A 134,604-nucleotide genomic window follows, 5' to 3' on the forward strand; every position below is an offset into this window, starting at 1 on the left:
CACGCACACACACACACACACACACACATTAACATTTACTCTGGGGGGGTCAGTTAACACTCTCTCCCAGTCCAATATTTGACTGCTGCTGCCTCAATAAAAAAAAAACACAGACCTGCAGAGTCCTGTAGGTACGACGTGCTCTCGACACATGATCTGGTCTGTTCTTCACTCCTTCTTGCTCGTCATCACTTCCCTCACATCTCACCTAAACCACACACACACACACACGTCGTCATCTTTGTGTTAACGTGCAAATGAAATGAACATTTTTTATTTTTTTTTTTTATCTCTATGCAGTGTGGCCACTGGAGACGGGAGGGTGGGAGAGTCCAGAGCTAGCTTACAGCCTCAAGTGGATGTATTGTTTGTTACATCCCATAATTCAAGAGTGTCAGATGGGGCGAACAGCATGCTGAGCCTTCCTGTTGGGGGTGTAAAAAGTAGAAGTAGAAGTAGTAATTAAATTACTGCAGAAATACTTCAGCTGTACTCAAACAGTGCTTGAATAACGTGCACAGTGAGCGTCCTTTCTTTTGTGACAAGGCTGGGGGGCTGACTTCTCCTTCTCTCAACAGTATTTGCTTTCCTGGCCCTAAGCTTCCCTTAGTCCCCTTCAGTGTTCAGGCCCTTCTGCTGCAATAACAGATGGAGTGTTGACACTGCGAACTAATGTCTGCAACAACAGAAACATGATATATGCTTATTGTGCTGCACAGACATTCAGTGTTTAGTTATTCTGGACATTGGTTGATAAAAGCCAGACTAGGAGACACACCTCTACACACACACACACACACAGAAACCTGTGTGTTAACCAGCCGCAATAATCCACGGCAAAGCTGGCAAAAGCCTGAGGGGACTTAAATACTTCAGTACATTATCCCTAACGCCTCTCTGCAAGACTTAGAGCCACTGTGGGTAAACTGGGTAGATCAGAGCCAGAATGGAAGGTGCAGTAGCACCTGTGGGGGATGAGAGAGATGAGCGTTGGTGTGAGGCGGCAGAGCGCTTGTTTCACCTCTCCATGCGGCAAAGCTGGAAGTTAATTGAAGCGAACCTCCTGCTGCTGGTGGTGATGATGATGATGATGAGCGGACTCGGCCACAGTGACACCATCAGAGAGATCTGACCGAGGGCTGACCGCTCCGTAGAGTGTTGAAACACATGCTTTGGGGTTTGGGTTTGAAGGCATCCATCATCACCTCAGTATTAGTGCGCTGCAGAAAACACCCAAGCAAATAGCTCCTGTAGAGAAACAGCTGTCAGAGCCGGGAAATGGTTGGATGAAAAGGTCATGCTGTGAGTTTGCAACTGAAACTGAGCTTTGCAGCTTTGGAAAGCTGACTATACAGAACAGTCAGAATCTCTGCTTATCAAGCATATCCTCTTAAAATGATCGGTTTCAATATTTCAAAGTAGTTTCCTGGGAAACCAACAGATTTTGGTGAGAATTTGCAGGAATAGTGAAATCTCACTTTCACTGTTCCAAGTTCCACGGCTCTAAGTGCATCATTCATTCATCCTGAATTTCCCCTAGGGGATGAATAAAGTATCTATATATCTATCTATCTATCTATCTATCTAGAATGTTAGAATCCTTTAGACATATTAGATCTTCTAGATGATATCACAGGCCAAGTCCTAAGAATACGGACTCTGGGAGCCATGAAGCTTGCACAAAATTCAATGCCAGTCCGATTTGTAAAGGCTGAGATGTTTCAGTGGATAAATGAAAACTTTGATCTGCTGGAAGTCAGGGAATAAACAAAGGTTCAATCCATTTCCGATCAAGATCGAGATATTTCACTGAAAGGCTTAACTCGTGGTGGTGCTAGACAGTCAAGGGATCACCAAAGTCATTTTGGATTCATTCTACAGGGAGCATCAATTTCCAGGCAATCCACAAAATAGCTGAGTCAGCATGTCGAAGTGTCCTTGGGGGTCGAAGTGCTTTGGGCCGTCGAAATGACCAGAAAGGCTCTGTATACCTATACTCCTGACTACAAGTCAGTTGGTTTAATCTTTGGACTACTTATTTATGGAGTAAGAGGGTGGAAGTAGGCGATCTTAGACACCCCCACCCAGCATTTCTAAGTGGTTTTATTGCACAGCTGTAGCAAAGACGACCAAATCAGCCAAGCATCTGTCTCGTTTGAGAAAGGAAATGCTGACACTAGAGTTAGCAGCACGGCTAACACTACCAGCTGCTTGGCCACTGTCTTCAATCTCAATGGTATGAAGGGAGAATGAAATATCCAGTTGTATGTGTGTTATTTACTGATCACATAGAAGGAATACCATCTGAATGGCAGTTTGGTAGATGCACCTTCTGCGCGCTGAAAATCGAGCCCTCGTTTTCCAGACAGATGACAGATGGCGATCTAAATGCCGATGGCATCATTAGTCCATTATTACACTTTGCAATCAACATTTACTTCACAATGAGAAGTTCAAGCAAAATTAGTCGTCCACTTCCACTTTAGAAAGTGGTCCAAAGTCTAAGTGTAAATCTAATCTGATTTTGACAAACTTTGGGTGAGTGAGGATGTAAAATCCCCACGAAAATCAGTTTAACTAACTGATCTACTTCTAGCTAATCCAATTTTTGAGGAGAAAACCAGCCAAATTTTGGCAAAGACAGAAAATACACTCCAGAGAGTGGTGTGAAGGAGCCGTTTGGAGCTGCTGTAAACATCAGTGTTGATTACAATGAAGACGAGAAAGCGTGTCGCCTCTGGTAGACTCTGGAGAGAACAGGCTGCTTATTTCTCTCCACGTGCTCTTACATTTTTTTTTTTCGTTTTTTGTCTGAAATTTTTTTTGTTATGTGGAGCAACCCTCAAGCTGTGACACATTCAAGTCGTCGCTGGAGGTGACACCATGAAATGTGCCACCTACAAAAAAAAAAAACAGCAGGCGTGTGCAGCAGCGAGAATGAGAACCAAATAAAAAAAATATCCTGTGCTGTTTTTTAATCATTCACACACCACTGTGTCAATTAAGAACGACAATGGTTTAAGTGGCGACAAAGCCACATTACCGAGTGATCCATGAGAGGCGTGAACACACACACACACACACACACACACACACACACACACAGGGATGTGAAAACTGGGTCAAATGGACCCTGAGAGAGAACGAGTGCAAGTTTGAAAAGCCACACAGAGCCAATCAACACTGGATCTCTCTCCTCTCTCTCATCTATACATGAGATGGAGATGAGGGAAAGAGAAAGAGTGGTGGAAAGAGAGAGAGAGAGAGAGAGCTGGATGGAGAGAGAGAGAGTTGTTAAAGAAGTGTAAAAATCAAAACCCAGGAGAGTGACAAAGGTTTCAGCTCATCTGCATTTCTAATAAAGAGCGAGAGTGAAAGAGAGAAGGGAAGTGAAGAGAGATGGAGGGAGAAAGAGAGGAGAAATGGAGCAAACAGCGCAGACATGGAGTGAAAGAGAGATTAGTGGCAAATACAGAGAGAAAGACTATATCCAGACAGAAAATAAATCCCATAAGACTAACAAGAGGATGGAAGACATAGAGGGAAGGCGAAGAGATATAGCCGCGATCCAGTGTTGAATTATAAAACATTTATTCTGCTAGAAGTTTTTGAAGTTGTTTTTTTTTTTTTTTTCAGATGTTTGGAAGCATAGAAAAACCTGATTGATGGCTTGCCCAGAGACAGAGAAGAAAAACCAAATTGGCCCACATTTGTCACAAGTCTCACAGAAGGAACTCTGATCACGACCAAGTCAGATCCCCCGCAAAAAAAGATTCTGCTGCCACATTTGAACAGAAAGAGGGCAAATGTGGGGCAGCTGGGGCTACTTCCGGAATTAAGTTGCTATTGGTATCGTTCAAACAATATGCACAATAGCTGCAGTGTCCCCTCCCACCTCAATAACACCAGAACACAGAAATTTCATTTACAAAATGAATACATCTTACAAATCTATTTATTTAAAAAAAACATGATTCATCATTGCAATAAAATAACAAAAAAGGACACTGGGGAAGTCTTGCTGTGACATTTTATCGATGCTACGTGTGTGTGTGTGTGTGTGTGTGTGTGTGTGTGTGTGTGGCGTTGGTACGGAGCCCTATTATTCATCTGCGCGCTCGCGTACTGTGAATATGTTTGCGTGTTAATAGTTTGTTTTTTTGAAGACTGGAACGGCACTATCACAGAAAGGCACACACACACACACACACACACACACACACACACACACACCCACACACACACACACATGGAGACTTATTGAAACGTTTCTGAAAGTAACTGTCACCATCAATCAAATCAAAACATGTCAATATTTCTCAAGGCAGATTTTTCTGCTGCACCCCTCAGTGTCCCTAATTGAGGAAAATAGAACAGCGGGGCTGATGTAGGGTCCCTCTGGTATCCAGTGTGGAAAATATATTTCTTAGTTTTTCTTTTGCATGACGTTGCTAACGGCATTTAGACCAAATTTGGTGCAAAAAGTCCAACTTCAATGGAAAATTGTACAGGTTTAGTCTTGTAGCTGATTATTGTGTGTTCGTGTATCTATGACATCAACTTCAGGTTGAATCTGAGGCGCTTCTGAGGCACCCAGCCAGAGGTGAGTGGATGGTAACAACTGTCTTATCATAAACTAATCCTAACCTTGTGTGTGGTTTAGGTCTGACTGAGGGTGAGGAACATATAATGAGTACAGCTTTACTTGAGCTGTGACCCAACTGCAGCCTGAAATTGCTTACTAAGTTCTGATAGTTGCTTAAAATACCTTCAAAAAACAATGTAAGGTTTGCGCGCCTTCCAGGGTTTGTGCCGAGCTGTGTCTCAAAACTGGAACTGAGATGGAACAAAAGATGGATAACAAGAGGAAGCATTAGACCCTTTACACTCGGAGTCATATGATATTTAAAGGAACAGTTACACATTTTGGAAAATGAGAGTTTGAACTCGTCAATCCCGTGCCTTGAAACAGGCGACAAAAACATCAGCACATGGTCATATTAGCTTAGACGTTCTGAATTCAGCTACGCACTGATATCAATCTTCTCGTCTCTCTCATGGAAAGAAAGCCGATAAACTTTTTTTCGAACTATTCCTTTAAAAAAAAAAAAAAAAGCAAACCTGAAAGTGCATGCATGATTGTTGTGTCCGTAACATGGAGGTGACACAGTGCGACTACACCAGAGTCTTGATTAGTGGAGTGACAAGTGGGTTTTAAAAATCGGGATGTAGGAGGCTTGGATGTAACCCTGGAAAAGGCTCGTGTTGCTCATGAATGACACCAGTGTGTCAACTCTAAAAACAGTACATGCAACTCTTTGTCTCACACACTGGAGCACAGCACTCACACGAGACTCAGGCGAAATAACAGCTGGATACATTTCTGAATATTTATAAAAAGAAAGAGTGCCTGCTGTCACCACTTTTTATGTGGTTGTTCAAGTGTTGATCTGGCGATATGAACCGAGCACACCTCTGTTAGTTCAAATATTGGCACCATATACGGTATATCTCACACACAAACACACTAACTGCATATCTCCTTGTAAAGCTTAAAAATGTCTCTGCTTTTAAAATCTCTCAAATTTCATAAAACTAGAGTTGAGAATAAAGGTAAATATTGTCCTTCTCTTAAGGTAGGAATACTCTGGGGTGGTAGTTGTAGTGCAATACCTCTCGTGTGGAAAGCATGCAGAGCACTTTCGTTTTCTAGGACTTTTGCTGCCCCTATGAGCTTGATGTTAACTCTGACAGTAATAAGGCTCAGGCTGCCTAAACCAACTTCAGCCATGTAACTTCACAAGGATATGTCAGGGTTGCAGATACAGCATTCAACCAGACAAGTACGTGAAATGCCACCAAAGTCTCTCCAACCACCAACCACTCCTTGTTTCGTCCAAAAGGGGTACGCTGGTGTGCTGTTACACTTAGACAATCATTTACCATCAGAACGCAGAGTGTTTGTACTTTGCAGGGAGCCTTGGCATCGCAAGAAGAAGAAAAAACAAAAAGGCATGTAGTCCAGCCTGAGCGCTTAGTTTGTTATCCCTAGTGGTTACAGAGACCTGTTTTAGTGGTCCTTTATTCTCAAGTGGCAGTGACGTCTCAGAAGCCTCCTGTTCCTCAAAAGTTTAACTCTGGATTCTTCAGAGTTTATTGTAGTGCTATGGTCTTAATATATCTGTGTAAAAATCACTGGAAGCGCCACAGATGTCAATGGATCTTCATAGAAAGTGAAGTCCCAAAGGCTTGTAAAAGTCCCCTGCTCCACCACTGCAGAGCTGAAAAAACAAAAAAATCCCAAGCACCTCTTAAAACACTGTGATTGATCAGCCAGGCTTCTATTTCCAAAAGCGGTACGTCGATTTACTCCCAACGTCTGTCGCTTGGAAACAACTGGGTGTCCCAGAAATCGTCTATGGGCGTGTGTTTGTTGTGTGCGTGGTGTTTCCGATGAGCACTGCAGTGTGTGGGCGTGGGGGAAACTGTTTGTCAGTCCATCTCCAGGTCCATCAGTTTGTTGCGCGAGCGTGGAGTGTGAGTGGTGTTGCGGCAGCAGCACTGGGCACAGACCAGACCCAGGACCAGAGAGAAGAGGCCTACACCTGGGGACAGACAACGAGGTTAAAAATGGAGGAGGTGCTATGTGATCTCACTCAAACTAACCCTCAGTCGAATTTCTTTGAATTTTTACTACTATAGGCAACACTACAGGCCTCCACTACAGGGAGGACACCTGCAGGACCCATGCCTACGTTTTAACGACATTTAGTTCCTGACCGCAAAAGGTTCCCGAATTCTGCAGGGCTGAATGTTGGTAGTTGGACAAAACCAAAACCTTGTGGCTGCCACAATTTAAAAAAAAAAATAATGGTGACAGGAAATGTGTAATGTGTGTGTGTTGCAGGGTCTGAAGCACGCAGTTCTAGCTGGGAAAAGAAAAACAGCCTCCACCATTACTACTACTGTCTGTATAAATAATATATAAATATTCTTTATTAATAACTAGGGATGCCCTGCTCTTTCACAAGATCAGTGCCAATTGAGGCATATTTTATTGACTATTATTGGCTATATCAAGCCTGATCAAATTCAGGGTCTTGTCTTACTCAAATCCACTGTGTACCAGCAATGCCAGCTGTCAGGCACATGTCCTAAATAAGCATGAGCACAGCACTGTCAGCTAGTCAAGTGCAGAGCAGCATAAAAAAAAGAAGCAACTCTTGTCTGTTGGCCAGAGGTTTCAGTCCACAGCGAGAGCAAAGCGAACACTCACTGTTATCCATTTTTAGTGACATTTTGCTGCTGTTCTTGGGCTGCAAACTGCATTCACGCTTCAATATTTTGTTGGTGCCACCTCAACGTGTCAGTAAGGTCGCTATGACACTGAACAGTGTGAGAAACCTTCACGAGGAAGCTTTTCTCAGCTGTCAAGCATGTATAAATGTTGAATCAGACTTAATATTTAATCAATACTTAAGGACTTGTACGGGATCGGGGAAATGGATATTACTATTGAGGGATGCCCTGATTTAGGTTTTTTTTGTTGATGTCCTATATAGTAATATCTAAATGAAATATAAATGGCTTGAGCGAACACCTAAAATGACAACATCAATGATGGTTACATTACCTAGTGAGGCCGATACACCATATAAGAGCGGTAACTTTAGGGACTCCCACACTGCAGAAGAAGAGAGAGGTTTGGTGTTAATGTGAATACACAAGTATGTTCAAATGTAGATAAAAGTATCGACATTAGTTTCTCTGTACGAAGAATCTGCCATCTGCATTATCTTCTTTTACATTTCATGTTTAAATAAGTGCATATGCATTTTTTCGGCCTTAAAAAGAACATGAAACAAACTAAATGTAGCTATTTCTAAAGTATCTGCTTCAGGGTGGACATGTGTGAGCTGCAGTGAACTCCAGCACTCCGCTCCTCACCAGCAAAGCGGACTGTGAGGAAGACTCGGGATGACGTCAGCTCTCCAGCTTGAGTCCAGGCTCCCGTTGAGGCCGACAGGTACCAGGGAGTGGCAATGCAGTGATACTCACCGCTGTCGCTGGAGACACATGCAAACACACAGTAAGACACTGCAGCGGAGAGGACGTAGTGAAAAGGTACGCAGGGATAAAACAGTTATTACTTTACACGGCCCACCACTTATGGCGCTTTACCATTACACAGTTTTGGCACTACTCGCTTCTACTCGACTCGACTTCGGTCGTTTTCCATTACAATTGAGTACCACCTCAACGTGGGTGGGGTCGTCGCAGCAAGGCAGCCCGAAACTCCAGTGACGTAATTTGTATGCGACACAAACACAACACAACTAAGGACATGGAGTGTTTGGTTTGCGTGTTTTAAAAATGGCAGGTTTGATTCTTGTGAACGAGTCACTCTCATGACTCATCCAGTGACATCACTCCCTGACCAATCAGCGGCCTGCAGTCTGATGGCGTCACATTTTCGGCTTGACTCAGCTCGTTTGGAACTGAGTAGGTACCAAAAAGTACCTGGTACCAGGTACTATCACCTAATGGTAAACCCTTAAGACCGAGTCGAGTCGTGCCGAGGAGGTGCTAGTGGAAAAGCCCCGCTGTACTCACCCGTCCTGAGTGCCATGAATGTTCAACACATAGGTGTGTGTGTCTTTGCGCTCTATCGAAATGTCGCTGGATGAGTTCCGAAGGTCTTTCGTCACAATGCCGAAGCGGTCGACGCTGGCAATCTCGGTCATGGTCTGTCCGCCACGCAGCCTGGTGAAGAACCAGTGCACCTCGTACGCCAGGTCATCTGAGACAGACAGACAGACAGACAGACATATTTCAGTAAAGCTGTGATGTCCTTTTTTTAAGCCACAAAGTCTTTCTTACTGGTGTCAAATGTTGCACTGCATTACAACCACTGTAGCCTGTTTCATTGCTGCCAGCTGTTGCAACCTAATGGACCGATTCCAGAAGTTTTTGCAGATTTTGGTCGTTTCAAACCCAAAATAGGGCCAAGACTTAAAAACTGCTGAAGTTACCCTTTAAATCAAGGACATAATAGCAATTACGATAGATGTTTGATCTTACAGAGCAGGTAGAAAGGCACGACAGCTGTAAAATTTGGGATAACTTCATTGGTTGGATGTCTCAGTTTCTCCCACTTGGGGAGGATTACATCACCACCGAAGAGGCACCATTTTCCAAGAAGTTCAAGAGGAGTCTTTAAGTGCCTGGTTTAGCTAACATTTACTTTAGTTGACAGCCTGCATGCAAAGAGCCATATCAAACAGTGGATTTCCACCTTTAAACATTGTGACAGCTTATACAGAATGATTTATGTTGCATTACTATAAATATACAGTGTAGTTATTACACGATGCAAATTGTGGAAGAGATTGTGTTATTTTTAGATGTTCAGCGCAGCCTCAATTTAACTATGATGACTAAAGAACAAAAAGAAAAGACAAAAACCAGGAGAATCAGTCCAAACCAACATAACAACTACATTATCAGCACATTAAAAACACACACACACACGCACACGCCGCTGTTCCGTCTCCCATAGCGAGACGAAAAGATGAAAAAGACAGAAAGATAGACGTGTGACATAAAAAGGAGGAGAGAAAACAGGAGAGTGAATTCGTGATAATAGATGTAATGTTAGGAAAAGGGGCTGAGCGAGCTAATTATTTCCAAGACAGAGAGAGAGAGAGAGAGACAGAGAGAGGAAAAGAGAGACAGGAAGCGAGAGATAGACAGAGAAGCACAAACTAGTCATTAGTCTGTCAAGAAGAGAGGGACTATTAGCACTGTACCTCCCACACACACACACACACACACACTAAAAACCCCATGGAGTCTTCGTCATCCTCTGTCATTTAGGAGACAAATAGAGGAGAACATTTGCAAATGACAACATGGAAGAAAAAAAAAAAGACAAATGATGATGAAAAACAATTATGATGAAAAAAGAAAGGATGAGAGATGGAGAATTGAGGAGGGAAAAAAAAGAAAAAAAGAAGAGAATGGAGCAAATATAATGAAGAGAAAGACGAGGAGTGAACTCACCCAGAGCAGAGTAATGAATCACAACTCAATTTTTCTCTCCCTCTCTTCCCTAATGGTTTTAATATTCAAGTGCTACATCATTAAAAATCAGTAGTCGTGTGAGCGGCAGTGGCGACAGCAGTAATAACACTGGCCACGGTTTTAGTCGCACGTCCCATGGTCTTAATATTGATCATTATTTGAAAACTTTGCTACTCCCCGTGACTCTAAAGCAAAATATCCTCCTACCTACTGGCAAGATTTTCATTACTGTAGATATTCATGAGGAGGATGCTGTCTGACCCACCCTCTAACAGCCCAAAGATACCAAAAAAGAATCTTTAATTTTGCATGAATGCATCTGCTGTGGAGACAAACAAATCACCCCTTTTGGGTTTTTCCTCTAGTGCCACCATCGGGCCAAAACATTTAATCTTGTGCACATAAAAATACACAACAGAAGTGCCATTAAAGTTAGCGAGAACCCTTTTTGCATGTTAAATACACCACGAGCCACTTATGGAAGCTTCCACCAGGCCGGACTTTAAGTTTGAGTCCCACAACTGATAAAACCAGCTGCAAATCATTACCATAGGTTCAGTTATGAAACATCTCTCTTTCTCTACTGCATGTGGCGTTTCTACCAACATATACACCAACACCAATATCAATACATGTGCGGTAAGCTAATACTAGCAGCTGATTTGTTGCTCAGGCTCTATGACGCCCTGGCAGAACTGTTGGGAGGTGCCAAAGATATAGTAAGCACTGATCCTTGATACTTTTTGAACAGCAACTCACAAACTCACAAATGATGATTCTATTTCATAAATTAGAATTAATCCTTTGAAGCAACATTAGTAAGTAGTGCATCCCTTCTGACCGGCCCAGTCAGTTTTTTACATTACATAATTTGGACCTCATTAGGCCTACAGAGCAGAGATGAACTGATAAATTGCATTTGTTTGTTCTTAAGTAGACGCATATTAAAAGATAATCATATATTATTCATTTACAACTTTAAAGACTGACTACAAAGTTTAGTCAGAGAAGACTGCGGATTTTCAAGGAACGGGAAATATTAATGTCAACTGTCAAAGACAAAAACAAATTGAAAGCACCTCAGCTTCTACACGAGAAGTCATAAAAAAGCCTACGTCCACACTGTTAAATTTGACTAAATTGATGATGGCGAGGATGATGGTGGTGATGAAGATGCATTAGGACAGCGTAGAGAGGGGGCACCATTTTTTTTCAAGTAGCCAAGCGCTCCATCCACCCAGAGAGGGAAACAGGAGGTGACACTAAGTGAGGGGTTTGAACGGGTCGGCTGACCACACGGGTGCACGCTCACACACACACGCTCGCACACACCCACACACACACACTCACACACACCCACACACACCCACACACACTCCTCCAAACTCGCTGACCAGAATCAACTGATGAGTGAAGTTCTGACAAAGGGAGAAGGCTGATTTGTCCATTAACATCCCGAAGAAAGCTCACACGGTCTCTCAAAGCACCAAAAAGACTCCGAAGCGCTACAGGGAACCCAGGTTGTCACGTACTTACAGTCCAGAGCTGCAACAATTAGTTGATTAGTTGAAAATGTTCAAGTTTTCAAGCAAAAATACCCCCAAAAAATTTATGGTTCTAGCTTCAGAAATGTGACAGTCAGCTACTCTTCCTTTTATTGCATTACAGTAAATTGACTTCTGCATTGTTGGTCAGACAAAAAAAAAAAAAAAAAAAGACATTGATTCACTGTTTTCTGATGTTTTACAGATTAAACTAAAACCAAAAAAATTTACCTATTAGTCGCTAAAAACAATAATGATGAAAATAATCATTTGCGCTAACATAATGATATATCTAACCATTCATGTTAATTTAACTTTATAAAAGCACATGGTTTTCTGAAATGGCTTCGTGTTTTAATGCTGATATCCTGAGAGGAAAGGTTTCACTTTTTGGAGAAGAAATAAGCATAATCAGAATTGTAGTAATGAAAAGTTGAAATCCTATATAATAAAACAACCTTTACTGCTGACGGAGGAGCTAACCATTTTCAAAAATAAGTATTTCAAGCTGTTTTCTTGGCAGACCCACTGTCCACATATTGTTTAAAAGTAAGCCTATACTCCACTGAGGCCGTCTGCATGGGCGGGGTGAAAGCTTTCCTGACACTAAAGACCGCTCCACCAAACCTGACCCGGCTATTAGTCGGGGCTCCCATCGCTTTCAGTGAAAGGAAAACAGTCCGAGTTCATATGCAAGATGAAGGATGGGTATGATAAGAGTGACGGTCTCTTGAGGTGTGCACTCAATGTGACTTGATGTCATGAAGTTATCCTTTAAATATTTTCCATCTGTGATGCTTTTATTTGCTGTAAACTACTTCTATTATCGTAACGGTAACACATCTAAGTTATTTGAACGGAGATGTTTTCTGATGACAGGATGTGTGAAAACAAATTTTAATCCTTTTTATAATCACTATGGCTATACTCCTGTATAATGACATCATTTAAAAACTGCCTGGCTGTATGCGTTTCTCTGATAACACCAGGTTAGTGTCTGACATTGCCGTCACTGATCAAAGACACATTTTGCATAATTCTGCAGGACTGACGCATGAACTCCGGTTACTTGTTTCAGCACCCATATATTGGAGGGACAGAGCTATAATTAGAAAGCCTCTGCTTTCTCAGTTAGCCTCCATCCTTTTTACTTTCTTTGTTCTTGACGGCAGAGAGGACGGAGAATGAGGAAAGTGAAGGAGGGAGGAAAGAGGATTTGAAAATACTTTGAGACCGAGGAGATTATTTTGTTTATCGCATAGCCGTAAATCAACAGCAAGAGGCACTCGGCTATGTGAACGCATCTCAAGCTGTGTCTTTGGAGAGCATGTTGTATCACCAACGACACCCCCCCCATCGCCCCCTCCTCATGGGAGGTGCTATAGGAGTATTTGATCCCCCACCGACAGGCTGACGCACAGCTTTCTCGCCCACAGCTGTTCCTCGGCTGAATGCAGACTCTTGCGGTGGCCCCATACAGACCTTTCTACCCCCCTATATGAACTTGTGAACTCACTGACTCCCATTCTGTCACTTGATAAGCTATAAGTTCTGTTTACTGTACACTTCCTTGCTGCACAGCTTTCCTGTATACACACACAGAGTGAAGAGAAAAACAGAAATAAGTGTTGCTACATAGGCAGGTGCATGCAACCATTTGCACAGTGTATCTGACACACTGAAAAAAAAAGTGCACTGATGGGAGTTGGGTTTTTACTTCCGTCACTTTCTGCGTGCACAATTGAACGCAACACCACAAATACTTGAGGAGACGCCGTCCTGACGTGTGCACCGTTAACACCATTAGTATGATTCATTGTGTCGAGACACACACAAAAAAAGTTTCGAGTGTAAAAACTTTTGCTTTAAATGCGTTCAGACGACACCAGAGCTTGTCAGAGGACTTCATGGGTCACCCCGAACCTTAGGATCCGAGACCTAACCCCAGACCCGTATGGGTTAGGGTCTACATTTTACTATGCTCAGCGACAGACTCAGCTACGGCTCAGTAGTGCAAAAGCTAAGAGAGGTTGTCGTTATAGTTGTGCACAGAATGAAAAAAAACGAGAGACCCAGCTGCTGCTTGTGGCGGCATCGGCAGATCGGGGGAGGCACACATGTGTTTTGGCCTGAGATGATGAGAAATCATACAGAGAACCTGAAACTTTTTTGTTTGTGACACACGGACAGCGAACAATAATGGTTTCAACAAACCATAATAGAGTTCTTTTTTGTTTTTTCCCCATGGAATTTATTGGCTATCAGAAAAATGTATGCAGGCCAGAGTTATATATCATGTCTAGAACAATTTGGTCAAACAGCACAGCGACCGTGAAATGGCATTAAGTGACAGTATCAAAGTTTTGATGGATGTAATGAGCTGAGCAGTCAGCTGACAGACTAATTGATGACTTAGCTGACAATATGCACTTCACAACTATGTCATCTCCATTACTAATTACATTGTTTTTGGTGAAGCAGCTTCAATAAGCAGGTGGAGGAGGGCGGGCGGGGGGCAGGGGTTGCACTGATTGGATAGCAAAGGAGGAACTACAGCGCATTTCTAATAGAATATCTTGCTCCTGTCTGAGCTAATAAAACTAAAATGGCTGTCTGTGGAAATGAAGACAGTCTGATTGGATTTCTCTGGATTAATCCCCTGAGAATCCAAGGCGTAAAACTGCCTGAAACACACACACACAAAAGACAGACAATTACCACCAGCGCTTTTAATGAAACTGTGTGTGTTCTTTGCTCCATAAAGCAGGACAGCACGGGTAGAGTGGAATACTAAACACTATAAAAACACTATTTAGCCTCACAGAAACAAAGCCACTGGGAAGCGAAGTTCCCCTCGTTACTCGCTGCATGCTTAATAAGACCTCCAGTAAATGAATGCACATTTTACTTGATATTTGGCATGTTTTTACTTCCAGATGTCTTTTGAGTGCATGACCACTGAGTTACGCTCAATGATGTAGGCGTTGCTAGGCCAAAATATGTTCCTGAGAATGAATCTGACCATCAGCAGAATGTAAAAACTAGTAAAGAGAGTTTCAATAGCAGAGTTTGCAGTAGAGTGTTAACTGAATTATAGTATCAGTTGTTATATGTGGAAATAATGCATCCATCTCTAAATATCTCTTATGCATGTCACAGTTCTCTAACTATAAGCCCTATACATGAACATTTACATTGCCATTTTGGCTTTACTTCCCAGTACACTGCTTGAGGTAGTGAGTAAACTCCTCTTAAAAACTCAAAGCAAAAACATGAGCAATTGACCAGAAATGCTATGATGGAGCATTTATGTTTCCCACACCTTAAATAAAATTTATTTTTCAAGATTTTCAAGACAGTTTTATGCAGAGCATCCACAGATTGGAACCAAGCAAAGTCACATATCTAACCTGCGAAGTTTCAAATAGTCAAAAATGATATTGAAATTTTACATTTGTTGGTTGGAAAAACAGACAGAAAATCAGGTGTCAGGCAGCTTAGGTTGAACAATTCTATCTAGATTTTTTTAAACATTTTGATACCTAAATCAGTCAAAGCCTGTCCCTGCAACTTGTGATGCTCATTTGGTGTTTCACCTATTGGTGTCCCCCTTGACTCCCACTGTAAAGCCAAAACCCCACACAGGTTGTGGCTGTGTTCCACCAGGAGCGTCGCGGCACGTCAATTGAACATTCAATATTATTGTATGATTGGTGGCACCAGGCCAGAGAGTAACTGGTCAGAGCGGTTTTTAATACCACGCTCGACAGGAGGTTCGTCTTGGATGAGGGAAAAAAAACCACTTTCACTTATGCTGCTTTCTGTAGGCCACAGCACAACAAAGCAGTAACTACATACATACTAATCCGCCAGGCAAAACACTTCTGAAACGCTCCTGGTGGGTTTTACAATCGCTGAGGACAGAAAAACTTGACCACAGTTGGAATGTGACGTTCCTCGACATTCCTGGTGGGTTTTCTCGCTAAACCTTTACGTGAACAGAAGAAACCCCCCAGAGTGTTTATCATTGCACACTGAAAACTTTGGTCTTCCCAGTCTAATCGCAACGAAATCTGTCTGAGGATTCCTTTAAAGCTGCATTCCTGTTTAACTAGACGACCTAATGGGGTGAAAACGATGGCACTGCTCTGCTGCTCAGGACTATCTGCTCAACATTTCCAATTTGGGTTTTACTGTCACACTGTTCTCTCCTCTCCTCTCTTTATATTTGCTTAGCTACCATTTGCTCTAGTTTTTTTTTTTTTTTTAAACCACACCATCAAGAGTGAGATGTTTCATGTTTTGAGTAAAGGCTTCTTTCACTGAACACCTGACAAGCAGAGTCATCTACAGGTCACTGAATACTTGACAACAAATGAATAAATGACAACTGAATAACTTGCATGAAACTTTTATCGTTACGTTTTCGCACGTCTTTGTACTTTAGGAGCGCTGAAATGGGGTAAACCAGGATCTTATTTAGTTATTCTTTTATCTATTTATTAATTAAATCACTTCTCTTGCATTTGGCATTCAAGTTAGTGAGAGGAAGGGGCTGAAACAAATGTATAAATTGCACCTAAAAACAAGAAAAACTATATAAGTGAACGATGCTTAGCCCACTCATGGATGTCGTTGATACTCACCAGGACTGGAATAACCTCTGATTCCATATGGATCAACCTCTAATTTGCAGCACGGACTTGATTAAATGTACTGTAACAAAACCTGAATTGTTATTGGTTCACCAGAAACCGTTAATGGAGTGAGAATCATGTAGACATCCTCTCTCCACTTCATAACTGTCCATCCCCTCTTGGTCCCTCTCACTCCTCTCTTTTCAACTGGTCCCATTCTTTCTCTTGCCACTTTGCTGGAATTCACTGCCCTTCTCCTCCTCTACTTTTTCTCTCCTCCTCCTCCTCATCACCTCTCTCTTAGCAAACTTTGCATGCTGTTCCCGAGCCACTCTTCCTCCATTTACTGCCTCCTCTATTCACTCTCTTCCACTCTTGCTCACTTTAACAATCTGTTTTGCTCCCTCCACTCTTCCCCCCCATTCACTCCCACCTTCTCTCCATCTCGTCGCCTATTCTTTCTCTACCTCGTTCTGTCTCCGCGGCCGGCTAACGGAGCGTGAGATTGGCTAATTAACGGCTGCCTGTCGGCCCTGCAAAGACAGCTGGGTAATTTGGTGAGAGTGGAGAAGAGGGAGGAGAGACTGGAAGGAAGTGAGGAGTAGAGGAGCCAAAAGAGGAGAGCAAGATGCATCAGCAAATATATCACAGAGGTACTTCAAAATATGACGTATGTTTTCAGGTGTTAATCACCTGGTCCTGTGCTCCTCTTTAAAGTGCTGAATGTGTTTTGCTTTACTTCCATGGCACCCATTACTGAAAGCTTAAAAAACAGCAAGGATTCTGGGATATGATGATGAAGGCATGGCTGAACATAACCGTAGGCCATTTCATATTGGCTTTACACCAATCATATTCACTTGTTTAAAGCTGCATTACCCTAAATAATAAAGATGCTACGGCAAATGTGTTCGCAAACAATTCCTTTTAAAGTGATGTTATCCTTCCCATGAAGCCATAAACCTGACGAATGAATGGAAGCCAGATATTCACTCTATTTTAGCTCTGTTTTGATCTCCACCAACTTTAGCTGCTAAAGGCTCCATTATGTTCACCAACTGGTTGTTAACTTTGTCCGTCTGCTGTTTAATGCAGGTGCTCGATATATCAGGAGACTGAGCTCAATCTGAATCTGTAAAATACAAGAGTAATACACTCATTTTTATATTACATAATGGGCAAGTCTTGCAAACCGATCAAGTTTTAATAATCAGTTTCCACGTCGCAATCTTGAATTAACTGCATGCCTCTAAAATCGTGACACAACTGTGAGCTAAAAAAGCTCCTGAGATATGATATGATGTGATAATCAAAAACACAACCATGACCGTGAACTTTCAGTTGTCATTCACTGAAAAATGGACAAACCTACGATGTTTGGCAGACAAATGGAGGGCCAACCAGTCCACACGCTGGCATTTAAAACTGGGAATTGAGGTACCAGAATTTACCAAGACTGCTTGCTAAAATCGACTCTCTCTCTCTCTCTCAGACAAATACTTGCAGGTTTTAGCAAATGTATTCTTGTTTGTGTGCACTTACGTGTTGTGATCTATGGTTGAAAATGAACCCGATTTGTACAGTTTTTACACTAAGCCTAGATTAAATCATCCTGGCAACAGTAGGTGCCCAACATTAGCTCTATTTTTCCTATATGGCTAATGCCTTCTTTGGATTGTCTGTGTGTGTGAACCAGTGAAGTACAAAGCCTTATTTTCTCCCAGGAGGAACGGAGTGATGTGCAGTTATTAGAACAAAAGAATTTCAGAGCAGAGAAAAACAGTGATATGTTGAAAAGACCCAAACTGTCACAGTTTCAGTGGCAGCGCTTCAAAAAAAAAAAAGGAGAGAAAAATATCTCTAATGGTGATGTCAGCTCACTACCAGTGGCTTCAAGTATGCAGCGTCTCACAGACACACACTACCATGACTGCAATAACATGCCAGTCATTCCAGTGGTAATGAATGCTGTGTGTTCACATGCAGAAACATGCCGAGATGCCGCATCAAAGTAAAACGAGCTCAAAAAGATTCACACGCATTTCTGGGTTGAACATCTGCTGAAACATCCTTTCTTGTAAACTTTCACTAATTTGATAAATGATTACCAACCTACAAAAACCATCCAGTCACTGTAGCACAGAGGATGGTTGTCGTGTTCGGTTAGGACATCAGCTTTAAATTCAAATGGGGTGATTAAAAGAAAAAAGAATCCAGTAACCACAAACCAAGAGAACAAAGCATTAAATCCTCTGATTTGACAGATTTGTCCACATCCAATCCAGGTGTCAACATGTTGTCACCCAGTACATCTCCAAACATGACATGATGACAGTAATGACTACAATTGATGTTTGAAAGTGACGTAAAAAGCCACTGATCATGTCTGAGTCTCACACACACACATATATATGCACACACACCATGCCCAATTTCTGAGAAACAATTACCTACAAGCTGCTGTCGAGTGGTTTCAGTGTGTGAAACTGCTTAAGTGCAAGTTAAGAATAAACGAGACTAAAAGCCTTGCAAGAAGTCTCTGGAAGCTTCAATGTTAATTACACCCCACAACAAACGATATCAATATGGCTGGGACAAACAATATCCTGATGAGTTAACCGTTCGTGGAGCCTTAACAAAAGGCCTGGAGTGGTCGGAAGAGATAAATGGTTTTAATCCTGCTGCTTGAGGACATTTCAGTTATTCTATGTAGTCTCTCTAATCTATAATCTCTGCAAAGAGTTCCTTAAGCACCATTGCAGTTCATGTAAGGTCTCTCTCTCTCTCTCACACACACACACACACTCTAGTCAATTGCTTCACCAATAAAAGGCTAAATCAGCACCACAGTAAATCGATAACAAACTGACAAAGCAAAGAGGAATAATGAGGTTTTTGCGTGTTTCACCATGCCCATCATAAAAACAAGCTCCAACAGGAGAGCTGTTTTCAGCCATCTCTAAGGAATGCATTACACAAACACACACACACACACAGAGTGTTGGTCAAACTTTACAGTCATTCGCTGACGTTCCTTTAGTATTTTAGTGTCCGAAAATAACAAAAACCGAGGCAGTAAGTGAACCAACCATCTGTATAAGAAGAGTAATATAATGCGTCACACCCAGCATGTGGGCGCGTGTCAGAACGTGTCAGCGAAGTCAACAGAATTACCACACCTTTGTTGATACAGGTCACCCAAAACTGGTTTGCTAATTGATCCATCATGTTTTATCTGTGTGTCATTCACACTCATGGCATTAGTGGGTTACCTTCCCTGCCTGGAGTTACACCCAGCCAACATCCATAAAGGACTTAGTCACTCTGTTGGTGCTTGGTGGCAAAAGTTTCACAAAGTCGTAGTGGAACTTGTAAAAAAACTTTTTTGCTGAGAGCATTGCAGCCTCAATTCAGGGTGTTTGTGGTGGTAGCGATACCCATCTACTTCACAAGTGCAGAATATTTTTAGAATTTAATGTCAACTTGTGTTCCGACTGTATTAGTGTCTAACTAATGTATAACGTGTAACCTTTTGCTCAGACACAGCCAGCTGATTCCACGAAACCTGATCACAGGACGTGTCTCTCACACACACCATGAAACAACATGAGTCATAGTGACTACAGATGAAACAGCAGAATATGGAGGGCAAAACACTGGAGCCACAAATTGTTTGTTTTTTTTAAAGGGTCAGTTCACCTCGTAGTTAGTGGTAACTCCTTAGACAGGTTTTTAGATATCCGCCTCTCAAACATGTTCAGACTGACGAAATTCTGCTCCAGATTTAATACTCAGCGCAGATACTTTACAAAATACTGCAGGATACGACAACAAATGATTGTATAAATTGTATCTGGAGCTGCAGAAAACTTCTGGGGGCAGTATTTTCCAAAGGTTCAGGGACTATCCTGGCAGGGTTGAATGTCGACATTGGTGACACACAAGCTACCACCAGAGCTGCTTCAACTTGTTCACTAAATAAGGAAAAGCTGAGCGACTATGGTGTCAATATCAGGATGAGGGGTGGACATAACTTTTAATCTATTCATGCAATAGTGTTAAAACATGTTGTAGGTTGTGTAGAAATGCAAACCAGAATGCGTGAAATGGAGTTTTAGTTCCTAGTTTGGTTCACACGGTAGTGAGTATGCTTTTGTGTTATTTTGACAGACCGTACCTGACTATTATAAGCTGGGTCATGATTTTGCGCCTGGTAGTTGCTCCCCATTGGGAGCAGTAGCTTGATCTGGGGCGCTGAGATGACACCGGGTAAAGATGGTAAATGGTAAAAGGTCTGTATTTGTACAGCGCCTTTCTAGGCATTTTAGCTCATATCCTGACTCTCTCTCTTCTCCTCCCCACTTGGTCTGACTGGGTGGGTGGTCGGAAGTGCAACTCTGCCATATGCAATACATTGTTTTGGTAATAAAGGAGAGAAATTGGCAACAACCGAGAAGAACAACGAGGTAATGACCAAGCTATGCCCTGCATCTGCTGATGGTGGGATGGGGGAGGCGATATTCGAAGAATCTTTCGAATAGTTTACAGCATTTTTGTAGTAGTAGTACTACTTTTCTTGAAATGCACATCCCGATTATAAGACAACTAGTAGAGCTTCTAAAAACACTGCTCGACACTGACAATAGTGACAACAACAACGACATTAATACGAATAATGATACCACCACCACTACTGCGAATACATTCATGCATACTTCATACAAACATCTTTCCTCCCTCCTTTCCATAGTGAAAATGTCCATGAGTAACCTCCCAGTCAGCTTGAATTTCTTCCCATGGTGAAGCTGTCTGTGTGAGCACGCTCCACAACCACCAACACGTCAATCCCTGCCATGTTCCACTGCTGTGAGTGAATACTTGTGTTTATGTATGAGCATACATACATACATACATGCATGCATAAATTCCTGACACAGATGGGAAGAAACATGTTCACATATGTTCAAACACCAACGGAAATCACATTCTGCTCTGTTAGGGTTTGTAAAATGGCTTCCAAACAAACACTTATGATCCCTGAATGAGAAGGTCTTTAATGTGTTGCAACCGCTCACTATGGGGATGCAATATAGAAAACACATGTTGTAAAGAGAGGTGCGTATAGACGCAGAGATGATGGAGGTGGTACGCGATGGATGATGCTATGCGAGTTTAAAGGGTATGACGTGATGAGCAGGAGGCTGGAAGACGGATGGATGTGTAGAGTGGGTGGGACAGAAGGAGAAATAAATGAATGGAGAGAAGTGGGAATAGTGGTAGGTTACACCACAGATGGTTAGCTTCTACAGAAGGGACGGAGAGTTGCATTACAAATAATTCATAACAGCAGCCAACATTTTTATTCTCTGGTTGAATTCTTAGTGGTGGAATGTGCAAATTTATTGTACTGTACAATCTTGAAGTATTAATTTGATGGCATCTGTCCTTTTACTTACTGTACAACCGTACTGGCAACCGTCATCTCATACGATAAAGCTCATTTTAGATGTTAAGATGAAAATGTTACCATGATGATCTGCAGCCAGCATTTCAAGCGACAAACACGCACCAAGAAAAGACAGCGAATGAATTTAAAGTATATGTGCATCCGTGTGTTAGCTAGAGTGAGTCTTTTTCATCTACACAACCATTTGAAATGCAGAAATCACATCATTTTTATTAGCAGTGCCGCTGACGGGTTGACAGGTGAGGAAGAAGTACAAAGAGTGTGTGTGTGTGTGTGTTACTGCTGTGTGTGTAAAAAAAACGTTCAGAGAAACTGGGAAGCAGTAACTGATAGTGAGATGAGTGTGTGTGAGAAACATCCACATGCATGTGTGGTCTACCTGTAAGTGTGTGTGTGTTACCAGTCTTTGGCGAGGATCCAGACGCGCTGAGCGAACACTCCATCTTGGCCGTTTCCCATGGATAAACACTGCTGGCGTCTGATTGGATGGCAACAGAGAAGGACGGGCCTGCAACACCATCACATCAACTGAAATAAGCTTTAAAACATTTGACACAGGCAGCAAACTTGAGAGACCCAACCGATATCAAAAAGATTTAGTTAAACACTGACTGCTTGTAAACAGACATTTACTATAAATTCTGCATTCATTTCTCAAAGGAACAGAGATTTCAGTTGGTAAACATTGCTTTAAAGTTCCAGTCTGTGGTATAGATAAAAAGAGGCAGAAACAGATTAAAGAATAACTAAAACACAAAAAGAAGCAAAAGTAGATTAAAGAATAACTAAACACAAGAACTAGTAAAGATCTAGCAACGTTTGGGGGGTTGAAATTGGAGTAAGGCGCCCTCTACAATCTTAACCCGCCCCCCCAGCCCACCCACCTTGATGTCATACTGAAGATTTAGTGTCTTCAATGAGAAGCTTAGACCCCTAACTAGCTGAAGGTGATTTTTGGATTGGTTTTTTTTGGGGTTGTCCAGGTTGCTTTGTTGCATAAAGCTCCAGGTTTTGGCTATTTTCCAAATATAATACATAAAGAAATGTTTCCCATTGCAAACCCAGTGAAGAGCAAAAGAGATGAAATAAAGCAAAAACATGGTTTCGGGTCAAATTTGGTCGGTCAAGTAACATTGAGTCAAAACTCTGCTCTCCGTGAGCAATGCTACTGGGGTTCAACTGCTCCAAGAACAAAAAACAGTCACCACATTTCTGACAAGGAGAGAATTGAATGCGGCTTTGAGGAAAGGTCGAGGGAAGGTTACCAAACTCAGGCACCACCATGATCCTTCCAAATGCCACTGTGGGGTTGTTATATTTAGCTCTGGTCTTGAGCATTGGGGACAAATGGGCAAACAAAACCAACTGCTATTCTTGGACCAAGATACTGGATAAGATGAAGGCGAATTATGTTATTTGGTCACTGCTCTTTCAGGACATGAATGATGGCTGAACATTTGTATTAGAAAGCACGGCGTTTAGCAGTCTGTAAAGCATTTACTCTCTACGGACAGCTACGGTCATGTTTTACTGTCAGTTTTCCAAAAATGCTGGATTACTCATGTTGTCACATGTAGACAAAGTATTCCTATGTGGTATGCATGCATTGCAGCATAATCACTAGGTTCATAGACATACTGGTGGCCTGCAAGTACTCAGATAGTTGAGATAGAAACGCACCTGCAAAACTAACTTTTGGTGCTGTGGGGTCATAAAGGCTGTTTAAACAGTTCCTTTACTGCAAAACAGTGACTTGAATGTTGATGAATTGTCTTCAACATTCAAACCAATTTCTGTACTAAGGTAAAAAAATATATATATCAGAGAGTTTTAAACTTTGCAGTTTAAAGATCGTATGTAAACCACTTAATTGGAAGTCAAAAAGAAAAAACTACCCCAACTCACAGTCGGTCAGACCAGAGGGCAGTGATCACGGTCACTTGAAATTGCAAATGAAGGCTTTAGATTATGATTAAAACTGCCACTATGTTTCCAGGTGTCAGTGGTGAAGTTGGAGAATGAAGAGTAACCCAGAGAAATGATACAGTTCAGATCCAGGCTGTAAAAATATAGAATTTCCCCTAAAAACTATTTGGACTCTTGCATTTAAAGCTATAATAAACAACTAAAGAGTGAGGACATTGAGGAATCTTTTGTACTGGTCTTACTCTAGTCAAAAAGATGACGTGTTTTTCCTCTGGACACTCCATATTTATGCTACTGCCATCTACAAAAATCACTTAAACACTGAATTATTTAACGGTAAATGTGCTGGTGAGACTTGGCATTTCTATATATGCAAGATCCCTGCACAGGCAGAAACACCACAACACGGCTGAAACATTCAAGATACAGCTGGAACCTTTGGAGACTTGCCAGTTTGTGGATGTGCTTGTAACACACACACACAGACACACACACACACGACTGAACTTCCGTCCCCTAAGGCAAGTATAAGGGGTTCTTGAAAACTGCTCTCAGCTTGAAGCTTGAGTGTGTTTGTGGGCGTGTGTGCGTGGTGGTGGTGGTGGGGGGGGTCGCTCTGTGTGGGGTCAACTCAAAATGTTCGACTTGGATACACACACTTGAACACTTGAAAGATTACGCACACACACACACACACATGCACGCGCACACACACAGAGACGAAAGCAGGGAAAGAGAAGGAAAGCAGCGGTGCAGATCTCTGCAGCTGGCTGATTGGCCAAAGGGCTTCACTTTGAAGATGTCCCTGAGAGAGAGGGAAAGAGGGGCAAGAGAGGTAGAGGGAGACAGTGGGCGTGAGAGTGAAAGGATGGGGGAGAGAAGGGGGAGGAAAAATGGAAAGAGATAGAGAGACAAAGAGACGTAATGCTCAAGGGCTTACACCCTCCCCAGAGGACAGTAGTAGTCTACAGTCCATATATCTCTCTTTCCTTCCTATAGTTTTAAAGCCTCCTACAAACCTTGTTCCAAATGCTGATAACGATATTTTTTTTAATACAGGTCCCTTAAATTTTGGTTATTAATGAGTTGTGAGGACGATATTAAGAGAGACTGTGATGTGCCAGAGCCGAGCCAGGGAGCAAAAGGTCCCGATTTACCACTTAATCTACGTTCCAATGATGTAATGACCGAAAGAACGAGATTGCGGATGCAAGTGACTGAAATGAGTTTCCTCCGCAGGGTGTCTGGGCTCAGCCTTGGAGATAGGGGAAGAGCTTGGACATCCGAAGGGAGATGGGAGTAGAGCCACTGCTCCTTAGTGTTGAAATGAGTCAGTTGTGGTGGTTCAGGCACCTGGTCGGGAAGCCAAGTCCAACTGGAAGGAGACCCAGAACTCACTTGAGGTACTATATACGCCACCATTCAAAACTTTGGACACACCCTCTCGCTCATTACTTTTATCGTTTTCCACGTGACTGATTTAATCTCATACAGATTGAAGGCATCAAAGCACGTTTTAGATTTTAGATTCTTCAAAGCGGCCATGCTTTGCCGTGATGACAGCCCTGCACACTCTTGGCATTCTCTCACTCAGCTTCATGAGGTCGTCACCTGAAACACTCTTGAAGGAGTTCCATGAGGTGCTGAGGACTTGTTGGCTGCTCTTCCCCCCACTCTGTGGTCCAACTGAACCCAAACAATCTCATCTGGGTTTAGGTTGGGTGATTGTTGAGGCTACGTCATCTGATGCAGCCCTTACTAGCCTGGAGGTGTGTTTGAGGCCTCATGAGGGCCAGTTTCATCACAGTGTTTGATGGGTTTCATGACTGCACTTGAGGATACAATCAAAGTTCTTGTCCATCATGTCTTCAAGTAATGATGGACAGTAGTCAGCTGTGTTCACTGTATAGAAGTGAACTCAAAGCAAAAGGTGGTGACTTTGAAGAATCTAAATTATAAAACATAATTTGGTTTTTGTTTAAATACACGTGTTCCTTCTACAATGTGGAAAATAATAGAAATAAAGAAAAACCATTGAATGAGAAGGAGCGTCCAAAGTTTAGTCTGATACTGGATATCATCTGGCCTGGGCACCCTCTATTGCCACGGCAACTTCACCCCAGACAAGTGGGAGAAAATGGGTGGATGGATAGATGAACAGTTGGATGGATGGATGGATTTAACAGCTTTCTCAAAACGTATAAATGGTGAAATTCAAACCTCGCTACTCATGACTGCGATGTGACGGCAAAGTATAAAGAGAGTAAACAAGTAATGCTATTTCCAAAATGCTCCTAATAAAAAGAACTTGCCATCTTTGCATATTTTATGTAATCATGTCGAACATGATTGTGTTAATTCTTTGTCATTCTTGTGTTACTATCCTACTTGATCAATATTTTGTGCAAAAGGCTTTTATTGTGTAGTACTTTATAACTTGTTTTAGAAAGTGCTATGTTATGCTCCTCTTCCTCACCCTTTCTCCTAATCTACCCCTTTCTACCTCTTCTTTACATCGTTTCCTCTAATTATCCTCCCTCTTCCGCAATATTCCTTCACCCTTTCTTACCTTTTTCTCCCACTCACTATTCTAACTATCATCAATTATTCCTTCCCTGTCCTCCACCCTTCCTTATTTGTCTTCTTCCCTCTCCTCTTTTTCCTCTCTCTTTTCTGTCTCCCTTTATATTGTGGCTATTTCTCCCCATCTCTGCCTCACTCTCTGACTCGTTCCCTTTCCAATTTCCTCCTCCACAGTCCACTTCATCATCTCCGTCTCTTTGTCTTCCTCCTCGTCGCCTTCCTCTTTTTCTTTCCCTCCTCTTCCTCCCTCTCCTCCGACGCTCCTGTTCCTCCTGTCTCCTACTTCCCAGTCAGATCAAAGAAAGTTAAGTAGGCCAGTGGCTGTGGTGGGCGTCAAAGGGCTTAAGGTGTGTGTGTGTTCCTCTTTATTTTGCACATTGTTAGTGAACTGATGTTGGTTATCATTAATACTGTGTGGGTGGAGGATGTGTGTGTACAATGTATCTAGAAATCTACAGAACTGCTTACCCGTGTCTATTGATAGACTTCAGGATTTCCAAGATAATTAAAATAGATTTATTCTCTTGTTCATTTTCATAACAAGCCGAACAAATATAAGTGATTGACTGAGTCTTTAAATAATGACTCTTACAACAGCGCCAGAAATAATTTCCCCGACATTTACTCTTCTGTTGTGCCCTTTGTACACAGCTGCTTGTAGGAAATGTCATTAAATGAGCACCATGTCTTAAAAGAAAAGAGAAATCTAAAGGAAATCTTTGTCACCAAGCTGTTCACATTCAGACCTACCATTTTCTTGAAAGTCAATCCTGACTTTGTTGGACTCTGCGCTGGTGGCTTTGGTCCAGGTTTGTCCTGGCTGCTGTTTTGTCCATGCAGTAATGTGACACCAGTAGAAACCTCTGTCAGACAACTGGACGCCCCCCAGGCGAAACCGAAACTCTGCCGGACCAGACTTTGTCAGAACCAGATTGTCTCTGAGTGGAAAAGGAGATGGATACAAATAAAGTGCATGGCTCAGGTAATGTGTTAATGTTTGCATGGAGGCAGGTTTGTACCTCCTGTTGGGGTCTGTGGCTCCTCCGTGCTGCAGGACGTTGTCAGGGCTGAGAGTCACGATGGTTCTTACGGGGGTAGCCAGGCTGTCCTGTGACTGGATGAGCACCGAGTAGCCGGCCTCCCCAAGGTTCTCAGTGGACACGGCGCAGCTCATCTCAAAGGTAGCCCCCCCCACGGAGGCCTCACGAATGTGCTTGGCCACGACGTTTAGAGACGGACCTGAAAATGAATTGATCAATTAATCGAGCAATTCAATGGCTGAGGGGGGGAAAACCCCAACAGCGGCCAACAGGAAGTGACAAGCGATTACACCATGAAGTTGTTCTGATTCAAAACAGTCTCTCTCTCACACACACACACACACACACCAGTGTGGTTACATCATGGCTCAATTAGCTAAATTGAGGGCACCAACTTCAGCATGTGGGACTGAAATAGAGAGGAAGTGTGTGCTGAGACAAGAGGTCTGTTGTGATGTCGAAGGACTTTACTATGAAGTCTGGGAATGATATATAGACTGCAGAGCTTATTCCTAAGGGTTACTATGACTGGCTGACAGCATCTTAGAGTTTTCTTAATCATGAACGTGAGTTAATGACTGAATTTCACCCAAAAGTACTTCATTAAATCAGAGATTACAACCCAGAGCATTAGGATGATTGTTACTTATTTTATTTCATGTTTTAAATCTGTCCCTTGCCATGACTGACACTGACAGGCAGACAAAGGTGTGGAGATATATATAAACAGAGCATTTGTCTTTTTGGTTTCATCAAACAACATCAGACGACTCAATCATTCAATGATGCAAGCCACCAAACGGAGGAGCTCACAACAGATGATGATATGAGGGCAGATAAATAAAGCTTCCTTACGTTTGGTGTCCCATTGTACAGTGTGTGGCGAGCTCTGGTACTCGGCGGTCTGCACCATGTCACCCTGGCTGTTCATGCTCCAGGCAGACACAGTGCAAGCATACTGGCCCATGTCAACCTCCTACAAATGAAGTGAAAATGAGTTAGTGATCAAAATTACTGCAGAGGAACCTGCCAATTGTAAGTTTTTAACACTTAAGTTCATCATCTTGTGACATTTTTTGGCCTCTATATCTGTTGCAGCTCAAGCTTTACCCTTTTCCTTGGCCTACTTCACATGATATATAGACAAATTGGATTTTCAAAGTCACATCAAGAAAGACTATATCTATATTTACAAATGCACACATATGTACAATGTTTTTGGCTACTTAGAGGCAACAGAACAAGCTTGAAACACAACACTGACCTATTAGAACGTTGTTACTGCTAATGTGCAAGCAATTGCCTATTTACACACCCAGCAGACGTAGAGCAACATTAGCATTCATTTGTAGTCATGTTTCTGTTCTGTCACCATCTCTTGAGAAAACTGAGAAAGTGCACTCTCTGCAAGGCGATCTGGGCGATCTGCCTAACCATAACCTAAACTAAACCTATAACCACTGTGAGTTCAGTGGATTTAGACAGATATAGCCTCCAGCTGTATACACTGGTGTAGTAGTCACTAAAGTTGTGGGGTGAAAAAATACAGTCAAGATGGCAGTGAAGATAGCAGAAGCAGGGATTTAGTCATGCTGTATCATGCATAACTTAAACGGATCACAACATATCCGTCAAGGAATTAACATGCTGATGCTCTGGTTCAAAATGAGACCAAACTTTTCTTGTCAGCTTTTGAGCGACGACAAAAGCCAGCAACAGACAAGGTAAGGCTTGTTTTTAACCTAGCCAGATGCCTTTCGCTCCGCACACACACATAGACACGACCCCCTTCAGGCTGACGCCTGGTGGAAATAAATAACTGGCTAATTTGCTGCTAAATGTTCACCGGATAGTCGCCAACTTTGTCTGTAGTAGTCTGTTTGCAGGATGAAAAATCAAATGCAAATCTTCATAGAACTGAAGGGAAATACAGACACTGATATTGGATTTGTTTCTACATGCGAATGCTTTCATGTTACACACAATAACTGTGACTGTTTCCATCAATCATTATGTTCTCAGCTCTCTGTTTTGCTACCTGCGTGCGGAGGAATCGTAGCTTGAATGTGTCAGGCTGGACTTTGGTCAGAGACAACACACCGCTCTTCAGCCTGTCAGTATACACTGATGCAGGCAACAGGTTGCCATTGCTGTCCAGGGAGGCAATGGGATGTGAGGTCTGAGGATCGTCACCTATACCTGCAGGTGAACAGACAGTGAATGGACAGATTGAACACTGAGTAAATCTGTAGGATTTTTAGTATCTCAATAATTCTGTGGAAACATTCAAGATTTTCACAAAGGCTGAGGTTAGAGTACCAGGGAGTGTGGCGTACACCCAAGTGACACCCAGTCGGGCTCCCAGGGGTAAATGAGTAATATTGGTCACATGACATGCCAGCTCTGTGGGTTCGGCAGTCATCTGGGGTATCACGAGGGGTTCAAGGGTCACCGAGAAGCTCGGCTCTAGGAAGAAAGGGGAGAAAGCATAAAATTAAATTCAACTTTATTATATACTGTAATGTTTACAACATTTAGAGGCTTTTAATGATGTTATTTTTTGTCCAGTTTGTGCAAGTACATGATCACCTACAATTGGTGGTTGTCCGGGTAAGTGGGGCCTTTTTGACATACTAAAGGGAACGAGACCCTGCAAGCCACTACAGTCATAGCTGCATTTTGAAACTTGATATTAGATTGAACACTTTCCACAATCTTTGTCAGGTACTGAAGCAGCACAATCAAACACGCCCCTAAAGGATTGTAACAAAAGCCCAACCTAAAACCTTTGTGAGAACCAACCACTGCTGCTGAAAAGGAGAGTATTGTACTGCACTACAAGAGAAACAGCTTTATGGCCCTCTGGACAATACCATGCAGACGATACATCTACGTCTAAGGTATGGTCTCACAAGCCTTGGTTCCTCTAACTACTAATACCCTGTCAGCTGTCCATAAAAAGGTGCTGCCATGTATGAATAACGCCATAATGATTAATTTCTGTAAAAGAGCCCAAACACATTACTTGAATAGAAAACTGAAGCCGGCAATGTTACAGATCCCATGTCTAAAAAGAGGTTTAAATGAGACCTCTGGAAGGGTGCAGGCCACCTTCTTCTACAGGAAGAACGATGGCCTCACAATCACAGTCGAGTGCAAACTACTCCAGTTAGAACAGTGATGCTGGTCCTGTGAAGCTAAAAAGGAGGCATCACCTGCAAATGTGAAGATCCACCACAACATTAAGTTGACACCAAGATTTGATCTACACTTACTTAACTATACCTAGAAGTATATTAAACATACAAATAAATCTGATTGACAACAGCTGTCACACAAGGCAAATAATTAAGATTTTATCGGTCCTCTTGTATACCTTTGGTTTTAGTTTGGGCTGGACTCCAAGAGTTCCAACAGGAAAATCCTAATGTTACAACATGCAATGATAAGTTTAGACAAACTTTGAGGCCACAATTTGAGTTGAGCTAGAATATTCCCAGATGACTGAAATGATGCTTGATGCTTAATATTAACATATTGTATGAGTGTAATGTTAAGCTATCAACGTACTTGCAATAGATCATGTAGGGTACATATACATACACACATACTCCAATGTCATTACTTTGAAAAAAGGGCAGTATTGATGAGAATAGGCAGTGACATTTTCTTTTTCATCTTACAACATAATAACGGAGATATACAGTCGTGTATTGGCCTATCAGACAAATCCCGGTGGGCCACCGTCAAACAAATCCATAAAGTTATGATGCTTTTACTGGCTGTGTGGGCCTGTCTGTGTCTGTACCTGCCTTCTCTATGTGCCTATGTGTCATTTGGGTTGAGCACGACAGCTTGCATGTTCTGGGACCTCACCTCCACACAAGTGACAAGTGAATCCTGCTTGTTTTTTTTTTTCTTCTAGTGGTTAGGTCCTTAAATAGAGCCCAGAAAGAGAGCCAGACAACACAAAAAGTCCAAAAATAACACTGTTAACTGAGTGGGATGAGGTGTGTATCACAGCGTTAATAGTGTGTGTGTGTGTGTGTGTGTGGGTGTGTATAGGTGGTGAGACAGGTACTCTTAGCCAGACATCCAGATTGCACCTTTACACATCAGTGAACAGGAAACACACACACCTCTCCTAACAGTGAGTTATACCACACACATGCTGTGTGTGTGTGTGTGTGTATACAAGTAGTCACCAACACAAAACAGACACACACACACACACACAAATCACTATGTACAGGTACATACCTAAGAGTGCCCGAATGCGTGTTTGGCAAAGGAGGGGGGGGTTTGTGTGATGTCATTTGGACGTCATACACACACACACACACACACTGAGTCATGCACTGTCACCATCTGCTGTGAACCACTCACACACACACACACACACACACACTTTGATCGATGAGAATGTGTGAAGCTTTCCTGCCAATTATCCACACGCCCCTCTCTCTCTCTCTCATTTCCTTATTTAGCAGAGCAACATGACCACTCGTCACCAGTCCAGGAACTCTGATATAGTATAGTGGATCTGACAATAATTAGCAATAATGACACCAGCATTTTTACACACATTTTGCACCAGAACAAAAGTCTCACAATTTAGCTTTTTCCCAGGATAACAATAAAAAGGAGCCTAATAAATCAAATTAGGCTTCAACCTTTACAAAGACCTTTAAAAGACTATTTTTATCAGAAAATTTGAACATTTCTGCAATGTTTAAGAGTTGTGAACCAAAAGTTACCCAAATCTGCAGATTTAACAGTTCTTTAATCAATTCAAGAGTTTGCACGTTTCTTTTAAGGGCTTAAAAATCAACGAAACATCCCACTGATTTCAGGGTTACTTTAAAGGTTAATCCGCCAGTGCTGGTGGTCCTTTTCTGTGTCTTATAATTCAATACATTTAAAGCCTTTACAATTGTGGACAGTCAGAAAGAAAGAAAAAAAAAAAAACTTTGGACGATGTGCAACTTCCTAGATTAAGACAAGTAGATAAAATAATTGCTAGATTTATCAATAATTGAAATAACTATTAGAGTTTGATGACTCATACTGGACTTGCTATTCCTGTAGATGAATTTAAACCTAAGACGGTCTTAATAAGATAGCTTAGATAGATAAGATTGGCAGGGTGAAAAACAAACTTTTTCCCATCATGCTCTCATTGTGATTCATTTTTTTTGTTGTTGTAAGGCGACTGCGTTAATGACACAGTGATTTGACTGTGGGTATGAAAACACTAACTGCGCATTCAATTAGTTTCTAACAGGAGGTTCTTCTATCATGACATATACTGAAGTACAACCCATATATGAAAGATGAGTGCACTATAAGACGTCATCTTCTCAAGCCCAGTAGAACCAAACAACCCTTCTGCACCCTGCGGTTTCTGTGAATATGAAAAAAATCCTGCGTTACAGAGTCAGTGATGCCCCTGACCTCATGCTGTGCTCTCATGACTGAGTCTAACTCAGAGTGTAAGCTTCTCTTTCTGCACTCTGAAGTTTAGCAAAGCAGAAATTGTGTAAAAAACAAGCTTTAAAAAGAAGGAAAGACTCTATTAGTGTGTGGCTCGGGGAGGCGGAGTGAGGAAAAAAAAAAAAATAGGTCAATGTCGATAACAAAACAAACCGCTTTCATCTGCATTGCACTGCATGTGTTCATTTTAAGAAGCTAGTTGTAGTTAACACTCTTTCTGGCAAATCACTGTCACCACTACATTCACCGCAAAACTGACTACTGTGTTTCAAACGTTATCGCATCTCATTCATTATTTTTCTGCTACGCACAGTGCAAATCATGAGCAAGCGTTCGGTACAGTGAAAGCACCATTTACTGGAGGGCTGCAGCTCACAGTTGCTTTCATCGTCGATTCATTTACAGTCGCACATTTTCTCCATTTAATGCTTGATCGATGAAATATCAGCAAATTGTGAAACATGTCCTAAAACTATACAGACTAAATGGGTTTATTTAGCAATATTCAATACAAACATATAAATTAATATACTAGACAAGACAAGTAATCTTTACCTCTTTAGAAGTCAATATTCTTAATAGCCCCTTTTCCTTTTTCGAACTTTGAGGTGCGGTGGAAACGCAAACCACACAGATTACCAGGAATTCTTTTACCAGGTAAATAAATCCCTGGTAATAAAAGTTCCTGGAAATGTTGGTGGAAAATGGGCTATTGTAAGAACTCATGGAGAATTATCACCTGACTGCAGCTACAGCCATACTTCCCCTTATTGTTGTGTGTTTTTTGACTCGCAGCAGGCAGTGGAGAAAGAGTGGAGACGAAAAACTGGGCTAAGAGGAGAGCGAGTACTGGACTAGCATTAATCAGTTGGAGAAAAACATGATCATATCAGCTTAAAATGTGCTAACATTGCCAAGTGGCCAAGAATATTGTTTTACAGGCTTAAGGCATATCTTAATATTTAATATAATGTTGTATGATACACCAACTGACACAAGAAACCTAATACCTCCTATGGGAAACGTAGGAAGAAGGTGTCAGTAGGGGCCCACAACCCATTTTTGCAATGCAGATCTGCTAATGACTTGGGCGGAACCACGCATGCTCATGTTAAAAAAGTTCCAAATTCGACTTTTTAGACATATATCCAAGAATCCGTCATTGTGAGCCACAGTCAAATACACACACTCCCCGCGTAACAGCAAAACGAGGAAGTGCTGCTATCAGATGTTGCGTTTCAGCAGCAGCTCCGATAGGCGTCATGCCGGGCTTTCACTGGAACACGTCTGATTGGTGTGTTTTTCTGCTTCGGCTCGATTACAGGTGGGCCGTACGCCACGGGAGGGTAAGATGTTTCTAATGAGCAAACGAGATGAATGCGAATCGCTAACCTTGGCAGTGACCTGGGCAGACAGTTGAACTCCAAACAATGGTAGAGTCAGCTGTTTTGAGGAACAGAAGAATGCCGTAGTCTGCCAAAATAACCAAGGGCTTGTGAGACACTCTGGTCTCACTGGAGTGTTCAGGCGTGTGTGTGTGTGTGTGTGTGTGCGTGATAGGAAAACCAGATATGAATAAGCCACTCGAGCTGTTCGCTCTTTCTGTCAACACTCCCTGCGTCTCCCAGGATGGAGGGGAAGTACAGACACTGAACATGTGTACTTTTTGCATCACAATTTACAGCTAAAACAACATGTATTCAGATTAGTCATCTGTTTCAACCAATGTCAGGCTTCCCAATGTCTTTATGATATAGCAAGAGGTCCACTTCTACAAAATCTGATTAAATATACATTTACAATACACATTTATTTAAAATATCTCATTTAATCCCATTGGGAGGTGTGGTGCATTACTAAACACTTCAAAATTGAAATATTAATCACTGTTGTTTTGCAAGCAAACTGTCCTACATGCTATGCAGATGTTCAAAAACGAGGAATGAGCCGAGCTTGCCATGGCATACTGTAAGATGCATAAAGGCTAAATAATAAATATTCCTCAAATAATGGATGAGTAAGTGTGAAAATCATGCCAACATTCGCTCCACGCAGACAAACCGCACTGATTGCTGGAAGTGAACGGAGGTGGAAGCTCTCCAACGGGAAGGTAGAGACACTGAACGGTGTAGAACATCAGAAAAGCACAGACTGGTGCTTCATGCAGCCTGTGACCAAGCACAACCTCCTTAATCTAGCTGTTTCACATTCCAGTGAGGGATAGATTTTCACTGAGTTTAAGAAACTACTGGAGAGCTGCAGAACGTTGGATCGTTTCCTCGGGGACGAAAAAAAAGCGGTTTTCACCAGTCAATTCTGTGTGAAATGAAGTTAAAAGTCTTTAATACTGGCTACGCAAAGACACAACACACACTAAAGATCATCAAACCACGACTTATCTTTATATCATGCTCATGTGACGGATGCTTTTGTCAAAAACAACTTAAGGCATACATCGGAGGCAATTTGGGATTCAGAGTCTTGCTCAAGGACATCATTAAGTGGGCATGGGGAAGGTGGGGATCGAACCGCAAACATTAAAATTAACAGCCAACCTGTTCTTCCTGCAGCTACACCCCCCAAAGCAAAAACAGTACCGGAGGAAAAACTAAATGCATTCCTTGTAGTTATCTTGCAGTCATCAAAACAGAGCTCTCAATCTCGTGGAACTATGGGTTGGGTAATCTGACGCACTGTTCATATGGAAATATTAATGAGAGCAGCTTTAATATGAAGTGTGAGGACCAAGACGTGTTCCTTTAGTCCGGTCAGCTGGGAGACACAATCTCACCAAGGTGTCTCTGCCGAGGTCCTATCAGTCATGCTGGAGCACTTCCAAAGGAGAGGAGGGGGGGGGGGTGACCTGACTCAGTGCTCTCAGTGTGGAAATAACCAGTAAAATCAGTAAAACAGCAGATGTTAAATGCTCAGGGGAGCGGTGGGGCACATTGATCCGCTCCCCTAACTGGGCACGGAATCAAATGCCTTCAACTCATTTACCTAGTGGCTTGTGATTAGTAGCTAATTGACTTTTCTAGAAACTGGTGGCCACCTGTCCCCTTTTATACACCCCCCCCGAAAAACACGTTTTCTACAGCTTTATCAATATTTGGTCACCACTTCTGATCAATTCGTCAATCCAATATTGGAATCACTAGAAGGATGCAAGAGAATGATCACAACCCAACAGCTAGAGATAATGTGGTGAAGTCCAGCCTCTAATTCAAAGGATCATTCTACTTACAACTAGTTTTGTCCATATCTAGCAAGGGAGCAATTACTTTGGGGAGTATGTTTCCATAACCAAGTGAAATGAAAGCAAAACTACGAGATGTTGTGTTCTAAATCTTTTGAACCCGCCCGTACATCGCTGTAACCTGCTATATTACTTATATTACTCGAAATATACAGTATTGTTTTCTTCTAGTTTCACATGAACATGGCAGATCCACAGTTCTAAAAGAGCAAGAATCTGCCATCGATACTATGCAAATACAACTTCCAAATAAGCAGACATTCCCATATAGATTGGATATATATTCATAAATATTCTGATAAGCTATGAAAAATAAGAAATACGAGTCTCTGTGAAATATAAGCAGACCTTTCTTGAGTGAAGTGGCTCCATTGACAACAATTCCAGCTGACACAACAACACACACACGGGGGAAGTGTAGCCAAGGGTGAGAGGAATTACACCCTCTTTGTGTGTGTGTGTGTGTGTGTTCCTGCCATGGAGAGATCCCTAAACAAGTTCTCCAACTCTTTTTGTGCTTCCTGGTAGGCTGTGCAGCTTGCAAAGCATTGTGGGAAGAGGGGGCAATCACATCAGTAGAATAGGAAATGACTGGTCGACAACACACGCACACAAAAAAATCTCCAAATGAATGAGGATGAAATGTGTGACCTATTGTCAATTAGAAATGTTGCTCCCATGGAGTGAGCAGTGAGTGTGTGTGTGTGAGTGTGAGTGTGTGTGTGCAGACGCAGTGTGAAGGAATGTGTACCCCCAGGCCAAAATGAGAGCGCTCCATCAGTGAGAAAAGCCTCATACCCACACACACACACACACACACACACACACACACACACACACACACACACACACACACACACACACACACACACACACACACACACACACACACACACACTTGGAGCATGCATGTGTGTGTCTAGTATTTAATCCTTCCACAAACCTAGTTTTAAGCTCACACATTTGTAAAATGCCCAGCAGAAACACACATAAATAAGTAAGCAAATAACATATTGGTCATACTCTCACACTGTGTCCATAAAGCCTGGTTGATATTTCTAAATGTTAAACAGATCCTCAAGGCTCCAGGAAACTTCTGTGTATCTACATGATATGTTTGTTCATTTAACTTAAGGCTCCGACTGACATACAGGAGGGAAGTATCTTTATAAGCGCCGCAACCAGGAAACAGTTCGGCTTCATGTTCCTCAAGAGAAAAACAGAACATTGCAAGAGTCAGCTGTCCTCCAATCAGTCGTCCTACATGTATAGCTATATAGCTGAGCAGAAGAACCTTTGGTCCTAAAGGACAGGGTTTTCTCATTTCATTGCCATCCACATACAATTTCAACGTCGCAGCATCATGTTTGAGTTTTTCCATAAAATGCAGAAAGGGTTAGAAAGAAAGAACAAAAACCTAAAAGGTGTATGAAAAAAATATACCTAGTCTCTGTGGGTTCAACTCTCAGCACTTTTGTAGCTTGTAGTAATTTTTTGGAGTTTGGTTTCACTCCTGCGTTCCTGTTTGTACTTTAAAACCAGCCATATTACTGTTTACCATGTTTGGAGTTGCTCCCTTACAGCTGTATTACAGGCAAGTCAGTTTGCATTAGCATCCCATAATTATTCAAGTCGGATTATTCAAATTTCGGTCAAAGTATGCATATTTTAGCGTCGTGACTGAGCCGAGCCAGTGTGTCATCCATCTTCTAAATTAGCCATTTAGCCATTGTGCTATTGCCTTGTGCGACTGTGTCTGGCTGATCGATCAACTCTCTGACCTCCGTGAGTGCTTTCTGCTAACAGTTGAGTGGGCGTTTTCCCATTTCCACTGAAAGAAGCGTGGGTGTGGTCCCCCTTTAAAAGGCTTCCCACTGTAGCCGTTCATCACTTTCATACAAAACGGCCAGATTATGATCCATTAGATGTTTTGGAATATCTAGGAATATTTTGAGGAGAGGAAGCTGCTAGCCACAGTGCAGGGAAGTCACCATAAAAACGAAGGAGGCAAGAGAAGAAGTCACATGAACACAGTAAAGAGTCAGTGTCAGTATAAAAGACATCAGTGAAGTAGTTCTCCTCTGATTTCATTCTGCAATGACATTTTAATCAATTCAATTTCATTTAATTTCCCAAATGTTATTTTATTTCATTAAATGGAATTTGAATCATTTCCAGTATTTGTTAAGTGACTTGGGGCTCCCTTACCACTGAATAGGTGTGGCGTCTATGCTTTAATTTAGTTAGTCTGGAGTTTTAGTGTCCCATCCTAGAGCGAGAAAATCCACAACCTACAAAAATCAGACCAAAATGTTATGATATGTTACAGAGATGGTTGTTAGGGTATCTGTGGTTGAAATGCAGAAGAGGAGAATGAAATTTTGCCAAGTGACTGACAGGACTGCATCGGACTCCCTGTTTGACCAGTTCAGGTGTGATTATTTGGCTCATAGAGCGCACCGTGCCTAACAAAGCAGATTGAAGCGGTGTTAATCAAAGATAACGTGAAAATGGAGGCTTGAATGAGCCTTAAACGCATTTAGGAGCAAATAAAGAGTTCCATATCTAATAGCATATCTAATACATTAACTTGCAAGCCAACAACGCTGCCTTCACCGCAGAAGATATAACACGATGTGAAATTCTAAAATGCGGTGGAAACAGAGAAAAGACAGACAGACAGAGACCTCCCACCATCCCAGTAATTGATTGCTGTGTCGACTGTGTTTGACACCGCTGGTCTTTAGAGGCAGGATCAGAGCATCTCACACACACACACACACACACACACACACACACACACACAGCATACCCAGAGGTAGCAGAGTGCAGGACAGGCATGACTAATCAATCCTCCTCGCAGCAGGAGTCACCAGGCTGACTAGAGGATTAAAGAGTTTCCCCTTGAGACTCCAGATTCATCTGCGACACCGCAGCACAGTTACGCTTCCACGTAATCATGAGATCATACAGTAACACTGTGCACATGCTCCTTTAAATGGACTTTTTTTCCCTCATTTCCGCCATGTTGGACATCAGAACTGTCTCCAACACACCAAATGTCCTCCAATCCGTCGAACTATTGTTGCAATAGCTTTTCTAAAGATATATTTGTGAGAATTTATCATAAGTCATCACTGCACACAACATGATGTCTGCAAATCCAAGGTGACCACTTTCAAAAGACCTCGTTCAGAGCACCATTAAACAATGTGGTTATAAGCAAATGAGCACATATTAGGAAGCAACAGTTAGCTGACAAACAATTCCAGTTTCATATCAGGATGATATTTTAGAAAACGTTTGTTCCTCTTTTGTGCACTTTAGTGTAACGTTTGTTCCTGTTTGTTAGAAAACGTTTTCCTGATATGAAACTGGAATTGTGCTGCTAGCAAACCATATCCTGTGGCACACATTGTGCCGTACGATGCGGGAAGTTTTGACTGGAGACGATAACATGGAACATAACATTCTCATTGGCAAAAGCTTGAGAAGCTTGAAATGAGAGAACACTCGTGAGCATCTTGTATGTCTTGCTTTATAATTGAGTTTGAAGTCTTTATACAGACAAAAACACCAATTATTTGCTGGTTCCAGCTTCTCAAATGTGATGATTTTCCATTTTTTATGATGGTTGTAACTTGTAAACTGACGTTATGTCATCAGGTTTCTAATTTTGTTTAACAGTTCAAGACTCAAATATAATTAAAGGGTATATATATCACTGTATTCTGACATTTTAATCTTAACATCAAATTATTAGTGAATGAATGTATTGATATTACTCACTAATCACGATAATTAGATTCTCATGAAGTAAATTTTAAAATTCATTGAAACAATATTTAAAGTGAGAACTTTGACTTAGAACGATTTATGAGGTCATAATATGTGATACTCATGAGTGTTTTAATCATATCTAAGTTTTTGGGTTCATGTCTCATGAATCTGAACATTCAAAAACATTTAAATGAATGAAAAGTCAGTAAATATGCTGCGTTCCACTCACTGATCTGTGACACCTTCACTGTCACTGGGCTGGACGTTTTCTCAGCTGCCATGTGCCACCTCCCTCCGCCTCCTGCGCTCTTTCCTCCTTTCTCAATGAAGGCTCGGATCCGGCAGGTGTACACCCCTCCATCCTCCCCGCTCACTCCCCTCACCCTTAGCCTGTATTGTCCGGTTCCTGTTCGCTCCAGGCTCCCCTCCGCTCGCTTGCCTTGCACTCCGCTGGAGGTCGTGTTCGAGATCACCACCCCACTGCGGTCCATGGTGACGATGTCGCGGCCGTCGGCCAGCCAGGTCACTTCCAGGGCGAGGGTGGGCAGGTTGTCGACGGCAACGGAGCAGAGGAGGGTCAGCGTGTCACCGGGGGAGAGGAGCAGAGATGTGGTGGAGGGAGAGGAGGATGAAGCATTTACACTGAGGGACTGACCTAGAAGACGGAAACAAAGACAGTCAGTCTCATGTGTGCAATTCTAAAGGTCCTCAGCATTACTGAATCATTTTGACAAGAGAATAAATTATTCGATTAATAGCCCCTTTTCCACTGCAGGAACCCCAAACTTTCCCGCGAAAAGTTCCTTGTAGGGTGGTGGAACTTTTCAGATTACCCAGAATTCTTGAGGGGCGGGGCTGCATGCTGCAGAACACTGATTGGTGGAACAGGCTTGCAGCGTTCCGCACTTCCGAGTTTAAGCCAGTGTGGCTGCAGACTTGTTTATTTCATTTCTACAAGTGTCACTTGGAAAAGAAGAGAAGCTACGAGAAGTGGACGGACGACGAGGTCCAGGCGCGTATTTGCAGAGGAAGAAATTCAGATTACCAGGAATTCTTTTACCAGGTAAATAAATTCCTGGTAATAAAAGTTCCTGGAAATGTTGGTGGAAAAGGAAACCTAATCTAAATTTGCCGTAAAAACCATCGAAGGCAAAGTTACTTGACATTAGAAAAGATAAGAGTATAGGAGCTTAACAGACAATGTGAAGAGTTATTTATAACTGTCAGTGTTGCAAATAGAAGAACTTCTATACAATCCTTCTAATACAAAAGATCAGCAAATTAAAAACTGTTGGATCAGAGGTTTGGATACGGTCTCCAGTAACAACCTAGACAGTAGTATGTGGGAAAAGTCTCTGTATGGTGTCTGGAAGAGGACAAAAGAGACAAAGCCCACTCTGTTGAGCTTTTCTCAGCCGCTTTACTCAAGTCAGTAAGTCAATATGAACTGACTGGGACACAATGGGCCTGAGACCAAGACCTGTGTCTGTGTGTGTGTGTGTGTGTGTGTGTGTGTGTGTGTGTGTGTGTGTGTGTGTGTGCACACGCCGTCTCATCTCACTCCAGCTCTTTAAGAGGATATGGCAACCCAGAAAGATAGAAGATATGGTGACCACAGCAACTGCAATGAATGAGTGCGAGTGTGTGCCTATCAGGGGCCTCTCTCTAAGGAGTAAAAAAAAAAGTTAAAGGACAGACAGTGAGGGTCACGAGCCTCCTGGGACAGAGAGAAGAAAGAGACAAAGTCTCACAGAGGAGAGGATTCCATTAAAATAATGACAGCCACACACAACAGAGAGAGAGAACTCTCCCACGTCCCTCCATCCCTTCATTTTCTTCCACTTTTACTGCATACAGTAGCACTGAAAACTTTAAATGCATACACTGCAGTAACCTTAACTCCAAGACGGATTAGAAAATTATCTATTGCTTCTCTTCATCTAGAAATCCTTATTACTACAACACAGCCACTTAAAGCATAACTACTGCTAGTTGTGCTGGATGTGCAGGGAACTAATAATAGTCATAGTCATAGTAAATGGTCTGTATTTGCATAGCGCCTTTCTAGTCATTTCAACTACTCAGAGCGCTTTTACATCACATCCTCCAGTGTAAACACTGCAGTTACCAGCTGTAATGAACTGCAAGTCCACAACTCAGTCACAAAAAAGCAATAGTTAATGGTGCAGTGATGAGTTTTTCATGATGTAGCTGTTACTGCGGTAACATTTGTACTGTGCCGTTTCTTACCTGCAGGAGTTACACTGACGGTTCCCATCTCTTTAGTGCTCTCCACGATTTTTATCCATTTCCCTCCATTTTCATGTGTCCATTCCGTCCCGTTGCATTCATAAATCCCCTCATCGGATGACATCACTTTGGATATCACCAATTCGAACAATCCATTCCTCCCAGGAACCAATCGAATGCCCCCATCAGCATAACGCCGGGAAAACTTGGGCCCTGTGATCACGTCGCCCTGAGGGCCAAACGTCAAAATTTCCTCCGAAGTTGCTCCCTTCTTCACCAACCAGGTGACCGACAGGTAGGTGGGGTAGATGAGTTCCCGGGTGACGTTGCAAGAGAGCGTAATGTCACTTCCTTCCGGGACGACTGGAGATGGGGTCAGGGGGGAGACCTTGAGGGTGTTTGGGATGACTGAAAAAAAAAAAGAGATAACAAAAATAAAAGAGTATTCTGTTTTTCTGCAGCTGCTTCACAGAGAAACATCATTATGGCGTTTACTAGCTAGATATTGTCTGAGGTTCCAGTAGTGCTGCAGGTACCTTTAATGTCCATCAAACATTTTGCTAATCAAAAATAAAACAGGTTTATATTGCCGATTATTTCTAATGTTTTACTTCTTTTTTACTCTTCTTTGCTGCGACTTTGCAGAGTTTGGAGGTTAATCAGCAGCATATTAGCATTTTCTCCACATTCATCTTCTCCGTCTATAACTGGAGGCGTAGTTTGAGCTTGCATGCACAGATTTTGTTTACTGCAATGATCTTGCAATGACATATCGAGGTAATCAAGGTGAGCAATGCTTTTTCCCCATGCTATTCTGCATCCTCCACTTCACTTTGATGTTGAGATGGGGGGAAACTCTGTGTACATATAGGAAATGAACGACCCTGTCGGGTTCAAAACGCGTAAAACTGGAGGTGCATGCATGTAACCATCAAGAGGAAGTTAAATTGAAAAAACTATAAAACTACATTTCACTCAAAGTCAAAGTTGAGATTCAACAGAAGGAGTGACATAAATAGAATAAAAAATAAAGAGTTCTTCTCACATTTATACACTTAAATTAACTACAAATACACATTACAGTTGTGCTAAACAAGGTTACAAGGTCGGGACAAACATAATATAAAACTCTTGTACCCTAATCACGGTCACTGGCTGAAGGAGAGTTAAATGAACAAACAGCAGCTCAGATAAGGCTGTAAACTTGTGTGTGTGTGTAGAGTACACACCCTAGGGAGTGTTCATAAAGGTTAATGACCTGTTCAGGTAACCGTAAACTCTCTCACTTCCACGCTTCCTGAAGCTGTTTGGCTGCTGAATGTGACATTCATGAGTTTGAGCAGAGCGTTTTTTTTGCCTCTTTTTCTTGTTATGAGGAAATTAAAAAAAATCGGGGAGCTCATCACTGCTGGATATCCTGTTGGGAGTGTGACTTTTGCTTTCAAATGCCTCCACGATAACAACTAAAATAAGTTTTACCTCTGCTTTTCACAACAGGGAAAGTGTAGGAAAAGACATTAGATGCTTTGATGAATGGCATGTCTGCAGACATGGGGGGTTAATGGTGAAACTGAGTGGCAGGCTCAGTGGGGTTGGAGGATAACTGCTAAACACAATGTACAGAGGCTGTAAACTTATTTTGATCCTTTGCAATATAAAAACACAAAATGTGCTACTTCAATAAGGCCTGAGGTGTGTCCACATGCTGCTATACTGACTTCAGATATGATATTCAATTAATAATCTAAACACAGAATCCCAAAAGTCTTGACATAAATGGTGAACAATCCTTTTGTTGAAGCTAAAATCTAGTTGCGTTATAAATGAATCAAAGATGTGGCAGATGGTTATGTCTGAGGAGTATGAAATTGCGCATTGAGGGAAAAACATTCGTGCCACATTCATGTCCAGTGGGTGAAACCGAATTTTTTAGCATTCAGAAAAGAAAAAATACATTTTCATCTCTGATTTAGATGGTTATTAAAACTTGAAAATACGGGATAACATTATGTCGGCAGTGACAGACAACAAATGGTGAATGTTTTGTATGGATATATCCATTATTATAGCTTGACAGACATTCAGAAATAAACTAATAATATCAACAGAATGTAAAGAAATAAACAGTATTGATGCTATACTGTGCGTTGTGTGGTAGAGGCATCTACTGAACTTAGTTATGGCCCATCCTGTGTCCATTTTGCTCCCAAAGGGGCGACAGTGAATCACTGTAGCGTCCAGTCTGCCTTCAATCCAACACAAGAACAAGAAGCACTGCCTCCGAAAAACAAACCAAAAATCCAGATGCTGCAGCCACAAATTAGTTTTAGGTGTTATTTTTTAGAGAGCAGCATCCAGGTGGAGCTAAGCTTAGACCTGGTTGCTCCTCGTGGGAAGGTGGAGAAATGGTTCCCAACGGCCGAGGAAGTCAGAGACTGTGGCCACATCTCAAGCTACTGTGGACTGGAACTACAGTTGACTTTGACTGTGTTTGAACACCATGCATCATTGATCTGAAGTCAAATTTAATGGACAATATGTCCCAGTATTGAGCTTATTGAAGAACATATTGTCATCATTATCCTGCTACTACTGTTTGAATTCCCCCAGTTTTGTTTTTGTTTTATCTTAGATTTGATCCTGTGCATACAGTACATTCCTTGAGTGCATAGCATGAAGCTACCGCCTTCAGTTCAAACCTTGAACCTTGTCACAATACATTTTTGATCATAAGGGGGAGAGGAGGAAATGAAACGTTGCACCTCGTTTAATTGGAGCAGGTGGCCAAATCTTACAAATCGCACTCTTGCAACAAACCACAAGACAGTAAGCAATTGTTTCAGCAAGTAAAACTGTCACGAGTGCATCCAAATACAGCTACTGTAATAAAGACTGGTGTGGCCCTGTAGCAGGGTTGGAATGCGTGTCTTCAGGTTCAAAGTGTTTCTTCCGCTTCCACTTTCATTGGAATCCCTGAGGTAATTCTAAAGCGTTGCATATAACAACAGAGCAGCACTGGACACCAGTAAGACTTGCAGTAGAAGTTGGAGTACACAGCGAGCATGCTGTGCTGCTGTGATGTGAGTGTCAGTGGCAGATAACGAAGGCAAGCACGAATAATCTGCGTTTTGCTATATCAATTAAAATTAGCCTGAAAGGAGCTCTCAAACCCTGAGCGCCCTGTGCTTCACTTGCTTCTTACATAACCAAACGGCCTCAGTGGGGCGATGGAAGCTGTGTGTGTTTAAGGTGGTGGTGGTGCACAAGTCCTGACTGGCATAGACCCTCCAGCAGCAAACCTAACTCACTATCTCTGTTTACGACACACACTCCCCTTCATACACTACAAACTACATTACTCACGAATACATTAGCTCTACATATACACGACACAATCCTTCTCGCACATAAACAGCGCTGCCTAGTTAATTCAGGTCTAAATTTAACAAGGTGTCTGGGGAGCCGTGCTGAGAAACAGAGAGCAGCTCAACATGATGGTGCATTATGGAGCTAACTAACCTGCTGTCAGACAACCCCTCTTTCCGTCTTTATCGCTCAAATTCGAGGGCTCGTAGCATACAGTGTTCCTGTATCGCTTCTTTAAAAAAACAGGGTTGTCATTATTAAACCCCCTGTATGTTTGGGTATGGGTTAACAGTGGATTTAAACCGATGCAGTCATCAAAATATGTGTGTAATTACCGAGTGGATAACTGTAGGGGACAAAAAACCCAATTAAATTCAAAGGAAAATGCTGAATACGGGGTTTCTCTCCCTTCCCTCTGCTTCTGTGTCAGAACATAGTCCAAATTATAACTGTGCGCACATCCTAAGCAACCAGAAAATTGTGGATCTGGACAGATCTCCTGACAAATAAAGATCAAAACTGCAGACAAAGCGTTGATTCGGTATCACAAACAGCGAGCGGGGAAATATGTCGAACAAAAGCTAGGTTTGAACTCCGCTTGTTACGAGAAACGGCGGTAGTTTAAGGGGACCATCTGCAAGGCAGGAAGTTTGAAGAGAATACTGATAAGTTGTATTGGTTTGCTTATCGGAAACGAGCAGGTTTCATGAGTGATTCTCCTCATATCAGCAGTGGGGGTATATTACCTTCCTACTCGTTCGACTGGTAAATGGATGAGCTGTCCAGGCAGTTCACTGCTTGTGGAGCAGGTTTTGGTTAATCTTATCATCAGTCACGTTTTCGGTGCACTTAGTTGTACTCCTCCCAGCTGCTCCCATTATGACGCAGAATATTACCTCAGATTTAAAGTCAGGACAGCTTTCTATTTGAATGAAGGTGATTCTAAAGTCACGGATGATTTGATACAGGTGGTGATTAAATCATATGCACGGGGTTTGTATGTAAATGTCACAAGTTTAATTGATGTCAAGGTTGAAATAGAGAGGGTAAATGATGTGAAACTGGGTAAAACGGACATATTTCTCAACATCTCCTAAATTATAGCATCTTAAAGAGGTAACAATTTCCTACTATGTCAGATTTTTGCTCCATTTTTGGTGTTTATCTATGGAGTATCTGTCCTGTTTCTGTATTGAAACACCACACAGAATGCTTGCAAATGAAAATATGGCTATACTGGTTTGAACATAAATCACCAAATCACTGTGTCCATTTCATTTTTGAATTAATTCGTTTAAAAAAAAACTGACATCTGCATCATCGGTTTTCCTAATTCTTCATCTTTTAAAATATTGACTATTGATTTATGCATCAACAATAGTATAGACTGATCCATTATATTATTCTAAGCATTCCTAAAGATGGATGCCACATACGATAGCAGTGACAAAGACTGTGAGGTTCCTATTCCTCCTCTCAAAACCATTGCAACCTATACACGACACCTGCACTCATTATAGACTGTGTAACACCAGAAGTCATGTAATTTAACTTTTGTCCCCCCAGAGTGCATTTTATTCTCCACAATAATATTTACATTCTTCTCTCAGCCTTTGTGTTTCAGTACCCAAACCTCTCCCTCTGGCCCTCATTCGACACAAGCCAAGAACTCCCACCTGACATCTGCTCCCCACCACGAGTGTGACTGTATGAGTGTGTTAGGCGTCTGTGTGGAAGCCAAATTATAAGCCAGCAATTGTCTAAAACCAGCTGGACTGTGTGTGTGTGTGTGTGTATGTGTACAGGAGGATGTATACATGGCCAGTAGAGCATTAGTAAGTCATGGGGATAGCTGTTCAATGAACCATTATAGCCATCTAGCTTCACACACACACACACACACACAAACTATAGGAATGCAAGCGCTGGTCAGCTTTAGATGTTATTAGAAATTATGACAGCCAGTTTTCATACACACATACACATGCCTCTCCCATACCAGTGAGTTGGACCTGAGCCTCGTAGTTGCCACTGATGACAGAGTCAGTACTCGGCGTCTGACACCAGTAGAAACCAGCGTCCAGCGGCTTCGCCTCCGCTATCTTCAGCTCCACCTCGTTGTCCTGAAGCCTCACCACGGAGATGTCGCCAGACGCGACGCGCTTGCTGAGCGACGGGTGGGAGTAGCCGGCATCAAAGGTGGAGATGATCTTTATCCTCGTCCCAGCCGACTCCCTGGACATCATCCACTCGAAATCCTGTAGGACAGAGTGGTATAATTTGAGGCGGTTTGGCGCGGAACCATTCTGAGCTCCCTCCGTGTACTTTAAAACAGAATACCACATACTAATACAGTTGCACTCAGATGTGATACAGGGAGGTGTAGCAGACACCTACTTGCTCACGAGGTCCCCCATATTCCTTGACATCGCATCTGATGGAGACCGGCTGACCCTCCACCCGGATTAATGGGCCAGGCGACACCGTCACCACCCGGGCCAAGCAACCACCTTCAGGCGCAGAGAGAGCAAATATGGTTTAAACAAGCATGCAGACATTGGGTTGGATTCTTTTGGCAGCCCATCTCAGTGCCTAGCTTAGGTAGAATGAATAGAATGATTAGATTAATAGATATAAACTGGAATTTATTTAACAACCGATTTGTCATTGCAGCAAATGTGCATTGCATTAATCTAGTCTACTAATGTAGTCTAAATAAATGAACGACCATACTTTCCAGAATCTAACTTTAGATTTATTTCTTAGATGATGAAAGGCACACTTGGAGATATTGATATCCAACCCCAGAAGCTATGCGCTCCTGGAAGTTAAGACCAGCATCCAAAATCACAGCTATGTTTTTGCCTTGCTCACCAATAAGGGAGTTAGCAAAGCAAACGTGGTGCCTCAGAGCCTTGGGACACAGTCAGAGAATCTCCTGTTTTTGTCCACATTTAGCTTTTGTCAGCTAAAAAGCCTCGCTGGCCAAGCTCAGTAAAAAAAAAAAAATTCACATGGCTCTGTTTCAGAGCCACTGTGTTTCAACAGAGCCACACACAAACACACAGGGCTTGTTGCAACTTGTGTAGGCTTGAACAGTATTGATGACACCAATGATGATGGTATTAAAACCCCAACTGAATTCCCCATGTATGTATATTTCTGCACACAAACATACTCATGCCTTCACCATTTTATCTGGCAACCACTGCACGGTTATATCAGCAGATTTCAAAAACTCCTCTAGAGCCTAAGCCGAGAGTGAGATTCATAAACAAATGTTACTCCAATTTAGTTGTCTCAAATCAAAGTGGTTCACATTCCTCCTCAGTCAGACTGAATGCTCAGAGTAAAACTTCTGACATTCCAGCTGAGTGAAGCGTGTAAAAACACAGCCGAGTCTGGCCGAGCTCGGCAGACTTGGGCAGCCCGCTCACACTTTTTGCTTCCTGGTTGGTGAAATGTGGCTGCAAACCTTGACTAACGTCTGCACTCAGATCAGCTAAAGCTAAAGTGGAGATGCTTGCATGCTGCTGGGTTTGTTGTCTTGGCAGGTTCATCATAGAAAAATGTTCTGATACCAATATGCTCAAAGTAGCCAGGCATTTACTGTATGTGCTTTTATGGTACTGCTGATACTGAGCACCACAATTGGAATCATGTCTATTAAGATGTGATCTGTGATCCCTGTGGCACGATAAAGAGTCTGCAGCCAGTAGTGATCGAATGAATGTAACTCCTGACTCAATAAAAGCGCAAATACTGATCTGGTGGAGCGGAAAGTAAATGCAGACACTCGCAACACTGCGACATCGCTAAAAATAGGTCTAACAGGTCAAGAAACACAAGCAGCCAGACGATAAGACAGGTTGCAAACAAACCACCTGGTCAGCTAAACTTAAATTTAGACAAATCAGTTTAGAGACAGACTCCCTGGCGATTTTGGCCTAATGCTCTTGCCGTAGTTGTGCAAACTTTGGTGTGTTTAAATTCATCGGAATGAATACAACCGATTGGCTGGAGGTCTAAAATTAAATGTATAATAAAGCAAACTTTTCTCTTCAGTGAATAAAAAACAAATTTAAGTATCAATGAAAGCATTCTTTAGGTTTGAAGTATTGAAAACTTTCAAAATGTAAAACAGCCCTAACTGATCCACAAAGAATTAAAATAAAAAAGATAAACATAAAAATAAAATTAAAAAAAATGTAAATAAAATGTAAATAAAGTGCTTTGGAGGAATTTGTTACATTTGGATATATTTGAAAGATGTATAACATACAAGATTTCTATTGTCATACAGCACATTTCTTATGAAGGTAACAGAAGGTAAGACATTTGTCTTTATATATTCATACTTACAATACAATACTATCAATTGCTAGTCAGATAGTTACTTGTTCATCTAATCTTAGGTGTAACTATCTTTTATACAGTATCTTATAATGACTGTTCGCTTGATGCAACACTAAACATTTCAATGTCAATGAAATTCAATGTCATTTGCAAAGTCTGCAAAAAAAAAGAAGCAATTTTTGTAGAAAACCAAATGTGTTCTTCCTCTGTAGCTCCATCAGCTCAGACTTTTTAAAATAAAGTGCTTCATGCTTGTTTGATCCATCATTACTTTTAGTTTTTGGCAGTTGGCCTGGTGTTATGTGAGCGAGTCTGCTGAGTTGGAGGTTTTTCTGCTTTGGTAAGAACCAAGTCACAATGAAATAAGCGCAACATAAAACCTTCTGCATGTTTCAGTTTCTGTTTGTTATCTGTGTCAGGAATGAAGTAGGGTTTACTTAATCTCCAACCTCATATCAGATAAACCATTGGTTGATGGATTCCTCACATATTGACCTCTGGGGAATCTATTATTGTAACCATGAAAGAAAAACAAAAATCAATTAACACTTGCTTGAGCTGCTCTATATGAGAAGTGTCTTGAGATAATGTTTATTACGATCTGGCCCCATATAAATAACTTAGAAAGTGAGAGCTGAGAGCTATAGGACGTCAAATAATTACAAAACAGAAATTTATGAAAGCAGTTGTTGCCATTTCCTTAAGTAAATTGTTCAATATATATAGTTAAAGTAAATCATCATCAGACTTGTATGAAGAAAAACTTTTTCTGAATCCTGTGCCGTCCCCTCTCAAGGTGCAATGCGATTTCTGCAGTGCCATGTCACTAAATAACCATAATATACAGTATACCTGCATGTCTGTGTGCGCTTGTGGGTGAGAGGTGCCATTCATCACTAAAAATAAGAGCTCGGCCAGGTGCTGAGATTTATCGCTTTCAAACTCAATTTCCAGCCCGACTGTCTCCTCCTGGAACGAATACTGCACAGCCAGCGGAGCCTGAAGATACGCTGAAAGTTTAATAATCAAGTCAAGAATTTGAAAAAAAAAACAAAAAAAAAAGGTGGGTGACATTTTCCTGTCACTGTGGTATATATGGGCATGTGTGGAGCGCCAGAGAGAGGACGTGGTTCCCTGCTGCTTTTCCTGAAGCTAGTGGTGTATATTGGGAAACCACGTAATGAATCTCCGGGGGTCACAAGAGGATTAACAGGATAAAAATATCATGATAGAAAATGTAAAATAGAGAGAATACTTTAATATTTAGGTAACCAAAGCGTAAAAATGACATGTTGTTAAAAGAGGGGTGTCTTGGCCTGTCGAAGTGAGCCAAAGTGGTTGCTGCTAGTCTTGATGTTGTTAGTTTTGTTAATCATTAAAGAAGGTTTCCAGGACTGGTTCACGGCACTAGGTCCAATGGTTCTTGTCATTTACAAGATTAATTATAATATCTCATATTTCATGTATATTTGGACTGTACTATGATTGACTTTCAGATTAGTCCAATAAGAATCCAGCCGCTTTTCAGTGGACTTTGAACGCCCCAAGCGTTATAACTTAATAGCATGTGTGCTTTTATTCTTTCATCTGTTCCAATGCGGTCGAGAAATGTAGGTGACCCAAGACGGTGCCGAGGCGCTGCCTTCAGGGACTCTCAGGTCACAGAGCAAGTTCGTGTTAACTTCAGTTACTGCATGCTGTCAGGAGTATAATACTAGGCTATATTTGAACACTATGACCACCTTCCCATCTGCAGAGTCACTGCACACACACACACACACACACACACACCTACAGACACACACACCACAGGACTGCTGGCGACATTTGGTTATCTTACACTGCACTAATTTAAGCCAAGTTGCTCGCTCTTTCTCTCTCATAGGGGAGTCCCTGTTGTATACTCTGCAACATATGGCAACTTCAGCATTGGTAAGCCCTGTTTAGCCTTGTTTGGTCCTGAGGTAGGCCAATGAACACGTCCTGGTTTGTCCCCGTGATGAAATCGAGACTAATGACTAAGCACTGGCCTGGTTCAAACCAGTGTGATAATTAGTCAGCCTGGTTTGACTCTGGTATGAATGCTTGGCTAATCATGATGGCCAGCCCAGTTTGACTCCTCAGCAGCACCTTGTCAAAGCTGGTCACCTCATGTTTCCCAATTAGTCATAATGGGTGTAGATACTTCTTTCAGGACTTAGACTGGTGGAAGGAAACATCAAACTTGGACCATTTTCTCCCTGTTAACTCTCTTGCTCTAACATTTTTTTGAAGGAGTTTATCAGTCTTCCAGTATTTTGTACCATTTCCTTTCTTTCCCCACAACTGCATTGCCACATAAAAGCTATTTTCCATCTTAGTTAAAAGTTTTTTTTGCCCTTTTTCATCCTCATCATGTACTGCTGTGTGAATTAACCGTATGATTGGTGAATAATTTGCTAAACAAATGTGTTATACACAGTGAAACAAATAACTTAAGGGGAAAATCTATCCAGATCCTGAATAGGTGCAGTTCACCCTCACAGGGAGCGACGGACTCCATTTAACAAATACTTTTTTTTGCTTGCAATTACATAAAAGACTCTCAGACAACAAAGCTTATTGATTTTTTCCAATGTTTCGGATTCACTCTTCAATTCGGCACGACCCAATACAAAAAACAACTCTTTTCTTTTAATGAAATGTTGAACTTTTGGAATCTGTTCAGCTTGTTGCACTCCACTCCTCGTCCTTCTGAGCAAGCGCCGGGTTGCAGCAGCTAAGCGGTGGGACTCATTGAATATGTTCTAAAATGACAGAAAAGAAGAGCTGTTTGATAGATTGGATGTATGCCGAATTGGGTAGTGGATGTGAAAGCTAAAGAAAATGCTTTAACTGATCTTTCACATGGCGTGGATTTTTACCGACAAGCACGTAAACATTAAATTGACAGGTTTCTTAACGAGGCTCAACATTGGCTTCTCTTCGCTTCGTGTCGGAGTTAATTTGCTATCAACAGTCAAGCAAAGAAAGGGATCTTACCGAGCATTAAAAGACCAAAGACGAGCGTGATTTGGCAGTTCTCCATTATAATTCCTCTCTTCGTTCACTCTTATCCTTTTTCATTAATTTCCCCCCGTTTTCTTTGTCCTGTATATGGGGGAGCACCAATCCTCTCCCGCCGCTGTCGGTCAATCCAATAAAACTCTCAGATGTGGGCAGTCAGTCCGCACCGCACCGCACCGCACCGCACCGCACACCGGGCGGAGCCGCAGAGCAAAACGGATGCACACCGTGGCTCCTAATTCTCAGAACGGCCCTCAAATCCGGAGGGTTTATAAGGTTCACACACTGAAACTTAACCGGTTTGGTGTGTGTGTGAGTTGGAATGAGGGCCAGATAGATAGAGAGTCAGACAGGCTGGGAGAGAGAGGGAGAGAGGGAGGGAGAGAGGGAGAGAGAGAGTCGCCGGAAGTTAGGTGACGGTCTGCAGGAGTGGAGGGAAACAGGGAGGTCCCAGGTGGAGAGATTCATGTATCATACACATATGATCCATTTGTCTTTATTACACATCAGATAGTATCCAGTCCGATAGGGTGGATTCCTCCATCAGAAGATTTAGATTTTATTCTTCAGGGGCCAAATTATTGCCTGGCAACTGTTCCTGTTCCCCTCCATGAAATAGCCTGCCCCATTACCTGCAGAAAAATGCCAAATTGGCAATTTTTTTTTGAATGAACCAAACAAGCAAGATCCCTTTGCAACAAAGCCACATTCGCCTTTTCCCATCTATTCCATTTCCATCAATTTTCAGTCTTTATGCTAAAATTGAAAATACTTATTCGACTGAATAGGCGTCATTTTCGGCCCACAATCCAGTTCTTCTAAAGGTGTGGGTGAATACTTTACAACGTGACACATTTTTAGACAAATGGGAGTTTTGAAAAACAAGGGGGGGTAACACCCGGACAGCATGGGAAAGAGTCTGATGGAATGGCAGGACAGCAAAACTAAATGTATGATGATATATCGCAATGGATGAAGTAAAATATATTTAATGGAACTGTTGGGTGCATTGACTAATTCTAATATAATATCACATTATACAGAATATTATGCATTATTGCTGCATAAGATCTGGTTGTAAATTTCATTGTGGAAGATGGCTGAAGAACTTTGCCAGCTTCACTGCCATGCTCTCGTCCACTAAAATGATATTCAATTTTCCATCTACCATCTGCCTGAATCCAGGGGACTGCAAGCATTATGTCTGGGCTGGTCGCAGTGCCTTCTTCTGATTAAAGCGACTATTGAAACAATGAAAACGAGAGGGTGTGTGTTGCTCTACTGTCTGTAGATTCTCATTTTGTCCATCAGCTTCTCTTTTAGATTTCTGCGTGTTATTTGTGTATGTGTGTGTGTGTGTGTGTGTGTGTGTGATTTCTGGGCGTGGACGGCAGTCTCATGCCCTTTTAAGGCAACTGGCGGGGGGGTTAACCAACTCTAATTGGGAACAACTGGCACAACCTTTGAACTTGCGATGGTCAAACACACTTTGCAACCAATTCTGCAGCTTAAGAAAACGTCATAGACTTTTCTTTGGAGCTTTTTTAAGAGCAAAATTTAAGAAAGTAAGTATAACTTACATATTGAATGCTTTTCCCTTAAGTTCTCTAAGTAGTCATTTTATATGATAAAGTGTGATAATGGTGGAAGCCAAATATATATGATCAGTGACTAGGATGCATCATGATGTAAATTTGCTAAATTAAAAAAGGAATTCCTCTGAATTTGAGCTCAACAGGGAGTGGCAAGGGAGGAGAAGGAATTTATAGCAGGGGCCATAGAAGAGATGACAGAAGAGGGGGTTTACTCATTCTGACTTGGGAGGTCTTCCTGAAATGATATAAGCAATATAAGCATTACATTTTTCCTATAATGAAGCTGACACATGCCTGTTGTCAGTCACAGCGCTTGTGGCTCTGCTCATGCTGTGTATTTACACAGACCCACCGGGCAGGGCGAAGGTCAGCGCCCGGCCAAAGGAGGAGGTTTGGGTTTGTAACGTCAAGGTGAAAGGTTAAAACTTCACGGGTCATCTGGTGTGATACATGTTAGTATCCTACATGTAAAATGTGTGTATGCAGCAGGCCAGTGTGTGTCACCTGCTACGGTATGTGGTCTCAACACGGTAGCATCTGTTCCTCGTATGACATCTGTTTAAACTGACACACATACACAGCTTACTCCCCTGTCAGTCATTAACCAGGTCATGGATTATTGGCCCTGGATCTGGGTTTTAATTTGCCTTTTACTACAAACCAATCCGATCGGAACATTTTAAAGTTTGAACAGAGTATGAATCAACAGATAAAAGTTGAAAAATGATAGAATGATATTGAGCATTAACAGCAAATTCATTTTTTTAATCTATACAGACCTTAATTCTTCACATAAAAAAACAATAAAGTGGATTATGAACGAGTTTAATCACCTGATTTAAGAGATGATTTAAGTAATTCTACTGATCTTCCACTTCTAACTTTCATGCATGCTGAATTACTCATCAATTAGCCTCCTCTTTATTCTTTAAAGGCAATTGTAATGAGTGGAAAAGGGAATGTGTTACAAATAAAAGAAAACACTGCATGTTTTTGGTCCAAGCTGTTGAATGTAAAGCTAAAGAATACTTGAAGAAACATATCAGCAGTTTCAATCAACACTACGTTCTTCGAGCAGCCTTATGGACTAAGTCTGCTTTCATTTAACAGCTGATATAACTGAGCAATGGCCGACACTTGTTCAGCTTGTTCTGGTGTGGCATTTCAACTCAACATGCTGACTTCCTGTGGCAAACATTAACCTGTAAGGGCCATCTTCTGGCCTCGGAGAAAGAACTTTGACAGCACTGATTTAGGAAATTGAACTGCACTCCACATAAAGCCCCTAAAGCTGTGCTGTAATCTTCAAGGAGGTGTGGATAATATTGGATTTATGTTGTGTGTCTAAAAATCCTACATCTAAAATATTAATCTGACCTTGTTTCTCATAATTGGTAAATATGTTTTTTTTCTAAACCTGTAAAAAAAAAACATGTAATATTGAACTGATAAAATGAAATTCAGTTTTGACCTCATCCCAGATGATGGACTGGACCTGTGTCCGCTGAGCTACAGCACCATCTATTGGAAATAAGTTGTCAATACAACTTATTGGTAGACGTCTCCTCTCATGCAAGATTCAATTAAGTAGATGAAGCATAAATAAATGTGTAGAATAAAACTGTAAGCCGTCAAAGTAAAATAAAATAAATATAAGCCTGAATATGGAGAGTGAACACAAACAAGGACCACACTCTAATATATATAGAATAAACACTCAATGAGAGTATTGTGCATTAGTACTGCAAGTCGAGGTGACAACCGGCACTGGCAAGGTGCTAAGATTGTGCTTGCATATATTAAAATAGAATACAGTTTGTTCTTGGCTGATTTGTTACTATTGAATCCAGTAACTCTGATAATCTGTGATGAAACACGGGATATTATAAGCTTAGGTATAACATAAAAAACAGCACACCAGAAAAATGCATCCCTTTTCGGTGATGTCATTTGAAACACTGTAAAATCATCCACCATATCTCTTTCTATCTGAGATATCATGGATGGATATTGCAGTCAAAAACATACGTCTTCTGAGTGAGAAATACATTCTGTGCAGGATTATGTTTCCTGTCATCACTGTTTTTAACGGTGATCTAAACTTTTAGATGGTTCCCTTACAAAGAGTGCAACATATTAAGAGGGAAGAAATCTGTGAAAATATGTTAACAGCAGCACTGAGTGGGTGTAAAACAGAAAATCAGAAGATATCTAAATTTATGAAAAAAATGGCTGATCATTTCTGAATAGCAGTAAAAATGTCTTCAGTTGGCGAGCTATATACTCTTCTGTCACCATTATGCTGCGAGTGCAGGAAAACCTGCAGTAAACACACACACACACACACACACACACACACACACACACACACACACGATAACATCTTGCACTCAGCAGTGGCTCAGCGCGAACAGCTATCACACTCAAAACCACAAACACACATTTTCAAGCAAACAGACACAGGATATGAGACTGACACACAGACATTCTGCATGAAAAACAGCGAGCTGCAGAAGTGGAAATAACACAGTCTGAAACACTACTTTACCCCCCGCTCATGTTTTAGTGGAAAAGTCACGTCAACTTCACCTCACTACGTTTAAGTTTTGTTCTTGTAAAAACTTTTGTAAAGAAAACGGTTCAAATGACATTCTTTTAGAAAATAAAAACATGGGGGGGGGGGGGGGGGGGGGGGGGGGAGATTATGACCCTAATGCCTCATTATTTTACAATATCAGAAGAACAGAACAAAATCAAAGAGAAAATAAGGAGACGCTAATTTTTTATTTTACATTTCTCCCTCTGAAAATGAATATATAGTTATAGTTTTGGTCACTTTTTGCTATCATATATAATAAAGTAAAGTAATTGTAACCATGAAATACCTTGACACCTTGGGGAAAAAGGACAGTTTGATAGATAATAGTAATTACAAGATCATAATAACCAAAAAAAAACAAACCCCAATGACATTCAGTGATATAGAAATTATTGCAGTTGTTCGTTATGTTGAAGATTCATAGTTTGAGTGCAGCATTATTATTCAAAGTTCTCAGAAACATCAAAAGGGAGAGAAGAAATTGGGAATGAAAACGAAAAGCAGGTAAAAACAGAATAAAAGAGGAGAGATTACTTTTTCTATACCACAACGCTCATATGCATTACTCTCGCGGCGTTTTGGGAGCTTTCTTCCTGGGCTGAGGAAGAGGAGGAGGCTGCTCTTCGTCAGCTGGTCTGGGGCCCTGACGGGAAGTGGAAAAAAACAAAAAGAGTATCAGACTGGTAACTTGCAGCCTGACTGTGCAACCCAGGAGCAGATCCACTATGTGGCCTACCTGTGCAGGTCGTCTGGGGCTGGGCAGCGGGTGAGTGTCGGGGCCTCTGGGACACTGCTGGTCACGGTGCTGCTTGGAGCGGTGTTGGCGAGGACCAGTGTGGCCAGCCGGCTGCTGCTGGTGATGCCGATGATGACGATGCTGATGCTGATGCTGATGCTGATGCTGATGCTGACTGGGAGGCTGATTATGTTGAGGTTGATGTTGAGGTTGATGTTGATGTTGATGTTGATGTTGATGTTGATGTTGTTGGTCAGGATTGGCCCATGCCAAACGAAGCTCCCCCTCCTCTGTTGAGTAGGAAAATAGAAACATAAAGTGTATTTCATGGTTATACTATTTTTGTGTATTTTACATGCTATGAAAGAACTCTGATTCATCACTGTACCACTACAAATACTATATTTGTGATCAACATACACTACTCACAGAAAGTTAGGGATATTCGGCTTTCGGATGAAATTTCAGAATGCACCTAAAATGCATTATAGCCTTTACAGGTGAACTTAATTTGACCTTAAACTTTTAAATGCACATGTCCAACTGTTCAATGTTTCAGTACTTATTGCGTAACATGCTGACTAACCGCAAAAATCGGTCTGATCCATGAATCGACCACCAAAATGTTCTGGTTCAATGACAAACAGTCGTCTTCACCATGCTTGTTCACATTTTGACATCATGAGACCAAGACGACACCTAACAATCGATCGACAGCACTTCGCCATTGCGAGGCTTCAATGTTCTCAGAGGGAAGTTGCCACTGAGCTTAGAGTGTCACAGAGTGTCATCAGCAGGTTGCAACAGAGTCACAGAAAGGCATAGAAGTGGACTGCTTCATTATGAACAGTGCCCTGCAGAACCGGATGGTGAATGCCACTCAACTCCAGGCACATTTAAGGGAGGTGAGAGGCACCCGAGTGCCACGTCAGACCATTCGAAACCACTTACATCAGCATGGTCTGCGTGCTGGACGACCTGCAAGGGTACCTGACCACACCACCACAGGCGTCATCATCTTGTCAGGGAGCATTTGCGCTGGACGAGGAACCAGTGGGCCTCAGTGCTGTTCTCTGATGAAAGTGGATTCACACTGAGCAGAAATGATGGCTGCCAATGCTGTTGGAGGCGCCAAGGAGAACGCTACGCATCAGCCACTGCTGTCACCAGATGAGCCTTTGGAGGCGGTGGTGTTACAGTGTGGGCAGGTGTGTCTAGTCAATACAGAACTGCCCTACACCTTGTGAATGGTACTGTGACAAGCCGATACTACCTGAATAACGTCATTAATGTGTGCATATATTGACATTTCATGGGGATGCTGCAATCATGCTGGGGCTGGTATGATTCATCTACAATTGTTGTTATTGACCTCAAGTTTTCAAAGTTTCAGACCACAGATGTTTCTGATCTCAAATTCTCTAGCATTCCTCAGTCATGTAAGAAATACCCCCCCACCTCCTGTGTGTTCACTGGTTTGTGCTGATTTAATTGAACATTTCTTTGGGAAGCATGAAAGCATAACATCAACTGACTTGATTTGGTCCTTTACAGGGATCCTGCATTATTACCTAATCTTGTTTAAAGTTATACGAGCCTTAATCAATTTTAATCACAGAGCACAGGTCTCTACATTTTAGAGCCTTTCTTCTGGTAATAAAAAAAAGTTTAGTTGCTGTGTTATGAATTTCCTGTTTTATTGTGGCATTCAATTTTTATGAATGTAATCTTAAATTCAATAACAGTTTATTAGAATCGGCTCTTTCATCTGCAAAACCTTACAAATAAAATTAATATACAAAATAAATAATAGTTGGCCAAACGCTCAACCTTGGGGAACCCCGTGAGTAACATTCAAGTACCGAAGAGAGAGTGGGAGGAACGAGGGGCCTCCACTCAGCCGAAATTGTCTCGATCAAAGCTCTAATTCAGTGCTGTGGGTTTATTTTAACATTTTATTAAAACGCAACTTTGCCATCCAAAGATTCATTCAAAATCATGTTTTTTTTTTTATTTTTTCAGATGTATGCAGTAGTATGGCAAATTATGGCAACCAGGTGGTTAAAAAACAAACAAAAAATAAACACTTACCTTTCAGTTGCATGTGTTTTCTCCGTTTGGCCCGGATGCAGCACACAATGACGATGATAATCAGCAGTAGAACAATACCTGATGGCGGATAAGAACAACGAGAATAATTTGAAATGCAGAAGTCAAACAATTGCATATTTCAGTGTATTTCCTTTAATAATTCAACAGTATTTCAGCTCAACCTTATACAACACAGTATGCTGTAAGGAGAGGTGTATAAAGTTAAAAAGATGTATTAGTATATACAATCGGATAGAAGATACTTGGAGCAAATATACTGCACCTCCTCCACTGCCCACGAGGATCCAGATATTAATTCCAAACAGTTCTTTAGGGAACGTCTCTTAATAAGGAAAGATGAGGAGAAGAAACACATTCAGTAAGTACTTGTGCAATGTATTTTCTTTCAATAACTGTGTTAATTAAATTTCTATTTCAGTGTAAGCAATCATACTGCAATACTTCCAACCCAGTCAATGAATGGGCTGAAAGCAAAACTTATCCAAGCAGCCAATTAACCAATTTTCAGGACATTTCACTTTTCTACAAACATTTATTTAGTGTGGATAATCACTGGATGATACTCACTGGGCTTAACGCAGGGTTGTTGAACAGAACCACTGGTCTCAGAGCTAACTTTGTTGGAAACTATGCACGCGAAAGAGTCTTTTACCACGTCTCTGGCTTTTTGCTTCAGAGATGGAGAGTTTTCATTTCTCGTCTTGTTATCCTGAAGCCATTTAAAGCTGAGATCCTTGGTCTCCTGGGTAAAAATATCATTAATGAATGGATTATTAGAGGGTTATGATGAGAATATGTATACTTTCAAGTGTAAAGGAAAAAGGTGGTGTAAAGACTTCCAGAACAATTTGAATTTCAGAAATTCTGGGTAAGAACTGGAAGTAGGCCTCAAACAGGAGTTTGATCCTTTAGTTATTGAATATGCTACAATGGAGATCTATACTAAGCACCTGGGAAACATGAGAAAAAAAACTGAAAAAACATTTTTCTGGGTCTGAGTTTGCTCAGATTAGAAGTGACAAAATAAGAACTTCTTACTTTTGGTTACTTCCCTAGCTTAAATGCCAAAATAATAAATCACAAACCTTGATGAAACAGCATGCATATGTGTGTACAACTCATTCTACTAACACATCATATAGAAAATACTACAGTTATGATGTGACTCTGCGCTGCTTTGTCAGTAGAATATATAGTACATTTGTTCTTACCTTAGCAACATTGCAAATAAATGTGACAGTATCTACAGAACATCTAGTAGTCACTGTAGGCTTCGGGACACGGTCTGGGTAGAGCAGATTTGAACAGATTAAACATCATTGGAAGTAGTGCTCATTATGCACTGTAAAATATAATGACAAAAATGTGAAAACATTTCATTGTCTGCCCAACATCATCATGACCTCTGTTTATGTCCCAGGTACGACATTAAAAAAGATTCATGGTCATATATCAAGATATACTTAAAGAAACAAAGAAAGCTAGAAAGAATTTGTTGTTACCTACCCAATATACATAATTGTGCAGCCTTCAAACTATTAATCTTTATTCTTTGTCCACGTTGATCGTAAACCTCTGCGATGTATTTCCCTGCTTTGGCTTGGTTCAGATTTGTCAGCTTCAGGGATCCATTTACATAAATGTCATCCTGACTCCCTACAATAAAATTGCCTGTCCTTCGAGACAAGATCAATCCATCGTTGTGCATCCATCTCAACATGTCTGAGTTGACCAGTTGGTGGTGCAGAAGTATAGTAATGTTGCTGCCTGTTGCTCCATAGTAGTCACAACCAGCCTGAGAATCTTTGGAACAGAAAGAAATGTGAAGAATCAAATGGCACATCAGCACATTTAGCACAGCACATCATGTTATGTATGCCCCAAACCATCACGTTGAATTCATATGCATAATACTGTGATACTTTTGTAACTTATTTTTTATGTTTTCAAAATCCTCATTAGTGATCTCCAGTGGCTCCAGTATTCATTACACCCTAAAACACGAAAGCATTGGATGGAAGAGACAAATGTAGATCTGCGGGTGGAGTTAGTGGGATATCAACGCAGTGAAAATGGAAACAGTAGTACATCATCTGCGAAGCATGAATCGCGTGGTATTTTGGCATTCCTTCTGGAGGTCTAATGGTTGCACAAGAGGAAAGGCCAGGGGGGTGACAGTAAATCAGAAGAAGAACGTCCTTTCCAAATTTCATTGCAAAAGTAGTTGTCACAATGCCGTGATTCGCCAAAGGCAGTAATTGATATTTACTGTGGACTTACAGTTCTTCCCACCCAATATACAATTCCTCTTTTCAGATCACACCACACTGGTTGGCCACAAAGCAGTTCAAGTCAATAAGGCCACAGGGGAACCAACATTACAAAAATACCAGCCTTGTCTGGTACAGATGTTGTGCCATTCTGCATCTGTATGAAGAGAAGGCTTCATGAATATGTAATATGTAATGTTTTCAGTACGTTGCCACTGCCAGCCAACGCTATCCCACCACCTCCTGCCTTTTTTTAAAACAAGTGAGGCAACTCTTCCATGTAGTGAGACATTCATCTGTCCCACCCACACCCAATAGCACTAATTAGTTGTTGAATCACTGATTTTACTTCGTCTGCACACTGTAGCATAATTCATGGCGAAACTAGGGATTTAAGACAAACAAGTGATGAACGCCAAAAACTATTCCAAAAAAGATGCTGGTATAGGTAAATCCAATCTAGGGGACAATTCAGTGCCATTTCATTCCCCTCACCTTGACATGTTTTTCTTTGATAATTGCAATAACAGCTAATGTCACAGTACAATGGGGGTGGCTGTGGCTCAGTGTTAGAGTGGATGGGCCCCTCAATCAGAAGGTCGTGGTTAGTCAGTTATGTCAAAGTGACCTTGGCAGAGACACTTTCACTGGGCGAATGTGTGTAATCAATCAGAATTTCTAGTTGAATCTACTTTATGTATAGTAGACATATTTTTCTTCAATTTACACTTCCTTTTACTTTTTAGGCATTTGACTGCATTTCTTTTTTGATTTTTGAACCTGCTTGTGTCCTACTCCTGTGTGTGTGTGTGTGTGTGTGTGTGTGTGCGCGCGCGCAGCTTTCACACTGTGTGCACACGATATTTGACGCTCACAGAAAGTCGATGAAGTGAAACAGTGCAGCCGACCTGCACAAATCATTTCACCTAGTCACCTAGCCTGAGTGCCATGAAGATGGATGACGTGTGCATGAGATGTCTGCTGAGAGGCTACGCACGGTGGAACACAATCTCATAATATGTGTCTGTGTATGCCCAGTCTTCATTCAGTGTCCTAATGGTGGACATGAGTCTAGTTTGTCTCCAATTTCTAAGCAAACTTTATTTTTGCGAATATAATATGTGAAAATGACAAAATGGGCAAAATCAACCCAAAACCTTGCCTGTTGAGTATAATCTGCTTGTTTCCTCAGCGAATAAGTCTTGAAAGAAATAGATGTATGCAGGATTAACATGTTTATGGGTGTGTTTAGGCAACTCATGGCACTTAATAATAAGGAAAATGTCTTTAAATACAGAAAAGGTCAACAGTGACATGAGACACAGCAGACCCTGCTCCCTCGAGAGGCTGAGAACACCACTCCAGAAATGACTCATGGCATTTAGCACCAGAACGTGCTTTTTTATTTCCAGTTCGCATGGAGAATGCCATCAGTATGATAATGATGCTAATAATAATAATGACACTCAGAATTTACTATAATTACTTTGTTTAAGGCTTCAGCAGAAACAACACCCCACCCCAAAAACCAAGCAGTTGCTCATCACATGAACACACAAACCACAGCACTGAATTAGAGTAATCAAAGCCAAGAAAAGTCAAGAAAATCAGATGCCTAATACAGTTTCTTTTTCCAGTTTGTGACATCAAATTAAGAGGAAGTGAAATGTTGCGGTTGATGACATCTACAAGTCGTTGAAGTGGAACAGCTTCGCATATGTCCAAAGGCAAAATCCTGCTCACATTTAGATGTTTAAACCCATTCTCACCTAAAATGATTAGATTTCTTGGGATGATTGGATTCTCAGCCTCTTGTTCTACCTAAATCTGACTATTTTAAATTAGATAATTGCCCTCAGTTTTGATGGAAAGTGAAATCCCAGAACTATTAGCGACAAAAAATCGGATCTTGAGGTAGAGATGATAAAGTCATGATCAAAAACAATGTTATCAAAGCTGCGATCACAAGAAAAATATATTTTCAAATAAGTTGAGATCTCAGAAAATAGGCCTAAGAAGACGTTTTTGTCTGTTATAAGAACAGCAACAAACAGCAAATTTAGGAAGCAGCAGAAGAACGAGTGCAGGCATTAAATATGTGAACCACATCTTCATACTTTTGAGGCTACAAACTGGCCAGAAGATCAAATTCGACAATTGAAAATCAGAGACAATAAGATCCTCCAACTGTAATACCTGGAAAAGCTTTTTCACAATTAGAATTTGTACAGCTGAGCATATAACTGTATTTTTATTGATATGCAATAATAAAAATAGGTAGAGGCTGGAGATTACATCAAAATATTTATATGATAATTTCACAGTTTCTTTATTTTGATTGGCAATGGTTGGTTTCATCTCAAATGTAACAGAAACAGAAATCTGTCTGATTATTTCAGTTTATACCGTTGCTTTTTCTGTTCTGTGTGACTTTGGCCGCGATTGGTCATTTGTACCAAAGCACCTCTGCTTTGCTTCCTGTTTCTTCAGTAATCTAATTTCCTACCACTGTGACCACATCAGCAGTGTGTTTCTGCTGCAGTTAATGTCTCTTGACGATTTTATTTACTGCGATGCCATCTGGTTAAGGTTTCAACTCGCATTCATCCGCTTTTTAAAGCCTTTTTTTTTCACAAATACTAACAGCTACAGGTATACTAACATGTAGAGTCATTTTAATCACACATGTGAAGGCACACCAGTCTTTTTCAATCTATTTTAGATGTGTTAGATGTTATTTATGTAGGTCTGTGATTATTTTGTTGGTTCTCTTTTAGTGCTATAATTAACCCATGACGGATTTAGAACACAGTCTATTCATTTTTTTAAGTTAAACTTTAAAGGATCAGTATTCTCTCATGTTTTATTTCCTAAATACTTGTTTATACGGAACTCCGGTGTAATTTCCCTTTTGAAAACTATTTTTTTGCAGAATACTTAAGTAAATGTAAAAAATACAAAACACTATGGCATGCAATTGAAAATTATTATCAGGACAACAGTACAAATATCCTGGGTTGAAAACATGTAAAATAAACTAATTTATTATAGTTGAGGTAACAAGAAGAAGTTAAATATTTACAGTTGTAACATTTAAAGGAGGATTTACTTTAAAAATGAAAATGAATGTTAAAAAATAACGACCGGAAGGTTGATGGTGATGGAGAAACTACAAAATGTATACTAATTATAATATATATACACTGACATCCTGAAAAATACTCAAATTATATATTTTTTATACTATGGGGAAAAGTACCTGTGGAGACGAGAGCAGAGCAGCAGAGCAGGAGCAGAGAGATGGAGCCAGCAGCCATCTTCATCGTCGTCCTCCTCATATTCAGCTGAAAAGAAGAACAGCCGCTTTCCATTATCAAGTCTATTTCCTGTCACAGTTAGATCACCTCTTTTGTCTCTGTGTGTGTGTCTGTTTATGGTTTCTGAAGGAAGTGATCCAAGAGGCCCTATCTGCTTTCATTGTCAAAGAACAAAGCGAGCAAAGATAATACCATATTTAGAGCAACAAGAGCAAAGTGGGCTTCTTCTACTATTATTGTGAAATGAATCCCAACAGAATTACATTTCTAGTTGTATGTTTAAGACTTAAAGGCCTACACTGACATTTTGACAGTTTGAAGCACTTCCTCTTGTATAGTACAAGTTTTGAGTCAGCCTAAATACTGGCATTATAAACTGACTGATTTAGCAGATTTAACAACCGATGCAAGTCGTCATCTGTTTTCGCAACATTTTTATTCTTAGCAAATGTTTGATTTAGATTCAAATCTTTCCTTCATGTTTAGTCAAAACGTGGTCTTCCATCTGTTAGGAGTCACTTAATTAGGAGTCTGTTAGGAGAACTTAATGAGGAAAAATGTGCACTATTTACATTCAAGCCACAAAATTGTGAGTTTATGAGCTTAAACTGTTCTAATCCAATAAACACTAAAATTTAAAATAGATTTCTGTAACATTTAGAAATATCTTGACACAAAGTCCCATTCATTTAAATAATGAGTTATCTTTGATAGTTATTGATTATTTCTGATAGCCAAATTGTCCCATACAAGGTACCTGTCACGGCTAGTCTGAGAACCTAAAATGTTCACAGGTTTATTTACAGTATAAACAGAACCAAGGGAATACAAAATGCAGAGGCTGCCACTCCTCACCAGTGTTGGTCAAGTTACTTGGAAATAGTAATAAGTTACTGATTACTGATTACTTACTTTTAAAAGTAATTAGGTACTTTAATTACTTTACTCAGTTACTTTTCAAAAACATAACGCACAACCTGAATACACTATAAAGCAACAGACCTTTCAGCCTAATTCTATTCTTTCTGCATATTCCATTATAGAAAATTTAATCAAATGAAACTGTCTTTTTTAAAACTTGTTTTATCAGTTTCAGTCTTTTAACTTTATGCCCATTGCATCACTAAGTCCTGTCGCTCTCAAGTCTAGTTTCACCTATTTAGCAGGAGAGGGGCCCTCCACGTTTCGCCCGGTGGAACAGGATGTGGTAGCCGCAGCGGGCATGTCGGTGGGGGGAACCGGGGCTTTGACATTGCTGCTTGGTTAAATTTGAGGTGGAATTTTTTGATGTGGATAAAAGTTTTCTTCCCACGCACAGTGAACAGCGTTACTTCTAACGCGTTACTGCCCATCAGTGCTCCTCACAAACTGAAAGGGAACAAACTAAGAACACAACTTAGCTGCTGAGTTTCAGGGGCCGATCTGGGTGATGGAAGGGTTCTGAGGCTGGAGGCGGGGATCAGGACAGGGAGGGCAGTGCAGGGGCTGAAGCCAGGGCTGGAGCTGGTCAACATACTGGTGATGAGTGGATGCCTGAACCAGACTTAAGTAGCAGGAGGTGGATGATTAATTGCAGGTGACCCACACAACTGTCTCCAGTCCTGCAATCACACCCAGAGAGAGACAGAGACAGACAAAACAGACAGTGGCCCTGACAGGACCAGCCTCAACATGTCTGGTGCTGCTGTATGAACATGATTGGAACCCCAACTTTTATTGGTGCCCAAGGTACCAAATCCCAACGCCACCATTGCATTGATTTTTAAATGTGTGTCCTCGTTTTCTGCTGAGCACGTGTGGCTGTTGCACCACTTTATGAATGCAGGGGAAATGCGTTGAGATAGTCTGTGTCTCAGAGAAATAGGTCAATATTTCACAAGAGCAGTGGAGATCTATGACAGAGAGACACTTTGAACACATAAGCCGCATTCTCAGTTGTAAATGAGCTTATCGCTGCTTTTAATTTGTGTGCTATTAGCTGTTTTTGGCATATTCTGATTCGTGGGTCGAGGTCTTGAAGAGGCACTAACTTCAGAGCACTCTGATGTCACTTTGTCCTATAGTTTAAAACCCAATGAGCAGGAAGCTGCCTCTAACTGATCATCTAAAGAACTTCTCTGACACATTAACGTCTGTGACAGTAATTGTTTTTCAGTCTCTATTAAGTTTCACATCCATAAGGAGCTTTATTTTTCTTTCAGTTTCGTTCCTTCTTGACCTGTGGGTGTGTGAATGTGCATGTATGTGTCATTTGCTCTACAGCACAAGATGGACTAAGTTTGGAATCCTTCCAATTTTCATTATGTCATTTTCTACCCTCTTTACACTGCTTGCTCTCAGGCAGACATACCAGAATAGTTTTAAGTTACTGGATTGGCAAAACAACAACACCATAGCAGTGAATGTGTGTGAATATCTGGCTGTTTACCTGTTAAATGCTCCACTATGTTCACCATCTCGGGGCTAACTTAACCTGTCTGTTGTTACAATACAATATACAAAGGGTTCATCTGAACTTTTTTGCAGGGGGAAATGAGGTTAATAAAACTAATGAGCTGAAAGAGCTGAAGAAATAATGCAGAGTTGCGCTGCAGAATTGGTAATAATTCTATTCATATTTGACCCACTGTTAATACTAAGAAAAACCACTTGAAAAATTCTGTCCTTTAAAAAAATGTCGTTCAAATTCCAAAATGCAGAACAGAGAGCAGAGAGAACAGAGCTTACATGATGCACAGCAGATCTCTGGATACACAGTTTGCAGTCTGACCAGTACATAATGAAAATGAGCAGCACAACATTACATTTGATCCACTGGCAAAAAGAAAAAGTCAGTTTAGTTAACAGTGATGCTCTTTGCTGCAGTTGCCCACAGGGTGGCACCATTGTATAACACGTGTCTGTGGTTCAAAATGAACACAAACCACTGCTAAACTATTATCAATTTAGTATTGCATGAAATACCACTTATAAAATGTGTAGTATGACGTACATATGATGGAATAAATAAATACCACTGTGTTTACACACTGTCTGAAATGAAAATATATGTCACTTTATGATTATTTGTGGTTCTTCTGGTCCTGTATATATTCTAAGTGTTCATAATACTAATAAAAAAAAAAAAGGTAATTTACGTGCATATAAGCATATGTTTGCTCTTTATCCTCATACTGCATGTGCAATAGGGGAAGCTTTTAATGTCATCAGCATTATTTGATAAATAAGCAGGTCGTTATTATGAGATATAAAGTCGTATTCATGAGTTTTGACTAAATTGTTCATCTGAAAAAAAAAATAAAATAAAATGAAATTTCCAGAATATGAAGGAATTTTAAAATGAGCTCAGGGGTTTAGATGAAAGGAGCTTGTGGTTAGATTTAGTCCCAGCTCAATATGTGCATACTGATTCTATAAACTTATATAAAGTGAGTTCGTGGCAGCAGGAGGACAGGCTGACTGTTTGTGCTCCTGTGAGGGACACCCATGACCCTCTTTTGTTAAATGGGCCTTTATAAATAGAGCAGTTATTTTTCCACTACTCGGATCCAACTTGTCCGTACATCAGACCAAACGCACCACACAAAAACCCTTCAGATAACTCAGCTTCCAATCACAGCCCTCCATTTTAACCCCAAGAACCAATCAGAGAGCTCCATGAGACGTCATATCAGGATGCTCTAAATAACTACACCAATCGGATATTTGAATTAGACTGTGTCAGACTGAACGGCTCTTGGATCAGCAGGGTGAGGTGATGCTAGAGAGCTGCTCAGAGTCTGAGGGCCTATCGGCTCCAGAGGTTTGGCCACTCAGAGGACCCTGACCTCTAAACTCATGGTGGACAGGAGCAACAGGAAAGACGATTGAAGAGTGTTTAACTACAGGAATGGTCTGCAGAGATCACTGACTCATCCTCAGTTGGAAAAGTTGGGCTCACTAAAACAGACCAAATAAAGAGAGCTTGAGAGGCCACTTCACATCCTGACTTCAAGGGCATCCTGGTGGCTTTGGTGCCAATGTAATTGGTTTGACGCTGACGAGGGCCCTGTGTTGTATGTCATCTGCCCTCTATCATCTTTATTCTCTACTACCATTCTGACCAAAAAGAGCTTAGACAAAAGCCCCCATCAAGATGAACGATTTAAAGGTGCAGTGAAGAAATTCAGCAGGACTTCGAGACGGCAACTCGAAACGACCGAGTCTGTGGAAGAAAAGGAAAATAAATTCCTGGTAATAAAAGTTCCTGGAAATGTTGGTGGAAAAGGGGCTAAAGTTTTCAATATACATCCCACCATGAGTAGAAGGGTTTACAGTGCAACTGCAGCCAGAGGAGTGAGTTAAGTGAGTTAACAACTATGGTGAACCAGTGCTTTTGAATATGTTCTTTCTCAATTGATTTATCAGAGATGGTGAAAAGAGATTCAGGGTTCAGCAGTTGTTGACATGCTGTGCTATATCTTTCTTTTTTACAGGACTCAACGGGGATTAATTCAGCACAGCCTGTTGTACTCTTGAGGCTGCCTTTGTGAATAGAGAATCTTTTTATAGACTCAATGTGATGACACAATATTGTATCAATGGAAAGAATGCTCACTGTGTGCTCTAATGACGGCCGATGATAAGAACATTAAGTAGCTTGCACTGTCCACAACATACCTCCTGTAATCCTCCGTGGATGTCAGAGCAGGAACAGGGTTACTGTTCACAGACTCTCTGTTTAATGCTCACATTTGAACAACGTAGATCCTTTGGGTCAACTGAAACGGTGATAAAATATGTGAAGGCATTTTGAGCAATATTGAATCTGTGTGAATTCTAAAGACGGGGACACAAATCACTAATTACGTACCACAGATTAAACCATTAATGTATCAGAAAAAACAATTTTTCATCTCCATCTTCATCTTTTTGATTTACCACCGTTATCCAAACACATGACGAGAACCTCACAACATATTGTCCAAGGTTAATGTTCCAAAGATGGATCTTTTAGTAACTTGACAGGTTTGACAGGAGATGCCAGTGTATGTTCGAGGATGGTGGGGAGAGGAGATTCATCAGGACTACAAGAGAGGGTCGGGGATGTCTCAGAGCTGCTTTCAATTTTGTTTCCATGCAGTTGAATCCAAAACACATTTTTCCTCCAGCTAACTGGATTGCAGTGTGGTGTAGTGTAGTGAAAAATAATTCATCCAGCGATCGCAGCTCTCATCTCACAGTTGATTAGAGTTTCTATTTTCAGAGGAATGACAAGTGTGTCCAAAAATCCAGTGCACTGGATTTATGTTATTTTTAGAGTCTGAGTGTCCCGAGGCATTCCGAATTTGAGTGATTGTTGCCGGGTATCTCTGTGGAATGCCATCGTCTGGAGGCGCTGGATTTGAGTGATTATTTTGGAGACGTGACAGAGGACAATGGCGATCAGGTGCTGTGGATTTGCGAGGTTATATTTCGGGAGGCCCAGCTACATTTGTTTTATGTGGTTTGATTGAAGCTTGAGGTAGCGTGATGCACATGCCAGGATTGGGTGCACTGGATTAGTGTTACGACAGTAACCTACTGTGGTTACTCTCTGCCATCATACATCAGTGTGACTGGGTTACAAAGTCATTTGAGTCGTTTTATTTTCAAAATCAGGTGTGGTGGATAAGAAATGATCCAACACACCTCGGATGAAAACTATTGCGCATGTTGGATTTTTTTGTTGGATATTCAGTCTGTTTTATTTTAGTTGGACAGATGAGGGGAGCTGGCTTGGTGGATTATTTGAGGAGATGTGAGGTGAATGCCTCAGACAGGGTGTGTTGCATATTTGATGATAGATCAGCATGACAGTGGATGGCTGCTCTTGATTTGAAGTGTTTATTCTGGCGGACTGGACGTATTTGATTTGCATTGTTTTATAGTTGGAGCACTGCAGCTGGGACAGTGTTCAGCAACTGGGGAGAATTCCTTTGGTTTTCTGTGGGACCTTATCACTTTCTGAGCAGAGCATCCCTACAGCTGGGGGGTGGTGGTGATGGTGGTGGTGGTGGTGGGGGTGGGGGTTCGGTGATATCTCCAGGATGTGCAGCATAGCACCGTGCTATAAAGTGCTCTAAATAGCTGTAGGACAAACAAAAACAGAATTTCAGATCAATGCGTTTGGGGTTAAAGATGCTTTAATAATACTATGGTAAAATATTCTGATTAGCAGATCCCTTCGAGGACACACATCGAAGACCATCACCAGCCAACATCAATATAGGATCACAGTTTTTAGTTTAGCTAGTTAAGGTTAGTTGGTTGGGACCATGGTTTATGAACAACATCTAACATTTGCTAACTACTGGCACAAAATAGACTCATCTTTTCATGAGGAATATAATTTCTTCTGTCTAAAGTTACTTGTGTTTGACAGGAACAATATCAGCACAATCCTGTGATTTCATCTCGACAACAAGAAAACAAGGTTTCTACCAGACAACTCACCTTTAACGCAGCAAAAATAACCTTTAGTCGTAATGCTAATAGTCGAAACTGGTGCAAGTGATAGCAGATGGTACCTTTTAGCAACCCTGTGAGTAATAATTCATAATGGCTTCACGTAGAACCTCAACACTAATCAAGAGAGACTCAAAGAGACTCGAAGAACCATTACAGCCCCGTGCGTCAGTTGTTGATCCATCAGACAGACATGCTCCCCCGCAGGCTAGAAACACTGTCAGTCGCTTCCTTCATGTCACTCATGTTCTATTTTTCTTGCTGCTGCGGAAGCTCCCGGGCTGTACTGAAAAATAAATAACAACTAATGTCCAAAACGGCAAACCTGCCAACTGAATACAGGATGACAAACTTGCACCTTTCACCTCCAGTTGGTTGAATTCTAAATTGAATTCGTGGCTCATTTGCAGATATTAACAAATAACTCATCAGATTAAGGTTTACTCACAACACATTACATACTTGCCCCACTATTGTCTATGATGTTTAACAAGACCTGTCCCTACCTTTAACCCACCTGAGTTTCTAAATGAGATTTTTCTAAATTTAATCTGAGTGAAATGATTCCACAATCACTTCTCCGTCATTAGAGCGTGTTTCAGAGGAGAATGGTTGTGTACCGTGCTTCAGAAGCCCCACATCAGATAAACCCTGCTTTTAGACTGAGGCCTCTGGGGAAAAGCTAGTTGTAGGCTTCTCCACATAGCTGGCTATATCTGGAGAACAGAGAGCGAGAAAGGGAAAGAGGGAATGTGTGTGAAGCTGCCAACAGAAGCGGTAAGTCTTCCAAAGTAAACACAGCTGATGGGGTAAACCCTTACTCCATCCTTCCTCACCCCTAAAACGCCCTTTCTCTCCCTCTCACTCATCCTACATCAATCTCTTTTTTGCCTCAACCTCTTTTCTCAAGTACTACAAGCAATATACATGATTTAGACATTTATGTACAATGACAATGATAAGGATTGCTTTACAAGCATAATGAACATGACAGTTATTCGCTATAATGCGGTCAGTTAATGATAATGGATGGAAAGAGAGGAGGGCAGCTCAGAACATCCCTCATTTATTTAGAGTATACTCTAGACTATAATCTATGACGTAGAGCTTTCCTGACAGTGCCTATTCTCTAGAACTAATGAAGCTTAAATTACACAAGGGTTCGTCATCGTATGTACGTATGGTCACCTGAGCAGAAAGGTCTGTGACATGAGCGAGCATTTCTTACTTTCTTTGCCTGCATACTTTGCGTGGACTTGGGAGGGAATAGGACCACGCTCAGACAGACAATGGTACTGCATGAAAAAGCACAGCCCCTACTTGAATGAGGCGACTGCATGGCGTAGCAGGGGCGCCGGTGCGAATACGTACAAGTGCAGATTCCCGGTAGCTTACTTAATGATAATGTCATAGTAATAAAAAATAACATTGCATTTCTGCAGCATATTGTACAATAGTTCTGATTGCAGAAAAAGCCCAACTGGTGGCCCCTTGGAGGCATCTACTTCTAATGTCCAAGAACAGGCCAAAAAACATTTACCCCGAGGGTGCAGTCAAAGGCGAAGTCATGGGGACATTCAAATCTAAATACCACTTGGGAGCAAGTATTTCTCAGAATATCCACATATATATCCCAACCCAATCAAGAACAATTCTCTGGTGTCTGCTTCATGGGAATGTGGTGAGCAGAGTCACAAATGTCACAGGTTTTGGTCTCCATTTGTGCATTCTGTACTTGCATCTTTGGTCTGGAGAGAACAAATTTCTTCCTCTTCCGACTGGCAGCGGAGGCATCGTCCTGTTTTCTCTGGCCCGCCATGGTTTTCTTTATCAGTCTAGTTGTTTCTCTCGCTCTGCATCTTCCTCTCTTTCTAGTCTTAGGTCAGAGCTGTCTGGTGTTTCACCATGTAAGGCTGCAGAGCTGAACTGCTCAAGGGAAGAAAAAAAAAGAAAGCTGCTTTCTTGCTAAACATTTTTTCTAGCTGAGAAATGAAAGCAGTGTGTTTGTGAAGATGGAATAGAAGATCATGATGATAGAAATGGATCACAGACACGTTCTCACCATGTGAGAAAGACTCTAACAGTTAATCACATTGCCAGTTTTTTGCCTTTTTTTTTTAAAGATGGTCTGATCAGACAGTGTAGCTCCTCACTGGTTTGAGGGCCTTGCTCACTTTAACTCTTTGCCCCCTAGATTTACCCTGACAGTGCTAGGATCCCTGCAGGCCTCCATTGCACCTACTGCAGAACAAAAACAGACTTTGAGGGCCTCTTGCTGCATCATTAAGCTTTTGACAGTTTTGACTGGCTAGAGTTGCTGAGAGGATATAAAAGTTCTCCAAGCTAGCATGCTTACTAATTGTCAGGTAGCAATGCAGCAACACTCAGTCTTACAAGTACAAATCAGTGTCAGTAAACCAGTCTATCGAAACCCCCCGCAACCCTTAAGGATAAGCGGTATAGACAATGGATGGATTGACGGATGACCTCCTTACTTTAAACCACAAATGTGAATCTCATGGTAATGCTATAGGGAAACATGGGATCACCAAAGCCATTAAGATTCATCTTCTGGGGATCAACAATTTCTTGGAAATCCATCAAGCATTTGCGGAGAAACTTCCGTGTGGACCAGAGCGGTGGACCAAATGACCCAGACCGGCGTCAACAGAGCCAGGCTGCTCGAATGGCCAGAAAGCAAACAAAGAAACAGTGACTTGCTCATCCCTCTGGAGACAGGTGACCTTTCATACAGTCTTTTTTACCCATAACATTTCCTGATACTGCACTGCATGTCTTATGTCATTACATCTGTGTTTAAGTTTAAAAGACCACATTTAGCCCTCTTTTTTTTTAATATAAAGGCCAAAGTTGGGCCTCTTCCTGTCCCAATCGTTACACTTCCTGACTGTAACCACTCTTCACCTCGCTGCTTTCCCTGTAAATAGTACAGCACATCACCTCAGGCTCCTTTTGCCAGGAAACAGCTCCAGGTACGGCTACAGAAGCTGGCAAAAAATTACCTAGAGAGGAATGAATGCCAAGGAAAATGTCATAAACACAGCATGTCCTTTTGTCAAAGACATTTATTCACTTTGGCAGATTTTTAATAGATGTTTCTCACTGATGTGTTTTTATATTTTAAATGGAACATTGTCTGTTGTCTTTAATGCATTTGTATCTCCTACTTTAGCAGCCCGCTTTGCCAAAGGAAGGATCAATGCTTTATCTTATCGTCGGAAAATTTTTAAATTCACAAGTTGACATAAAAGTCACATAAAAGAATGTGACAGAAACATCTGGATGTACTCTGTCTGAAGTGTGCATCCTCGGTAGTACAGTGAGTAGCAATAACAACAAAGCAGACTGCCCGGTATGTGACTGACAGCCTGTATACATGCACATTCTCCTTATAAGGCACATGCAAAGCTTTCTGGGCCAAGGCAAGGGGGGTTATTTCTACTTTTTCTGGACCATTTTGAACCCCTGATCTCATTTGATTTCTCCCAAACGGCGGTTGTTGTCCAAGACTTCACTTGCATCCAAACACATACTTCGTCAAAGACACCACAATGAGTTATTAAATATCACTTGGTATCATCATGTTGCTTTGCGGTACGTCACAAATCGTGTTTCACCTTGGGGGTGACGAGACGATGAGTCTTCATGAAGGTTACACTATAACTTCCTAGTGCTATGCTCTAGATAACAAGATTTTTGGATGCTGTGACGTAACACCAGTTGAAACGAGACAAGACTAATTTAGATATTAAGGCTATTTGGGAAATTATTTTATCATTGCTGCTTCAACAATATCAGGATCCCAAAGGATCAATTCTCAGGCACTTGTGTGGTCATGCCCAAATTGTATATTTAGAGGTGCCATCAGCTGTTCATAGTCACCATGCGGTGCCAAATGTCCATCAGCCTGCCAGTATGATAAAGACAATAGCGTAGCCTTGCCATGATGTTTGATTGCAGGCCAAACTGCACGCTAGCTGTGCCATGACGCATTGTCATTCCCAGCTAACACTTCACGGGTGTATCGAACAAAGGGGTGGGGAATCCAAACATAGTGCCCCATCCATTACACTAACTGGATGACATTTCTTCCTTGTTGGTCATGATGCATCATCAGCATTAGTGTCTTTCTCTGGCTGACCAAATTTGATTGTCTGAATTATTTTTAATATTTTCTTCTAATTTAAAAAAATAAATAAAGCTGCATAATAATGCTCTAATTTAACCAATCATTCAACTGTAAACTCTGCTGTCTAAAAGGATGTCTACACCTGCATTCAAAGGACTTGCAATTGTGGGAAATTTTTTTTATGGGCTTTTGAAACAGCAATGTTGGAAATGTTTCTAATGTTATCTATAAAGTATGGAATGAACCACATGATACAGAGGTTTTTTAGTGATTTGTGTGGTGTCAGTAAGTTGTATTACTTCTGGAACAGTTTATAGGCTTCAGCTCTCTGTGGACGTGTATGTCATAAAGTTTCGGGGTCAAGTGGCATGCAATTCCAGCTTTGGCTACTAGGTCAAAATCATAGCTCTAATCCTATGAGCTTAATTTAATAACACTTTAGTACAAACATATGATCACTAATATTATCTGCAAAGTGCATTTTGAACTTTTATCAGTCATGGGAACCTGGTTTCTGAACAAAACTAAAATGTGCTGGGAAACTCATATATAATTCACCAGACCTGCTACAACTTTGTATCCCCACTCTCCTTAAATCTTATTCTGGGATGTCCTGCCCCCCCTTCTCTCTCTCTCTCTCTCTCTCTCTCTCTCTCTCTCTCTCTCTTGCTCTCTCTCCCTCTCTCATTGTGTTTACAGCCTTGGACAGTGTTGCATATCTGACATTTCTCTCCCAAACTCCAACCAGCTCTACTCTCATCTGAAAGGTAAGAACCAGCATCCTCTAGTACAACATCTGATCTGAACTCTGATCTTATTCCAGAACAGTAGATTGAGAGATAATAATGATAATAAAAGAGGATTTAAACAAGATGCTAATGCTTAGAATTCATAAAAGCAGAGCAGTCGTTAAATTGAAAGTAAATTGAATGTATTTCTGCTGGATTAAATTACCAGGAAATAGTTTCTTGTGAAAACTGAGTGTCATTAACTTAACTAGCTAGATGAGCATTTAGAGCAACTGCAGAAGTTGTGTTACACAGTCAGACATCACAGATCTTACCGTGAGGGATTATGTTGATGTTTTGTGTTAAGATACAGAGAAGCACAGTATGAATCATTGCTTGATATAAAAACGTCATTGTTCCCATACAGTAAACACAGCTCCTAACAGAGGAGCAGAGGAGGCGGGGGTGGAAACTGGACTGAACCTCCCCGAGGGATAAACACTCATCTCAACTTCTTACATTCCCATGCAAAGCACATGATTTGATTTTAGAGCGCCGGGGAGTCAAATCAGCTAAATGTGGACTTCATGTGCTAACAAACGATATCGGCCTTTAGTGTGAAACCAATCTGATCGGACAGCTTTGTAGATGTCAATAGGAAAAAAAAGATCAAGTTAGTTACACAGGAAGCTAAACCAGGGTACATTTTTAGAGGAAGCATTCTGGTTTGAATGTTTCAGTGTTACGGTTCTATAAGAATATCTAAGAAAGCTAAAGGAAACAGATGAATACATCAGTAAAAAGACAAGCAAGTGTTTCTATCACTGTTAATCTCCTGTCAAAGATAAATTCAGATTACATCTGTATATCTGAAGATGTTTTGCTAGTTTAGAATAAATGAAAAAAAAATTCAAGACATTTAATGCTATTGGCACCAATCAGCAGGCGGCTGACGCTGACCATGCCCCACTTTGAATTATGGGTCAGCATCAGCAGACCCATGTCGCCCATCTGTCCTACATTTTACTACTCGATAGCTGCCATTCTCTGCTTTTTGCTGCCAGTCATTTTCACTGCAAAGTAAATATTGGAGTAATTTAAAGATAAAACAGTAACTTTCACACCTAACGCCGATGTAACTGACACGCCCCCACTGTTGATCTCGCTTGAGAACAGCTGATTGCGTATATAAAAGTACAACACTGTCCTTTTAACAGAACAACAATCATCTGTGCCATCACTGTAGTAACACTACAAATAAAACTTCACTTATGCAGAAATGTAGTGATGCTTCACATGCTAAAACGTGAACGTTACTCTTTACTCTCTCCTTCGAGCTCCTACAGGAAATACCGCACTCCTTAGCCATTAAATGCTCCAATATGTTCACCAGGTAGTGTTGCCTGCTGCAGGTGGAAATAAGGCTGATGAGAAGCAGCGAGAACGAACCAAAAACAGTGGTGTTTCTGGCCAGAGAAGCAAAAGAATTGGCTAAGAGAGGGTTTAAAAAGTGATGTAAAGCTGGGTGGTTAGAGAAGACAGTCCTGCTCTTTCCTTCTGGAATTTGTTAGGCTTTGGTTGGATCACTTTCCTCTCTGACACCTTTTTCTCCATTTGGTCCGTGACTTTAATTGATTTGAAAACTTTATCCCTTTCCTGCATAGAGGTCACTACAGTGTACAGCTATTCAAAAGCTGTTTTCTTGTATATGCGTTGAGTTTTGATGACATAGTTGCACATCAGCCACTACAGTGGATGCTACTGCATCATCTCATACACTGCTACCCAGTGGGAAGCCATTGCAAGTGAAAAAAAAAATAGAGTGAAACCAAGATGGTCGACAGACAGCCAGAAACACCAAGTTGCTCATTTCTTTCTGTTCAGACCTTCTAGAAAAAGAAACTATGCAGCTAAGAAAAATATGGTGACATCAAGTAACAAATAAGGAGTCACGCAATTGCAAAATTTTCCAAGTATTCACAAGTCCACTGAATTGTACATCATGCATCACTGACTATACTTCAACTACTGGACATGTAAATATATCTTTATAAAATTTAGGTTGAGAAAGATGCCTAAAGATGAATAAAAACACTTCCTGGCTGAGGTTATCATGCATATCAGCCCTGCTAATTATTGTATTCTAACTCAAACAAACTCTAATCTCTTCATACATGTTATTTCAGGGGAAACAGGATTATATTGTACAGCAAAGTGGTTGTGAAAGTCTTCAGGGATCAGAATTCAGTTATTAACCCCTGGGGTATGAGCAAAGTGTACGGGTGCGAGTAAAAGGTGTTAACATGTCAAGTGATAACGGCGGCTGTGAGGCAGATTAGGAGCGAAAGAAACCAAAGAGAAGTGATAAAAATAAATGTGTTGAAATGTCTGCAGAAGGCATCAAACGGCTGAAATGCTGATCCCACTCTGCTGCAAAGTCACAGTGAATAACAAAGAATAAAGAATAGATCCAAAGTGGATGCTTTTCTTCTACTGCCACCCTCAGGACAAAGTTTTTACTTTGCACACAGGATATCTAACACCAAGATTATCACCCTAACATCTGACATTTCTAATAACAAGGCTCCACTAATCCAAAGCCCTTTTGTATTACGAAGCAATGTGCCCAACCAAGGGCCGCTAGCAGGACTTTTCTTCTCGTTAAAAATAGCAAAGAACTTGGCAGAGCAGATGTAAGATGTTCACTGTTTGTGGCAGCCACTGATGCAAAAACACGGTCACCTTGTCACAGTGAGGAAAGTTGCAGATCAGATGACAAAAAAGGATTTAGCGGAGAGTGTAGAGAGGATGCAGCTGCACCGTGAAGGTCATTTATTGTGTCTGTTCGCATGCTTTTTTATCAGCAGAATGTGTGAGACTGTTATCAGAGGAAGAAAATATTAAAAAAGAACTTAAAAACTTTCTTCTACGGGTTAAAACTAGAATTCATCGGTAAAAAAACACAGTTTTGCCGAATTCAACTGGTATGACTAGCAAACGTTTGGTAGATATTGACTACGTGTCTCTTAATAACTTATAAATGAGACTTTTTCTGACTTTAATACCTTTGATTGTTGATTGTTAAGTCATATAGTGGATATTCAATGTTAAAACATATTTTAAAAATTATATTACATTATATTACATTATATTATATTATATCATATTATATTATATTATAGTGGTAAAATGGTAATATTCTTAATCAATGTATTGTATAATAATGTTATTGCTCATTGTTTTCCTGTACACACACCTTGTCATTCACATTGTGCTGCTGCCACTCCAAGAGTCTGGATTAGCTCGTCATCAAACCTCAGCTGGCACCTCTGAACAGCTCCCTTATCATCACACCATGCACGATACAGAAAGGTCACAACCAGGGGGCATCACCTAAACAAGGGTGCTGAAGTGCTCTTGACGTTTTAGTGTTGAAACTGAAAAAACTATGACCTAATAACCTTTCCTTACTGTCTGTGTTTTTTCAAAGCGAAGAGGACGGAGCAGAGGATCAGTTTTTGTTGGACTAAACCACTTCAGGCCAGGCTGCCAAAAACATCCAACCATCTTCAGACAACCAGCAGCAGTTTGAATCCCTCATCTGAACTCCTCAAACCAGCCTGACCGCTTCAGTCCAGCTCCACTCACCCCCCAAAAAGAAGGCCCAGCAGGCTCTTTACACCCTCCACAGCCTCCATGGAGCGCGTTCAGCACATGACCAAGTCGGCCATCCGTCGAGCGTCTCAGATCGAGGTGAATCCACAAGCCAAGAGAAACCTGCAGGAGCTCTTCGTCAACTTCACCCTCATCCTCATCTGCCTGCTCCTCATTTACATCATCGTGCTGCTGAGCAGCTGAGAAGAGCACGGCCATGTGCGGAGAGTCTGGCAAAGCTGTGGACAAGAGTTGGGCTGAGATATGGGCTTCATTGATGCATACGTGTCTGATTCAGCAATAATATCACCCCATATATCAGCCTAACTCTCCTTGACAACATAAAGAAGGATCAGGGAGGTAAAATAAATCCATGTGAAAACAATAAAGGCTTTCTCAAATTGTCTCTGTCAAAGCTGATTGGGGATCAGCTTCTTTGCCTCTCTTTCACAAGGGAATGATGAGAGTGACTTCAACTGTTTAATCATCACTGGTATACTGTATGTATCTACCTGATGCCCTAAAACATAAAGTTTCCACCGTAGTAGCATAGAGTTATGGAAGTGCGGAACACCTTGGCTTGCCAAAGTGGTTAAATTACAAAAAAAAAAACAGCAATGCATGCCAGTAAAAAACAAGAGGAATACAAATAAGAGGAATGTAAATCAAGACCGTTATTTGGGACTTTTTATCAGCATCTAGTGGCTGCTGAAGAAACCGCAGCTGGATCGATTTAACGTGTCCTGCCATGTTGTATTGCAGAGGGCAAGAAATAAAAATAATGCCCTCTCCCTGCAGACTCTCTTTAAAATCTAACTTAGCCCTCTGCAGCGTAAAAATATAAGATCAATCCTCTCAACGATGGTATAAAAAAAGATTTGACTTGGTCTGACATCACACTCAGACGCTGTGATTATTCTTACTCGGCATGTACAAATATATTACTTGATATATTTAAAAATCATTCTAAGTGCTGTTGGCACTTGGAGTGTTGAGTGCAAATAGAAAAGCTTTAAATCCACACACACACACAGGCTGTGACAGACTTCTACCTTATCACGTGCAGTACATGCAGTTTATCAGCTGTGAAGAAAACTTTGCATGGTGTGATTTCACTTAAAGACACTTTCTGTTTCTACCACTTAAGTTCCGTTTTTTTTTTGTTACTGACTAATGATTGTGGCAGCAATGGTGCAGTAAATACTGTCAAGTCAGATTCCTAAATCTTAATTACATTAAGAACATAACGAATCTAAAATATAATTGCATTCATACCTTTGAGGGGGCAATTTCAAGTGACGTGTGCCTGTTACACAGAATGCATCAATACATTTACCATGTCTGTAAATGGAAAAACATGAATCTCATCTACTTTTGAGATTAGAAATGATGATCTATGTATGTTTGGAAAATGATACCGCTTGACTTTTAAGCTGTGGAACACCAAAGAAATTGCATGTCAGTAAAATAAAGACGGTTTCTCCCGATGCAGGTGTGAAGAATGTGTTTCGTTAATTGCACATCATATTGTTTCATTTTTGGAAAACGTGGATTTAGATGTAAAAAATACAGATGGAGTCACTTAATCCAGCCTTAAATGATAATTAGATCAGTCTTAAAATAAGATTTCAGTGAGATTAATTGAAAAGAACAGTGGACAGACAGTCAGTGAGCTAAACATTCCCCTAAGGCGTTTGTGCTGTTAAAAACAGGCTGAAGATATCATTACATCACTGTTACTGCGTTACTGCCATCTTCTGGAGTTTGCTGCCTCCTTTAGTGTGTTTAATTCCAGACTGACACACCACATAAAACAAAAGTTTGGAAATGTTATTTCAGTCAACTATTTCTCCCCTTTAATAAAACCAATTGGTGTTGTATTTTATATCGTTGGAAAACCTGATTAGTCACCTTTACAATGAGGTACAACTTGTAAGGATCGTGCATTTGTGGAAGGAGCAACACATCTAAACGTGTGGGTAGCGCCCCCCCCCAAAAAAAATACCAACAGGAGAATATTGCAGGGGATTTTGGCACATTTTTTTGTAAATTATGGTCCCATTTAGAGGAAAATAAAGTAAGGTATGCTTTAAGGTGGGACAGCCTTGTGACGAACCAATCAGACATGGGCTTCGTGGAGCAAAGATTACTTTTTGCTCCAAATAACCAAGATGACGATGCCCATAAAGCCAAGCTTGAGGCTTCAAAACGGCAGGCCAGTGGGCGACGTCATTGTGGCTTTGTAAATTTCTTATAAAAAAAACAGACTGAACATGCACGCACTTTGGGAGCTCCAGGTGAACCAATGGACGTCAGTGCTGTAGGTGCTCAGTGCTGGAAGTGTCAGAGGGGACCTCAGGTGGCCCCCGCACCCTATAAACAGATAAAAGAAAAGTCGGAAAGTTGAGACCGAACATAATATAAATAATTATATATGACAAACACAAAAAGGAGCACAACAGGTTTTTATCTCACAATCATAATTTTACTGTTCCATAACATACAACAGAAATGATATAAATATAAATAAATATCGTTGCTATAATTGTTATACATTTTACTTCAAAAATGGCAAGACGGACATAAAATGTCACAAGGGCGACATCAAATCACTTTCAACTCACTTCGCTTGCGACACATTTACTATTTCAGTTTAGTTCTTAAAATGAATAGATTTTTTTCTTTTTTTCGCAATCTTGGAAAAACTGAGTTGAAAGTGAAAAGAACTGAGCCCTAATCAGAATACTGTCACGTAAAAAAACAAAACAAAACCTAAACAGACGATTAATGTTTCAGTTATGGTTCACTGATGGTCAGCTGATGATGCCGATGTTAAAAAACAGGTGACAAACATTTCAAAAAGACTTTCATGAACTTTAGGTTTGCCTGCACATGACCACACGAGGCAGGATCGAAGAAACATAATTACAAGAGTGGTTTTCTCCATTAAAAGAACAGTTCTGTCAGGTTGGTGGGACAGAGAACCAAAATAATATATGAATGAGAACATTCAAAAACAATAAATACATAAACATTCTTCATTCTTGCAATTTCACACAAGTAAACTCAACTTAAAGGACCATAAAGGTGTTTTTACTTGTTTGTTTGTTCATGATAATCTCACTGAAAGGTCCATTTAGTGGCTGTTCCGCAGCTTTCTGATTCCCTGATCATCTTCAGCGGATGGAGTATTGCCCAGTCCTAAAACATCTTAATTCTGCTGATGGATCCAGAACAGCTGGATCCACCAACATGGACAAGAAGAATCCATTCCATGGCGACTGGGCAACCTCCATCTGCTGATGAGGACCATGTGTTTGGTTGAAAGCCCCAGAACAGCCACTACAGGGAGCTTGTGGTGAGATTGCTTCCTCTACAGCTGTTTCCAAAGTCACGGATGAATGAAACTAACTAACAGAGGCTTGAAATTCACTTGAGTTTGGCAGTCCATCACAGTGACCATCGTGTCTGCTTTAAATGTGAATATAATTTTGCCAATATGAAGCAGACACTTATCAACAATGATATAATATCTATCTATAGCCAACTTCCACGTCTGTACAATGATTTTTAAACCTTAAACCGTATATACTGGAAACCAATGACTGCCTTTTTTTTTTTTTTTTTTTTACCAATATCAAGAAGAGTGACACCTGTCTTCACCAGCAGGGAAATGAAAGGAGTGATGGTAAAACTGAATGTGACTGTGAAAAAATGGATTATTAATGAATAAAACTAAAAAGACTTAAATGACACGATGCTTCAATGTCAATATTTAACATGGTTGTTTGAATAAATAGAATCTTCACAGTGTGCATGGAGGAATGAACCAACTGTGGTTCAGCGTTGGGACTAGAAAGGATACCATCGTCTGCAAGTATTGGTCCATTTTCTTTGCTGGGTTTCGTCACATTACAGGTCAATTTACAAGTTAAACCATTTAATACATCAGATCAGCGTTGATGGCATGCAGCATAACTAAAGCATCGATGTCATTATGTTGCATTCATGCCGTATGGGGAGAGTGTGACGTTAGGATGATAGAAGTTTGCTGTACACTTTTACAAAATTAGGAATGAAAACTGCAAAGAGGTGGTTTTATAAATATAAAACTATGAATCCTTAAGGAAATCAACGAGTTTACAAAGTTATTAATGACCTTATAGCTCTTTTTGACTGTATTTCCCATATGACACAAACACAGATGTGTCTGCTAGAGGTTGTGTCTCAACCTGGTTTCAGGAAGTGTTGAAATTTTTACTTTGGCAAAACGGTTATCAGTTTCCGCACACAGTAACTACGAACTAACCAGAACGAAAGAACACTGGAGTGTCAATCAACCTCAAGGTAAAACATGTATCCTTGACACAAGATCATATTCAGGAGTACAATGGTCGTCCTCTGGGATGCATGGACAACAAAAATAGAGAGAAAGTGATTAGTATTCACATCCCATCTCTTTCCTCAGATTCCAGGGCATTAAAAGTATGTTTCTCAAAATGTCTAAATATTCCTTTAACATGCTTCTTAGCTTTGTTGACTTCACTACTAAATCGATACTCTCCATTTTTGTAGTTAGTTAGTTAGTTTGTAGATGTAGTTTGGTTAACATGCCAAAAGACTACAATACCCTCGCGTATGATCTTGTGTACATGCACACGCATATCCAAATGCTGTTTCGTTGGATTCAAGAAGCTCTGACTGAAAGCTTGTACGAGTGTGTGCATTTTTAAGTACGTCATAGGTAGTTTTAGAATGGTGCACCACTTAAATTGTGCATTTGTGAAATATCTACAGAAACTGATTTAAAAAAACCAAAACATCAAACTTAACAGTCTATTGCAAACCAATACAAGAGCCCAGCAACAAAGGGTTAAATATTTGTTGAAACCTTCTCAGGAAGGCAGTGATTAAACTCTGGGATTGTATTGTATTATTAGGGCGCCTATAATATATTGTGATGAGGATCCATGAACGCGAACATTGAAAAGTACAGTAACACTTCCTGAACCATCGATGGATTCTGTAATGGAAGACGAGCATCGGTTGTTGTTGTCATATAACTGAATGCGATTGTGTTGCTGTAGCTGAATGGACTTCTGTAGTGTCAGAGTGAGATGAAGTCTCAAACTTCATGTCTCTCTACCCACTTTTCAGGCTGATAATGGCCATGCAGCGAGGAAACTGTACAGGTTGGACTTCATGGATTTTCAGGTCGTGAAACTTACGCAGCACAGGAACTATGTAAACTTTCAAGTCAAGTTAAAAAAAAACATACAAGTACACCAAAGAACGACATGAGACTTTCAAGTGAGTGACAGCAGCATTATGATGGTGTTTCTGTTTTCACATGCTCTATGGCCTGCCCCACAGGCAGAGACACGTAGCTAAAGGGTTCAGTCACCGACATGAGCTCCAAGCTTGTAATGAAATAAAGTGTTTGGCCAAAACACTCCTTGGCATTAAAAAAGTTTGTAGGACTGAATCAGCGTCTGCATGTCACTGACAGAACTCTCTCTCGGTATGTCTCTGGTTCGCTTGCATCACAAACAGACCGTAGAAAAACAGTTAGCATTATAAATACTGGAATAATAAAAATATGAGGGATGCTTGATTCAGTTTCTCTTGATGTTTCCCCTCCTGAGACTACTGAGGCGCCTGGAATGGTAAATCAAGCGCCCCTCAGCTAGCTCAGAGATTTGAAAATGACTTTCAAACATATACTGTATGTACACAGTCGAAGCACTGGGACAGCAAGCTAAAGTTAGTCGTTTCTTTTTTTGCTGGTGTCGTTATTGTGGTATACTATACTTAATCATATTGCAGAGGCCAAAAAAACAACCGGAATCAATTGCTAGCGCCGTCCTGTTCTCCTTAAATACCTCAAAAGCTTGAATGTGTGTATTTAGACTGCAGATGGGGCCACAGCCTGAAAGATAAAGGCGAGTATCAAGGCAATATTCACTTGACCTTGGCTGCACTTTCAAAGCACTTCCAGTAAAATTACAGCTTGTAAGACACGTTAATGCACAAAAAAAAGACTAATCCATCTCATATGGAGCTGAAAACATCACCTCTTCCTCTACTGTAAGTTACTAATGTCACACTTTTGTGACATCTTTGTATGAGCTTATTTCATGGAGGGTTTAAGAATGTTCCGGAGAGCTTTGTGCTACTAACGCAGAGGACGGAACTCTGACTTACTAGGCTATAACTTAGGCTACGCCATTTTGGAAGTGTTTTTGTTTTAAGACGGAGCGTTTTATTTAAGTGCTGACATCTGGAGAGCACAATCCAGCAGTTTAACCAGAATATCTAAACTAGGTTAAACAAAAATGAACGTGTGAAATGTCAGTAAGAGAGGTCAGGTTCTTTTTTTGCCTTTTTGAGAACAAAGTTATTTATACTGAGGAAATAATATATATAGTTATAATATATCCTTCAGCTTTCGCTTGTTAAGAGAATCAATACAGCCATCGCCTTAAACGTTATAGAATAAAGTTCCATTTCAACCATTTGATGACTTTTACTTTTGGGTCTTGGTGTATCCCAATCAAAATTCATGGGTAATGAAGTCCTATAAGCCTTCAGACCATATTTATCTCTCACCATGTGTTATGTTGCTCATACAAATGTCATCTTTTTGCAAAATTGCAGATGGTTTACATACTAAAAACAAATCGCTGTACATGTGTGTGTATCACCTCATCTCCTGCTACCATGCACACTTTCACGATGATCCACTGACCGAGCCACGCTACTCGTCATGCTCACCACCACGTATGGAAGCCCTAAGGTTGCAATCCCGCTTGAATCTCAGCATTGCGCATGACTGATGGGAGCGCTATAATTAGCAGGGATATGAACGTCATCCAACTAACTTTATAAACCTGCAGTTTGCTGTCCAACTTTAGCTCTCTGTCCCATTACTTAATTTTTTTTTGACAGAAATGGGAATATTTTTTGCCGGTCAGAAAGAGAAGTACTGGGCGTACAGCTCCTCTTCTTTTGTAACGTGTTCTCCGCTTTTTCCTGCCTCCAATTCCCTCGAGTTGGATGGCGCGGCGTTGGCCTCAGGAAGGCTGAGGGAGGGGAACAGAAACAGATGTGTTAAAACGACGAGACGGAGAGACGCACAAACTGAAATTCATACCATATTATTGATTTTCAAACAGATTCACGGTTTGCAGCTTTCTAGGCACCTTCGCGACAGAAAACAGCACAGTGAGATTAACTTATTTGTGGTGATTGTGGGCAGGATCAGTGCCAGAGAACTCCCCGTGCTTGTAAAAGTGAAGGCTGATGTGAAGTCCACGGGTCCAGGATGCAGCTTGGTGACTGTCTGAGTCCATGCATGATTCTACGTGACCTTGCAGGGGTTTTGGCTTGTTATTCCACCACGTAGAAGGACATTTTGAAACATGCACAGGTGGAGCTTGGGCGCAAAACATAACCAGCAATTAGTGAGCTTTCTCATCTTTTTTTTTTTTTTTTTATATCCGCCTTACATTTTGTGAGAGGACAAGGCCGACAAATGTAGACTGACAAACATTCAGGCACATTCACACTTACAGGTAATAAGGTCTTTGTGGGAGGACACCAGTCATTAGTCATTATATTTGTTTATAAGGGAATTCTAAGCCATCATAATCCCAAGAAGCACAAAAGTTAATTGGGTAAATTGGATGCCATCATGAGGATGTCCTGTGCTGCTCCTCACTTTAGTATAGACACACGTTTTCAAGGGGTTGCGACAAGACACAGCTTTTCTGAACAAACATTAAAATTTCAACTAATTCTTTGGTTGACCTGGTTTGCAGTTTACGTCCTCCGAGTGTTTTCCAATCAGTGCTTGCAGCAAGCAGCACTTATTGCTGAGAGAACAAAAGCAAAAAAGTCTCATCTTACAAGTTCCACACATTGAAAGTTACTGTATTGCTTTTAAATTACATTTTTTTTTCTTCTGCGTCTGTCAGAGTTTGAAGTCCCGCTGACACTGACGTGTAAGTGCAAAGTTACTGGTGATTTCAGGTCATTTTCATAAGCAACTAAAGGCAGACAGGGATGACGGTAAGATTATAAAGAGGATATTTCGTAGATGAAAAGGGGAAATGAGATGCTAAGGCGTGATGGATCAAAAAGAAATTATTTCTTCATGATATTTCTCTGTGGACCCTGAAGTAAGACGGCAGCTTTTAAATCCTATATGGCATTTAGAATTTCAATTTTTCTCACCCTCCATCAATAGGTAAGATCAAAACAAAAGAAAAGACTGTAAAGATACTGTATGTAGTGGATAGCTGGCATACTAAGTGACCAGCTAATGCAGACTTTTCAGATTTTCATTCTGAGGATGCTTTTTGACAGAAGGTGAATATCTGCCTTTAAAAAAAAGAAGCTCTTGATCAGGTTTGGGGGAGAGGGTGAGGAGGACAGCACTAAAACGAAGTGAGATGACACAGATACAGACAGTGGGGGCAGCAGACATAACATAATTCACTCCCTGAATTAGGTAAAGTGAACTGAGGGCAGTTAGTCACATTAGTTCTCACCTCCTAAAACTTTGTTGGCCCTGATGCTGCACCAGGGCTTCCTGAGGATGAGGAGCATGAGGAAGAGCAAGGCTTGGCATGGGATGATGTGAAGGATGAGGAGAGGGAGGTGGAAGAGGAGGATGCTGAGGAAGAGGAGAAAGAGGGAGAGGGCTGAACAGTAGCAGGGCTTTTCCAAGTCTGGGGAGGGACCTCTGGAGAGGGGAGTGAGGGGGCATAAAGCAGCCCCCTGGTCCTACCTCCTCCACCTCCTGTCCCTCCTCTTCCTCTCCTTCATTAATCATGTTGGGAGGAATGATGAATTGGGAAGCAGACTGGCTAGGAAAGCTGGTGAAGCTGTGATCTGACTGGCTGCCCATTTTTTTCTGGACATGAAACACATAGAAAGGTGGGGGTTGGGGAAGGTGAGTCTGTGTTAGAGGAACGCATTTAGAAAATCATCTCTACATCAGCTGTGGATTGAGAGGATACGCTGCTGTTGATAACACTGGTAACACCGGTGATGATATGCTCCTTGAACTTGGAAGTAACGCTTGGCTACTACCATAGTGAGCTAGTTAACTGGACTCGCCAGCTAACTGACACACACCATTTAATCCAATAGACTTTTTCTCATATTCTGGGAAGGATTCAAAAAGAGAAACCACCATCCGAACGCTTTATATCTGAAGCATCTCTCTCAATACAGCCCCATTAATACCGGTTCAACATGTTTGACAGTTTGACAGACCTTTTGTGTGTAGTTAGGATTCCTGAGCTATAATCAGATAGATCACTGTTAGGGATACATCAATTGGAAATGGCAGACTATAAAAAACCCACTTTTTAGGTGGGTCAGCTGATATCTTTTGTAACTAAGCAGATCTGATGGGGGAAGGCAGGTATACTGCTGTTTACCATAAATACTTTTTGATATGATTTTCTTTATTTTGTGCTTTAGAGGATTTAGAGCACCGACAAATTAAAGTTAAGAATAAAAAATACAGCAAAAAGATTTACTAAGATGAGAACAATTAAGCATATTAGAGAACACAAAATGAAATCAAGGATTTCAAATACTATTCAAGTGCTACACTCACTTCACACTCAGGAGGGGATACAGTGCTTCAGTTCTCTTCAAACACATACATTACAAACTGTAATCAAACACAATGAAATCAAGCATCTTTAACCTTTTGGATAATGAAAATGTAAAAATAACACTTCAAATATGTACCACAAAATATGTATGTGGGTTTATGAATATTGTGTAAGTGTGTTTGTATAATTTATCATTATCTAGTCCGCATGCTGAAATTTCCTTAGGCAAGACAATGCACCCCAACTAGCTCCCGAAGCTGTGCATTAATGTGCGAGTGTGTCTCAACGATTAGCTTCCTCGTAATGGCAGACTGGCAACCTGCAATTAATGTATGGATGGTGTATGAATGAGTGAATGTGAATGTACAGCAATACAGTCCATTTACCATTGACATTCTGTTGATTGTATGTGTATGTTTGCCAAAATCAATCTAACGCTTGCATCATGTGGAGTTTATTGTAGAACAATGGAGGGCATTCAAAATAAACCAGTCATTCACACAAACCAGGGGTCATATACAATCTTATTTATGACTTTAAGAACAGAGCCCTCTCAGAACCTGTCCGAGGGGGCCGTGTATGGAGGCCATTCAGCTCCGATAGTGCTGATGATATCAGAAACACTTGCATGATCCTTGACATCCAAGCCAGTGACACTGAAATGAGATGAGAGCATGAGAACACTCACCTTGATAAGAGGGTTGATTACACCAACATTGGCACTGGAATTGAAGACCTTGTTGAAGCCCGTCTCTCTGTTGACCAACTCCAACTGGTAGAACTTCTTGTCATCCTATAAAAAAAGACAAGTCTTCTGAGTATCGAGCACTGAGATTCTCAGTGTTTGTTGGCCACTCCTTATGGAGTATAATAATACTAAATCAACATAGTGGGGGTCAGTATCCTGCCATTGTAAGACAAACAAGTGCAAACACATGGGGCTAATTATCGACATGCTTTCTTTCCACTGTCATCACTGCTTTAGAATCACACGACAATGTATTGTGGGTTACTACAAGCAAAGTCTATAGAGTTTATCTGAGTTCTATATTCGAGTATCATATAGTACAGCACCTTTCTACTCATTTCGACCACTCAAAGCGCTTTTACATCACATCCTCATTCATCCATCAACACATGGAGGAATCTAAGATGGAGGGGACTATTCTTTCACACACTGAAGGAGCAAGGAGCAAGCTGTCTTTGCCCAAAGACACTTCGATACGCTACTTCATAGGAGCCAGGGATCGAACCGGCGACCTTCCAATTGATGGACGACCCACTCCTCCTCTGAGCCACAGGCTTCAAAAGGCCAACCAGAGAGTTCTTAGCCAGTTGGGGGCGTCGCCCATCAATCATAAGGTCAGCAGACGATCCTCTCCTCTGAGTCAGCATGTGTCTTGGCGAGACACTGAACCCCGACTTGCTCCTGAAGCACAGCTTGAATGTGTGTGAAAGACACAGACCATTTACTTGGCAATTTCACGGTGCAACCCTGAGATGTTGCGTGATAAAGTGCATCACCGACATCCTGTCCAAAAGCTTGACATTGTTGTGCATTAAGTCTGAGAGTGAAGCTGTGTGTAGTTGAACATCTTTATCCAGGGTCTGATTACTAGTGTTTTTCAGGAATTTCAGCTGAACCTCACTGCCTTTCTCGTTTATACTGACACAGTTTGCACTGTTACTTCTTTTACTGAGCAAACTGCATCTGCTGATGAAGGCCGTGAGATGTGGAGAGCTTTGTCAACGTTCCAGGGTCAAGAATGAACTTTTACACTGAAGATATGCAGGATTCTCATGTTTGTTATTTCATGACTACAGTTAAGAAAAAAAGAAACCTGATTGGAGTGAAAATGCTGAGCGTACATACATGAAGGACAACTTGCTCCTGTGAAAGCTTTATTTCAGCTGTTCTTATTACACCAAGCATCATCTGATCTAATTCCCCACACTAGGGATGGGTCATGATTTTCAAATACTATTCGAATAATCCTCACCCAGTTTACTCACCACTAGCTTTTTGACCAGTGCTTCTCTTTCTGTGACCATCTCTCTGAGCTCTGCTATAAGATGCAGGTCTTCTGGTCGGCTTTCTCTGTTTCTTAACTTCTCCTCTGTCCCCTCCAACCTGACAAGTGGGAATAACATGCATAACTACTAAGATGGTACATACATTAGGTACATTATAACAAAATGTGTTACAAAGGAGAAAAAGATAACAATAGAGACAGAAAAGAGGCAACTATGACACTGTTAAAATGCTGAAACAAAGAAGAACAAACGAAGACGCAGCGAAGAGATTTAATCACACATTTCAGGGACTTACAGTATTTGTAGAGCAGAAATCTTGTCTTTGAGGACCTCCTGGGCCTTGTTGAAGTCAGCCAGCATGATTTGTGTTTCTCTGTGATGGACTATACTGAGCTCCCCCAGGTCCCTCTCATGTCTCTTTGTGAGGTCTTGCTCATGGGCCCTGAGGCAGACAGACAAAACTCATCAATTAGCCATGAAGACACATTACTGTCGGTCACATTTGAAGATAACATAACATGTAACGCGTGTTGGGCGCATTTTGTCTCCAGTCACAGGTTTACACATTAAAGCTGGGGCAGGCAGTTCACTTTTGGCCTCAGTGAGCAAAAATGTTGATAACCTTTCAACATACTGTAATTCAAGTGGTCTGAGAGAAAACTACACTTCTGCACCTCCTCTTGGCTCGAGAAAATCTAGCCCGTGATGGGAGACGCCAATCATAGGTCCTTAGGACCTACTAGTTTTCAAAGAAAAGATGATTATAATTCTCATAGAATTGCCGCTTTACAGTATAACGGCACTGGGGGTGCATTCCTGTGTGCATGAAGTGTATTGTGCTCATTTGGGGGGAGTGGTTTAGGACAGAGACGGGAGCGCTGGCTTTTTTTCTTGCTTATTCCAGTAAACTGCCAACCCCAGCTTTTATAGTAATCACTCATGCACCATTAGGAGCAGTTACTGCACATGTACGTCATCATGGATATTACTCAGAAAAACAGCTAATATCCTGGTAGGGAACCTTTTTACTAAATAATAGAGGACAATGACTAGATGTGCAGCTGCAAACTGAACGCAGCACAGAGCTGGAACAGGCAATGTGTCATTGTATTGCTAAAAAGAATGAAGGAATGAAGTGTAAAGAATGTGCAGCATTCACACATGGTAACACAGTAGCTACTTTCATTTGAATAAAACATTAATGATATATAACATATGCTTTCACACATATTGTAGGAATAAGACAGTATGCCAGGGTTGCCTGTTATTGTGAAATAATTATTGAACATCTCTGTACCTTATTATGTACCTTATCTGATGGTTAGCCTCACTGCGGACCCGCAGCACCTCTTTGCCCTTCAGCTCCAGCTCTCTGGTCAAAGTGTCAATGGTCTCATTCAGAGAGTGGATCTCACGGTCCAAATCGGTGATGCGGTTGCTACGGGAACACAGTTCTGCTTGCAGATCTGAGATACGAACCAGGAGCTCTTGCTCCTAAACGACACACATAAACATATAAAAGATAAAAACAAAGAGACAATGTAGTTGGTTTAAGGGTGTTGACTAAGCCACACCCAAACACAAGAAGAAGAAGACAACGGGCAATACAAAAGGATGAGGAAAACCTGCTGGTGGCTTTGCTCCATAGCTTTCTCTAGCTCTCGTTTGACAGTGGTGTTGTCTTTAATGTGGATCTGCTTTAGATGCTCTATGGCTGCTGCATGGAGATGGTTCAGTTCTGCACGAAGAGATGCTGCCAGACAAAGAAACTACAGTTAAAGTGACAGAACATCTACACATGGGATAGAAACTCATTTTTAAAATTCAATCTGTGAATTCAAATGTCCAGCAGAGGTATACAACGGCTCTTTGTTCATGGGTGGTTGGGCTTCCTTCCAGTTCTTTAATAGTCAAGAGATGGAGAATGAGGCATCAACACAGCAGGTAGAAACATAATAACCATGGGTAGGAGCATGTTTGCTGAGGGGAGAAAATTCATTGCTGTCATTTAAAAACTGTGCCGCTCGGAGGTAAGTTGTCATCGTGGATTGGAAACCAAATCAAAATGGCTACAAACAGCCATGAGTCAAAGGCTTTTATTGTGTATTGTCATTTACCCAGTTTTGCTTTCCCCTCATCCTCCAGTTCAAACCGCAGTGTCTGCAGCTCTTGTTCTGACTGCTGTCTCAGGATGTCTAAGGTCCTCCGGTGGGCCTCCTTCAGGGCATGAACCTCCTCCCTCTGCTCCTGCTTCAGACGCTCCTCCAGGGCCTGGCGGAGGGGGAGGAAAGAGAAGGACGGAGGGAGGAGGGAGAGAGGAGGAGAGTGGAGCAAAGGATAGAGATGATAGAATATGTTACATCAAACATACATTTTTTTCCATGTGGTGACAATTTGAGAGTTGTTAGAGCATTCTATTTATGAAGCCATGTTATTAGAAATCAAAACCAGAGGACAAACAATTAGCACAAATGAACAGTGTAACCGTGTTGATTGGTAATGCCGTTCCAGATTTGCTGTTTATTGCTTGAATAATAATTTCTTGCATGAAAATCAGTACAGAAATTGGTATGCTGACTTGAATTGAGATTGTGAAGAGGATCATGTGAATTTGACCATGACCAAGGATGTGTCTTTCCAGACCATCACTGACTCACTGCCAAAGCGGTCATGCTGGATGATGTTGCAGGCATTTTGTAGGGTGTTCCTCCTCCACCAGGTGAAATTGACTCATAATCACTTATCAACATAAGCGAGTAATACCACATAATCAGTGGTACGTCACACATCCCCTCATAGACACAACACTACAATAATTTTAGACAGTAAAAAATGTTTCTGTTGCAGTGCAATTAAACTCAACAATAACCTCTTAGCAATCTGGCTCATTTTCAATGTAATTTAATAAGGAAATGTTACCGAACTGTTCCACAAAGCTAGAACTTTCTCAGCTGATTTTGATTGATTTTCAAATCTTTTACCTCCTATCAGCCTGCCGCAGGAACAGAAGGACCATTATACTAAAACTAACCCAATTAGAACAATGTAAACCTTTTTTTTCTTATACTTGAACTGCTTTATTTGTGTGTATTGTGCTGATTTTGGGGTTTCGAGTTTTGGAGATCATCATTTACACAGACACAATTAGTACTGGGGCTTTTCTTTTTTCTTTTTTACAATTGCACAGAAATAAATTGTTTGTGTATTACAGACTAAACTGGAAAAAAGTCCAAAATGCAATACTGACTCCTGCACTTTCCAAACTACATGAGGCAATAATTTCCTCTAATGAGTAAATGACTACAGGTAAATGTTGTGCAGTCGACAATCCACAGTCTTCATACAGAGGATCTCATCTTGGTAAAAAAAATACACGTTAAAAGCAGGACAACATTAATAACGCACTAAATTACACATTGAAAGCAGTTCTGAAGAGGTGAGTTTTGATCCATTTCTTGAGCATGGATGATCTGTGCCGTCTTGGAAAAAAGCTCCAAGTCAGGTGCTTGGTCCTGAGTGGGCGTAGCAGCTTAGCAGTGAAAGTGGAGACCATAAAGGCGTAATATGTTACCAAGGGGGAGCGTGTAGAGGATGAAGAGGAGAGGGCCCAGCACCGAACCCTGGAGGATGCCCTAGGACAGAGGAGCGATGGAGGGGGTGCAGTTGTTGATGCTGATGAACTGTTTGAGAGGTATGATTTGAGCATGATCATTATGAAGCTGTCGAATTTGGTGCTATTAAAAACACCAATACTGCAGTAAACATGACAAATCCCAATCCACAGAATACACACCAACCTACTATGTGTGTGTACGACTGTGTGTGTGAATCCTACCCTTATCTGGTGTTGTCTGGCCTCCTCCATGGTGCTCAGGGCACAGCAGTGAGCCTCTTGTAATCGATGCTCTCTCCTCTGATGTTCTCTCTGCATCTCTGTAAGCACACACACAGACATAAACATTCACACTGTGATTTTCATGTGTATAGTAGAAAACTATGTAATACGTGTATAAAACACAAAAATACCAAAACACAAGTGAAGCATTTCGTGTCACCCCATCAGGGATGGGAATCGAGAACCGGTTCCAGTTGAGAACCAGTTCCAAATTGTCCTATCCATCGGAATCATAAGCCCCGGAAGTTATCAATTCCTTTTATCAATGCCAACAGTTCAACTGCAAAACAAAGAGTTTAAAGCCATGCTGTCAACAAGCCATGACAGAGAGGCAAGAAATGCTTAAATGGTTTATGGACAGGGCAGTGCGAGGTGGAAGTGAAAGGTGGAAGTGTGGGAGGTGAAAAGCAGTAGTAGCTCAGCAGTAAATATACGCTCTGTTGAGAATAAAGGCCAATGCCTCCCAAGAATGGCGTAACGCTCCCGTGTGTTATTTTGCTGGTAAGTGATGGAAAAGTGATGGGGGTTAGCCTTGAAGTAGGAAGCTGAGCGGTGACACACCAACAATTTGCTGAAACACCTTTAAGATTGGCACCAGCCATGCAGCCAGGCTTGGCAGATCTTATCTGTAAGTATCTGTATTTTTTTCTGTTACTGTATACATTACATTGCGATTTACATATTTCAAATAAAGTTTGATGCTGTGTATGCATGTGTATGTTGCAAGTAGTTTCCAAAACAACAGTGCAGCGCTGTAGAAGTTGAGCACTGTGGCTACTTAGAGCAAATAACCATGTCTTGTTTCACAAATGCATCAGCACTACCCTCTTTGACATGTATATTGCATTTCTTGTGGCTGCTTTATGATAACAGATGATTCCCCAGTTGAATGCTTATGAGGTGAAGCACCAGCAGTTAGAAATGCTTAGCTTGCATTAGCAGCAATGCATAAGCAGCAACTTATCAGAATTATCAGTTATAACAGGGGGCTTATATCAGTGAGATGAAATTAACAGCAGTAACTATGAGTGTTATGAAAAGTGGGGTGTGAAAGAATGAAAATATGGGGCCACTTTACCTTTCAGCTGTTGGCTCAGCAGCTCCCTCTCCTGGTTGAACTGGGACTGCAGCTGCTGGAGAGCTGACTGGGACTGAGACAACTGCAGCTCCAGGGACTGCTTCAACAGAGAGATCTGGACAGGGAAAGAAAAATTAGGAAAAAACTGTCAAGTTAATGGAGGGACGGATAGATGATAAAATCAAATGTGGACAGGTCAATGCGTCTGCAACCAGAAAATAAAAACAATTACAAACGGAGCTGCAGTGACAGTGTGATGCAGCTTCAAGTGCTTCTGTTCATTTTCTTCTTTAGAGCAAATAACCTTTTTCATTTAAGAAATATGCATCTTCAGGAAATCTAATTAAGTTGATATTAAAAACATCATTGCTGTCTTTTGGCCTCCTAATGCATCTATCTTTCATTCTTTAATCCTAATATTTTTTGACTAGCGTAGATTCTTTGACAACTGCTCACTGGTGGTGATACTGACACACGGATATGAGCCAAACACTAAGCGCTGTAGTTGGAGAGTTTGCCTCTCGTTTCTATGAGCCGACAGTTTGTCAGACAATGAGCAACAGCATGCAGAGCTAAACAACATAAAGCAAACTAGCGTAAGCCCCAATCCCAGTACACAAAACATTTCTCTTTTGAGGTGATACTGGAACTATTAATGGCCTAAGTGAAGTCTCACAGACTGACAGCTTTGGTCCTCCACATGCCACTCTTCCTCGAGCTCCGGCAGTTAAATCCCCGGCAGGATTTAGTGCTGTAGGAGTATTACATTAGTGACTGCAAGGTAAGATGGATTTAAAAGGAGAGGATGAAGAGTAGGACCGGAATGAGGTTTGTGGGGTTCTTCATTGGATGTGGATTAAAAAAGACAGACAGATGACCTGTACAGTATATCCTTACCTCCCCTGTCCACTATCTGTCTGTTTCAATTAATGATTTTTACTTTTACAGGAAATAACAGGACATATGAGAAACAGCCTGTAATGCACGTGTCTAACCCTTGAGCTCTTAATTAAACACACTCCTGTGCGCATATACTAAAACACACAAGCAGCAGCCTGACACGATAGACACTTCACTCAGTTAAGGACTTTAATATCCAGTAAGTAATTTCTCTTTCACCTAAAAACCACATTATTGCAATGCAATGCAAAGACTTCAAATGACTGACGCTTACTGACAGACATAGTGTGGCCGAAAAAGTGACCTAATTTGGCTTGTTTAACTCAAAAGTTGGAACAATTCTGATTTATTTGGGTGTGCAAATACTTCTTGTAGTTGCTACTTAAATGCTGACCTTGTAAGACGCTATAAAGACAGAAAGAAACACACACACTTGAGGTAGAAATACGTCAAAAGTCAATTCTGAAGAAGGGAAAAAGTTTGGAGGAACAATCTTCACTTGGTTTTGTTGCTTTTTGCTGCTTTCTTTGCTGTGTTTGGTGAATTCTGCAATTTCCCAGTGGAATTAATAAACTCTCGACTCTGCTGTTGTAATTATGGAATTCATTAGCATGAATTTGTAAAGACAAGAGGAATTTTTGAGAGATATTTCACTCAAATGCAATTAAATATAAAAATAAGGCGAATTAGGAGAGGGAGGGAACTGCTGCTTTATTCGATCAAGGAAATAATCTGCAGATTTATCACTATTGAACACCCTGGTCAGGATTTCTTACAACATCAGACTGCTTCTTAACTTGTGCATTTTTCCATGAGGTGCTTCTATCAAATATTGGGGGGGGGGGTGAGGGAGTACGGAAAGTCGGTGGTTGCTGGCTCCAGCTTGTCAGAAAATGTTTATCCGAGGTCAGGACGAGCCTCTTTGGGGTTTCAGTTGTGACTCAGCTGAGCTCTGAATTACCCACAGGCAGTATGCTCAGCAATGGATGGCTATGTGAGTGGAAGCAGACAAGCGCCTGAGCTTTCAGCCCGGCATCAAATGGTTTTCTCTGCTGCTACAGAGCTTTAATTCTAACCTGGTTAGCTCTTACAGTTCTGCCTCTGCACATTTTGACTTTTGCTTCCATTGATTATTAAAATTCTCCAGCAATTGTAGCAATGGGGAGAAGAAAAAATAATTGCAAATAATATAACTATTGTGCCTATTTGTGTGTATGAGGAGACTAATGGGTTTTATGAAAAACTAAAAAACAAAAAGGACTTTTTCCATTTCAGTCCTGTCTTCACTCTGGGGAGAGAACAGAGAACTTGGCCAAAAATAGCACAGGAAGAGAAGTTAAACCCTTTGGTCTTTTCAGGGCCGATTTACCGCGCTGGGATCTATGTGAATTACAAAGCAGGTGAAGTGGTTTGTTTATGGCAACACTTTTAATCACATTCACAGGAACAGTTGGAGGCAGCAAGATGAGATAGTGTTGTATATCTATAATTGATTCTCTTTTTTTTTTATACCGAATTTTTTTAGTTTTACATAAAGTTGACATCCCAATTCTTGATCCTGCTTGTGAAAGATCTAATTTGATCTCTGAGACCTGGGCACCAATTAAGAGGTGTGGAACCAGGCTATGTCCTAATGACAATACAAACTATCTCCTCTAATTCAAGATATGCATTGGAATTGGTTGTAAGAGAGTAACTAACAAGATTCTCAATTAGAAAATAACAACAGAGAAAATGTTTGGTTGTACAAATTGAAAATGACTGAATATATCACTGTTCCATTATGGAGACCTATGGAGTGTGTTTTACCTGCTCCAGGAGATCTTCCACCTTCCTCTGCCAGCCCTCTCTCGCCGCCATCATCTCCAGTTCCTTCTGCTGCGAGAGCTGAGTCAGTGCTGCCTGTTTGTCTGCTTCATACTCCTCAGTCAACTCCTCCTTCAACAAGCGCACTTCTTCCCTGCAGAGTGAGAGGCAGAGTTTGGATATTTGGATATTTTACTCTAGCAAAACAAATTGACTTGTTATGCTAATAACAAGTGTGACTGTGAAGCAGAGGGGGTGAGACTGACAGGCTGACAGCGAGTGTAAGACATACTGTATGAGGATAAAGGAGACTTTTCTTTTTTTTTTACCGCAGTGCATCTCTCCATTTCTGGTCCAAGTCATCTGCCATCTTGTCCATCTTCTGTTTTTCTTCTGTTCTGATGGACATCACCCTGGCATCATGCTGCTGTCTCTGGGTCTCGATCTCCTCCTACAAACACAAACAGGTGCATAACCTTTAGCCGTGACACTCTGCTAGATGCTCTATTTTTTTTATTATATCTTATTATTTTAAGATAATGGCTTCTGTCTTCTGTCAAGATAAAAACTTGTGATGGTTTGAGTGCTGAATTACAATGTAAAGCTGCTGAAAGTAAGAAAATCTCCTCAAATTGCCGTCTCTGACCAAATGCAGCATTTCAATAGCTGAACGTTGGGTGAGTCATGCTGCCCACCTTCACATCTATTTATAATGCCACAGCTACGGGGCATTTCTAATGTGCTGGTTCCGAGGCAAAAGCTAACTTCACCGGGTCAGCGGTTTCCAGCTGCTCAAGAGGCTCCGGGGGTTTTATCGGCCGATGAGATCATTAAAACACCAAAAAGCTTTGAGATAAGGTGCCTGAGTGGTTAAATTCAGGCTCAATTCTTTAGGATCCCAGAAATGATATTCAAGAAGAATTTTCAAAAAATATCTGGACCAGAGTTTCTCATCTGGTTTCTTCATCCTTTTCTAAAATGACTCTTTGTAGCTTTTCTTCTTCTTCATTAATGCTTCATTGTTTCAACATTGTTTTAAGGATGTTTCACAAGTTATCTGGGTTTTTTTGGATATATTTTTGGAAGAGAAAAGTTTGAGGGCAGCCAAACAGTATGACGCATCATAATACATCTTTACTTGCTATAGCTTCAGCCTTCAGTATATTAGCATGTTCCGACATGTCAAAGCCTACAGCCATACAAACCCCACACTTTAGCTGTGTTTCTTAAAACTCGTGGTGGAAAAATAACCAAAATATGAATGTAAAATTATAGTATTATAAGTAAAAGTCTGCACTCAAACTAAGGATTATGAGCACAATGTTCTTAAATATGACATGACTACATTGTAAGAGATGTGTGCATTAAGAATACTTATATTGCATGTTTGTGTGTTTTATTTATATCAAACTAAATCTGAAAAGTAACTTCATCTGTCAGATAACTGGTGGAGTAAAAAAGAAAAAAATACACATTGTGTATTGTACCATCTACTCTGTTTATTTCAATCTTCCTTTATAAATGTAATGTAATGTCAACTATAAATTGACAAAAGTTTAGCTGAACATTTTGAGCTCTTTTTACTGCCCTTCGATAGAAGTAAAAAAAAAAAAAGCTACTCAAGGGTTCATACCCTGCTAAACAATAGCTGCTCTTAATTCACTGTGAAGCAGAGCTCGGCTGGCTTAGTGTTTGTGTCTGTCCTGCAATGAGCTCAGCAGGAATACAAAATGCAATCCTGTGTTAGGCTTCCCTATTTTAAACAGTCCAAATCCTTTTTATAGACCCTGCGCTCTGGTGGGAAAGCAGAGCATCTAATGATCACTCCTTATTCAGTCTCTCTGTCCACTGCCTCTTTTACCGTCCATCGTTCTGTCAGTTATTAAACAGCTTTTATTCACTAATTTCATCTATGACTTCCCACCAGCTGGGACTTTTCCACTCATCCGCTTCGTGCATGTTGGTGTTGTTCACTGTGTTGATTTCAATTAATTTGCTTCATTTGATTTAAATTTCAACCTTTTTGTTGTATCTTTATTATTTGTGATGATTAGATGATGATCCAACAACTGCCAACATCAATTATTACGTATAATATCAGTAAAAAACACCCAGTCTCTTTCCTTTTCCCTTACACACACACACACACACACACACACACACTTCCTGGCTCTCCCATCTCTTCATATCAGCAGGGCTCACAGGCCCACTCAACTTATAATAGCCTCATCATCATCTCACAGCTGGTCTCAGTACTGTACTCACTTAAATCTTATTTCCAGTATTCAAAATGCTCTTCCCCTCCTCAGTCTCTCCATCCTTTTTTTTTTTTTTTTCTTTCTCGCTCTCAGTTACACTTTGGCTTTCTGCAAAACCAAGCTCCATGAACGGAGGTTTGTTTGATTGGCTGGGCCAGCTGACATCAGAAATAAAGCAAGTAAAGGCGGCAGTGTGCAAAATCTTGTTCATCTGAGACAAGCTGGTATAAAGGCTACATTTATCTATGTTCAAACTCTACTTTGTGTGCTGACCTACGATTACAAACCCACTTTTATCCTGTACAGTTTTTTAGTGTCTTTGCAAACGACAGACTCAGAAGGTCAGTAGTTTAGCTTGTTAAAATACTCAAACACCCATCCATTAGATACACCTACTTTGTCTTTGTAAGTTATACACTGCTAGTTTTTGGCTCTTCTATTGATCCTTAACTTCCAAGACATTTCCTGGAACTACTAATTATAGGCAAAAATAGTGACAGTGTTCAATAGGTACACTTTCAATGAACTGAGTCCAATTATTATTAAATGGATGAATAATTCCTTGGGTTAAAGGGGCATTCTTATTTTCCCTGTAATTAGTAACACATTTCTAAGAAGCTGTTTTAGGAAGTGCCAAAGAAATGATGCTCCTGCAAAATAAAGCCTTTTCTACTTTTCAGGTTTCAGTGTTTTCCTCACCTGTAAGTCAGTCAGCAGGTTGCTGGTCTCGCGGACCCGTGATCTGGTGGCATCTAGTTCTATCTTGAGTTTCTCCTGAGTTTCCTTCAGACAGGCGATCTGCGTCTGAGCTGATCCCAGGTTCTGCTCCCCCTCCCTCACCAGCTCCTGGAGGTGGGACACCTGAGGAAATTAACAGAGGGTTATCACATTGTCATCATCAGGAGATTGCTTTTACGTTTTAGGGCTCTAAGCAGTCGACTTGGCGTTTTGTACCTCCTGATTGGCCATATTGAGCTTGGCTGAGAGCTCCTCTTTCAAGTTGTCTAGTTGCTGCTGAAGGCGGTCACGCTGCTCCTCCAATGACAGACGCTTAATCTCAAACTCCTGACTCATTTTCTGGAAACAAGAGAGACAGGAAGCGGTGAAAAAGTATGAAAAGAGGAATCAGAAAAGATCAAATATAGAGGAAGCTCAGGGGGCCAACAATGAAACTAAAGATTTGTTCAAAAAACTTTACATTCATATACTGTCACTGGCATATAAACCCACAATGTTGATACTTGAAAGGACATATCATCACTGCATGTGTTTACTTTGAGGGCCTAGCAACTCTTTTTTCATTTCTGCAAAAAAAGAGGAGAACTGAAAATCCCATTTGCGCCGTAACATGGAGTCAAGACTGAAGTATGGACATGTGGGTTGTCATTTAAATCAAAAAGGCCATCTCGTCAAACCAACCAGATTCTATAATCCTTCAAACCACAGCACCAAATCCTTTCTGAGCCACTCTGACTTTCTCTTACGAAATTCTCAGATTTCCCTCTACTTCGTCTACTTCTTGGTCTCCTTTAGCAATTAATTCCCACAAATGTTTCCCTGTATATGCCTGACATCTGCTGAAGTAATGCCGATGACAAACTCCCGCGACCTCAACGCTCGTAAGGTTTTTAAATATGTCTGAAAGTATGAAACATGCAAGTTGTAACGATGACGAATGCAGCTCTGGTCTTTACCTGCTCCTGCATTCAATAAGACATTGCACACACTGACACTGACAGTAATGTCAGCATCCAACCCCCAGATGGTAACTGTACACTACTTTGGTCACTCATCATTGAACTGAAACAGTGAAGCAGTGACCTCAAGCTACTCAAGCATGAGTGTTAATGAGTACAGACAAGTCAAGTCAAGTCAAGGCTGTTTATTATGTCACAGCTACTTCAGTCTGGCAACCCGATTAATGAATTTATCTACTTCCACAGCAGAGACCTCAACTAAAGGGAAATTATAGATACAGTTGCACTCGAAATTATTTAACCCCCTTGCAAATTAGGCGTATTGGCAACATTTGGAAGCTTTCAGCTGTGTTTAAAGAACAGCTCAAACAAGAGCAATTTAAATAGATCAACACAACTAATATTACAGGTGGTTTCTCCAAATTCAACACGAAATGCCGTTTTTTATGACTGCGGCCTCAAAATGATTGAAGCCCTGAATAGAATCTCTCATAAGAGCACTTCAGGTGTTGTCTCAAGCACTCCTGAGGCAACTAATCAAGGGCCTCATTAGTTGCATCAAATGTGATTGAGATTGAACACACTTGGCAAAGAGTTTGTTCACAGTGACGTTTGGCTGCATTTTTAAAAATATGGGTAAGTCAAGAAAATTGTCCAAAGAGTGCGGAGATCATTGCCTTACACAGACAAGGAAAAGGATACAAAAAGACAGCAAAGGCACTGAATGTTCCTAGAAATACTGTTGGAAGCAAAGTTCACAAGTTCAAAGCTAAAGGAACACTGGCTGCACTACCTGGACGTGGCAAAGACAGGAAGCTATCAAAGGCTGCCACCAGATTTCTGAGGAGGCAGGTGGCCAAAAACCCTTGAGTGTCTTCTATAGACCTGCAGCAAGACTTGGTGGCAGCATACTAAACGCTGAAGGCCTCCATGCCCGAACTCCTAGACGTGACCCAAAAGCACAAGACAAGTCAGCTCCAATATGCTCAAAACCATATAAACAAGCCACAAGTTTTGGGATTCTGTTCTGGTGAGTGATGAAACAAAACTGGAACTTTTTGGCTCTATGGATCAGTGGTATGATTCCTCAGGAACCTGCTGTCAGAACCTGGTGTCTGGCTATGCATTACGTTTGCAGCAGGTCATAACAGCAAAAGGGTGCTGGACTAAGTACTAAACATGTTTGTTAAGAAGGGGTGGAATAATTTTAAGGCTGCAGTCATCATTAAGAGTGCCATATTGTGTTGAATCTGGAGAAACCACCTGTAAAATTAGTTGTGTTGAGCTATTTCAATTGTTCTTGTTCGAGATGTTCATTGAACACAGCTGAAAGTTTATAAATGTTGCCAATACACCTAATTTGCAATTGGGTTTGAATAATTTTGAGTGCAACTGTATGATTCTACTGTTTCATTTGACCTTAAGTGGACTGTGGCAAATTGTGAATTAATGCAGCACAAGCAATTTGTAGAATGAGTCATTGTTTTAGCTCAGTTTTGAGACTCATTAATATTCTTGCTAAAAAAAGAAAAATGAAGATGAAGAAGATGACATTTGCTGTTAAAAATGACCAGTACTGTCTTCTCTTTCCATCTCCACCCTCCATCTTTGTCTCCCTCTCCCCTCTCCATCGTCCTGCATTAATCTAATTTCGCACCAAATTAAAAGAGACATCTACATTATCCAATCTAATCTCTCATCTAAAGATGATGAGGCACAGCACGGCTCTGGCTTACATAATATTTCCATCTTCATCAATCCTTTCTCCATCCCTTCTTTCTTTCAGGGAATCTATAAACACACGCCCACATGGTAACACACTGCTCCCACTTGGCCTGGAGGCAGGATTTAATGTCAGTGAAAATCAACCAATTAGCAGTCAGCTTCAAACAGCATTTCAACTGTGAGCTCAATAGGAAGAAGAAGAGAGAAACGTTATGAAAGAGCAGAAACAGGGAAAAAGACAGAGAGAAGCACATTGATTTCAAAATCAATTAAGATCCAAAAGGTTTGTAATTATTTCAGAGGCCGAAAATATGACTTCATTTTAGACAAAAGCTGTAATATTTTTGAGACAGTGTTAGTTACTCTACGGTAGTTTTATACCATGCTGCCTTCACGCCTCATGCCAACAAGCTACAGAATGTATGGGATTCCTAGTGTTCACTGAATGCAGGTGGAGCCAAGTGAGCGTGAATGAATTGGGTTTAATGTGCTGTAAGGGCTGCGAGCAGGGGGAAAATAAGTGCTCCTCCTCTTCTACCATTCATGGGGAAAATAATTATACATACACATAACAACTCTTTATTGCCTTTTAGTTCTGGTCCCACCGACTTATTACAAACCAGGAGCTATAAACATGAGTGACTCTTTGATTGGACTGTTCTAGTGATGTCACCCTGCATCATCTTGGACCCACATTGGAAAATCAAAACAGAGACTAGTAAGAAATAGTCCAGTCATCGTAGCTGCTTACAACCATTTGTTGTTGGTAATCTAATGCTGTTGTGGTGAATGAATCGGAGAAAATTAATCTGATCAGCGTAATTTGATCTGACATTCTTGGTCCTTTGGCAACAAGGACATTTGTATTCCCATCAAGCAGCATGTTTGAACTCAGAGAGAAGAAAGAGGAGAAAGAACAGATGACAGAATGAAAGCCGCAGAGGGAAACACAGGCAGAGAGTGATGTTGTTTTCACTTCTTGGTCTTAATGTTGACCTAATTAAATGTGCGCAGTCAGTTGAGGGAGCTGCTCATTTCTTAGAGATACATATTTCTTCAACAACTGAGGCCATTTGCTCGGAGGAGGACGTTTAATTGCTGATGTTGCTGCATTGAATGGAGATACAAAACCCTGTGGGCAACACTCAAGAGCTGCAGTTGAATATGTAATTAGTGTTTAAATGAAAATTGATGACTTAGATTGTGGTCCTTTTGCATGTTTTATCACCATGGGGTCCACATATAAGGTTTATCAAGATGTCTATGTTCATATTTAATATATTAAAATATTCAAAATTGTTGAAATGTGTCCACACATCTTGATGGTCGAACCACAAGAGAGCGTCTCAAGCTGAGCAAGTGCTTTCGTTGGCAGTGACAGTTGATGCACTCAGAGAGCAGGATGTAAATGTCAGATTCAGCCATATGGTAACACAGAGAAACACAGTGATCACAGTGTTTCAGTCTTTAAGAATGAATTATGTTGTCACTTCTGCAGCATTTATCCACATCAACCTGTGGGACATAACATGTTTCCCCATTATTCTTCTCAAACTGTTAAGATTGTAAAGTAGTTGATGAAATAATGATCTTCAAATGATCTAAATTGTTCCCGATTCATTATTATTCTATATATAAGGAATGCTTAGCTTCAATAGGTGGAAATAATAGTGAACATTTATTTATTATTACTCCTCATTAATCTCCTTCAAGTTTGGGTTGGGGAGGGGGCTCAGGCCTTGGACCAGCTCCTAATTATGCTGCTATAGGCTTAAACTGCCGGGGGACTCCCCATGATGCACTGGACTCCTCTCTCCTCTTTCTCTCCATCCTTATGCCACATGGCCCTTTAATGTCCGTTACTAACTTGGACTAGTTGAACTTGGAGCCTTTTAGTGCTTTTCTCATCTCTCAGATTCCTGTGGATCCTGGTCCTGGTTCTACCTCGCTGTGGTACTCTCGCCTCCACGAAAAACTGCTGCGGATCGTCGGCCACTGACAGTACTAATTTTATTTGTGTTATTATTATTCATATATGAACTATTGTCAGGTTTTTCACAGTTACCATATTGCTCATTATTAGTCATATTCCTATTGTCAGTACTATAGTTGCCGTCATTTCTATCTGGGCGTTCAATTATAGTAGTAATATAATAGTTTGTGTTGTAAACACTGAATCCTACCATTGAGCTTACCGTCATTAGGAGTTGCTTCTCCTCCTCTTTCTCCTGCTGGGCCTCCTCCCTCATGGCCTGGTGTTTCTCCTCCATTTCTTCCAGCGCTCTGACCTGCGCCTCCCTAAAGCGAAGTGTCTCCTCCTCGTAGTGTGCCCTCAGCCTGGTGAGCTCCTTCTCATAACCCTGGTGCTCCTCCCGCAGAGACTCAAGAGAATAAAAAGAAACAAATTGGCTAAGCAGGGCTCGACGCTGACTGTGTTCCTAAATGAAAACATTTCAGGAGCACAGTGAAAAATGTTCAAGTGACACAGCGTTTAGCAAGAAACATTCTATTATATAAATTGAGCACTATAGCTCAGAAATATCTTCGATCTTTAAAGGCTGCAGTATATGACATACATCTCAATATACACATTTTGTAACCCTATAAAAGGTGAACAAAACATTAATTAATAATATTGATTAAAATAGTTATAACGATATAATCATATATTATATTACTTTAGGAAGGAACATTTTACTGCAACATGGCTTCTTTAAGTCCATGTTGCTATGATAGTTACATACTTTAGTAAGGCTTTGAATGCAGAGCTCTTGCTTTGCAGAGCAGGCGCTTAGTGTGTGTTACAGACATGATGATGCAGCCACAGAAATTCACACTACAAGCTGTAGTTACTTTATTTATTTAGATCATCTTATTCATCCCCTAAAGCTGGACTGGGATTAAGGAGGGTTAGTAGTACCTGTTCTAATTTGAGCACTTGCTGTTTGTGCTGTTCATTGGCAGCCTGGCTCTGGTTCAGCAAAGCCTCCCTCTCCTCCTCCAGCCTGCTGATCTTCTCCTTCAGCCGGTTCTGTTCCTGGTCCAGGTTCCTGATGGTCGCCTCATGGGCCATCTGGGTAGCTTGCAAAGAGCCGATCTGACCTGGACCAGTCAAAGCAAAATCATTGATTCACTCAAAACGACAAGGGATCTGAAGGACTCAACACACTGAGCCTCTAACACACAACCTTTAAAATTGATTTGATCTATTTGGCATGATTATTGCTTTACTGTTTACAGCTGCTGAAGAAGAGGTGCACTTTCTGTTAATGTTGTTGTCATAAGTATCAGCTTTAACAAAGGTCACAGAGAGAAAACATCCTGCTCATAAATATGGAAGAAAACTGGTAAATGGGAAGGGAAGAAAGATGATGTGGTGCACAAGTGTGTTTTTTGAGTGAAATTAAGCAGCCATAAAGAGAGCAGATGCTCCAAGAAGAGAAAGAGGCTAAAAGAGTTTTTAACATTACAAATATTCCTTTTTAGAAATGCTTTCAATTGGCCATAAAGTAAATCACTGATTACATTTGATGATGCTGATTGGGTTATTACTCCTGATTATGTTGTACAGGTACATGCAATAAATTAATTGGGTGCTCTAAACAGCCATAGAATTGTGAATACATATTACGATGGCTGCTCTGGTGTTATTGTGTGGCCAACACTGTTGCAACACAGTTCTTAAAATGAAATTGTGCTTCTTGTAAAGGCTGGTGGAGCAGACGTGCTATTAGATAATTAAGCATGTCAACAACAATTTATAAAAAAAAAAAAAAACATTACATAAATATATATGAGTGTAACTTTACACTCATACACTGAGTGTAATTTTAGTAGTGAATCTACACACTTTTAAGGTATGTGACCCAAAGCTGTAGGAGGCTAGCGCTCTTTGCCCCCAACGTTCTTGCCCGTAGCTAAATCTCTAGATCTGTAATAGAATGATGTCCTTCTAACAGATGTGTAAAACGTCTGTGCACAGCAAAGCAGTGAATGACAATAGGTAGAAGCGCATCTTACTGGCTTTATGGAGGATTTCAGTTGCCTGCTGTTGAACCCGTTCCCTGCTGCCCTCTAGTTCATACTCGGTGTCCTTCAGCTGCATCACCCAGATCTCTCCGTCCTGGATGGCTTCTTCCAGCTGCTTGTGCAGATTCTGCAGCGCGCACGCAAACACAAGTCCACAGAGGTCCAACATTCAGTGTCTTTTATACATCGCCCACCACAGCATAGTCACATAAACCCAGCTATTCACACTCTATTGATTTGCCTGCAGGACCATCAGTGCACACCACATTACATTTTCCACCACTCTGAAATTCTTTAAAAATGTTTTTGCCCCAAGGCTTTTACTTTTATCTTTGTTTCCTACAGCTGGTTTTCATCCAATTTAGCCCACTTTCCAAATTTAACCAAAGGATGACTTTCATACTATTTGCAATTTGTTGAGAATGCTGTAAATACGGTGAAGGAATGGGTGGTTTGAATGAGCAGCAGTAGTAACCACGTGCTTACAAACGATTTAATGACTGCATGACTGAGTGTCCTTGGTTTGCCTGAACAGAAGTGCATCCATAGACCATATATAAGAAGACGTAGCCACTTTGACGTCACCTATTGGTTTGCGGACCGCTGTTTTGAAGCCTAGAGCTTCGTTTTACGGACGTTGCCGTCTTGGTTTCATGGCTGTTGTCATCTTTATTGTCTACTGAGGTAATGAATCAAGTGAAAAGTAGGTTCACTTTTTCATAGACTTCGATTCATTCAGACTTCTTTTTGCTACCAAAAGATTTGCCCCCTATTGGCCACTGGAAAAGTTCACTTCTTTTACTGTATGTGCATCACGTACACATACAAACACACCTTGATAGTTCCCTCTGCGTTGGCTAATGATGTCTGAAGTCTGTTGGTCTTGTCTCTGTTCTCTCTGGCTTCCTCCTGTGCTTTCTGGAGCTCACTCCTCAGCTTGGACAGCGAGCGCTGCAGCGCTGCTTCCTGCGCCTGGAACTCCTTACGAAGCTCAACCTTCGCATACATAAAGAATCACATCATTTAATCAGAGAGATGAAGAAACATTTTGGACAAGTTCTGTATTCCTTTGATAGAGGCGAGTTAGTATTTTAGAAATGTTAGTTTCTGTCTGTGTAGTTGTTTTACCTCGGTCCTTTTCCACGCCAACAGGTTCTCAGTGGTGAGCTGGTGTGTTCTCCTCATGGCCTCCAGCTCTCTCTCATAATACTCCTGAGCCTTGCCCAACTTGGCCTCGTACTCCTCCACCAGACGGACCTTATCTTTTGTCAGCTCCTCCACCCTCTCCATTAATGCCTCCACCTACACAGAGAGATGGATAAATGAAGAGCAGGTCGTTTTTTTTAGTGACAGGGACTCAAAATCTGCTGAAACACATTTAGAAATCTTTGGAATGAAACCAGCAACTGCAAAAATATTCTGCAACATTACAGAATTTCCTGTTTTTTTAAAAGATTAGTCTTATATTAGATAGTTAACAGTTAAGAGGAAAGATAAAATGGGAATAAAATAAGGGAATGACATGCAACTAAGGTCCACGGCAGGTCTATATTATACTCATAAGCCAACTGCACCAACAAAACAATCCCTTTTACAATTTTCATTCCAGAAACACCTAAAAAAAGTCTCTAAAACAGCAATTACCCCATCAATTAACTTGCTGTATAAAATCTTCACACAAGCCCAAGATGACATGCTTTCAATCCATATAGTATCTATCTTCCTTCCTCTCTCGCTCTAAGCCCACCTCTTGTCTATGGAGCTCGGCCAGTTTCTCCTGGTCTTCGGTGGAGGTGGCACTCTGGTTCTGCTGGTTGTTGAGGAGTTCCTCCACCTCCTGCCGGTGGGTGGCCCTCAGCTCTTCCAGCGCTCGCCGCTTATCCGCCTCAAACTGGGCCTGAGCCTGGCTGAACGCCCGCAGCTTCTCCTCAAAATCCCGACGCATCTCCTCCACCTAATTGAAATCACGAAACATGTTCTATTCCGCTTGAAACATTAATGTATTATTGCCAACCCTGTCTCTACCTGTGCCAAGCAAAATGCTAACAGCATCTCTTGAAAAAACCTCAGTAATAATTGCAAAAGTGCAAAACATTTAACACTAATATACTGTTAGTACACTTATTTGTTATTTCTCAGTGCCAAAACAAATGCCTGCAGCTTCTCTTCACTTCAAGGCGTCGAAACGGCGACAACAAAAGAAGCCTGCCTATGTTTGCTGTTACTTCATAGATCTGACAGAGATGATGTTGAAAAAATATACAAAAATGTAATATGAGATGTAATGCCAGCAGACTCACTCAAGTTAATAAAGAAGGCATCTTTGTTTGTCTCTGCTCGGTCAAGCTGAGGGTGGACGGTGTGAAGGCAGTGGCAGAGAGGAAGAAGAGGGACAAGACCGCCGCTAACATACATCAATCCCCAACGTAGATGAAAAGAGGGTGAACTGAGCTCAATCAGCCACCAGCTCATCCCATCTAAATACACTTCGGGTGTTCATTTATGCCCACTGCCATCAGACTCTACAAAAGCAGGCATGGATGACAAGCGTGTCATGTGATGGCATGATATGATACATGGGGTGTCATGATAATATGGTGACTTACCTCGCATCTCTTTACATTCAATCTGCTTTTTACGGCAACTTTAGAGTCAGTCTATCACTTCAGCATATGCTGATTAGGACTACCACTATTACCACTGCTGTTCTACTGGCTTATGGCACTTATACAATGTGCATGCGGTATATCAGTGGAACAGCACCATCGGCATACACCACTTAAGAATGTGCTGGTGTGTTCAATTGTCTTACTTCACTTCTAAATGTTGTACACTACTGTAGAGCTGATAAGCACAATAAAGCACATCTCATATTGTTCATTTATGCTACTAATGGCTGAGTATAGCAGACAACATCTCACATGCATTCATTTTTTTTGTCGTGTGTGTGTGTGTGTGTGTGTGTGTGTGTGGGCGAGTAAAGACCTCTTACCTCCCTGCTCATGGAGACCACTCTCTGTGTGTGTTGGGCTTCGGTGCAGAGCTGGGAATCCTCCATTCTCTGTCTGTACATCTCAAACTCTGCTAAAGCCTGACAGCAACAAAACAACAGCTGCATTACATTATTTTACATTACTATTAGCGGCCGCAATACATCACACAAATGTACTAATTTCATGCAACCACTGCTGTATTCTATAACCAGATTATTCATTGCCGTACAGCTCAATTCCGATTTAATTAACTGAATTAATGAAAGGCTGCTGCAGGACTATGATACAACATGACGTGAGGATCTCCAGAATGTATGCATCTGTGAAGCTCTTCAAACACATCCACGTTATGCTTAGAGTAAGCCACGCTAAACACAACCAAACTAAATGACCCCCCATGGTACCCAGCAGCGGTGAATGACCTGTCTCTTCATGTGTTCGTGGAGTTCGACAGATTCCTCTAGACTGGCAAGCCGCCGCCTCAGGTCTGCCTCATCCACCATCTTACTCTTGTACTGCATGATCTTGTCTCTGGTTTCTGTCACTATGTGCTGGACCTAAGCAGGAGAAACAAAAAAAAATAAATCAGAAACAGCTTGAAAGCTGTAGTAGTAGAGTAAATTAAAAGTTCAGTCTCATGAATGACTTTTGAGATAATGTGCAGAGCCCATTTGGCTATATAATGTCACATAAAAACTTTTGTTAGATTACAACGACTAGAGGATTTCCAAAAGCCACATACACAGAATATGTGGAAATAAATAACGCTAGGAGCCAACACAACATTGCTGCCTCCAAGAAATGTTTCTTGGCAGGGGGAGAAAGGTCCCACTTTTAAAATTCAACACTTGAAAGCAACACTAATTAAATTAACACCTTAGACCAGGGTATGCTAACGCTTCGCTCTGAAAGCGACATGAATAAAATTAACTACATTTAAAACTGTTTCATATAAGCTTAGGCCTTAAATTTACTCTCCCTGTCGGTAGAGATTTATTTTATCTGATGTGAAACCAGTCCAGGAAATCTATCGTACAATACATTAGAAGAATTTGTAACATTTTGGGTTGTTGGCTGGTAACAATCAGAGTTGTATGGAAGGTAGCAAGTTACAGGAACAAATATATGGCAGCTCAAATATGCTGCTGGAAGTTTACAGGAATAGTTTTACTCAAGGTAAAAAGATTTTGGAACGTGTTAGACAATGTTATCATCATCATCATCATCATCATCAAAACACCAAATGAGGGGATAGCTCTTTGAAGAATGGTGTTACTAACACACTTTATGTTGGTCTTTCCTTTCCTTTGGCAGTTATCTGCATTCATATAGTGGAAACCTTAACAACATCACTGCGCTGTTAAGTATGTACTGCATTTTTTCTGTGCAGTTCAGATGAAAAATCTATAACTAAACACGAAGCAGACAAGCAGCATGAATACTCTGGGTTTGCATGATTTTGGAGAGTTCCTCACAAATTGACTCCAAAATTGCAGTGGACAGAGGATTGCCTGCTGCCCTTCTCCTCCCCCTGCAGCTCATTGCCAGTCACTAAAGTAGTGAACAGACCGGATCCTAACTCAGGAGAAAACTGACAAAATAAATAACCTTAATCACATGTTTTTGTCCCTTATAAAATCACTGGTGTTTGGTGCCCGTTCGTTTACATACCTCGTCTTCGTGGGCTTCTTTCAGAGACTCAATTTCCTCCTCATGTTCGTCATTCTTGGTGTTGAGGGCATAAATTACCTGGAGACCAGAAGAGAATTCAATGACAGAATGAGGATGGAAAAGAAAAGCTCATATTAACTGTTTCAGCGGCAGATCAATAGTGCTACAGTGAGTGAGTAAAGCTTGGCTCTGCATTAACAGTGCATCAAATCAATACCAAAAACATCAGCTAGGAGAGAAATAGGTTTTTGCACTCTGATTAAAGGCGGCATTGTCCACAGACAGAGTAGTGGATTTACAGCAGTTACTGAAAAACACATTTATTTCCTTTTGTGTTTTGTGTCTAAACTGTTTGTCCACAATTGTTCATTAGCAATGGGTGTTAAATAAAAAATAAAATCTGGACATTGTGTGAAAAGTCTGACGGCTAAACATAACACAGAGAGCAAAGATTAGTGATGCATCAATTAACGCGCCTCACTATGTGGAAGAGACTTGACTTCACATTGCTGGTTGCTCCCCATGCTTGTGTTTCCTCCGGGTACTCCAGCTTCCACTCACAGTCCAGAGACGTACAGGGTAGGTTAACTGGTGACTCTAAATGGCCTGTAGGTGTAGAATGGTTGTCTGACGTGTCCGCCCTGTGATTGACTGGCAACCAGTCCAGGGAGTAACCTGCCTCTTGCCCAATTTCAGCTGGGACTGACTGCAGCCCCCCCTGTGACCCTTTAAGATATAGCGGTATAGATGATGGATGGATGGATGGTTAGATAGCAAATGTTAAAAGGAGGCTCTGTCTGGCTGCCTGGTGTAGCCGGTTTTGGCAGCCGCATTGGTAATTTTCCACCGTCTAGCTCTTCTCATCTTCCTGTCTGCTCTTTTGAAGCTTTGCTAAGTAATGTCAGCGCTAAAATAATCCACAGTTGTGTGGAGGTGTTTCTGTTCAGAGAAAGCCCTGTGTTGGCTGTGGCACTCTCTCCAAACAAGCCTGAGTGAACAAGATCTTGTCAGTCATGTCTGCCCTCTAACAGAAATATAAGTAGGCCTTACATGTGGTGGAAGTAAATGATATGCATATAAGATTCTGTCTCCTACAGGATATGTATATACATTTAATCTCCATAAGGCACAAGAACAGCCATTTAATTATAATTTTCTGACATTTAAACACCACTCGGATCAACAACTAAGTAAAATCACACTATGTTATTCTTTCAGCTTCAGAAGTCAGACTGAGGTAGATCTTAGCCTTCTGTTCATGTGTCTCTTCACGAGTGTGAGCCTTTGATTCCCAGCAGTAAGTCAGCCATGGAAATGTTCCCTCAATTATACATGATTATTTTAATGACGCCGGTGTGCCTGCTGCTTTCATCTCTCTCTCTCCTCTCCCTTTGCTTTCATCCTTTTATCTCTTCCCCTTTTTGTTCTTTATCTTCTTCTCTCCTCTCTCTCATCTCTCTTTCTTCTTTGTCTCTCCATCTCCCATGAATAAAGATACCTCGCATTAGTATTTGTGTCTCCAGTCCAACACTGCAGCTTGCTTTCCGCAAATAATTGCACACAATTCAATTTTCCTCAGTGTCTCAGTGATTCTGTTGCAAAAGCAATTAATCAATAACCAGTAATAAAAATGTATTTGTTGATCAAATAATGTTGTTAGTTTGGACTGATGAGTGACATTAACAGTTCTAACATGGTTTAGGATGCTTTGAAGAGTTTCTAAAACATATGTATATACCATAAAACTCAAAGTAATGGACTGTACTGGACTCACTCAAAGAGCTATATTCACATTAACAAGCCATTCATACAGTGATGGGAGGCTGCCAACACTGCCATCAGGAGGAAACTAATCATTCACACACTTTCACACATGGAAGCTATGCTTAGGGAGCATTTTTGGGGTTCAGTGGCTTCTTGAAGGACACACTGAAGAGAGATAAACACGATGTGTCTTTCATCTGCACAATGTGACCATTACATCTACGGTCGCCCGTTTCTTTGTGTTTCTTCAAAAGAGCTTGAGTCTTGAAACCCCAGTCGGCTTTGAAATCTTAAGTATCTTGTCATGGTGTATGACCTGTGGCATGAAACTGTTTTCCACAACCTCACCTTGGTATCAGAGACTGACTGTTCCCCCCCCAGTTGCAAGCCTCCCACAGCTGTTTCTGTTTTAGATTATGAGGGTGTTTCAACCTACATATGAAATTGACAATCATTATCACCTGCTTGGTGTAATTGGTTAATCATACACCTGACTTTATGACAGTGTACCTGGAAGAATTGATGCTGTCACATCAAATATTAATTTGATTTGTATTTTTTTTCTAATCACTCATTTTGCATTTTATAAATCGACTTTGCACAGTACTGTATATCAGACGATTATACTGTGGCGGCACCAATGGGTGCTCCTGAGTGGCAAACATCATCATTAACACTGCTGAGCATAGAAGCATCCAGAAAAACAAAGTGGTGGATAAAAGTGGGAGTTTCCTTTAAGTTGCTTCCTCTCCCTTGGGGTGGTGGTACAAGCGGGTATGACGTCTCATCATGTTGTACTCATAGGCTACAATATCAATTCAGGCATTAAAAATGAGTTGTAGCTTTAGGGATGCTGTGGGTAGATCAAACAATTAGATGGATTACCATAACATTTTGCACAGAAACTCATGTTTACCAGGGGGTGAATCCTACTGACTTTTCCTCTAGCACTTTGAATGAAATGTCTCAATAACCATTGGATACATTAAAACTTGGTTCAGACATTCATGTCCCCTGAGGATGACATTTAATAACTTCGGTGGTCCTCTGACTTTTCATCTAATGTCATGATCAAAGCTGTGAAGCTTCAATATTTTACATTTTAAAGCAGCAATTGGTAACTTAAAATAAAATACCTTTCAGCCATATTTGCTGACTAACACTGTGTTCTGACAGTAGTACTTAGTAGGGACATGCATTTCAAGCAAAAATACTATTCGATGGTCACAGTGAACTATTCGAAGACTATTTGAATAATAGAGCAGCAATTTCTGAACTATCAGCTAAGGTGACAGAAATGTCTATATAATATAATATATATCATAGAAGGTCCTTTTCTTTTTCTTTGATCCTCATCATAAGAGCCAATTCAACTTGAGTTCTTCCCAACCAGTGCAGCATTGATCAAGTCTACACGTGAAATCAATCAAACTGCACTTTAACTACCATTTCAGAGGAGGACAAATGACTGGTCAAGTGCAAACTTTCATCAAAAGGCAAATTATCAATCAGATTTAGAGACTTAGTCCATTTATCATCAAGATGTCAGCTATAGAGCTGATTTGTACAAGGAATATAGGTAAAAATGACAATAGGGCACCCAGGAGGGGTATTTGTGAGGACATTCTGTGCAGTCGATCAGTGATGACTGAACGACTGAATACACGATCAATAATAAGTAAAGAGTAGAACAACCGCAGCACTTAGCTCCAACAAAACCCTGTTGTTCTGCTCTCATCATTTTCAGAGGATTATCATCATATTCACTAATTAAAGGATTAATACGTGTCTTATTCTCAGAGGTATGGTTGTCTTAACGGGATCCCTAAACACTTCAGTTTTTAGTCCATTGTTTTGCTCCACCGGACACGCCATGAAGTGGCAACACAATCTCTGTTACTAATTAGCTGAAGGGTACACAGTGCATTTACTTTGTCCTTCTAAAGGCGCTTCGCATCTGCTTGGTGGTGTAAAGGCACCGTGCAAATGTTCCTTCTTTCATTCTGGTGCTACTCCATGCTCCAAGGACAGTTGGCGCGCTCACTTTGCTCCATGAGCATCACTACACCGCATCCCAGCCTCAGTCGCAAACACACCAGGCAAGAACGAGGACACAGAGTCTCTCGGTTGAAGCTAGCGTTGGCTTTTTATGTATGATGCTGCGTTAAGCTGCATTTTCATTAAATGTAACAACGTGAGCCCACACTTTTAAATGTGTGGAAAAGGGGATATTCAGGAATTTGAAAATGTCCGCTATGTTACAATGAATTAATATTAGGTGAACAGTATTTTCGTACTGACCAATCGGGGAGCCAGTTTATCGATACCCATCCCCACGCACAGCTGTTATCATTTCTGTCCCACAAATGCTTGTTTTTCACTTAAATCAATAAGTATACAAGTATGACGGAGACATAGTGTGTGACTGTGGTACTGAATTCTGATTCTGATTCTGATTCTGATTCTAATTCTAATTCTAATTCTAATTCTGAACCACAGACTATGCAGCACCTCCTGGGATGCCCCCTGCTGGACCATCCCTGCACAGCATCGGACTTGGCAGAGTTTAATAAGAAAGGACAACAAAGTGTTCAGCTGTGGATGAAATACATCTAACCAAGCTATGGAACTTACTAGTGGACACGACAAGAAGAAGACTTCAATCAAACAAGCAGGTAATCATTTAAACTTCAGAGATGTGATTACCAGCTTTGCGAGAGCCGTCAACGTCCCGAAACAAACTACATGTTCTTCTAAAGAATCCTCTTCCAGCCTCGTTAAGCTGTATTTCGTTGTTAAATGCAGCTATGAAACCATAATAATTACTCATCACGACATTCTGTATTTGAAGCATAAACATGCATTTACACGACAAGCAGCAAATCAGCACGCTCTTGTCTTCCATCTGATGTGCTGAACAAGCAATAGTTCCTCTCGGCGAGTAGTTGAAACGTTGATTAAAACTATTCAAGTTTGGCAGATCTCACATGAAATTCTACCCTATGGGGTGTGGTTCAAACATGTACATGTTCTGTTGGTAGGGTTAAATCACTTAAATCCAGTCAATGGTGCAGCTGAATTAGCTAATCAATAAGTCCTAATGCTTGGTGGCTTTGTGTCCTATTGTATGTGTGCAATGAAAACTTTAAGCCTTGTAACAGACAATGTATCCACAATAGTACAGGAAATTTTCTGTCTGGAGTTTCTGTCTGAATTTTGAGGGGTTCAGTTTATGCCTTTGCTGTTATTACAAGAGTACAAAGAGCTGCCGAAGGTTCTCATGTGTTCTGTGATTAGAAAATGTCCTGTTTTCTCCCCCCGCTCTCGCCTAAAGCACTGCTGCATGACAATTATTGAAGGGAACAATGCAGTACCTGCACGCTGTACGTGCAAAGTTGCAAAGAAGTGCTGTCACAGCTTCCTTGTAAACATAGTTACAGCTACCACCAAGACACAACAGCTTCACAGAGAACATGAGTTCAGTTTATGCAAGAATTATCACACCTAAGCAGAGCAATACAAACACATGAAACACATGAATAGAAATGTATCTGATATCTGACTCACTCGCTTGAAATGAGCATGTTTCCACAGACAAGTAACACAACGCCGAGCATGAGTAGAAGACAGATAGTGGAAGCGTGCACACAACACAATCCCGTACTCGAGCAGAACATAGAGGCACACTGGAAATCTGCCGTGACGCTTTCAATATTTAAAAAGCAAAGATAGCGTGCTTAGCTTTTGAGGAAGCTTGAGAAAACAACCAACCAAATGCAGTAAAATTCACTCTAACTCCTGAAATAACTTGAAAAATGAATTTTTAAATGTATTTTCTGGATCAGGACTTCAACACCACTGCACATTAATTAATCAGATTGTCAATGAATTGGAAAATTATTTACATTTAACAGTTCACCACAATGTTTTGGCCATTTTTAAACTGAAAAAGTAGAAATAATTATCAGCTATCAACATTCAACCCTCTCTTTTCTGGTTGCTGCCTCTGACCCTGGGGGTCATGTTGGTATTGATTATTAATACTGAGAGTGCTTTCATAGACTGAGCTGCCTGACGGTAACACATTTCTGAGTCCAGCAAGAAATAACTTCCATAAATACATAAATACTAATGAGTTTAACCGAAGTGCCAGTCCTATCTTTGTAATCCTAGCAATATCGAGAAATCTTTTGTTCTCATCTGGATCAGAAATTGCAGCTTCCAACCATCAATCCATACAATTTTTAGACCCGGTTGTTCAGACTCATGGATATAGTAAGAGGCCTTTCCCAGCATGCACTGGGTAAGAAACACCCTGGACAGGTTGTGAGGTCCATAATGAAAATCTGAAGTTTACTTAACCTGCATTTCTTTGGTTTGAGGAACAGGAAACCCACATAAACGTGAGGGAAAAAAATAGTAACTGCACGCAGAACCAACTGCACCTTCAAAGAGTTAAATCCAATCTCTCTGCCAATCATTTCAATCAAACACTACATTATAATCCTGGATATCCACATTTTCAATTAATTTGCAGTGTTGTGTGTATCTGTACAGCTTATCCTACTGTACACAGAGCTTAACTCTGTACTTGGACGGCACTGCCATGCCATGTTATGTAAAATCTTCTGCTCTTTACTCTCTGCTTTTGTCTCGAGCAAACTGCTTCATTAACATTTAATCCACTAAAACGAACAAGCCTAAGCTATGAACGTTACTGCCACCTTTACATTCTCTACTACAGAACAGCATCCCTCTATCCTACAGTGGTGTCAGGTGGACTACAAAAGAAGCAGCTCTGCCAAAAAACCCTGCATCCCTCCAAGATTACATAACTTCCCTAAGCCCTTCAGTGGCAATGGGAGCCCTGTGATGTGATGGTAGAAAAACATGCACGGGTTTAACAGTGGTGTGGCAGAGGGTTACATTTCCATTTCCCTCTGGACATCTGGAAAGCTCTCAATGTAATCACTCATGAAATGCAGTCTGGCCACAGTGTCAACAGTATAGTAGTGGGATCATCACAGGACAGGGCAACTATTTCTGCCTTGCATTGAAGTGCACTTCCTGAAAACTGATGATAAATAACAATTAGCATCAGAAACCAACCGTGGCTGAGCATTTCATGGTTGACCTATGAACCCTCAAATACCTGCACAGCACACATTACCATCAGACCACCTGACCTGCACCAAAGTCAATGCACTAAACATCACAATTTAGCATCACTTCTAGTCCCCTACAGTAGTACTCCATCTAGGCTGCGTCCCAATCTGCTCTGACTGACCGGACACACATCATCATTCATTCGTATTTACACACCTTGGTCAGCTGTGCGATCTTCTTGCTCATCTTTAAATGTAGGTCTTGAGTATAATCCAGCGTCAAACTCCCGTCGAAGAACATGCTGAACGTCGGTGAAGGGGTATATTTGGTATTGGTGGTCGAGGTGTTGTATGGAGGCTGCCAGCCTGCTCCCGTCGCCATTTTCCCGGGAAATAAACCCAAACACGACGCTTTAAATTTGAATAAAATGGAGCAGCGGTTGCTACGCGTTAAATCCTGCCATTGTGATGTTTGTAGTTAATCGAGGGAGGAGGAAGAGGGGAGGGAGGGGGGGGGGCGGGCAGGCAGGGGACAGCGTGGCGCGAGACCGTACCGTCGCACGCTTCCGCAGCGCGCGTGAGCGAATGGCTTGAAACGACGACAGAAGCGCGAAGACGCGCGCCAGATGCTCAGCCGGTGGCGCGCGCGCGCGCACGCTCGTGTTTAATTGGTAATGCAGCTTTCCTTGGCAGCGCGTGCGCGTGAGTCTGTGTCGCACGCGTTTTGAATGAAGGCAGAAAACAGCGGACATGTTGACGCGCAGCGCGTCACGTTTATCATGTTTATACATACACACACACATACACATCCTCTGGAGGAACATATAGGGATGGTGATGATGATGATGACACCTTCAAGGCTGTCAGAAATATGGAAGTTACACTATGACAAAATAGCACATAAATAACATTTCTTAATTTTACGTTAAAAAATTGAGTATATAAAATATTCTATAAAAAGATAAACAGTAGAGCTTTTATTAATGCTGGTCTTATTTCGTATTTTTTCCAATGTTAATTATTGCTATATATAATGCTTTTTTTATTCTTGTCTTAATTCTTTTTTTTAAATTTTGTATTACTTTTAATTGTTTAATTTTATTTGCCTCATTGCTATCTACTTATATATCCACTTATTATAATTAATGAATATATTATTATTATTCGAATTTGTTTTAAAAAAACATTTAATTGCAGTAGTAGTAGTATCAGCTGCGTCCAATTAAACCAGGAATATTTGTCTTTCTCAGATTGTTTCATTCAAGGTGAAAGTGTACAGTATTACACCATAAGATGAGCAAAAATTAGAATCAGACACAACAAACACAATTTTAGGAAACAACAGGTCTGTCAAATTCCAGTTGTGACACCTGTCCTGATTGATTCCTAACATTATACTGTTACTAGTGTCTGTAATCAGTCTAATATTTTTTCTCTCTTATAGAGAAACAATATAAATGTAAAATTTAAAATAAGTTTACAACTGTAAACCTAAGGGGAAATGCTGTTGGCCCTCATTCAGACTTTATTACATTACATCACTCTGGAGATGCTGAAGCTGTGACTTATCCTGCAGTGACATCTGCTGGTGATATACATTAACTTCAAGAGAATTCTTAAAAGACCAGTTCATCCAATGCACAATGAATTAAAGGCCTGCAGCACATTAAAAAGAACTTCTGCATATTAATTATTGCTACTCTACTAATGAATTGCGGCAAAATTGTTGTTTTCAAAGCTGATAAATAGCCGAATTATAAAAGCAATTACTACTTTAACCCAAAGAAATAGACCCCATGAAAAAAGAAATGATCCAATTCTTTAAGTTCTCCAAGCCTGGGCAAATTAAAATCACCATAAACCAGATAGCAGATGTGTATGCAAGTCTATGTGTGCATTTTCATAGAAGATTAGGCCCCGTTCAACTCCAATATCTTTACGTCATTAGTAATGAAGTCATAAACCAAAGGATTGGACAAACTTTTAACCAAAGTTATTAGGAGTCATCCTCGGAGGACCTTCAGTATCTACTTCATGCGGTATTTGTGTATTCTGGACCAAAAGAGTGGACTGACCAACATCCCCATCCCTAAAGCCACTCCACAACCATCCATCCATCCATCGCTTAAAAAAACTTGAATCTCCTGGATGAATGTTTGCTTTTAAATGTAGAAACTCAAGTTAGACCTTTGAGAAGAAAAACCTAAAACAGTTACACATGATTTTACATTTGGGTCTATATCCAGTACAGCATGGAGATAGCTTAGAACCATAGATTATATTGTCTGCCTAGGTTAAACATGGTTTTCATTTACCTAATGTTAAATCAAACACTTGTAGAAGCAAGTATGTATGTAAATATGTAGATAGGGATGTGTAAATATGCAGATGGCTGGATATACATTCGTTTTGGCTCTCTGACATACCTTGCTGCAGCCAGCCATTTGGTAAGGTTTGGTAAGGTTCATTCTCTTCTTCTGTCTGCTGCTTGTCTGAGGTCACTTGGCAGCTCATCTCCGGAGGGGGGGGAGGGGGGGGGGGGGGGCATCTGACTGATGGCTGTGGCTGATCTCCTAATGGCAGCAAAATGACAAACACGCTACTCATGGTTGTCATTTTCCTGCGGTTCTCATTTGCCTGTGTGTGTTTGTAGCTGTAGCTGTAGTATATATAGTATATGCAGCTACAAACACCCACAGGCAAATGAGAACCGCAGGAAAATGACAACCATGAGTAGACCATTAGGAGGTCAGCCACAGCCATCAGTCAGATGCCCCCCCCCCGGAGATGAGCTGCCAAGTGACCTCAGACAGCAGCTGACAGAAGAAGAGGAGAATGAACCTTACCAAATGGCTGGCGTAGTTGCACAGGAACATCTGCGTTAAGTATGGGCTGCAAGTCTGATGGTCAGAATGAAGGACACCTCCCAAATGACCGAGTTAAGATCACGTGGGACTTTCAGATTCAGAGACTGGTGACCTAACTGGCTAACCAACCAGACATCATGTCGATTGACAGACGAGGCAGTGGTGATAGATGTAGCAATCCCTAGTGACGCAGCTGAAAGAGGAGCTAGAGAGGATGTGAGGAGTAAAGGTGACAGCGGTGCCAGTGGTGAGTGGAGCACTGGGGGCCCACAAACTGGGAATCAAATGTTGCTGAGGCCCCATAAAAGTTTGGCATGATATTTACTTACTTATTGGTAGTGCTATTCACCCATTTCACTGTCATTGAATTCAGAATAAGATTTTATTCAGTCCAGCAACTAAATTCACAGGTTTCTTTGAAGCTGGATGGGAAATATTTTGATAGCAAACTATCAAAGACCCAATAAAACTATTTATCACAGTGGATTATCCTCAGACTAAATAGGCTCCAACAAACAAAGTCAATGAAAAAGCAAATTACTGGTAAGAATCCAGCCTTTATTTGCATGGTTCAATAAAAACCACCTATCATCTGGCCATACAGGCTATTGATCCCGTTTGAATTGCAGCCGGAGCCCCGTTGGTGTCGAACAAAAACCAGGCAAATAATAAAAAAATCATATTAAAAGTAAAAATACAAGACATTTTATGGAAAAATGCGACATTTTCGATGATTACCCCCTCATGGCAGGTTTCTCTAAATGCTGCTCCACTTGAGCTTCATATCCTGTAGAGGGCATTATTTCCTTAGCAATACCACTCACAGCTTGCGCTTAAATAATATGAATGAGGTCACGGCTTATTCTTACATAATTAACAGCTCACTATTTTTCTCAAATCTTCACACGTGATTTTAAAAACATTCTAACTGAATCAAATGAAACAGCATCCAAGTCCAAAAATGCACATAATGCAGTGTGCTACCATACTGGTACTGCACTTGTTAGACACATTACTATATAGTACTGTATTGATGATGATGATATATGAGAGGTGGGCCATACACGTCATACTGGGAAAAATTCTATACACTATAGCAATCACCTGCACGTGTTGTTGCACTGGACTAGCTGTCCATGTATGAGCACATGATGAGCTGGGGTGACATGGATTTCAGCTGAGATTACTTCTTGTCATTACTCCTCATCCTTTCTGTTGTTTTGCAACTTTGGTATTTTTAGGATTCGTTGTTCCAAAAGCACTAAAACATGCCGCCAGGTCCAATATATTGACTCTGCAATTCTGATTGGTAAGAGAAGACTCTTCCACCTCGGGGAATAGAGTGTTGCTCGGGTTCCAGTTGTGATGACTTGAGTTAATGATGATGATGATTGCTAGTGCTTTCTAAATGTGGGGCAGCCGGTGACATACGAAGGGATTTGTAGAGTTTTTCCACAAGCATTTAAACAAAATCTGAATCCTGTGTGACAGCAGGGAAAACTGTAACGTCATGAGTGCAAGAATCCACTTTTGTTAGAACTAACTACTCATAGTTTTTGCCTGCTACTGCATCATTGCCACCATCATCCCAATCCTCTTTCTTATATCTTTTTATTTCTGCTGCAACACTTTACTGAGGAGCTCACCACTTCCCAGGCGGTGGCACAGGCAGGTATGGACAGCTTAGTTTTATCAGCAGACACCAGCTCCGGTGCTTTCTATCCTCTTTACAGTCTACGAAGGCTGCTTTGCTAGAAGCAATCCCGTGCTCTTACACAAGCTTGAATTCATTGATGATTTAGTCTTCTAGTTTCTTAAGAGCATCAAAAGTAAAGCTAGGTTGTATTATAAAGGCGTTTAGGCAGTTGCGTCATATTTTTTTAAATGTGTCATGTTTTGTGTGCAAGTCTGCAAGCTTGTAATATATGAAGTTTCGAGGCTGGACTCAAATGGAAGCTCTGGAAGCCAAAGGTGAGGATTTTATTGAAAGAGAGTGGCTGACAAGGAGATTCCCAGCAGTGGGAGACAGGGCAGGTGATGAGGTTGGGAGATCTGGGAGCGAGTGGGGGGAAGGACCTGGAGAGTGGTGGAGATGGGAGACCTGAAGCACGGGAGAACAGAGGTATGTTTCTCAAGAAACTAGAAACTTTGTTGTAGCATCTATACTAGTGAAAGATGTCTAACAAAATGGGGATGTGTGGCGTGTTGCTGGACCAGGATTAAATACTGTGTGGGTGGGTTGATTGGATGAACGAAACGAAATGCTCAGTAGCTCAGCCCAATGTTTTTCTAACCAGTTTTTGTCCTTGGGTGACTCCTGAAGGCTGGAAGAGACAGAGGTCTGCCAATGTGAGATTACATCCAATTTATTTAACAGTGAACACACAGGTTCATAGATCTGCAGATGGTCTGCTGAGGCCGCACGCAAAGGGACAAAACTGCAATATGACGACCTTTAATGTGAACTTTTACTACACAAAACAGAACCTTAATGTCACAGTATGTTTAGTTTCTAAATGCTTTTAAGTGTAAGACTAAATTCTCGGTGTCTGTGGTTAGAAATCAACTGTAGAATGAAACAGTCCAGGGTTTCTTCAGTCTGAGAAGACTGGCGTGCCACTAGGTGCAAGAGCTCACAAAGAAAAATCAAAAGTGAGCTGGATAAGTTGCTCTATTGTGGGTGCAAATGGTGATCAGGTACCAGTAAGTGGCTAAACAGCACTGCTGGGGCAAATTGAGATAAGATAATATACCATATACTTCATTGATGCGTCACAGAGCGCCCATCTTCAGACGTACTCAGCAGCATTCTTGCATTCATTCCCATAGTTACCAGTTCAATCTAACCTGTGTGTCTTTGGATTGCGGAGGAACCCAACACGGAGACACAGGGAGAGCCGCTTCAGCGAGATCTTTCACCATTTTCTCCAGTTCAGCCTTGCATAACAGCAGACTGAATATAGTATGCACGTATATGATATAGTAGAGTATAGAATTTGGACTGGACATGTGAATTTCTCCCATGTAGAACAAATTTCACGTTTCTCACATCACATGATCACGTCATTTCATATGTGAATAATTCACATGTGCACATGCATGGACAGTTTATGGATATTGCCCATTTGGAGTGTAATATATGTATAGAATGTGGTAATCATCACTGTATTCATTGTAATAATTCCACCAAAAGGCATGTTTTTGATCTTTCGTCCATCCTGACTGAATTCATTTGCTCTTGGAGTGACACACTGGCTGCTTCAACGTGACAGACAGTGCTGGAGGTAAGTAATACCCCAAATAAAGACCATGTAACACTTTCATTTACCCACTGATTGTAGGCATCGATGGGAGCTGGATAGGAAGAGATAGAGGTGCACAGAGAAAGAGAGAGAAAAAAGTGTGCAAGACAGTAACAGAGAAAGAGAGAGGGAAAGGGGTGGAGAAAGGGATTGCATTGCAGTACAACCGTGCGTAAATGTGACCATCCTCGCTGCTGTCCCTCCATCCATCCCTCCGTCCTTTCCTCTCCAGCCTCCAGCGGCTCACCTCTCCTCCTCTCACACGGGATCACCTGCTCGGTGGTCGGTGGTCAGTTTTGGACCGTGGAGTCCCGGGCGACTCGGCTGGGCGCCCTCCTCCAGGGGTTAGGAGGAGCGCCGGGGACCTCGTCCAGGTTCCTGCCGGGCTTCGTGTCCGCCCCCGGGGAGAGCCATGGCTCGGAGCGGCGGGAGAGACGCGGCTCGACGCGCTCTCGGATGCCGGTGATGCGGGGACTGATCGCCCCGCAAAATACCTTCTTGGATACCATCGCCACTCGCTTCGATGGCACCCGTGAGTAGTACCATTCCTTACCTGTGACTTTTAAGGATGTTTGAAGCAGTTTATTTGCATAGATCAGCGCAGATTATCTGCATAAAATAGACTTTAACTATGAAAATGCAAAAATCCTCCAACCTGCTAAGGACACGTGAGGACACACACAGACCACAGAGATGCTGACACTTTGATGAATGAATTAAAGCACAGACTAATGTTTGACATGTTATGAATTCATGAAGCTTAAAGATGAACTAACCAAAATAGTCAACAATGGCATTTATTAGATTTATTCAAATCTGTATTTTAAATGGATGCATCACTTTTCCAAAGCGAATCTCTAATTCACTGACTGTTATATGGTGATAATATGTTACTGTATAGTGCTAATTACTGCTTTGAGCATTCATTACCATTTGCACAAATTAATTCAAAATGGTGCCATTCAAATTGTGGATTCAAAATATTACAACCTTTCCTCTAGATCAGAGCGAACAAATGTATGCACAAAACATGAGTGATGAATGTCTTCAAATTTGATTTTGACATCTTTTCGAGATCCTCCTTAGGGCCCCACTTTAGTGGCTCTCAAAACAAATATTTTTGATTAAGTTAGCACTAACCAGCAAGACTGCAGAGCTCCTTATTATCATTATTATTATCATTATTATTATTCAATGCTGGCTTCATACAGATAAAGCATTTCCAACTGTTACATCAGCTACAAAAAGACAAAGACGACACCTGAACAGCTTTGAAAATCTCAGTACATTCAGTATTTTCTACTAAAATCATCACAGGAATCAAAACATAACGATTGGAGTCAGACAGACAAGACATTTAAACAGCACTATCACATCAAAACATACTCTTATCCCACCTATAATTACTATTAACCTGCATTCACACAAAACTCATTGCAAAACCCTACAGATCAGTCTGTGCATTAAGCTCTCATAATCGTATGCAGAACTCACTATCAATCAATATGCAAATTGCAGATATTATAGCTTAATGCTGTTACATAACACAGTCCTGAAGGCGCAAACTAACAGGCAGGACTGAGCAACAGACAGAATGTGTGGATGATGGCTACAGAGTGGGATTTGTCTATTTTCTGCAAAGGAGCTGTGAATTAGAGGAAGCACTTGTGTGAGGTGCTATATTTTTAGAGGGTGTGGCATAATTAGTATTCTAATGATATTCGGTGTCATCTGTATGTATTTTGATGTTTCCTCCATGTCCTCTATTGCACTTTGTTATGTCTTATCACTTCTTGCAGCCGCCACGGCAGCTTCAGTGTACCAGCTGGCTGAAGCAGCTCCATTGGTCCGTTTTGGTTGAGCAGTGGTTTCATTTATTTTGTCAAGGCTTGAGGAGATTTTCTCCTTTTGCAACACAGAGTAACAATAATCAAACCTTACCTGAAAACTCCCCAAAGAAAAAAAGTACACTAACAACTTCTGGCTTGCGGCTGGCTTGTGTAGAACCTGGGTACCAGCTGAAAATCCACATGATTCCCTTAAGGTTGTGGTCCACAAAGCACATACTGTGTAGCCAAACTTCCATGAGCCCTCCAGTATGTATCTTTGCAGGACTCAAGAGGTGGTCCACAACCAGGATTGAATACACATTTCCCCCTTGAATCTGAGGTTTCTCTCAGAGCCTCCTTTCAGTACTTTGGAGTAAGTTTATTCAATAATGCTGATTGATGCGATACCCTAATTACTGGAGAACACCCTCTCATCTCCTTGTTTAGAAATGGGAATTACATGCAATCAAATTGGAGTGTCCTTTTGCTAGTCAACAGGCTCACTCAACCTCTTTGAGACACTTGGAAGGCTTGTCAGCCAAGGCATCCTAATAATATCTCAAAACAGCAGATCTACATTGACTCAGGGAACAGCCTTAGCAAGAGTCCTCTTCTTTAGTTGTCTGATGCTTTGGAAGAACCTATTTGAAGAACCTATTTGAAGAACCTATTTGAAGAACCTATTTGAAGAACCTATTTGAAGCCAAGGTTCTCCCTTCTCTTTCCTTCCTTTGCTTTCATGACCACTAGAGCTGCAGTACATCTTGCCTGCCAATACCCATGTGCTGATTCGGGAGTTCTCTAGGTTAACCAAGCCCATATGGCGTCCTCATTCAGCTTAAATGGGTTCTCAGGCATCATCAAAACAGGAACTGATGACCATCTGGCTTCCTACAGTTTTCTGAACAGCCCCCTGGGCAACAGAGGTTTTGAACATGACTTAAGCGGAGTCAAAGGTTTCTAGAACTTGCCAACTTCTGCCACTTCTCTGGGTCCCAATTCACCCTCACTACATGTTTGGGCTTACGAGGTATGACCAGTAGCTTGCTCCAGTGATCAGTTGACACCTCTGCTCTGTTCTTCAGTTGAGTCCAAGTGTCACAACTAGGCTAATACAACTGCAAAGTTTGCCATTAGTCTCGAAAGACCTCTAAGGCAAAAGGCAAAATAACTATAAGGTGAGATCTTTAATACCACTGCAAGCTCAGGCACCCTCCACTCAGCTGGTCAGCTCAAGTCACGTGACGCTTAAATTTCGACAGTATGTTTCAACGGGTGACGCGGTCAACATTCACGTAGCCTGCAAAGGAAATAAAACAATGCAAAATGGACAAGCGGAGTGGGACTGCTAAACAAAAATTTACAAAGGACAAAGACAAAAAAATGGCGGAAAATCTCAAATATACACTGAAAATTGGTAGTTTCTTCACTTCTGTGAACAGCTGCTCTGCTAAGGCAACAACGACGCCTCAAGTAGCATGACATAAACAGCTGATGTTAACGTTAGCAGCCAGGAGGACATAGATAACATCATATTGGTTGTAAACACTGATTGCAAACACAGTGATGTGACTCCGAGGAGCAGCTTGGGCAGCAAGAAGCCCCCAGTTAGCAACTACTGCCCTGCAGCAAGTACGACCATTAAGGGATCAGCAATATTGAGGCTGCGAACACCCTTCACACCTCCACATTCCCAGGAGGTCCTGCACTGTGGGAACCCGTTATGGAGCAGCTCTGGGAAGAGACCATCCTCCGAGGGCCGGCAGCCTCCCAGAACTGGGCTGCTAAATATCCTGCATCAGTGCAGGAATCCATCAGTTGGAGTTGGGTGTACGACACGTTCTCTCACCAATGATTTACTTAATTGCTGTTACAACCAAATTGTGCCAAGGGAAGGGCTACTTTACTCACCACCAAGTGGCTCAGTTTGCTGCTATGCCTGCAAACTCCTGTCATCACAATGGCATGCATTTATCAGTGGATTCAGTGACTGGATTTGTGATCACGAAAAGAGTGCAGGACATAGACAAGCAGGAGCAGGAGTGAACGCTTCTTTTGCCCAACAATGTGGGGCAGAACAACAGTAGTGGAAAGAGGTCCTTCGACGTGTGGTCATTACATTTTTGGGAGTGAAAGGATTACCATTCAGAGGCGCACAAAAGAAGCTATGTGATAAAAATTGTGGGAGACTTGGGATTTGGGCTTGTCAAACTGTCGTGGGCAAAGTTTAGACAATTCTAGCAACATGTCTGGCAAATACAATGACCTCCAGGCGCACTTAAAAAAGAAAATACACTTATTATAGGCCATGTGCTGCCCAATCTCCATGATTTGTATTTGCACATACTTACTTATCAGTACAAGGTTTTAGTCTGAACCAACTACAGAGAATAAATCAAACTTCTGCTGGGTATAAAAAGATGAACAGTGACATGTGATTACCAGCACATCTTCATGCTTGAACAGCCTTGTGTGAGAAAAGAAAGTCTGTAGCGACACTGATGGTGAGCTCTACATTCATGACTACACTCGTCCCCTCAACTCTGTCAGGCCCATGCCAGCAGGGGAATTTTAATAAGGAACTTCTCCAACCGAATAACTGTATAGCTGTGCATGGCTGTCAGTGGGATGCTGCAGAGGAAGCGTATGCACGATGAGAAATAGAAGGGTGGAAAAGTCTTTGTTTTTGAGGAGTCATTAGAGCTTCAATGGAACAAAACACACCAAGTAAAATGGGCTGGGAAAGATTTTTGAAAAAAAATCACACTAAAGACTTAAAGCAGTAATGGGGAAACAGTGCAGGCTGAGAAATGCTACTTCTGAAGCATTAAGGACAGTAAGTCCAAACCTTTAATTTGTCCCTCCATGCACTTAATGACACAATAAAGGGGCATTATAGTGAGTTCTCAAGCAGAGTCGACCAGTATTTTCAGGTCTGAACCTGGGATATTCCATCTTGGCCATACAATATTAATGCAGCATGATAACCAGGGAAACTCCAAGGAATTCTATGTTTGTTTTTTTTAACATTGCAGTAGAAAGCTTCAGATAGACCAAGAGATACTGAATCCATATATCCTTATATTTATTTATAAGTACAGAAGTCAACAGTAACCAGACTGAAATATCTCACTGACTATTGAAGTCATTGCTATGACCATGAAGTTTTCTCCTCCGGTGCATAATTCATGACTGTTTGTCCACTTGTGGGAAACTAAGTTTTGTGTGTGTTCAGCATGTTCTGACAAAGCTCTGTTTGTCCAAAATGTTGAAGTATAAACTTTGTGTTGAACAGAGATAAATAAAAATGTGAAACTTATAAAAAAGCAGCAGATATTCAGACTGGAACCAGCAATTTCCTCACTTGATAAACGACTTCATTAAAATTTTCAGTCAGTCGGAGCTTTACAGAATGAAAATACTTATCAGAAGAACACAAATTAATGCCTACATTATTTGTTCATTTTGATGGAATTAGTCATACAGTTGCTTTGATTGGGGTTGAACCAGGGGCCAGATCATGATCTTGCGAGGCCCCTGGACACTTGTCTTTTTGAGTGGCACTGATGGGCCTCACACTGTAAGCACTGTAGGGGTCAGGGGCCTTGTGGTTAGCTCATGCTTTAAGCATAGAGGGGCCCAGGAACCCTCACATTGTGGGTGCTGAGGGGCCAAAGAGTACTGGTAGTCAAATCATGCTTTAACCCCCAGGGGCCTCAGTGGTCAGCTCACTATTTAAACACCAAAGGGCCTTGGGGGCCTCACATTGTAAGCGCTGAGGGGTCTGGGGACCCTAGTGTACTAACCCAAGGGTAGTGGTGTGCCTGTGTGCACTGGTGTTCAACTTCTTCGGATATCTTGGGCCATGGACACAGCATGTGGCTTAGAGGCCCTCTGGCAGTCTGCACTGACCCCCCGGGCCCGGCCCATAATCCAACCACGGGTCGAGCACGTTTTCCTATTTTTTCAAGAAATGAAAATATTGATGAAAGCATGCAAATGAAACAGAGGAGTGATTTCAGAGGGAAAGATTTTCATAGTTTTGTCAAAGGAGTCTGGCAAAAAGCTGTGTGCTTTTAAGTTTTGGGGCTTAGACACATCTTAAGAAAAAGGTTTAACAAATAATCCTTTAGGTAGGAATCATCTACTTGCAGTGCTCATCTTCTTACTGTTGCAAGGTGTTTGGCATGGGCTTTTTCTCAACTATCATCGACTGATGTATAATATATAAACGAATGATAGATGACTAGTATTGAATAAATACATTATTAATATATTACTGTGATAATGAAAGGGATTTGATCGCAAGAGAGCACATTAAAGCAGTTCAGCTTTCCTGGCTTGACAGGATATTACACCAACTAAGGCTTTACATGTATTACACATATACCACGTATATATTTATGACTGGACCAGACAGAGACAGAGTCTACATCCATGATATCAGCTCACGTTGTTAGCATGGAGATGAAATTCAAATACTCATAGATGCATTTACTGCACAGTTGTAGTTGACTAACACAGAATGTATGTGAACAGCTCTAATATTCATTTTACAAGTTGTTATATATATTCTGTCATTGTAATCTGTAATCTTTACAGCAGAGCATTACAAATTCATAATTTGCCTGTGCACACAGTTTTCAATATCCAGTGTTAAATATACATTAGTTATAGTTGCACTTTGAGTATACGCCTCTAGGGAATGGATGAAAGTCAACACGATGCCTTTAGAAAGTGCTGTACATATACAACTGTGGCATGTGTGTGTGCTCGGCTTCCATTGTGCGCAGATGTGTTGCGGCAGGCTGTCACTGTCAGTGTTCTCAGCACCAGGGTTTATTGGGGTTCCCTAAGCTGCTCAGGGGCTGAGTCTGAGTTGTAGCTCAGCTTGCACGTTTTTTACACCTGGATTGTAAGTATGGATGTGACAGGCCTGCCTTGTGGCTGGGGAGTGTGCAGAACATAAATACAACAGAGGCCTGAGTAGAAAGAAAATGATGGCATACAGGAATTGTTTCTCTGAAACCAGATCACATCTTGGGAGGGAGGGGGGGGATGTTCATTGTATCCTTGCACACAGTGTGGAGGCAGATAACATCACACATCTGGGTGCACAGATATAATTTAGGCCATATTAGTGTCACATCTGTCATATTTTTATGGCATTTTAAGTTCAACGCTGCTTAGTGATAATGCTTAGCACTTCAGCTTTGTAGTTACTTTGTAATTCATATGCTTCTCAACATATTTCAACTAATATATCTTATCTTAAGTACCCATCCACTCACTTTGTGTATTTGTGGTCTGGGGGTGATAACCATGGTAGAGCCTAAGCCTCTTTTTTCTCATTAAGGAAAAATCTTAATGATACAGTTACATTTTAGACAATAGTGTGCTTCTAACTATGTGTCATCAGTTTGGGATGGGCCCTTTCCAAGCCTGTTTCCCTGGCTGAAAAGCAACTGAGCAACTCAGAGCTTTAAGATTGGGTTAAGCATGGGGATGCTATAATCCATAATCACAAAATATCCGCATCCTAGAAA

General features: G+C 41.1%; 5 protein-coding genes across 5 annotated transcripts in view; 2 read left to right on the plus strand and 3 right to left on the minus strand.

Annotated features, from left to right (window-relative positions):
• Positions 1-6,013: 6,013 nt before the first annotated feature.
• On the minus strand, positions 6,014-53,124 carry ptgfrnb (prostaglandin F2 receptor inhibitor b). Its single transcript, XM_070855570.1, has 15 exons — positions 52,803-53,124; positions 47,823-47,935; positions 47,425-47,683; positions 42,060-42,467; positions 40,039-40,464; positions 29,600-29,746; positions 29,319-29,479; positions 28,136-28,256; positions 27,260-27,479; positions 26,991-27,178; positions 22,132-22,239; positions 8,614-8,800; positions 7,948-8,066; positions 7,634-7,684; positions 6,014-6,605 (listed from the first exon to the last, which is right to left on the minus strand). The coding sequence occupies exons 1-15, from the start codon at positions 52,846-52,848 to the stop codon at positions 6,493-6,495; spliced, it is 2,667 nt and encodes an 888-aa protein (XP_070711671.1). The 5' UTR covers positions 52,849-53,124; the 3' UTR covers positions 6,014-6,492.
• Positions 53,125-57,126: 4,002 nt separating this feature from the next.
• Positions 57,127-65,616, minus strand: LOC139223810 (T-cell surface antigen CD2-like). Its single transcript, XM_070855810.1, is given in 10 exon segments — positions 57,127-57,663; positions 57,757-58,046; positions 59,848-59,925; positions 60,131-60,190; positions 60,436-60,610; positions 61,080-61,153; positions 61,375-61,671; positions 65,398-65,473; positions 65,475-65,570; positions 65,572-65,616. Coding segments are annotated over 10 exon segments (1,272 nt in total). The 3' UTR covers positions 57,127-57,582.
• Positions 65,617-76,795: 11,179 nt separating this feature from the next.
• LOC139223809 (phospholamban) lies at positions 76,796-81,947 on the plus strand. The gene is made up of 2 exons (XM_070855809.1): positions 76,796-76,858; positions 80,310-81,947. Exon 2 carries the CDS (start codon positions 80,516-80,518, stop codon positions 80,675-80,677), a length of 162 nt encoding a protein of 53 aa, XP_070711910.1. The 5' UTR covers positions 76,796-76,858; positions 80,310-80,515; the 3' UTR covers positions 80,678-81,947.
• Positions 81,948-87,443: 5,496 nt separating this feature from the next.
• On the minus strand, positions 87,444-121,442 carry LOC139223778 (protein FAM184A-like). Its single transcript, XM_070855771.1, has 24 exons — positions 121,278-121,442; positions 114,192-114,269; positions 112,943-113,077; positions 112,520-112,618; positions 111,275-111,481; positions 110,656-110,829; positions 110,362-110,523; positions 109,519-109,654; positions 108,419-108,600; positions 107,694-107,879; positions 103,031-103,153; positions 102,776-102,937; positions 100,148-100,269; positions 99,822-99,972; positions 97,113-97,227; positions 95,975-96,072; positions 94,257-94,410; positions 93,765-93,892; positions 93,449-93,633; positions 92,435-92,581; positions 92,119-92,236; positions 90,794-90,898; positions 89,026-89,390; positions 87,444-87,555 (listed from the first exon to the last, which is right to left on the minus strand). The coding sequence occupies exons 1-24, from the start codon at positions 121,440-121,442 to the stop codon at positions 87,444-87,446; spliced, it is 3,609 nt and encodes a 1,202-aa protein (XP_070711872.1).
• A 6,243-nt stretch (positions 121,443-127,685) lies between these two features.
• The window catches only part of LOC139223491 (voltage-gated delayed rectifier potassium channel KCNH8-like), a 28,062-nt gene continuing 21,143 nt past the window's right edge, over positions 127,686-134,604 (plus strand). Inside the window, exon 1 of the mRNA XM_070855416.1 lies at positions 127,686-127,761. Within this exon, the coding sequence (XP_070711517.1) occupies positions 127,686-127,761 (76 nt within the window). The remainder of the gene's footprint in view (positions 127,762-134,604) is intronic.

The sequence above is a fragment of the Pempheris klunzingeri genome, chromosome 24, assembly GCF_042242105.1.
Source record: "Pempheris klunzingeri isolate RE-2024b chromosome 24, fPemKlu1.hap1, whole genome shotgun sequence".
Lineage (NCBI taxonomy): Eukaryota > Metazoa > Chordata > Actinopteri > Acropomatiformes > Pempheridae > Pempheris > Pempheris klunzingeri.

Bases quoted from the DNA above. Each gene is read 5' to 3' on its own strand.
- LOC139223778 (XM_070855771.1), bottom strand. From the start codon at position 121,442: ATGGCGACGGGAGCAGGCTGGCAGCCTCCATACAACACCTCGACCACC. The intron at 114,270-121,277 runs GTGTGTAAATAC...TCTGGTCTCCAG, and splicing joins AGATCGCACAGCTGACCAAG to GTAATTTATGCCCTCAACAC. The intron at 94,411-95,974 runs GTAGGATTCACA...CCCCTCCGCCAG, and splicing joins CCAGACAACACCAGATAAGG to GCCCTGGAGGAGCGTCTGAA.
- LOC139223809 (XM_070855809.1), top strand. From the start codon at position 80,516: ATGGAGCGCGTTCAGCACATGACCAAGTCGGCCATCCGTCGAGCGTCT.
- ptgfrnb (XM_070855570.1), bottom strand. From the start codon at position 52,848: ATGGAGAACTGCCAAATCACGCTCGTCTTTGGTCTTTTAATGCTCG. The intron at 27,179-27,259 runs GTACAAACCTGC...TTTTCCACTCAG, and splicing joins GCCACAGACCCCAACAGGAG to AGACAATCTGGTTCTGACAA. The intron at 22,240-26,990 runs GTAGGTCTGAAT...ATGGTGTTGCAG, and splicing joins GATTGACTTTCAAGAAAATG to GCCCGTCCTTCTCTGTTGCC.